Genomic DNA, 144179 nt, shown 5'->3' with positions numbered 1-144179 from the left:
TCTCCGCAACCCCGGGTTGTGTGTGGGGGGGGGGGGGGGGGGGGGGTTTGGAGGTGTCCAGCGCTCGGTAGAATATCTCAAACGCTCGGTTGACCTCTATTTGCTCGATTACTATTCTGCCTCTGCTATCCTTCCCCTGTACTGTTGCCCACGTGGCTGCCTGCTTTCTCAGCTGGTGAGCCAGGAGGCGGCCAGCCTTTTTCTACCTGCTCGTAGAAGATGCCCCGGGTCTGGCGGAGTTGGTTCACTGCTTTCCTGGTGTATCTGTAGCTTTTTCCTCTCCGCCAGAAGCTCTACAGTCAGGGCCTCGGAGTATTTTCTGTCAACCTCCAGAATGGAGTCAATCAGTTACCTGGCCGCCCTCTCGTCCCTATCTCTCCGTGGCTGTAGGCTATAATCTCTCCCCTAAACACCGCCTTCAGTGCCTCCCAGAACGTGGAAGGATTGTCCTGGAGCGGGGGCTGCGGTGGGGTGCGCCGGGGAGGGGAGGGTGGCGCCGGGGCGGAGGGAGGGGGGGTGTGGGGACCCAGCTGGTGCCATATCCCTGAGGGAGACTGTCTTGGCGGCTGTCGGGGTATGCTGCATAGACGTACTGCGGGTTCGCATGGAGTAGCTGTACTCTAAACCAACGGGTCCGCCTTGTAGAGCCACATGTGCTTGCGGAGGAGAACGGGTCCTGGAGCTGCCAGCCACGTTGGGAGCGAAACCCTGGAGGTGGGCTTTCTGGGGAAGGCAAAGAGACGTTCATGGGGGGTTTCGTTGGCCGCGGTGCACAGGAGCGACCGAATGGAGTGAAGTGCGTCGGGGAGGACATCCTGCCAGCAGGAGGCCGGGAGATTTGTGGACCGTAGGGCCAGCTGGACAGCCCTCCAGACCGTCCCATTCTCCCGCTCCACCTGCCCGTTTCCCCGGGGGTTGTAGCTGGTCGTCCTGCTCGAGGCAATGCCCTTGTTGAGCAGGTACTGGCGCAGCTGCTCGCTCATAAATGAGGATCCCCGGTCGCTGTGGACGTAGGCGGGGAAATCGAACAGAGCGAAGATGGTGTTGAGGGCTTTGATGACGGTGGCAGGCGTCATATCGGGGCATGGGACGGCGAAGGGGAATCGGGAATACTCGTCGACCACATTACGAAAGTACGTGTTGCAGTCCGTGGAGGGGAGGGGCCCTTTGAAGTCCACGCTGAGGGGTTCAAAGGGGTGGGAGGCCTTCAGGTGCGCACGGTCTGGCTGGTAGAAGTGCGGTTTACACTCCGCGCAGACCTGGCAGTCTCTGGTGATAGCCCTAACTTCCTCGATGGAGTAGGGCAGATTGCGGGCCTTAATGAAGTGATAAAAGCGGGTGACTCCCAGGTGACCGAGATCGTTGTCCGGAGTCTGTCCACTTGTGCACTGGCACATGTACCTCGGGACAGGGCATCGGGGGGCTCGTTGAGCTTACCGGGGCGATACAAAAGCTCGTAATTGTAGGTGGAGAGCTCGATCCTCCACCTATCATTTTTGATCTTACCCCACTGTGTGTTAAACATGAAGGCACCGACCGTTGGTCAGTGAGGTGAGTGAATCTCCTGCCGGCCAGGTAATGCCTCCAATGCCGCACAGCTTCAACGATCGCTTGGGCCTCCTTTTCGACGGAGGAGTGCTGAATTTCGGAGGCATGGAGGGCGTGGGAAAAGAATGCCACGGGCCTGCCTGCCTGGTTGAAGGTGGCGGCCAGAGCGACACATGATGCATTGCTCTTGACTTGGAAGGGGAGAGTCTCGTCGACCGTGTGCATCGCGGCCTTGGCGCTGTCGGCCTTGGCGATGTCGGCCTTGATACGGTTGAAGGCCTGGTGAGCCTCGGCCGTCAGTGGGAAAGCAGTGGATTGAATGAGTGGGCAGGCCTTGTCCGCATAGTTTGGGACCCACTGGGCGTAATACGAAAAGAACCCCAGGCATCGTTTGAGGGCCTTGGGGCAGTGGGGGAGGGGGAGTTCAATGAGGGGGTGCATGCAATCGAATTCAGGCCCTAGAACTCCATTCTAAACCACATAGCTGAGGATGGCTAATCGGTTTGTGCTGAACACCCACTTCTCCTTGTAAGTTAGGTTGAGGAGTGTGGTCGTGTGGAGAAATTTGGAAAGGTTAGCGTCGTGGTCCTGCTGGCCGTGGCCGCAGATGGTGACGTTGTCCAAGTACGGGAAAGTGGCCCACAGCCAGTACTGGTCAACCATTCGGTCCATCTCCCTTTGGAAGACCGAGACCCCGATGGTGACGCCGAAGGGAACCCTAAGGAAATGGTAAAGGCGGCCGCCTGCTTCAAACGCAGTGTACGTCCGCCTTACGGGTGGGGAGCTGGTGATAGGCAGATTTTAGGTCCACTGTCGAGAAAACCCGGTACTGTGCAATCTGATTGACCATATCAGATATGCGTGGGAGGAGGTACGCATCGAGCTGCGTGTACCGATGGATGGTCTGACTGTAGTCGATGACCATCCTGTTTTTCTCCCCGGTTTTCACCACTACCACTTGGGCTCTCCAGGGGCTGTTGCTGGCCTCGATGATATCTTCCCGCAGGAGCCGCTGGACCTCAGACCTGATGAAGGCCCTGTCCTGGGCGCTGTACCGTCCGCTCCTGGTGGCGACGGGTTTGCAATCCGGGGTGAGGTTTGCAAGGCGGGTCGACCTTAAGGGTCGTGAGGCCGCAAACAGTAAGGGGTGGTAGGGGCCCACCAAATTTCAGGGTTAGGCTCTTGAGGTTGCACTGGCAGTCCAGGCCAAGTAGCAAGGCAGCGCAGAGGTTGGGCAGGACGTAGAGCCGGAAGCTGCTGAACTCTATGCCCTGGACGGTGAGGGTGGCGATGCAGTACCCCCGGGTCGCCACGGAGTGGGATCCGGAGGACCGGGAGATTCTTTGGTTAGCGGGGTGTACCGCGAGGGAGCAGCGCCTTACCGTATCGGGGTGGATGAAGCTCTCGGTGCTCCCAGAGTCCAGAAGGCAGGATATCTTGTGCCCATCGACCTTCACCTTTGTCGAAGCAGTCGCGAGGTTGTGCGGTCGAGACTAGTCGATCGTGACCGAGGCGAGACGCGGCTGGTCGTCAGCGGTTGCAGGCGATGAGCGGCCCGATGAGGTGCCCAACGGGCAGGGATCCTGAGGCGGGTAAGATGGCGGCGCCCACGGGCCGCACATGTCCTGGGGCAGGCAAGATGGCGGCGCCCTCGGGCCGCACGTGTCCTGGGGCAGGCAAGATGGCGGTGCCCATTGGTTCTGAGGCAAGCAAGATGGCACCCACGGGGCGTACGTGGTCTGAGGAGAGGAAGGTAGCGGCGCCCACTGGCCGTACGTGGGGGGTGCTGAGACAATAGCAGCGATTGAACGGGCCTGGCACACTGCAGCAAAATGTCCCTTCTTGCCACAGGCCTTGCAGAGCTCGCTCCGCGCTTGGCAGCGCTGCCGGGGTGTTTTGTCTGTCTGCAGAAGTAGCACTTGGGTCCCCCGGGGTTGGTTGGCTGCGGTGCAGGCGTGAGGTTGGCTGAGGGCGGTCGCTGATGGGGTCCACGATGCTCAGGGGGTTGGGCCATGGGGTCGGGGGCATAAGCCTGTATGTTGCGTGAGGTGACCGTGAGCGAGAGCGGTAGTTTCTTGGTCGCCGCGAGGTCAAGCGTGGCCCCTTCTAAGAGGCACTGGCGGATGTAGTCAGACCCTATGTCCGTAACGTCCGTCTCTCATTAGCAGGTTCGAATGTTCTGTGGCCGAAACGGCCTGGCAGTCTCAGTCACACACCAGGGCACGCCAGAAATCTTCCACAGACTCACCAGGAAGTTGGTGCCGCGTGGATAGGAGGTGCCTGGCGTAGATCTTGTTGGTCTGCTGAGCGTAATTGTTGGAGCTCAGCCACGTGTACAGAATCTGGTGCTTCTGAGATTGGGTCTGGCGCAGACCCGATGTACGCTTCAAAGCAAGCTAGCCAATGTTGGAAGTCCTTTTTGCCGTTGTCTGCTTGAGGATGCAGCTGCAGGCGATCCGGCTTGATGTGGAGGTGCATCTCTGAAAAATCTCTGTGTAATAAATTGATGCACGATAAATTACGACGAGACGAGAGTAGAATGTAATTGAGGCTTTATTACACAGATGTGTGGCCTCCTACAGCAGCTTACGAAATGGCTGCTGTTCGGAGAGCACACACATTTATACTCCGCGCCTGGGCGGAGCCAGCAGGCAGGGATCTACCCCCGTACCTGTAGTACAGGGGCCTTATCGTAATACCCATATATACAATATAATACAACAGTGGTGACTACCGCAGTGACTCAGAACCTAGCTGGGAACAGCATACCGAAATGTACCCCATTCTTGTACAGGACCGATTTCGCCTGATTAAACTCGGCCCTGCGTTTTACTAGATCTGCCCCAATGTCCTGGTAGATTCTGATTTTGTGTCCTTCCCAGATGACCTGGTTATGGTCTTTTTTCCCCCTTTTTCTTTAGTTTACTTAAATACTTTTCTTCTCTCTCTCTTGGGGAGGTTGGTGAACTTGGTGTTCCTGATCTAGCTGCCTGGATCTGAGCTCCGCACTGGCCCGGCTTGTGCCCCGCTTGAACTTGCCTGAGCCACACTTGTCGGCACCTCTGCTCCCTCGCCACAGTCCTCGGGCCCCAAACTCCACGGCCAGTTTCTCTGCTGAGGACATCAGATTTTTATTTTTTTTAAATAAAAAGTTTCCCTTCGATTGGGCAGATAAGCCCGAAGTGCCGGAGCCTGCGCAGGAGCCACCCGAGATGCGGCCGTCACTCCATGCCGCCGCACCGGAAGTCCAGTTCACAACTACCGATTCTGCATTTAATAATCACTCATCTATAAATGCTCAAACTAAGCATGGGACGTTCTGGTTAAATGCAAATTTATTGCTGCCGAAATCTTTTCATGAAGCAAAGCTAAAGAATATCAAATTAAGGTTGATTGTCTTATACAGTAGCATAACATTCTTTTTGAAGCCTTGTGGATAATTGCACTGTGGTACAAAAGGCAGGAACAGTAGTAGTAGTAGACCATTCAGTCCCTCAGCCGTTTCTCGCCTGAATGGCATTGATTTTAAGGAGATATCTCCTTGCCCTAGACTCCCCAGCCAGCAGATAAGCATTTCTCAATCTACCCAAATGATTCTTATCCCAGTTCCTGTGTTGAGTTGACTGATGTTGGCCAGAGAGCGTTTGGGGTAATACATTTAGCCTCTGAGCCAAGGCTGGGAAAGGGTAAGTATGTCAGAGTATGACCTATGGTAGAAAATGTATGCATGGACTCTTCTGTGATGTCTTGTAAGAGGAAATAGCCATTCAGTCCTTCACATGAAGTATGGCCACTTGTGTGAGGCAGCAGAAAGCTGCTGGAGCTTTGTGGTTTTTGAAGAGGAAAGAGAGTTATTGATTGCCCTTGTCCCTTATTTGGTTTAGGAGAGATCCGTGCAATAGGGGAAATAAAGAGAATCTTGCAACACTTTTATTTTCTATTGGTGCGACTGTTCCAATGCTTGTCTAGCTAGGCTCCCATCTTTCATTAACTTAAATTAATTAAAACGCTACTGCCCATATCCGAACTCCTACCACATCCCATTCATTCCATCACTCCTGTGCTCAGTGACCGACATTAACTCCCAGTCCAGCAACACCTCCATTTTAGAATTCTTACCTCATTTCCAAACTCCCTTATGTCCCCACTCCTCTCTACCATTGTACCTCTTTCAACCCCACAACCTCTGAGATGTCTGCACTACTCCAATTCTGGCCTGTTGCACATCTTGGATTTTAAAAGCTTTACCATTGGCAGCCATGCCTTAGCTGATAAGGCTCTTTCCTTCTTTATAGCACTCATTAAAAATCTACCTCTTTGACTAAGCAGTTGGTCAACTGACCAATTATCTCCTGATGTGGCTCGATGTTAAATTTTGGTAGCACTAAATTTTGAAGCACCTTGCGATGTTTTATGACATCAAAGGCACCTGTATAAGTGCAAATTGTTGCTCTAAAGTCTCATGACCGGCTATGTTGACACAAAATCTTATGTATAACCTAAGCTGTTATGCTGGTGATATAAAACTGTGAAAGTTCATTGATTTTCAACATTTTGAAATAATTAACGGTGGGAAGCAAGGTAGGAGCATGGCTTTGAGTATGTGTGGCTATTTGAGGGATTATCAATCTCTTTGCCTCACCAACCCTGTCTCCTTTAAAACATGTCTTAAAACCAACCTCTTAACTTATAGTCACCTCTCCATATGTCTCCTTCTTTGGCTGAGTGTCAATTTCTGTCTGATTATGTTCCTGTCAAGCACCTTGGGACAAAGTTGAAAGATTACTACACAAATAAGAGCTCATGAGGCAGGGTAGCATATTAGCATGATTAAAGAATTGATTAGCTAACAGGAAGCTAAGAGACGAGGGATAAAAGGATCTTTTAGACAGGTTGGCAGGATAAATGCTAGGGCCTCAACTATTTGTGATCGATATCAATGACTTAGACAAAGGGAGTGAATGTTGTTGGCTAAAATCATTGAAAACACCAAGATAGGAAGTTAAGTTGTCAGGAGGTGTAGAGAGTCTGCAAATGGACATAGGCTAAGTGAGTGGGCAAAACATTGGCAGATAGGAAAATGTGAACTTGTCCACTTTGGCAAGGAGAATAGGAAAATAAAATGGAGAGAGATTTCAGAACTCAGTGGTACAAAGGGATTCAGGTGTCCTGGTACATGAATCACAAGTTACTATGCAGGTACAGAAAGTGATTAGGAAGGTAAATGGGATGTTGGTATTTGTTGCAAGGGGAATAGAATATGAAATGAAATGAAAATCGCTTATTGTCACAAGTAGGCTTCAAATGAAGTTACTTTGAAAAGTCCCTAGTCACCACATTCCGGCGCCTGTTCAGGGAGGCTGGTACGGGAATTGAACCATGCTGCTGGCCTGCCTTGGTCTGCTTTAAAATCCAGCTATTTAGCCCTGTGCGTAGGGAAGTGTGGTAGCGTGGCCCTTTAAGGGCAGCACAGTAGCATAGCTTCACAGCGCCAAGGTCCCAGGTTCGATACCCGACTTGGGTCACTCTGTGCGGAGTCCGCATGTTCTCCTCGTGTCTGCGTGGGTTTCCTCCAGGTTCCGGTTTCCTCCCACAAGTCCCAAAAGATGTGATAATTTGGACATTCTGAATTCTCCCTCTGTGTACCCGAACAGGCGTCGTAATGTGGCGACTAGGGGCTTTTCACAGTAACTTCATTGGAGTGTTAATGTAAGCCTACTTATGAAAATAAAAGATTTTAAAAAATAGATAAACCATCATGATCCACGTGACCAACTCGGGGCTTGTCATATGGGAGTGCATGAACCTTAACGAATATAGAAAAAATGTAGGGCCCTGGGAATGAGGTTCTAGGCAGAATGAATCCTGGAAACCAGAGAGTGAAAACGAGTTTAGTGACTCTGTGCCTGTTGTTATGGGCGAGGCGTTTTCAGAACCCCAAAATGTATCATGGAGTTCAACCAACCTCTCCCTTTAATGGATTTGTTGCTTTTCCTAGCGCATGGCTTGTTCCCTAGGTGTGGTATTTCAATTATGGACACAAGGGTTTTTAAACGCAAAACACTGTTTATTCCATGAACTCAACTTAACATCTTAAATAAACATTGGATCTCTTAACAAAGATAACTCAGAAAATATTGCAACAGTAAATAATTCCTTAAAATGTTCCTTCAAACTTCCAAGAGACTTAACACCTTTAAACAAAATCACATCAGGTTAAAGGCTTCACTATTACAAGTTTAAATCACCCAAATGATCCAGAGATGGTCTTTTATGGCAGAGATCCAGCTCACTGCAAACACAGACACTCCCCAAGCTCTTTTCAAACTGAAACTGCAGCTCTCTGGAAACACAGACACACACGAGCTGCTTTTTCAACTGCAAAACTAAACTGCAAATGGCTGATCTGACCTCAGCTCCACCCACTCTCTGACATCACTGTTTTCTTAAAGGTACATTGCTTAAACATCCATGTCAAGGTACTCTCACATGACACTGTGTAGAGTTACCTTCACTTGTTACCAATATTGTTCCATTCTACTGGAAGTCTCCCTCAGATTGCCTCGAGCCACCACATTAGGGACGAGTGTAAACCGGATTGATCGCAAGTCCGCAGTAGTTCAGAATTCGAAGGGATGGGAGAAGCCTCCAAAACAAACAAAATTCAAAAAGTGTTGACGACATCATAAAACTGTGAGTGAAAAATACCCATGATTGTGAAGCTTGAACCATCTGACCAGGGTGCCAAAGACTGGAGCCATTATATTGAGCGGCTCTATTAATTTTTTTTACAGCAAATAAATTAGCTGAGGAGGATAAACAGGTTTGTGGGCCCAGACCTACAACCGCAAAGAATCTGATGTCCCCGGAGGCTCCCAACACAAAGTCATTCAATCAGTTGGTTAGGAAGCATTTCAACCCCAGACGCTCAATTATAGTACTACCCTATCAGTTGTTGGCTTTGAAAAGGTCCGGGATGAATGACCCTCGGATGATGTACTTGATCTTCTCCAGGTGTAGAAATTCCGATAGGTCTGTCAGCCAGTCTGCAGCTGTGGATGGTACTGTTGATCGCCAGCCGAGCAGGATTCTCCGGCGGGCAATTGGGGAAGTAAAGGCAAGGGCGCCAGCCCTCTTCCCCATATGTAGTTCTGGATGGTCTGATACCCCAAGCCTGCCACTCTTGAGCAAGGCTCCACCTCCCCACCCCCTCCCCCCCCCACACAACTTTGGACATTGCCTCGGAGAAGGCGGTCGAGGACCTGACCAAGTCTGGGGCATGCACAGAACATGCGGGTGTCGTTAGCTGGGCCTCCCTGGCACCATTCACATTTGTCCTCCACCTCCAGGAAGAACCTGCTCATTTAGGTTCAGGTCAGGTGTGCTCTGTGCACCACTTTCAGCTGCATGATGTTTGCCTTGAGCATGAGGAGGTGGAATTGGCCCTGTTCAGTGCTTCACTCCAGAGTCCCCAATCCCTTCGTCCCTAACTCTTCCTCCCATTTTTCCCTAGTTCCGTTCAGTGGGGAGCGTCTCTTTTCTACAAGTTGTCCATATGTGTCCCCGCGGTTCCCCTTTCCAAGCTGTCCGTGTACAGTAACTCCTCCAACATTGTGTCTCTTGGGGACCTAGGGTACTTTGTCGTCTCCTTGCGGAGTCAGGTTTTGATTTGTAAATGTCAAAGTTCCTGTCCGTTTGGTATTCCAGGCTCTTCGTCAGCTGTTCTAGGGTCGCTAGTCTGTCCTCTGTGTAAAAGTCCCTGACCGTCACTGTCCCCCCCGTCCAGTCTCCACCTTTTAAAGGTGGCGCCTAGCATGGCTGTGGTTGCAGCAGATGGTTAGTCCGAAGTGCTACCTCACCTGGTGGGCTGGTTGAGTGTTTTGATGGTGGGGATGGGAGTGTAGTCATGATCGAGTCCCGGAGGAAGACTCCTCCATCCTCACCCATTCCGTGTTTGGTTTCTGTACCCATCCACTCAGCTGTAGTTGTCCAGTGCAAGTTCGGGAGGGCCAGGCCTCCCATGCTGTTCTCCTTTGTAGTGTTGTTTTAGGCATTCTTGGATTCATTTTCCCCTCCCACACACACACACAAACGCCATAATCATTTTGTCTATTGTTTGGAAAAATAACTTGGGAATGAAGATCGATATGGATTGAAAAGGAAGAGGAACCGAGGCAATACGTTTATCTTCATTGTCTGCACCCTCCCTGCCAGGGAAAGCGGGAGTCTTATCTCTCTAGGTCCTTTTTTTAAAAAAAATATTTTTTTATTCTACATTTTCACATTTTCTTTCAAAAATTTACACCCCACCCACAAACAGTAAATGGTAACAAATACAAAATCAATCCCCTTAATGCCAATGATCCCATCCTCCCACCACCCCAAACAACGGCCCACCTGTCAATATATGCATCCAATAAACCAAACCCTCCCACGGTGGAAACAAAAAAGAAAAAGGAGTCCGGGACCGCCCATGGTCATAATTTACCTATAGAGTACACTCCCCCTCCCCCCCCACCCTACACTCAACGCAATCCAGCCTCTGAAAGAATACCGTACATGATACCCAAGAGTTGTACCCCCCCACAAAGTCTCCAGCTCCTTCCGTCCACTGCCTCTTGTAAAACTCCTCCCAACCTCGGTTCCCTCCCCCAACTTTCCACCCCGGCTAGACCACTCGGACCCTGTTCTGCCAGGCTCCGATGGCCGCAGCCCCTCCCCCCACCTCACTCCCATTCACTGGCCGGCTTAAACCGGCCAGCGTGGAGGCCCCCGCCCGGGTCTCTTTGCCACTTGCCTGGCCCTCGGAAAGCCCAGAGAGCCCCTTTTAGCACACAAACCCCGCATATCCACCTACACCCAAAAGAGCCCTCATTTCGAGTGAAAGTCCCATCACTTCCCTTGTCCAAATATATACAACATTGGCTCCTTTAGCCCCTACACCCGCGCGCAGTGAAACAAAAAAGAAAATACAGTCATGAGGTTACATCGGCACATGGCCATTTCTCAATTTGTCAGTTCTGCCACAGTCCTTCTGCCTTCGCAAACTCCTCCGCTGCTTCCGCCATTCCAAAATAAAAGTCCCTGAGCTTATAAGTCACCCTCAGCTTCGCTGGATATACAATGCCGCACTGCACCTTGCTAATGTACAGTGCCCTCTTCACCCGGTTGAAGGCAGCCCGCCTCCTCGCCAGCTCCACCGTAAAGTCCTGGTATACACGTATACCAGCTCCAGCCCACTGCAACACCCGCTTCTGCTTGGCGCAGCTCAGGACCTTCTCCTTCACACTACCTACGGAAGCACAAGGTCACTGCCCTTGGCGGCTCACTTGCCTTTGGTACAGGCCTCCATGACCGATGAGCCCGATCCAGTTCATATCGGGATGGATCCTCCCCCTCCCCCAATAGTTTTGCCAGCATCGCGGCAAAATACTCAGTCGGCTTCGGTCCTTCAACTCCTTCGGGCAGCCCCACAATCCTCAAATTCTGTCGCCTGGATCTGTTTTCCAGGTCATCTATTTTTCCTCGCAGATCCTTGTTAATGTCCATCACTTTCCGCATCTCCTTCCCCATCGAGGCAAGTTGATCACCGTGCTGCAATAACGTCTCCTCCACTTCCTTCAGTGCACCCCCTTGCTCTCGTACCTCCGCCACTGCACTCGCCACCGCTGTCATCACCGGGGAAACCGCCTCCTCCACCAGCGCACTCTCAACCTCCCTCATCTCCTTCCTCACCGTCTCCATGCATTTCGCAAACTGCTTTTCGAATTCCGCAGCCATCACCTTAGTTATTCCTTCAGCCGTAAGCACTGCGGTCTCCCCTGGTGCTCCAGCCTCTATTTTCTTTACTGACCCCGCGGTGACCTTTCCACTCCCCAGCGGACTTTCAGCCGCTTTTTTCACGGCCGTTTTTTGCTGGTCTTTGACATTCTTCTCCTCTGTGCTGTCTCCTGACTTTTACTGCCTTCGCTGGCCCTAGGACCGGGCGTTAGCCCCCGACAATGCCGTTCCCGAACGGGAGCCCACCAACGCGCGGCTGCCTCCTGCCCGCTGTCACCGGAAGTCCTGTAGGTCCATTTTAACCTCCTCCGCCAGACTGGTCAGATTCCACTTGTGGAGCTGTGTCCAGTCATGGGCTATCTGGATCCCTAGGTAGCAGAATTTGTTTCAGGCTATTTTAAATGGTAGTCCCTCTAGCTCTGTCCCTCCCCTTCTCGGATTCACCGAGGAAAATTTGCTTTTGCCCAGGTTGAGTTTGTAGCCCGAAAAGGCTCCAAACTCTCCCAGAAGCTTTGTAATTTTGTTCATGCCGCTTTGCGGGTCCGAGATGTAGAGGAGCAGATCATCCCCATGGAGTGAGATTCTGTGCTCTCTGCCTCCTCTTAGGATTCCCTTCCAGCATCTCGCAGGGTGATCACCAGGGGTTTGAATACCAGGGTAAACCAGAGCGGGGACAACGAGCATCCCTACCTTGTGCCTCTGTGCAACAGGAAATATTCAGGCTGATAGTGTTGGTCCGAACGTGGCCTTCTGGGCGTTGTACAGACGTTCACCCATGAGGTGAACCCTGTCCCTAGCCCAAACCGTTCCAGTAGTAAGTAAGGGCGTGGAATGCCCTGCCTGCAACAGTAGTGGACTCGCCAACACTAAGGGCATTCAAATGGTCATTGGATAGACATATGGATGATAAGGGAATAGTGTAGATGGGCTTTAGTGGTTTCACAGGTCGGCACAACATTGAGGGCCAAAGGGCCTGTACTGCGCTGTAATGTTCTATGTTCTAGTACCTCAATGAGGTATTTCCACTCAACTCTGTCGAAGTTCTTTTCTGCGTCCAGGGATACGATCACCTTTGTTCTCTCACCGGATGGGGTCAGTATCACATTCATCAGCCGTCTGATGTTCGCAGTTCGCCGTCTACCCACACCAAAGCCTCTGGTCCCCTGCAACCACCTCTGGTATGCAGTTCTTCAGTCTCTTGGTCAGGAATTTGAGAGTATTTTTGCATCCACATTGTGCAACAAAATGGGTCTGTAAGATCGCATTCCATTGGGTCTTTGTCTTTTTTGGCTGCTTGTTAACACACTGTATCGGAAGCAGGTGCCCCTCGCTACCGAGTCTGCAAACATCTCCTGCAGGTGGGGGCAAGAGCCGGCGCAAATGTTTTGTAGAAGTCCGCCGGACATGCCAATCTTGGAGGATGACTGACAGGGGCGGGGGACTGGGGGGCTGGAAGCACCAAGAGAACTGGTGAGATCGTGGAGAGCATCAACTCCATGCAGTTGATGCTCTCCATGATCTCTCCCAGTTCTCTTGGTGCTTCCAGCCCCCCGCCATCCTCCAAGATTGGCATGTCCAGTCCGTCACAGAACTGTTTCATCCCCGAATCCCCATCGGAGTGCTGGAGGCGTACAGTCCCCTAGAAGGCCTCGAATGCTTCATTGACCTTTTTTGATTCAGCGAAAAGTCCGCGTCTGCTGTTCTTCACCTGTGCTATTTCCCTTGTGGCTGTCTGCTTTTTCAGCTGGTGAGCCAGCAGGCTTCTTTCCATGCTCCAGGATTAACCATACTTACCTGGTGGATGCGCCCCTGCACTCCGGGGTTTCCATTTGTTAAGGGGCCATCCAAAATGGCAGTGGTCAGCGTTCTCATCATAAGGCCGGGTCTCTGTGCTTTGGGTTTTTCCTTTGTCTAGGGACCACCCAACATGGCTGCCAATTGTATGTACGCCATATGGATGAGCCCCTGCACTCCGGGTTTCCTTTTGTTTTGGGACCCTTCAAAGTGGCTGCTTACGGAGCCATCTTATTCCATCATCCTGAACCTAACCTGTTGAAGCCAATCTAGAGCCCGTCCCTTCCTTCTCATTATGTTCTTTCCCCCCCACCCCCCTGGTCCTGATTCCCCCCTCTATCCCCCTTTTTGCCCTCCCCGCCCCCTCTGTGCCCCCTACCTTTCCCAACCCTTATCCCTGTATTCCACCCCCACACCAGGCGCTCTCTTCCCGCTGGGAGATGTGCCATGGTCCCCCCACTCATGCTTCCTAGCGCTAGCTTTCCATAAGAATTAGGAGCAGGAGTAGGAAATCGGCCCTTGAGCCTACTCCGCCACTTAATAAGATTGTGGCTGATCTGATTGTAACACAATCCCAAAGTCCTGCCTACCCCTGATAACCTTTCACCCCCTTGTTAATCAAGATTGCTTTAAAAATATTCAAAGATTCTTCTTTCATTACCTTTTGAGGAAGAGTTCCAAAGACTGATGACTCTTGAGAAAAAATTCTCCTCATCTCAGTCTTAAATGAGCAACCCCTTATTTTTAAACAACGACCCCCTAGTTCTTGATTCTCCAACAAGAGGAAACCTTCTCTCCACATCCACTCTGTCAGTACCTCTCAGGATCTGAAAGGTTTCAAGCAAGTCACCTCTTACTCTTCTAAACTTCAGTGGATACTAACATAACCTCTCCAACCTTTCCACATAAGACAACCCGCCCATTCCTGGTATCAGACCTTCCAAAAATAAGGAGGCCAATGCAGTACACATACAATAATCCAGATGTGGTCTCATCAATGCCCGGTACAATTGAAGCATAACCTCCTTACTTTTGTAATCCCTCACAATTCCCCTCACAATATACGGTAACGTTCACTCATGCACTAAAACACCTAGATCCCTCTGCACCTCAACATTCTGCAATCGTTCTCCATTTAAGTAATACTTTGCTTTTATATTCTTCCTGCCAAAGTGAATAACTTCACATTTTCTCACATTATACTCCATCTCCGATTTTGCCCACTCATTCAGCCTTCCAACAACTTCCTTATTTCCTCTTCACAACATAATAATTTTTTATTATTGTCACAAGTAGGCTTACATTTTATAAAAATATTTATTCAAATTTTTCAACAAATTTTCAACAAACCCCCCAAACAAAAAGAAAGAAACAAGAACACAACAATCAGAAATTATACATTGTATTTCCCCCATATACAATAACCCCCCATATAACATTTAAACACACAAATGGGGAAACGAAAAAACACCTTCACCCAAACGCCACCCCAAAAGAACCCGCCCCCCCCCCCCCCCCCCCCCCCGCCCATGGGCTGCTGCTGCTGCTGCTGACCTCCTAATGCTCCGCGAGATAGTCTAGGAACGGTTGCCACCGCCTGAGGAACCCTTGCACAGACCCTCGCAAGGCAAACTTTATCCTCTCCAGCTTGATGAACCCTGCCATGTCATTGATCCAAGCTCCACACTAGGGGGCTTCGCATCTTTCCATAGTAGCAAAATCCTCCGCCGGGCTACCAGGGACGCAAAGGCCAGAATACCGGCCTCTTCCGCCTCCTACACTCCCGGCTCGTCCGATAACCCAAATGATGCCAATCCCCAGCTCGGCTTGACCCGGGCGTTCACCACCTTGGACATAGTCCTCGCAAAACCCATCCAGCGCCAGGCACGACCAGAACATATGGACGTGATTTGCCGGGCTCCCCGAGCACCTCCCACATCTGTCCTCCGCCCCAAAGAACCTACTCAACCTCGCCCCTGTCATATGCGCTCTGTGAGTAACTTTGAACTGTATTGGGCTGAGCCTAGCGCAAGAGGACGAAGAATTAACCCGACTCGGCATCAGCCCACAGACCCTCATCTATCTCCTCCCCAAGCTCCTCCTCCCACTTGCCCTTTAACTCCTCCACCGAGGCCTCCTCCTCTTCCTTCAGCTCCTGATAAATCGCCGAAACCTTGCCTTCTCCAATCCATACACTCAACATCACCCTGTCCTGAATCCCACGTGCTGGAAGCAGCAGGAATTCCCTCACCTGCCGCCTCACAAACGCCCTCACTTGCATGTACCTGAAAGCGTTTCCCGGGGGTAGCCCAAACTTCTCCTCCAGCGTCCCTCGGCTCGCAAACGTCCCATCGATGAACAGGTCCCCCATTCTTCTAATCCCTGCCCGATGCCAGCTCTGAAACCCCCCATCCATCCTTCCCGGGACAAACCGATGATTCTCCCGAATCGAGGACCAAACCGAGGCTCCCATCTCGCCCCCGTGTCGCCTCCACTGCCCCCAGATCTTCAGCGTCGCCGCCACCACCGGACTCGTGGTGTACCTTGTCGGCGAGAGCGGCAGCGGTGCCGTCACCAGTGCCCTCAGGCTCGTGCCCACACAGGACGCCATCTCTAGCCTCTTCCGCACCGCCCCCTCTCCCTCCATTACCCACTTACGGATCATTGCCACATTGGCTGCCCAATAATAGCCACACAAATTCAGCAGCGCCAGCCCCCCCCGTCCCTGCTACGCTCCAGAAACACACTTCACCCTCGGGGTCTTACCCGCCCACACACATCCCATAATGCTCCTGCTTACCCGTTCGAAAAAGGCCTTGGGGATCAAAATGGGAAGGCACTGGAACACAAAGAGAAACCTCGGGAGGACCGTCATTTTGACCGACTGCACCCTACCCGCTAGTGAGAGTGGCAGCATATCCCATCTTTTAAAATCCTGCTCCACCAACCGCGTCAAATTGAGCTTGTGCAGGGCCCCCCAACTCCTACCTACTTGGATCCCTAGGTACCGAAAGCTCCTTTCCACCCTCTTCAACGGTAGCTCGTCTATCCCCCTTCCCTGGTCCCCTGAATGCACCACAAAGACTCACTCTTCCCTATGTTGAGTTTATACCCCGAAAAGTCCCCAAACTCCCTAAGGATCCACATGACCTCCGCCATCCCCTCCGCTGGATCCGCCACATACAACAACAGGTCGTCGGCATGCAACAACACCCGGTGTTCCTCTCCCCCCCGGACCAGTCACCTCCATTTCCTGGACTCCCTCAGTGCCATGGCCAGCGGCTCAATTGCCAGTGCAAACAACAAGGGGGATAAGGGGCACCCTGCCTCGACCCCGGTACAACCGAAAGTACTCCGACCTCCGCCAGTTCGTAGCCACTGGGGCTCTATATAGCAGGCTGACCCAATTGATGAACCTCTCCCCGAACCCAAACCTCCGCAACACTTCCCAAAGATACTCCCACTCCACCCGATCAAAGGCCTTCTACGCGTCCATAGCTGCCACTACCTCCGCTTCCCCCTCCACCGAGGGCAGCATAATCACATTCAGGAGCCTCCGCACATTTGTATTTAGCTGGCTACCTACCCTTCACAAATCCCGTCTGGTCCTCATGAATCACCCCCGGGACACAGTCTTCAATTCTCGTAGCCAGCACCTTTGCCAGCAACTTAGCGTCAACATTGAGGAGTGAGATCGGTCTATACGACCCACATTGCAATGGATGCTTGTCCCGCTTCAGGATCAGAGAGATCAGCGCCCCGGACATTGTCGGGGGCAAGGTCCCCCCCCTCCCTCGCCTTATTAAAAGTCCTCACTAGCAACGGGCCCAGCAGGTCCACTTATTTCCAGTAGATTTCAACCGGGAACCCATCCAGCCCCGGGGCCTTCCCCGCCTGCATGCCCCCCAATCCTTTAACCAGCTCCTCCAGCCCAATCGGCGCCCCCAAACCAGCCACCTCCTCATCCTCCACCCTCGGGAACCTCAGCAGGTCTAGGAATCATTGCATCCCCTCCTCCCCCGCTGGGGGCTCGGACCTGTACAGATCCCCATAGAAGTCCCTAAATACCTTGTTTATTCTCTCCGCACCGTATTTCCCCCTCTATCCTTAACTCCACCAATCTCCCTCACTGCCTCCCTCTTACGAAGCTGCTGTGCCAGCATCCGATTCGCCTTCTCCCCATACTTGTACGTCGGCCCCTGCGCTTTCCTCCACTGTGCCTCTGCTTTCCCCGTGGTCAACAGGTCGGGTTCCGTCGCTCCCTAAGTAGCCCCTCCTCGGGGGGCCTCTGCATCCCTCCTGTCCACCCTTAAAATCTCCCCCACCAACCTCTCCCTCTCCCTCCTCTCTCTCTTCTCCCTGTGGACCCTAATGGAGATTAGCTCTCCCCTGACCACCGCCTTCAATGCCTCCCAGACTACCCCCACCTGCACCTCCCTGTTGTCATTGGCCTCCAAATATCTTTCAATACACCCCGCAGCTGCCCGCACATCCCCTCGTCCGCCAATAGTCCCACATCAAGGCGCCACAGCGGGCGTTGGTCCCTCTTCTCCCCCAACTCCAGCTCCACCCAATGCGGGGCGTGGTCCGAGATGGCTATGACCGAATATTCCGTTCCCTCCACTTTTGGGATTAGCGCCCTACTCAAAATGAAGAAATCGACCCGGGAGTAGGCTCTATGGACGTGGGAAAAGAAGGAAAATTCTCTGGCCAGTGGCCTGGCAAACCTCCATGGATCCACTCCTCCCATCTGGTCCATAAACCCCCTGAGCACCTTGGCCGCAGCCGGCCTCTTACCCGTCTTGGACCTAGAACGGTCCAGTGCTGGGTCCAGCACCGTGTTGAAGTTACCCCCCCCCCCCCCCATTATCAAGTTTGAGATCCGGAATCCGACCCAGCATGCGTTTCATAAATCCGGCATCATCCCAATTCGGGGCACACACGTTCACCAGTATCACCCGCAACCCACCACTCACCATCGCATATCGACGTCCATTATCCACTACAATATTCAGCGCCTCGAACGACACCCGCCCCCCCACCAGTATTGCAACCCCTCTGCTCCTCGCATCCAGCCCCGAATGAAAGATCTGCCCTACCCATCCCTTTCTCAGCCTAACCTGATCTGCCACCTTCAGATGTGTCTCCTGGAGCATAACCATGTCTGCCTTCAGTCCTTTTCAGTGCGTGAACACCCGTGCCCACTTGACCGGCCCGTTCAGCCATCTCCTTTTCTCGGCCAGCCCACGTGCCCGTGCCTCCCGCACCCTCCAGTCCCTCAGGCGGCGGACCCCCGCCCCTTCTAACTCTCCTACTTCCAGCTCCCCTTTGGCCAATGCAGCAGCAACCCAGTTCCCCATCCCCCCCTCCCCCTCCCCTCGCTAGATCCCCATCTAGCCAATTTGCTCCCCCCATGACACTCCCATAAGTCAGCTGACCCCGGCCTCTCCCGCCATTCCATCGACCCCCCAGTGTGAGAATCCCCCCCACCCCTTGGCAGTCAGTGTGCAATCCTCTCCAGCACCGCCCTTCTCTCCTTCCCAAACACAGGAAAATGCCCGCGCTTTCCTGAGCCGCCCCCTCTGGCGCAGCTCCTTTTTGCGGCCTTACCCCAACTCCCCATCCCCGGGCCTCCACCCCCCTCTTCCTCCGTGGGGCCCTGCCCCTCCAACACCGACGCCCACACTCTCCCACAGCCCCCACATCAAATCCATTCACCCATCCCCACCCAGCACTCAAACAAAAAGAACATTCCCCCAACGCAGTAAACACCACCCCCCCCCCCCCACCCCCCCCACGACAAACCCTCAATTTGAGTCCAACTTTTCAGTCTGGATAAAGTTCCATGCCTCATCAGGCGTTTCAAAATAGTGGTGCCGATCTTGGAACGTGACCCACAATCACGCTGGCTGCAGCATCCCGAACTTCACCCCCTTCCGATGGAGCACCGCCTCAGCCTGGTTGAAACCAGCCCTCTTCTTAGCCACCTCCGCACTCCAGTCCTGGTAAATTTGGATCTCCGTGTTCTCCCACTTGCTGCTCCGCTCTCTTTTGGCCCATCTCAGGACACACTCTCTGTCCATAAAGCGGTGGAACCTCACCACTACAGCCCTTGGCGGCTTGTTGGCTTTGGGTCTCCTTGCTAGGACCCGTTTAGCCCCATCCAGCTCCAGGGGCCTCGGGAAAGCTCCCGTGCCCATCAGCGAATTGAGCATCGTGCTCATATATGCCCCGGCATCGGGCCCCTCCACTCCTTCAGGGAGACCCAGAATCCGAAGATTCTTCCTCCTCGACCTATTCTCCAGGTCCTCGGGTTTTTCCACCCACCTCTTGTGCAGTGCCTCGTGCGCCTCCACCTTCACCGCCAGGCCCAAGCTCTCGTCCTCGTTCTCCGAGGCTTTTTGCCGCACCTCCCAAATCGCCGGCCCTTGGGCTTTCTGGGTCTCCACAAGCTTCTCAATCGCCACCTTCATTGGTGCCAGCATTTCTGTCCTCCGCTCTTCAAAGCAGCATTTATGAAACTCCTGCCGCTCCTGCGACCACTGCGCCCACGCTGCCTGGTCTCCACCCACCATCATCTTGCTTTTCTTCCCTCGCACTTTTCGCTGCACCAGGATCACTTTTTTAACTGCTCCATTCCTGGTCTAATCCATATAATGTCGGGGGACCTTGCTGTCACCTTCCCACACTGGAAGCCGTCGAACAATTGCCGTTGGGGCCCCTCTGAAGAGCCCAAAAGTCCGTTCCCAGCGGGAGCTGCCGAACGTGCGACCTATCTAGGCATAGCCACAACCGGAAGTCTTCACATGTAGGCTTGCATTAACACTGCAATGAAGTTACTGTGAAAAGCCCCCATTCGCCACATTCTGACGCCTGTTCGGGTACACAGATGGAAAATTCAGAATGTCCAGTTCACCTAATAGAATCTGTCGGGATTTGTGGGAGGAAACCGGAGCACCCGGAGGAAACCCACGCAGACACTGGGAGAACGTGCAGACTCCACACAGACAGTGACCCACGAGGGAATCCTTTACTATCTATCTTTGTGTCATCTGTAAATCTACCTGTCATGGCCTTCGTTCCCCTCATCCAAGTCATTGATGTAAATGTAAAAGTTGAGGCCCCAGCACAGGCCCCATATGTCATATCCTGCTGATCAGAAAAAGATCTATTTAGGCATACTCTCTGCTTTTTGCCAGCCACTCTTCAGTCTATGCAAACATGTTACCCCTGCACCATGAGCTTCTGCAAATCCAAGTACAGCATATTGTGTGCATCTCTCTGACAGCTTTTGAAAGCCTCTACCCAGCTTTCAGGCAGCGAGTTCCAGATACCCACTACCATCTGGGGAAAAAGGTTCTCCTCAACTGCCCTCTAAATTTTGAAGAATGACTTTAATTGTACGCTGCTTTCTCCACAGGAAACCTGTCCTTCCGATGGGACACAAAAGTCTGATATTTCAGAGAAGGGAGTTCACAAAATCCCGACTGTGTAGGAGGGCCGTCATTTGGCTCATCAACCCTGTCACCTCACCTGACCTTTGGACAAGAGGGGCAATTTAGCATAGCCACTCCACTCAACCTGCACGTCCTCGAACCGTGGGAAGAAACCCACAGAGACATGGGGAAAACGCGCAAACTCGACAGAGTCACCCGAGTCGGAATCGAACCCAGGTCCCTGACGCATCTCGCATCCTGGCTCATTATACATCCTTCAAACAAGATCACAAAAGCAGGATTACCTGGTTGCAGTCACGAGGCTCTGAGAGCTTGGTGTGCGTACATTGCTCACCGCAATTTGTGACCAAACACTGACCCGGGCTCCGAAAGTACTTAAGCTGCAAATCACTTTGCGAGGTCGTGAAAGGTGGAAGGCGTCAGGGAGGTGATTGAGAGAGCAACATGCAGCTTGCACCGTGCCCTTCCTTCCTCCTCCCTAAGACCCAGCTCCCTCTGCCCATTGGTGTCCCTCACCCCCACCCCACCTTTACCTCAGTCTTGCTTGCCATTCCCCTCCCACCCCAACCTTATTTCTAGACACTCCCAGGGTTACTCTGACCCCCTCAAATGCCCGTTCTGTTACTGTCCTCTCTGTCTCCTCACCCTCCCTAGCGCTCTGCTACCCTTGACTCTTCCTTCTTATGAGCTAGTGCTCCTGCTCACAACGAATCAGTATCATCCCAGGCAAAGATTGTCCATATCCATCACTTTTTCCCACTGAGTATTCCTCACCACTGCTTTGTTTGCCTTTGTCCAGGCCGTTTGCATGCACAAACACATCTGTCCCTGCCAGGGTGGTGAAATAATGTTCTTTATTCTGGTATGTCACCCAGAGCCTGGCTGGGAATAACATCCTGAGTTTCACACTGCTCTTGTACAGGGCCGACTTCGAGTGGTTGAACTCAGCCCTGCGTTATGCAAGATTCGCTCTAATGTCCTGATACATCCTTCACCTGTGTCCTTTCCAACTGCTGGCTTTGGTCTGCCAGGCCCAGTGCAGGATCCTCTCCTGGTCCTGATACCTGTGCAGCTTGGCAATTATCGCCCTCGACTGCTCCCCGGCCTTGACCTGTGAGCCCTGTCAATCTCCACCTGCTTGGTGAAGCTGTCCATTCCATCCAAGTTGTCCAGCATCTGGGCCATATAGCTAGTCGCGTCTTTGCCCTTGATCTCCTCTGGCAGGCCCACTGTTCGTATATTCTTTCGCATGGGGCGATTCTCTTGGGACCCCGACCTTCCCATTCAGGCTCCCTTAGGCCAGGCATTGTCAAAGTTGGGGGCACAATCCGCAGGTGGGTCACGGGAGGGTGTCGGGAGGGTCACGGAGCCGGCCGTCGCGGGCTCCCGAACGCGCAAATCCGCGCACAACAGCCGCAGCAGCCGGCCTTTAATAACGCCGGCTGCAAGCGGCCTTCAAAATGGCCACGAACATGTAAAAGAAATGCAGACGCACTGCGTACACGTGCCCGATCATCGGTGCGCATGTCCAATATGCGCAAGCGCACCAATGATCGGTCACGCATGCGCAGTGTGGCCACTTTTTTATGTTTTTATACGGTCGCAGTCTTTTTTTGTACAAGTTCAGGGGAGTTTTATTCATATTTTATTCTTTTTTTTCATTCATTTTAATTTTTTTTTTACAAGTTCGGGGGTTTTTATTTGATCAAATTTTGCAGGAGAAAAATGCAGAACTTTGGACAGATGGAGACTGCATACTTTCTGACACCGGAAGGCTTTACCTTCATCCAACAGGTTCCATTGGAGGAGCGTGTACGAAGGCCAAAGGGACCCAAAACCATTTCCTCCATTTTTGCCAACAGCAAACAAGGTAAGAGAAAATGGTGGGTCGCGCAGGTCAACCGGCATGGTCGCAAAGGTCAGTTGCCGTGGGTCGCAAAGGTCAACTGGTATGGGTCGCAAAGGTTGGCCGGCGTGGGTCGCAAAGGTCGGCCGGCGTGGGTCGCAAAGGTCGGCCGGCGTGGGTCGCAAAGGTCGGCCGGCGTGGGTCGCAAAGGTCGGCCGGCGTGGGTCGCAAAGGTCGGCCGGCGTGGGTCGCAAAGGTCGGCCGGCGTGGGTCGCAAAGGTCGGCCGGCGTGGGTCGCAAAGGTCGGCCGGCGTGGGTCGCAAAGATCGGCCGGCGTGGGCCGCAAAGGTCGGCCAGCGTGGGTCGCGAAGGTTGTGGCGGTATCCACGCTATATTATGAGCTGATCAGAACTGATTTTATATTCAATCATATATTCACTTCATATTAAAAGCTGATCAGAACTGATGTTATATTAAAACATGTATTTAACCCTATATTAAAAACTGATGACTGATGAAGTCAATTATCTCTTGTAAACCATTACTTATCGCAATAATGTTTTTCAACAAGTATTACAGACATTATCTTTGTAAGAGTCCAGATGCAGTGAACTCATTAAGTCTAGTGGCCTTGTCTGAAAATAAGCTTTGCCAACTAAGGGAGGATATTGCTTGTCTAGTGACCTTGCCACTAAGGGAGGCTACTGTTTGGCAAGAGGCCTTGCCAAGAAGGGAGGCTGGTGTTTTTCTGGAGATAGCTACCGGAGGGATCAACCTCGTATCTTTAGGAACAGGTGCCCCGCTGGATCTCCCTAGAAACCAAGGCCTTGCTGACCAAGAGAGAGACTGTTCTTTGTCTCGAAATAACTGCAGATGCTCTGCAAAAAACTCCCTAGAACTCCCTAAGTAAGAAAAGGATATAAATGTTTAAACACAGGCTGCGAAAGTTAGTTTTGCTTGGAGAGCTCTTTAGGAGATTGCTTGTGTTTATTTGACCAAGCTGCTATCTCGACTCGTAGAGTTCTGCTCATTGATTGAGTATCGAATTCCGAGGCTACTAGTCGATGTAAGTATGAGCTGTTTATAGCTTAAGCAAATATGTAGTTAAGAAGCTAACGGGCTAACTCATCATATATCCTGTATTTGTCAAACTGTTATCATTTATCAAAAATACTTGTATTACCCTTTTTCTTTAAATAAATTACGTGTATATTTTACCATACAGATCCGTGTTTATTTTAATAAATAAGAGTGACATTTAACTAAGGCTCATCATATTCTCACCCTTTGAGGCTATCTGAAGGGTCACTTACCCATGCCTGGCTCTCAAGAATTAGAAATATTTAGTTGAAGTTAAGGAAAAGATAGCAATCTAAGTCACAGTCTATCCTGTACACTGAAGGTAGTGAAAGCAAGGCACATTGTGAATACTATAATTAGAACTCCCAAATAGCGAGCCTTACTTTAGATATTCACAAGACCTTGTCTGGTAGCTTACAGCCTTGACTAATCGGGAAGATCTTAGATAGAATACTCCTCGACTGTCACATCTGGTGCCTGCAACGTGGGACCTGAGATTTATTCTTGGGTCTTAACAAATAGACACAATAACTCTGTCGCTAGAATATATTTAATTTATAAGCTAAACTAAAACAGTGCAACATGACCCTTGAGTAAGGTCAAAATAATATAAAATGAAGCACTACTACCAGCAAAATTAAATTGAATTTGACTACTATTGTTAAACTGTGTTTACTAGTAGGAAAGACCAAGTATATATTTTTTTTAATACTTTGGCTATGGCTGTTCAAGCTCATCTCTGGCGTGATCCGCCAGCAAACCCTGATCCCCTCGCGAATCAAACATTTAATGTTCCAAAAGGAGCATTACTGGTGGATCATTTACTTGCATTGCAACCTCCCTTCACAGACGGACAGAGATTTACGCTTGAAATAACAGACTTTTTCCCAGGGAAAATCCACAGACAAGACTGTCAGCTTGAATTAGCAACTCGCTTAATCAGACCAGGTTGTAATGTCCAGCCAAATGATTTAGTACCCTTTGTGGTCTGTCACTCAGAAGATATAGACCCGCTCAATGCTCGCAGGTTCTTGGGGTTAACAGGACATGCTTATCCCGTTCCGGTCCCACAGACTCCTGCCTTCGATCCAGGAAATCCCTGGGGAGATGCTATAATTATTCTTAGTGACCTTAATATCCCCGCACTTCTGACACCGGCACAGACAGAGATAGTGAGAAGAGCCATTGCAGGGATGAATCACACCTTCCTGACAGCACCTAAACTGGCAGGTGGACCAGCGATCCCTGTCAGGATGAGATCAGTAATTGGGGAACACACCGTGTCCGTATTTAAAGATACCTTCGGACCAATTCCCCCTGACGATAAACATGCACTTAAATGTTTTTGAAAAAAATGTCCATGTAAGAAATATTCTTCGGACCCTTAACTCCAAGAGATAAACAGCAGCTGTTGCGAGTTACAGCTCCAGCAGGATTCCACCTCTCAGAAGTGGAATGTGGAACCTGGTTTCAAATTTTAGCTGCTGCCCATAAGAAGATTTATGGCCGTGGAATGCAAGGAGGATTCTGAAACATTCTTTTAAACGACCTTAAAGTAGGGAGCATCAGAGAAACTTTCCAGCTTGCCCTCCAATTACAATTTGACTTTGCTCAAGTCAGCCGATTGCTACTAAAATCAGTCACTGACTCAGCCCACCGCCTGCACCTACAGGATGCAGCGCACGGTCAACAAAATCAGGCTGCTAAATACCACACAGTTATTCTGGCCTTGAGGAACTTTGCCAGCTGTCGGCTACCGAACTAAGAGGACATAGGGACGTCCCCTCCACCTCTGGGACACAACCAAGGGAGGGAACAGGAGTACCAGCTGCCCCTCGTACTCCAGGCTGGAAGGTCCTCAGGAACTCCTGCGCGAGCCCCAGCCTCAGGTCCCAGACAGCAGCCTTTTAGACAAACTCCCAGGCAGACACCACTGGGATCCCCGAGGGTAGCACCCCGTCACCTATTCGAGGACAGAGGTCCGCGATATCCCCAGTACCCTCCTCAACAAGGACAGTATGAGTTCCGAGATCGAGCTAATATCCGTCCCCCTGGAAGTTACCAGGATGCTAGAAATCCACAGAGGCAACAGCAAAAATACCAGGATCAGCCTAGAACTAATGGCAGTACTGGACAAAACAGAGGCCAAGGTAGAAATTCTAGAGGCGGCTGCATTCCGGCCAGCATTCGAGTGTACACCGCCTCTAAGAATCACTATTGACTAACAGGCAGGTCCGCTCACAAATTCTCCCAAATCGCTCCCGCTCAATTCCCATATGTAAATGCCACCCCGTATCTTAATCCAAAATTACTAACCGCTACAATAAGGGTAATTTTACTCCTAGATACTGGGGCGGAAATGCCCCTCATAAACTAAGGATTTGCCCGCTACCATTCCTTAAACAGACCCATAATAGGGACCAGGAGTGTAAGAGGCATAACTTCAGAAGTAAAACAAATACCATTGGTACAGATCACCCTTCTAGCTAATGATCAAGTAATTAGATGTCAAGCTGAACTATGGCCAAATTTAGACAAAGATCATGATTGCGACATTATCCTATCCCAAGACATAATTCAAAAGTATGACTTACTTCAATTAGCCTATCAGGATAATAGAAAAAAACAGTCGGAGGAAATTCTTGGGGTTGCCCAGACGAACAGACAAAAGCACAAATTAAAAACTTAATTCTCAGACACTGGGACTTATTCCAAAAATATCAGAATCACTACGGACTGCTAAAAATTCAACCAGTCACAACCGGAGTCAACGACTTCCCGGTTCAGAAACAATGGTTCATCCGAGACCCGGAGTGCAGAGCCGCGCTCCAAAAAACAATCGACTCCCTATGCCAACAAGGCGTTCTGATTAAAAGATCATCTCCGTATAATTCCCCTATGTTTGGGATTCCCAAAGCTAAAGGCGCAGAGTCTGACTTTTAGTCGACTACCGAGAACTAAACCGCGTTACGATTCCAAACGCAGCCCAATCTGCTAGCATACTACAAGTTACACAACAGATTAGCCAAGAAAAGTACAAATCTACTAATCTAACGGCTTCTGGTCACACCCAATCCTCCCCGAGGAGTATGATTACACAGCGTTCACTGGTCCTAACAGCCACCAGTACGCCTGGACCCGACTCCTGCAGGGCTTCCGCAATTCGCCTCAGCTCTTCGCGGCCGGCGTATTTCAGCATTAGCGCTCATACGTCATAAGTACGATATCGACGTCAATGTAGACGACGTGTACGTGACAACCGACACCCTTGAAATCTTTACCCTCTTAAAAATCCATGGATTCATAATCGGTCTTAAGAAATGCCAATTGCTTAAAAGAATCAGTTGAATACCTCGGTATCAATGTCAGACACTGACCGAGGCCTTACCGACTCCTTTTCCGAGAAACTCTCGGCTATTAAGAATCCTACTTCCCTTAAACAACTACAATCTATACTGAGACTGCTTAATTTTGCATGGACCTTTGTACCAGCATTCGCTCCACTTTTAGCTCCCTTGTATGAGTACTGTACCCCGACAAATAAACCTTTCTGCTTTCCGGGGCATGCAAAGGAATCTCTTGTACAGCTACAGCTAATTCTTGCAGTAAAAAATGCCACTGACCTTAGCTCAAGAGACCCATCCAGGGATATCTGTCTTATCCCTTGGATCGCTTCCCGAGCAACCTGTGCAGCCTGCTTCGATGAGGGGGCCACAACGCCATTCCAATACCCCCCCTTAACTACTCCCCCTGTGAACAGAGATTGACCGCCTCAGAACGCTGCATGGTCCTCAGCCTACATGCCGTAAGATCCTTGCAGAAGGTTCAGGCCAATGCACGCATTATAATCAAAATGGGTTTTCCCCAACGAAGATCACAGGAAGGAATGCCAGGGAACGAACGCAAGGCAACCCAGGCCAGATACACTAAGTGGCACCATCTTTTATATGATACCTCCCTGAGCTTTGAATACAATGAAAAATACTCGCAGGATATACTCCATTTTCCCGGTTTTGAAAAACTGGACAAAGAAGAGGACCCGGATATTCTGAGTCTCAAACTTATCGTAACTCCCCTAGAGGACTTTGACCTTGTCATTTACTGCGACGGATCGGCAATGCCCATCCCTGATAGACAAGGCAGCATGCGCACGATAGCTGGTAGTGGGATAATACTAGGTTCTCATTCAAATGGAACCTTTAACCCCACCAAAACAATTTCAAGGACTCTGGGTCCCCAAAATGCCCAATATGCAGAAGCACAGGCATTATTATTAGCCTTGCAGGAATACCTTCTAATGATACTAAAACATTAATCTGCACTGATAGCGCCTATTGCCAGAAGGCTGCTAATACTTTCTTACCAGTATGGAGAAAGAATACCTTTAAGACAGATAAAGGAAAACCAATAGCTCATATCTTTATGGCAAAAAATTGCCCAGCAATTAGACAACAAGTGTCATGTTACCATTATGCATGTCCCAGGCCATACAAAAGGAGGCCCTCACAGCATCGGTAACCAAATGGCAGTCAACGCTGCAAAACAAGCAGTGACCCTAGAAGAACTAGGGATAGAGCATGTAACGGTCCTGGTAATTACAAGACAAATGTCAGGATGATGAGTTACGCCTACTTATTGCTCGGAAAGCCCCGCGCGGGTACCCATCCAACTATAACTATCATTGCGACAAAATGGGAAGAGTCTTGGTTACTATTCCAGGAAAGGAGGCTAAGGTTATCCCACCGGCAAAGAAGCGCCTAAGTTTAATACAGGAGGCCCACGTTAGCCATGGTTCTGGCCATCCTGGAGCTGAGGCAACAATGGCTAAACTACTGCTCACCTATTGGTGGCCTTATATATAAACTGATTGCCAAAAATTAGTGGCAAATTGTCCTCTGCCTCCAGACCTCGAAAGGAGGAGGCGTCACCAGATCTAAATTCATTTCAAGAGCAAAACCAGACGCCCCCCACCGTGTGTGGCAGGCTGATTATGTGGGACCCTTTACACCCTCTACTGGGAACCCTCCTTATACAGGACAAAACCAGTACATCTTAGTAGTTGTTGACACCTGTACCTCCAACACGTGGTTGGTGCCCACAACCTGTTAGCCGTTTTAGTTGCTGTGATACGAAGAGTCTAAAGTTCTTGTTCCTTTTCACCAAACACCATTTGTTTCACTTCCACAGTCTCTGCTCAAAACTCTTAACAACACACCACCTAACAGAGGCCACCTGAAGCCCCTTTACATATCAGTGTCAATTAATGGATACTTAACATAAATGAGACAACTAATTGCAATGTCTCTTAACCCATTACTTAACAGTCTCCCCTTGGAGAAAAAAAATAATTAGGTGAAAACAAAATTTCAAGAAACTCAAAAACACACACATGATGCCCCCCCTTTTTTTGTTTTTGTTTGGACGAGAAAGAAGGGAAAAAAACAATCACAGAAACAAGTGCCCTTCATTAACAATATCCAAAAGTTTCTGTGAACTCACCCCTCTTTTCGTAAAACAGTGACAGTTGATAGCTCCTGTCGACCCATTTAATTTTTGTTATTTCCCCTCTGTCCAACATCTGCTTCAAACTTGCGATGTCTATCCGTAACCTCTTTTCATTGACACTTTTTGTAGAGTGCACATTTTCCCACAGGGATTTATTGTCAATGTGACAGTCAATAGGTATATTACTGAAATCCCCTAATCCCAAAATTTCTGTCAATATCATACTTATATAAAAGGCCATATCCACTGCCTCTACAAGGCTTAACGTCTCAGCAGCCAAAGTGCTTTTTACCACTCTCCTTATTTTCTTTGTTTCCCACACAAGCGGGCAACATTTACCATTGTTCCCCAAAAGGAAAATTATAAAGCCTCCTGCGCTTGAAACCCCATCACATAAATTTGCGTAGGACGCATCACTATAAACTGAGTTTCAAGTGCTTACGGTCACCTAAAACCGGGAACTTCAAAACACACTCCTGCATTTTTAGTTTGGCCAACACTTTATTTACTCTTATTATGTCTTCCACTTTGGGATCATTCATTTTTGTACTCAACTCTAAGACATCAAAACTCACGTCCGGTCTAATCTGTCTACCTAACCAGCTCAGTTGCCCAATTAAACTTCGCAGTTGCTCTTTTTCTATCTTTGAAACCATTGCGTCTTTTTGTGAAACTCGGCCACGACTAATTGCCATTGGGGTGATGATTTTCAAATAAAATTGCTGACGTAAAGTTGCCCCTAAGTTAGTCTGTCCAATTTCCAGTCCAATATATTTAAATCCACCAGAAGCCTGACTTCCAACCCTGAATTCTTTCCTCAAACCAGAGATTACAATAGCTTCAAAATCACTAGTCCCACCCTACAAAAAATCATCGACATGCATCATAAAAATGCCAGAAAGATTTCCTTTATAGTGCCAGTAAAACATTGCAGGATCTGCTTTCAACTGGCAACAGCCTAACTTTAAAAAAACTGACCTTACCGAAAAATACCAGACTCTAGATGCATCATTTAATCCGTATACACATTTGTTGAACTTCCAGAGTACCCCTTCTGTGTTAGCTGCTTCTTTAGGAGGACAAAGAAAAATGTCTCTCTGGAGCTGATGCCCCTGCAAAAAGGCAGCTTTTAGATCTATAGATTTGCATTCCCATGCCTTTGTGGCTAATAGAGCCAAGAAGATCTTTAAAATAACCTTTCCTGCTAGGTGAATCTACCCTTAAATCCTGATCTTCTAAGTTTTCTTCAAATCCCCTTGCCACAAGCCTGGCCTTTGCCTTATAAGTTCCATCCGGAAAAACCTTTTCCGTGTGTAGCGCACAAAGACTCCCGAGAGACGAATAGAGGTGAAGTCGATGAGGCTTTATTAAGCGTGACTCGTTCCCCGCAGTTCAGCAACAGACTGGAGCTGCGGGGAGAATTCCTGGTTCTTATACTCCGCCTTCAGGGCGGAGCTAGAGATCAACAGCCAACCAGGACCCGGGATCTGTCAGCCAATGACATCACGGCTTCACAGTCCCACATGACCCCTAATGCATACTACCACATTCACCCCTTGTTAAAAATGAACCCGGCGGGGTGGTACTTCGCATGGTGGTAGGGGTTTACAAGGCTGGTCCTGGGAGGAAAAAACTTTTGCATGTCATTACAGTGCCCTACACTGGGCTATGTACAGGGTTTTTTGTTTTGAACTATTTACAGTATTCGTAAGAGGGAAAAGGAAAAAAAAACATTCTCGTTAAAGTCCACAACATTCTAGTGTTACACCGATGCCACGAGTCGGGCGGGCGGTCTGGTCGTCCTTGTCGATCGCCTCAGCCCCGGTGGTGGTGGTGCTTGTTCCAGTGTTGTCGCCTCCGGGAGCTTTACGGTTTCTGCTTCAGCTTCACTTCTGGTCGGACCTGGGAGGAGGACCGATCCTCCCGGGAAGGGGGCTGTCGCGGGGTGCGCCGGTGGCAGGGAGGGGGTGATTGGTGTCGAGGGGGTGTGTGTGTTGCCGGCGGGCGCCAGATCTCGCAGGGAGACCGTGTCCTGTCGGCCGTCGGGGTACTCCACGTAGGCGTACTGCGGGTTCGCGTGGAGGAGGTGAACCCTCTCGACCAACGGGTCCGACTTGTGCGCCCGCACATGTTTCCAGAGCAAGGTGGGTCCTGGGGCCGCCAGCCAGGTCGGCAGCGACGTTCCAGAGGAGGACTTCCTGGGGAAGACAAGGAGGCGCTCATGAGGCGTTTGGTTAGTGGTGGTACACAGTAGCGACCGGATGGAGTGGAGGGCGTCCGGGAGGACCTCCTGCCACCGTGAAACTGGGAGATCCCTGGACCGTAGGGCCAGTAGGACGGTCTTCCAGACCGTGCCGTTCTCCCTCTCTACTTGCCCGTTCCCCCGGGGGTTGTAGCTGGTCGTCCTGCTCGAGGCTATACCCTTGCTGAGCAGGAACTGGCGCAGCTCGTCACTCATGAAGGAGGACCCCCTGTCGCTATGGACGTATGCGGGGCAACCGAACAGTGTGACTATGGTGCTAAGGGCTTTAATGACTGTGGCCGCTGTCATGTCAGGGCAGGGGATGGCGAAGGGGAAACGGGAGTACTCGTCCACCACGTTCAGGAAGTATGTGTTGCGGTCGGTGGAGGGGAGGGGCCCTTTGAAATCCAGACTGAGGCGTTCAAAGGGACGGAAAGCCTTGATCAGGTGCGCACTATCCGGCCTGAAAAGATGCGGTGTGCACTCTGCGCAGATGTGGCAGTTCCTTGTGACTGTACGGACCTCCTCCACGGAGTAGGGGAGGTTGCGGGACTTTATAAAATGGTAGAACCGAGTGACCCCCGGGTGGCAGAGGTCCTCGTGGAGGGTTTGGAGACGGTTAATTTGTGCGTTGGCACATGTGCCGCGGGATAGGGCATCGGACGGCTCGTTCAGCTTTCCGGGACGGTACAAGATCTCATAGTTGAAGGTGGAGAGCTCGATCCTCCACCTTAAGATCTTGTCATTTTTAATTTTGCCCCGCTGTGCATTATCGAACATGAAAGCTACCGACCGTTGGTCAGTGAGGAGAGTGAATCTCCTGCCGGCCAGGTAATGCCTCCAATGTCGCACAGCTTCCACTATGGCTTGGGCTTCCTTTTCCACTGAGGAGTGGCGGATTTCTGAGGCGTGGAGGGTTCGGGAGAAAAAGGCCACGGGTCTGCCCGCTTGGTTAAGGGTGGCCGCTAGAGCTACATCGGAGGCGTCGCTCTCGACCTGGAAGGGGAGGGACTCGGCGATGGCGCGCATCGTGGCCTTTGCGATATCCGCTTTGATGCGGCTGAAGGCCTGGCAAGCCTCTGTCGACAGAGGGAAGGTCGTGGTCTGTATTAGGGGGCGGGCCTTGTCTGCGTACTGGGGGACCCACTGGGCGTAATATGAAAAGAACCCCAGGCAGCGTTTTAGGGCTTTTGAGCAGTGAGGGAGGGGAAATTCCATGAGGGGGCGCATACGTTCGGGGTCGGGGCCTATTATCCCATTGCGCACTACATATCCCAAGATGGCTAGCCGGTTTGTGCTAAAAACGCACTTGTCCTCGTTGTATGTGTGGTTCAAGGCTTTAGCGGTCTGGAGGAATTTTTGGAGATTGGCGTCGTGGTCCTGCTGATCGTGGCCGCAGATGGTTACGTTGTCGAGATACAGGAACGTGGCCTGCAACCCATGTTGATCAACCATTCGGTCCATCTCCCGTTGGAAGACCGAGACCCCGTTTGTGACGCCAAATGGGACCCTTAGGAAGTGGTATAATCGCCCGTCTGCCTCAAAGGCTGTGTACTTGCGGTCACTTGGGCGGATGGGGAGCTGATGGTAGGCGGACTTGAGGTCCACGGTGGAGAAGACCTTATATTGGGCAATCCGATTGACCATGTCGGATATGTGGGGGAGAGGGTACGCATCTAGCTGTGTGTACCTGTTGATGGTCTGGCTATAGTCTATGACCATCCTTTGCTTCTCCCCTGTCTTTACTACTACCACCTGTGCTCTCCAGGGACTATTGCTGGCCTGGATTATGCCTTCCTTCAGTAGCCGCTGGACTTCGGACCGAATAAATGTCCGGTCCTGGGCGCTGTACCGTCTGCTCCTAGTGGCAACGGGTTTGCAATCCGGGGTGAGGTTTGCAAACAAGGATGGGGGCTCAACCTTGAGGGTTGCGAGGCCGCAGATAGTGAGTGGGGGTATTGGGCCGCCGAATTGGAAAGTTAGGCTCTGCAGATTGCACAGGAAGTCTCATCCCAGTAATGTGGGCGCGCAGAGTTGGGGAAGGACGTAGAGCCTGTAGTTTTTAAACTCCCTCCCTTGCACCGTTAGGGTCACTATGCAGAAGCCTTGGTTCTGTACGGAGTGGGATCCTGCAGCTAGGGAAATCTTTTGCGCACTGGGACGGATGGTCAAAAAACAGCGTCTTACCGTGTCGGGGTGGATGAAGCTTTCTGTGCTCCCGGAGTCGACCAGGCATGGTGTCTCGTGTCCGTTGATCAGCACCGTTGTTGTCGTCGTCTGGAGCCTCCGGGGCCGTGCTTGGTCCAGACTCATTGAGGCCAGACGTGGTCGTAGTGCTTCAGCGTCTTCCTCGAACCCCGTGGAGCCGTCGATGCTGGGGTCCATTGTTGCCGTCCAAGATGGCGGCGGGGTGAACAAAATGGCCGCCCCCATGCATCGCACATGGCTGGGGGGTCACAAGATGGCGGTGGGGGTGGACAAAATGGCCACCCCCATGCGTCGCGCAGGGCTGGGGGTTCCCAAGATGGCGGCGCCCCTCCTCCCCTCGTGGTGGCCGGGACCCAAAATGGCGGCGCCTGCGGGTCGCACATGGGGCGCTGGGGGGGTTGGGGAGCGTTTGGAACGCGCAGGACTCCTTCTTCTCCGGGGACAGCGGCGACCCCCCCGGGACCGGCACACAGCCGCGAAATGGCCCTTTTTCCCGCAGCTCTTGCAAATCGCTGCGCGGGCCGGGCAGCGCTGCCGGGGGTGTTTCGCCTGGCCGCAGAAATAGCAGCAGGCTCCCCCGGGACGACTTGGCGTCTGAACCTCGCAAGCCTGTTGGGGGGGGGTTGTCGCGATGGGGGTCCACGGAGCCCAAGGGGGTCCACATCTAGTGAGGCTGCAAGGGCCCGTGCCTCTGAGAGTCCTAGCGACTCTTTTTCTAAAAGTCTTTGGCGGATTTGGGGAGAGTTCATACCAGCCACAAACGCATCGCGAATTAACATGTCCGTGTGTTCAATCGCGTTTACCGGCGGGCAGCTGCAGGCCCATCCCAAGATTAGCAGCGCGGCGTAGAATTCGTCTAGCGATTCTCCGGGACTTTGCCGTCTCATTGCGAGTTGGTAGCGTGCGTAGATCTGGTTCACTGGGCGAACATAGATGCTCTTTAGTGCTGCGAACGCCGTCTGGAAATCCTCTGCGTCTTCTATGAGAGGGTAAATTTCCGGGCTTACCCTCGAATGCAGGACCTGTAGTTTCTGGTCTTCTGTGACCCGGCCGGGGGCCGTTCGGAGGTAGGCTTCGAAACAAGTCTGCCAGTGTTTAAAAACTGCTGCTGAGTTCACTGCGTGGGGGCTGATCCTCAGGCATTCCGGGACGATCCTGAGCTCCATAGTCCTTTAAGCACGCTTAATAAATTGTAGCGCACAAAGACTCCCGAGAGACGAATAGAGGTGAAGTCGATGAGGCTTTATTAAGCGTGACTCGTTCCCCGCAGTTCAGCAACAGACTGGAGCTGCGGGGAGAATTCCTGGTTCTTATACTCCGCCTTCAGGGCGGAGCTAGAGATCAACAGCCAACCAGGACCCGGGATCTGTCAGCCAATGACATCACGGCTTCACAGTCCCACATGACCCCTAATGCATACTACCACACCGTGCAAATCCATCTGTGGGATAGAGCTCTTTGTCCCCTATCCGGTACTTCCGTGTATACCCCAAATTCACTCCAACTATGCAATTCTTGCTGTTTAGCTTCTTTAATAACTTTTTAATTTATTTGAAGCCACCAAAATCTCATGTGCATGTGGGCTTCTACTCCTATTAGTATCTGTAGTTTTACTCATGTTCCGAGATCTTGACAAACTACGTCCCCTCTCCCGCCTGGTATCTCGTTCTGTACTGCTACTGCTTGATCTTTCCCTTCTGCTGTGGGATGTCCTTTCAATAGTTCTCGACCTTTTCCTGCGGACCTGTTCACTATCCGATGTACTATCTGAAGTTTCTGTGCCCTCCATTTTTGAACTTCGTTTTCCAAATCCATTGTCTTGATTCCTTCCCCTGAATGCTGTACATTCAACCAATGTTTATACTTTCCAGTGGCCTTCCCTGCTCTACTAATAACAGTTGCAGCCTTCCATTGACTAGACCCTTCAGGCAAGTATGTCACATTTGTACCAACTTTTGGCAGTTGCCCTTTCGGAAAAATGGGCTGTTTTAATTCACCAGAAGTGTTGTGTTCCTCCACAGAAACCCGGTCTATATCATTTAATTGGTCCTCATAGTTCTGTAACACATGCGTACCAAATGACTCTGGTTCCTCGTCATGTCTGTCTGCTCTGTCTAAATTTGAAAATTTGCAATCTGTACCCATTATCCTTGATGAATGGACCCTAACAGTTTGACTACCATGTTGCAAAATAATTGTTTTGCCAGCTATGCCTATGATCTTCCCTGGGCCTTTCCATTCATTAGAATTGTCTCTCTTATAGTATACCATGCCTCCTTGCTGAAAAACGGCATCTGATGGCCGTACGTTATGTCTCAAAGCTCTGCGAATTCTTTCAGAGACTTCTGCTTCCAAAAAAGCTTTTCTACTGCTATGTAATGCATTTAAATGTTCAACAAAACCAGAGCTAATTGTAGTCCCCTCCCAAGCTGGAGGCTGGTCATCCAAAATGGACAAAAGTTTAGGATTTCTACCAAACACTAATTGATAAGGACTATAGCCCCCAACCATCTGCAATGAATTCGTTGCATGTACTGCCCATGCTAAAGCTGAATTTAGCCTGCAATTTGGTCGATCTGCCAAAATTTTCCGAAGCATGTTATCGATGACAGCATGATTTCTTTCACAGACACCATTACTAAACGGGCTTTCTGCAGCCGTATTCATAACTCTGATATTCATGTTTTCACACATATCCCTAAACTCATCATTAGCAAATTCTCCCCCATTGTCCGTAAGGAATTTTGCCGGTGGACCCATTCCTGTCCCTATCCATTTTTCCACGATTTGATCCAGAATTACTCTCTTTTCTTTACTTCGTACAATCGCTGATTGACTAAATCTGGTTGCTAAATCTACAAAATGCAAAATAAATATATTATTTGCTTTATCCCAGATCTTAAGGTCCATGGCCACAATGTCGTTAAAATCCCTGGCCAAAGGTAGGGTTACTATCGGTCGTGCTGGTGTCCTACTTCCTACAAACTTCACAGCGGTCACTAACCTGTTCTATCAGTTTAGTATAGTCGTCATCCCTTACCCCTGCATCCTTTAATAAAATTTTCAGCCTCCGAGGAGACGGATGTGCAGATTGCCTATGCAGTTTTAATACCACAAGCTTTTTATCAGCTAAAGTCCCATTTTCAACTGCCATTAACACATCCTTAACCACTCTACTTGAAAAATTATTTGTCAGTAATGGAATACAATAGTGTCCCAACTGTGTAAATTGTAAGTCCACCGTCTTTCCAAAAACTGTTGCCTTATCCTGTTCCGTATCCAGTTTCATGTGTGCTTTCTTCATCGACGGTCTGCTCAGAAGCAAAGGTATCTCACTTGATACAACATCCGTGCTAATGAAATGATTCACTCCGGCAATATTGCAAGGGTTCACCACTCTTTTCAGCGACTTCAGAGTATTATCATCCCCAAACCTGAAACTTGTGGAACTTTCAAATTCCTTAACCTTGTTACGATTTTCAGCATTCAAAGAGACCAGGTAACATTTTAACCAGTCAATTCCACACACAGTAGATGTGCAGCCACTGTCCAATACAGCACAGTTGAAGGATTCTGCAACCAACACCCTCATTACCGGTGTAAAACTGCTTGTCAATAGGACAATGCCGCCTTTTTGGTCACTATCTTTTTCCTCTTCTGACTCTTCCGTGTCATGTGTCGCTTCAAACACTCTATCATAACGAGTTGGACAGTTGAAAGCATAATGGTATTGAGAGTCACATCGAAAACATCCATTTATCATGCCCCATGCATGTCTGGGGTTCATCTTCCTATTATAGGTTCTAACTGGGTTTCTGTCTTCATAATTTCCTTGTCTCGGTCTCCGTCTATAGTCTTGAGCCCTGTTCGTAGCCATACGATTTCGCCAGCCTGTTACTAGTGTATCTTCCATATTCTGCCTTATTGCAGGCTGACCTATTTGGTTCATCAGAGCCATCGGAATCGAATGTTTCCCCAGAAACTTTTGTAAAGCTTTTGTCATCTGTTCGAATAAGGTATCCTTATCAGTAAACTGAACTCCTGTCAAAACCAGGAGCCTATCCATGTTGCTCACTCTAGCACAGTCAAGTAATTTAAAGGCCAACACAGACTGTGGAAATTCCAGATTGTGTTTCTGCAGCCTTTTATATAGTCTGCCAAATTCCATTATATAGTCTTCCATGGAGATATCCTCCATTTTCCGGAACTTATCAAAATCCGACCATGCTTCATACGCACTTAACAAGTCATCTTTCTTATAAATCTTATCCATATAATGTAATAAAGTCTCCAGACCTTCTTCTGAGTCTAACTCTTCCAATTCCAGCTCAGAAAGCACTTTGTTTCGGATTTTACTGCCATATGGTAGAGAAAGAGCCAATGCCATACCTTGTTTTCTCTTTCCCAAAGCAGTTACTTTAGTCCACATAACTACTGCACTTCTCCATTGGTCGTACGATTCCCTTTCAGAAAATAAGGGAGGATAGTCAGATCCAGCCATCTTTATCCTGGGTTCAGCCACGTATCTTTTTTTTTCCTTCTCACTCACTCTTTGGTTTGATCAGGAAAAGTTGTATCTTTCAAACCTTCACATTTACACAGCAAACATCCTCTGCTACTATTTGTTATATGTTTTAGTTGCTGTGAAATGAAGAGTCTAAAGTTCTTGTTCCTTTTCACCAAACACCATTTATTTCACTTCCACAGCCTCTGCACAAAACTCTTAACAACACACCACCTGACAGAGGCCACCTGAAGCCCCTTTACATATCAGTGTCAATTAATGGATACTTAACATAAATGAGACAACTAATTGCAATGTTTCTTAACCCATTACTTAACACAACCCGCTGTACGGAAAGCGCAACTGTCAATGCATTCAAAAACATAATTATTCCCAGCGCTGGTCCCCCCATATGTCTCCACACAGATCGTGGATCGTGGATTGTTGGGAAGGCGTTCCAGAAAATGTGCACCGACAAAGGTATTAAATTGGAACAAAGCACTCCTTTGCACCCGCAATCAAGTGGTTTGGTGGAGCGGCGTAACCAAGATGTGAAGCTTTGCATGACTAAACTGCTAATGACACGAGGACGCAGTTGGGCCAAATTGGTGCCAGAGGTACAGCTGGCAGTCAACAACCTACCCGAGTCGCGTAGGACCTGAAAAACACATCACACCTTACTTTTTCATGTTTTTTTAAAAAATATTTTTATTCTCCTTTTTCACACTTTCTCCTGCATTTACACCCATCAACAATAAACAATAATCAGCAAGATACGTCAATCCCCATAACAATAACAACGATCCCATCCGCCCACCAACCCCCCAAACATTAGCCCGCATGTTTACATAAACAAATGACAAAAAGGAATCCGGGATTATCCAGTCACCCTTAATCTGCACGGTCCCCCTCCCCCCCCCCCCCCCCCCACCCCAACCCTCCCACCCATCCCCTCCCAACTAATGTTCGATGTTATCCAGTTCTTGAAAGTGCATAATAAATAGTGCCCATGATTTGTAGAACCCCTCCGAGCTTCCCCTCAGTTCAAATTAACCTTCTCAAGGGTCAAGTATTCCAATAGGTCCCCCCGCCACGCCAGGGCACTGGGTGGAGAAGCTGCTCTCCATCCCAGCAGGATCTGCCTTCAGGTGATCAACGAGGCAAAGGCTATGATATCTGCCTCCGCTCCCGTTTCCAACCCTGGCTGGTCCGACACCCTGAATATGGCCTCCTGGGGACCCGGGTCCAGTTTCACACGCACCACCTTGGAAATGACCCTAAACACCTCCTTCCAGTGCTCCCCTAGCTTTGGACAGGACCAAAACATATGAACGTGATTAGCGCCCCCCCCCCCCTCCAAAAACATATGAACGTGATTTGCGCCCCCCCCCCGCAACGCTCACACACATCCTCTACTCCTTCAAAAAATCAGCTCATCCTCTCCCTCGTGTGGTGCGCTATATATACCACCTTCAGCTGTATCAGCCCCAACCTCGCACATGAGGTGGAGGCATTCACTCTCCGGAGCACCTCACACCAGACTCCCTCCTCTATAACCTCTCCCAGCTCTTCCTCCCACTTTGCTTTGATCCCTTCCAGTGGTGCCTTATCCTCTTCCAAAATAGCTCTGTACACCGCTGACACTGCCCCCTTCTCCAGTCCCCTTGTCGCCAGCACCTCCTCCAGCAATGTGGAGGCCGGTTCCTCTGGGATGGTCTGTATCTCTTTCCTGGCAAAATCCCGAACCTGCATATACCTAATCACTTCTCCCTGCTCTAGCCCATACTTCGCTTCCAGCTCCCTCAATCCTGCAAACCGACCCCGAAGAAACAAATCTTTTAGCGTCTTAATCCCCCTCTCTTCCCATTTCCGAAAACTTCCATCCCACCTCCCTGGCTCAAATCTGTGGTTCCCTCGAATCGGCATTTCCCTTGACCCTACCCCCAACCCAAAGTGTTGGCGAAACTGCCTCCAGATTTTCAATGAAGCTATTATTACCAGGCTCCCTGAATATTTCCCAGGAGCTATCGGGAGCGGCGCTGTTGCTAGTGCCTTCAGCCCCGACCCCCTGCACAAACTCTCCTCCATTCTGACCCACTGAGAATCAACCCCTCTGACCCAGCTCCGCACCTTCTCCACATTCGCCGCCCAGTAGTAGTACAACAGGTTCGGGTGAGCCAAACCCCCTGCCTGCCTTCCCCTCTGTAGCAGCACCTTTCTCACTCTGGCCACCTTCCCTCCCCATATGAATGAGGTAATCCTTCCCTCAATCTCCCTGAAAAAAGACTTTGGCAGGAAAATCGGTAGGCATTGAAAAATAAACAGGAATCGCGGCAACACATTCATTTTAACCGCCTGTACCTGACCCGCCAGTGACAGAGGAAGGCCATCCCACCTTGCCAAATCGGCTTTCACTCTCCCCACCAAACTAGTGATGTTGTACCTGCGAAGCCTCCCCCACTCCCGAGCAACCTGCACCCCCAGATACCTAAAATGAGTCCCTGCTCTACGGAATGGCAGCCCCCCCACCCCCATCCAAGACACCACAAAATACTCACTCTTGTCCAGGTTCAGCTTGTACCCCGAGAAAGACCCAAAAAGCTCCAATATTCCTCCTATCGACGCACTCGGTTCCGACACGTACAGCAGAACGTTGTCAGCATATAAGGACACCCTATACTCTATCCCCCCCCCCCCCCGCACTATTTCTTTCCATGCTCCCGAACTTCTCAATGCGATGGCCAACGGCTCAATCGCAAGTGCAAACAGCAGGGGGGACATAGAACATCCCTGTCTCGTCCCACGGTGGAGAGATAAGTATCTCGAACTGATATTATTTGTGCGGACACTCTCCTTCGGCTCCTTATATAATAGCTTTATCCAGTTCACAAACCTTGGTCCAATCCCAAACCGCTCCAGCACTGCCATCAGGTACCCCCATTCTACCCGATCAAACGCCTTCTCGGCGTCCAATGCCACAACTACCTCTGTTTCCTTCCCTTCCGCCTGTGTCATAACAACGTTCAAAACCCACCTAATGCTCGAAAACAGCTGCCTCCCTTTCACGAACCCCGTCTGATCCTCCCCTATCACCTTCGGAAGGCACTCCTCCAGCCTACCCGCCAGTACCTTCGCCAACACTTTTACATCCACATTCTGAAGTGATATGGGCCGATACGACCCACACTCCGTCGGATCCTTATCTTTTTTTAGCAACAGTGAAATTGATGCCTGCCCCAAGGTTTGCGGCAACACCCCCTTCCCTATCGCCTCCTCAAACATCCCCACCATCAGGGGTGCCAACCTGTCCTTGAATTTTTTATAAAATTCCACCGGAAACCCATCCGGCCCTGCCACCTTCCCTGACTGCATCCTCCCAATCGCATCCTTTATCTCCTGCTCCACTATTGCTCCTTCTAATGTAGCCCTGTCCCTCTCCCCTAGCCTCGGGTACTCCAACCCATCTAGAAATTCCTGCATCTCATGGTCTCCCCCGGGTGGCTCCGACTTGTACAACCTCTCATAAAACTCCTCAAAAACCTTGTTAGTCAGCACTGGAGCCACCACCAACTTCCCTGCCCTATCCTTCACGTGAAGAATTTCCCTTGCCGCTGCTTCCCTCCGGAGCTGACCTGCTAACATACTTATCTCCATGTTCATAAACTGCACCCCTTGCTCGTCTCAGTTGGCGCACCGCCTTCCTGGTGGACAGTCGGTCGAAGCTCGCTTGTAGTTCCTTCCTCTTTTCCAGCTTCGCCGGGTCCCCATCCTCTGCATACCTCCTATCTCCCTCCAGCATCTCATCTATTACCCTCTGCCGCTCTAACCTCTCCTCTTTGTCCACCCTGGCCTTAAATGAAATTACCTCACCCCCTCACCACCGCCTTTAGAGCCTCCAGACGACTGCCTTTGACACCTCACCTGTACAATTGAAACCTACGTATTCCTTAATTACCTTTTCAATTTTCTCACAGAACACTTGGTTCCCCAAAAGCCCCACATCCAGTTTCCACCCCAGTCTGGGCGCTACCCCCTTCTCCAGCACCATATCCACCCAATGTGGAGCGTGATCTGACACTGCAATTGCAGAGTGTTCCGACCCCTTGACACCGGCCAGCAAAGCCTTCCCCACCACAAAAAAGTCGATCCGCGGGTATACCTTATGGACCGCTGAGAAAAACGAGTACTCCCGTTCCCTTGGGTGCAGGAACCTCCAAGGGTCCACCCCTTCCATTTCCACCATTAGCCCAGCCAGCGCCTTCGCCCCCCCCCCCCCCCCACCCCTGATGGGACCAGCGAGCGCGGCCGTGATCTGTCCAACCTTGGCTCCTGCACCAAGTTCCAGTTCCCCCCCCCCCCCCCCCCCACAATCAGCTCATGCGTGTCCAAGTCGGGAATAGCCCCAAACACCTTCCTCGCGAATCCCACATCGTCCCAATTGGGACCGTATACACTTAACAGCGCCACTTATCTCCCCTCCAGCGCCCTGCCACAACCACATATCTAACCCCCTGATCTGCCACCACCTTCTCCATCTGGAAGCGTACCCTTTTGCTGACCAACACCGCTACCCCTCGAGCCCTTCCATCAAATCCGGAGTGAAACACTTGGCTAACCCAGCCCTTTTAAAGTCTCACCTGGTCCTTCACCCTCAAGTGAGTCTCCTGCAGCATTGCTACATCGGCTTTCAAACTTTTAACGTGTGCAAGCACCCTTGACCTCTTGACCGGACCTCCTAGCCCTCTCTCGTTCCACGTGACTATCCTTACTGGGGGTTTCTCACCCCCCCCACCTTTCTTATCCACCATCACCATACCACCGGGTCTTGCCCCATAAGCCTGACCCGCCCCTGTCCATTGTTAACATCGAACCACTTCCCCCCCCCCCCCTCCTCCAAAGAAATCCCCTACAAAAACATCCCCCAACATCCATCTCCCCCCCCCCCCCCACCCCCCCCCCCCCCCCCCCCCCCCCCCCCCCACCTCTCGCTCGCCTCGTAGGCCCATTGAAGCCTACTATCCAGGCTCCAACGTCCGCAGCCCTCCTCTCACCTCACCCCCGTTCACTAACTGACTTTAGTTAGCTAGCGCGGGTGACTCCCCCCCCCCCCTCCAATACTTCTCGCCCCCTTCCACCCAGTCCCAGAGAAAGACACACCTAAAGACACCCAACAATCCAACCCCAACAATTCACTAACACACCATTTAACCGTCGCAACACAGAACGCCATTAACTTGAACTCTGTAACAATGCAAAGAGAAGTAAATTTCAATACAAATCAGTAAAACGAAAGTTGTAACATTTATACATTTTCCAGCCGCTCAAACACAGTCCACAGTCTCTCTTCCAGTTCGTTCTTCACGTCTGTCCCAAGCCTTCTGCCCTCACGAACGCCTGAGCCGCCTCCGCTGTCTCAAAATAAAAGTCTTTGGCTTTATGTGTTACTCTCAACTTCGCCGGGTACACCACACCAAATCGCACCCCCTTCTTGTACAAAGCCGCCTTCACTCGCCCAAACGCTGCTTGTCTTTTTGCCAACTCCACCGTCCAGTCCTGGTAGATCTGAACCGCAGTACCATCCCACAGCACCTCACGCTTCTGCTTCGCCCAGCTTAATACTTTCTCCTTCATGCAAAACTTATGGAAGCAGATAATTACTGCCCTTGGCAGCACGGTAACACAAGTGGATAGCACTGTGGCTTCACAGCGCTTGGGTCCCAGGTTCGATTCCCTGCTGGGTCACTGTCTGTGAGGAGTCTGCACGTTCTCCCCGTGTCTGCGTGGGTTTCCTCTGAGTGCTCCGGTTTCCTCCCACAGTCCAAAGACGTGCAGGTTAGGTGGATTGGCCATGATAAAATTGCCCTTAGTGACCAAAAAGGTTGGGAGGGGTTATTGAGTTACGGGGATAGGGTGGAAGTGAGGGCTTAAGTGGGTCGGTGCAGTCTCGATGGGCCGAATGGCCTCCTTCTGCACTGTATGTTCTATGTTCAACGTTGGCGGATCGTTCACTTTGGGCTTCGGCATTAATGACCGATGAGCTCGGTCTAGCTCGTACAGGGTGGGGCTTTCACCCTCCCCCATCAGCTCCGCCAACTTCTTAGTGAAGTATTGCGTTGGCCTTGGGCCCTCTGTCCCTTCGGGCAAGCCCACAATTCTCAAATTGTGCCGCCTTGAGCGGTTTTCCAAGTCTTCCAGCTTTGCTCGGAGTCCTCTGTTAACCTCCACCACCCTCCGCAGCTCGTCTCCCATCGAGGTGACCTGGTCGCTGTGTCGTGTCACGGCCTCCTCCACCTCCTTCATCTTCTCGCCCTGCTCTCTCACCTTGGCCAATGCCTTTGCCACCTCCACCCTCATCGGGCCGATTGCCTCCTCCGCCAAGGACCTCAACACAACTGCCGTCTCTTTCCTCAAGGCCGCCATGTGCCTCACAAACTGTTTTTCCAGCTCCACCGCCATCACCTCGGTCATCTTCTCCACCGTAAGTAGTGCGGCCCCGCCTTGCAGTTCGGCTCCCGCCATCCTGTCAACACTTTTGCTCGTCTTCTCCTTCGGCGGCGAACCCGCGTTTCCTCCTTTCTTCGACGCTGCTCTTCGCATCCTTTAGCGGCTTATTGTTTTTTATCTTCTTTCTTTTCTTCACTCTCCCCCTTCACCCTCCTGTCCTTCATCAATCTGACTTATTCTTTTTTTGAAAAAAAAAGGGGGAGAGAGAAAAAGAAACTTTTACCAAACTTCTTTAGTTCCTTAAACCTTCTTTCTTTCTCCTCTGCATTCACCCAGAGCTTCCCTGGGACCAGGCTTTAGCCTTCTTTCTTCCTCCTAGGTGGGAGCCATCCGACGTGGAGCACCCTCCCTACATGGTGCCCTGGCCACGGGCCTGCCGCCTCGGCCTCCTCGTAGCTCTGCCCCCGCTGCTCTGACCTCGACGCCGCGCCAGGCCCAGCGCCTCAGCCCCTGCCGCCCGACACCCGCGCGGGGTTCTTCGCCGGTTTTTAAACTGGCCCCGCTGGCTGCTTGTGACGGCCCCAAAGGCCGACGATAGTCGGGGGGTGCGTGAAGACTCGGGGATTTCCCGTAAATCGCCGTGAATCGCGGCCACCGGCGGGAACTCTTGTTGCTGCGGCCGCCCTGCTCGCCCATGCCACCGGAAGTCCCTTAGCTTTTAATGTTTAAGGTAAAAATGAATACCGCCCAGCAGTCATCTGAAGGAGTAATTCCTCAGTACAACCCAGAATTAGCCCAAGAAATGATTGGCTTATTGTCTCAAATGCAGCCTCCTTAACCGCCAGAACCCAATGAGTGGTCACCACAAGAAGGTGACTGGGTACAAGAAAAGAAAAATCCTAAGAATACCTTACTTAGACCTAAATGGAAACCCCCCATTTGTGTCAAGGTCAGATGCTTCTAGTTGACCATGGGACAAACTAATATGCATTGATAACTGTTGACCAGTTCCCAAAGCTTTTGAACCACAGGTAACAACAAAATGACAAGTTGGTATGCGCGATATGAGGTTAGATCCCAGAACAAACCAGAATTAGATGAACCTCCAGAGGAAATACCTCTGACTCAAGTTATTACTACACCTGGGAAGACCTGTCTCAAAGGTCACCCTCAACTTCTAAAGTTTATGGCCAAAGTACAAAAGATCATACGTTCCCAAAAGTGATGGTCCAAAAAGCAGAAATGCCAGTGCTGCTGCCTTCCCGCACGAGGCATTACCTTTTCACTTATCCTTTTTAGCTTCATACTTGGCACTATTACGGTCTCCCTCCCTGCAATGCAAACTTTTGACCTAAACTCTAATATAGGCCAGGACCTTAACTATACAGAACTGAATAATAATGACAATAATAACAGGCAAAACCGACACCTTTTATCATTGGAAGAACCAAACTCCACGGTCTCCGTACTTTCAGAGACACCGATTCAACGATCATGGGTCAAAGATGGTATTATTGACTATACTGACCTCCATCCCACAGTAAGGGCAGCAGGAACTATCATGGTTCCACACACCTTAGTCCTAGACACAGATGTAATTTCAGCCCAACTCCTGGTAAAAGAATATAGACATAAACTTGACCTCCAAAAAACAGTGGCATCTGCTATCGACAGCTGAAATTAACCTCTCCCCAGCTGAAGCTTGCTCAATTCACTGAGCCAGAAGAAGACATCCTTCAGTATGCACATTGTTATATCATCACGCTGCCCAAAGCCCGGCTACCGGTCACTATAAAAGCAGACCAATGTACTCTGCTGCTATCCTTAGATGAATACGCATTTTCGGACAATGGACGACGAGCAGTCATAAATATCTTCTCTCCCCACACAGAGAGGGTGCGGTGCCAAATGGCATATTTACGCAATTTTGGGATTAATTCCTACTGTTCCTCTCCAGGCTCTAACAGGGCCACATTCAAAATTTCATCAATTACCCGACCCCTGACTACCATAGGCCTCAACTCATGGCTGGCGAACATATAATTTGTTCCACTTCCTTCTACGGACCCTGGTACAAAGAATCCAGAGACCCCGTTAAAGATTCTATTAATTTCCTCAAGTCACTATCACGAAGTTCGTCCAACAACAACCTTCCCGATACGTGCCTACATATTCTCCAAGGCACCAATCATTCAGGTTCATGCCAAGATTTCTTTCAACCTACCACTGTTTGTGACATTTGCAGGCACCCCCTATAGGTTGCCTTCCTCAATCAATCCTTATCAAACCATACAATTGGCATGAGATTGAACAGAAAAGGTATGGGAGCTTGTCCACTCGGAAACGGCACCATTACTAAACCATATTGGCGTTGTACTAATAACCTCACAGCTTCTACCTGGACAGATAACAGTAACCAGAATATCACCTTCAGATCTCTCGATCTTGTCCGATTAGAAAACGAGACCCTCCTACATTCGCTTCACCAAGCGTTAACTCCTATTCCCTTTTGGAACACTACCCTGGCAGACAGCGCAGGGAATTCGACTGCAGCAATTGACTGTGCCTGGATCCAACAGCTTGATTGCCACCTCAGGAATAAGCTCCCCTCTTTCATCTCTAACTTCAAACGCGGCGTTCATCTTCTTGAACTTCCCTCAGGCCTCGCACATATCGCATACAATCTCACCTCAGCCCATGGCCAGCCGCGAACGCAGATCTATTTCCGCTAAAATAGTTAAGGGACAACAAATCTCAGTAGACCTTTTCTCCAGGTTTTTATCCTGGAATAAGGAACTGACCTTCAACCAGCAGGATATTGCTCACCATGTTATTTCCCTCGGAAAACATTCGGCCCAGGGACTAGCCGATCTGAGCAGCAGCTATATTACATTTAGGGGCCAAATTATCGATCACTAAAACTTATACTCAACTGCTTAGAATTATTAAGGCTATCCAGATGGGCATGTCCCCTGGGAAGAGTTAGAACAGTCAATCGATGAATATATGTCTTCAGACAAACGTCTGGCTGGTTTACAAGGAGGAGGAACAACTGTAAAACTTTATAACGTCATTACTTCTAATCCCGAAGATCCTGCTGAGGATATATTAGGTGGTATGGTACCTAGATATTACCAAAGACGTCAGTATAAGATTCAGCTTGTATTCTCAATACCTATGTTTCATGAAAATGGAGTGTCATTATTTACCTACGTTTTGGCCAATATCGGCATTCCCCACTGTAGGGCCAAACACTGTACCCTGAGACAGATATAACCCGACTATAATATTGGTATAAGTGAGCTGCCCTTTAAAAGCCAGACGGTGTTATTACACGCCACAACTAACATTACCTGGCTCACGGCTAAATTACGCCCACATCCTTCTACATGGCTGATGACTGGACACCAGTTAACCTCTGCGATTCTAGTGCACATGGTTGCCCTGTGATAGCCACGCCCATCACAAAGGTGTTCCGCTCCTTCTTCCGCTCCTACTTCTCCATGGCCAACGGCTCAACCATTATAGCCACAGCAAACTTTTGCGAGGATTGCTCACTTCCAGTCGGCATCTGGTTGATTACCCCAACGGTTAACCATACCAGGTGGCTATTTATTACCGCCAGTCACACAACATAAGCAGTCTACCTACTGCCCCCCAGTGGTAGATCCATTCCTAAGGCTTCTTATCTTACAAATACTGGATGCCGCAATGGTCATCATACAGGAGCCATTAGTCCTTACATATACTAATTGGGACATTGGGAAACAGATAAAACATCTCCAGGCTCACTTGGAGTCAATAGACACTTCCTATACGGGAGCCATGAGAGAATTCTTTACTGTATTAGGCGAGACCATGAAAAACGCCTTCCCGAGACTACCTCATGCATTCTCCTCTATTATTGACTTCGCCGTCAACACGGCCTCCAAAATGCTCAACTGGTTTGGCGATATGTTAGGACTGGGAAAAGATCTAAAATATGGTTCGATTGGGATTGCAGGCATAGTACTGATACGTGTCCTTCGCCCCAATAGATAATTGACAGTTATTGATCAATACCAAAAGAGAGACAAGGACATAATTCAAGAATTCACTTTCCAATCCTACTTCTCTTCCCAGTCATTAACGGAATTATATGAAGAAGCTGTTGTCAAGCTTTCACTAAATACTAACGCCGGGACAGGAGGTATGTATCCATGATATATGAGCTCCAATGGTTCCGTTCCAGGCACTCTTTATTTCCGGGTCAGGCCGTCATTGTGGTTCTCACTAGGCCTCTCACATCCAGACCTCCAGACTCCAAGCGACCTGCTTGCAGTGAGACACTTGTGTTCCTTCTGCCCTTTGGCCTCATGCCCACTTTGTGACTTTTGTTGCCCATCTTTTGATCCTTTCTCTTGCCACTCACACCATGCCCATTCCTGGTGCTACGTCCCGCATTGCCAACTTCTGGACAACACTGAGGTTATGAATTGGCATCCTTATCACATTCCCCTTAAGTCTTTTTATGAGGCTACATCCTACGCCCTTCCAGTCCCACTTGACCGTTTCGCATTGGAGAACTCACCTTCAATACAAGTGAGCATCCTTGGCTACTATGTTACCCCTCCATGCGCTGCGCCTTTCACGCCACATGCCTCGCACGATGTGGTTTCTACCTCTGCTTTATTGACAGATAATCGTGATTCTTCGCTGAGGGAAGAGCCTAGCATTGGGCTTAGACTGAACGTACTTTCAGGACTAGAAGACGTTGATGTCAATATGTTCGACCGTAACTTCGATGTGTCTCTCTCTGACTAAAAATTATAAGACGAAAGAACAGTTTTTAACGACCCTTCCACTTCCCCTTTTTGGTTACTTGGACATTAGTATTTCCACCGGTCTGCTCAGCAGCCTAGGTGGCCAAGAGGAGGATATGACCAGCAACTTGTGAATTATGACTTGTGGATTATGTCCCCCTAGTCTGCCTCACCTTTCTGTAACACTTGCCAATATATAGTATTGACCTAACACTTTCCCAATCTTGTATTCTCCATTGCTTTATGAACAAAGAACTTTGATATTATTAAAGGATATATTGTGGCATTTGTCTTTATACCTCTTACCCTGATTATATTGCGCCTTATCAATACTAGATTGGCCCAGATCACCTTGGAGCTCCAACTACCAAAGCCAACATTTGAACCAAAGCAGAAGACCAACCGAAAACAAATCTACAAACCATTATGTCTGATAATCCAACCTTCTGCTCCCCCTACTGCACCGTCCTCCAGCAATGGGGCTCAGCAAATCAGTACTACTCAATCCAAATCGATCAACAAAGACAAGAGACTCTCTATACTCTGCGCAAGCTGCAACAATTATTGTTTGAGCATCGCGCCCCTTATGCGGAGAATTGATATACCAATTCCTATACCCACGCTGGACCGAGGACTGGACCTCTTGCCTCATCTTGATGACCACGCCAACAGACGATCATCTAAATTTCAACTTCTATACATACCACCTAGAAAACTTGGATAAAGACCCTGGACATAGAGACACGTTAACCTTTTGCAGAACTAACAATGGCACCTTCACTTGCAACAAAGTGCAGTTCCATGTTGGAGTAACTAAAGGAGAAACTTCTTATTCCTATACTCGCCCTTACATCCCAGAGCGACCAAAAGAAACCCTTTTGCAAGGACTTTTGAGCAAGGACTTCCTGAAAGCCCATACTAGCCATTGTAATCTAACCACAGGAATGCCTATCTTTGCCCACAATCATCCCGTGAAGCAACGGTACCTTACACAATTCCAGTGTGGAACCTGTTCCAACCAGAATATTTACTGGAAGTACTCTCCCATATGTCTGCACTGTTTGATCCAAGCATGGGAATTTAATATGGAAATAGAAATTTATTTTAACTACGACCCAAGGTCCTCCGACCCAATAATTTCAGATCCCCAAGCACCTGACAACTATGAAGCCGACTCTAGGCTGGCAGAAAAGATAATCCTGAAATTAACTTCTTATAAAATAGCATCTCAAATAGGATGTACCCCTGAACAAGCCCTCAAAATACTGACCATGGAAAAAGAAACAGATCAGCAAACCCCATTCAATTCAATATGTACACTCTGGGCAGGAGGATATGCCAACTGCCTCCAAACCAGGCATAACTACCCAAATACCATGACACTAGCGGAGCTCCTACAGACAGACACCTTCCGTGTGATCTACCCAGATGATGGTAGATGGATGGTCTGCCTGGAAAGAGTAGTGTCCCTGAGAGGACAGGAAGATGTCCATAAAGTAATAATACAAGCTGATATCCAAAACTTCCAAGAAATATTTTCAGTCTTTTCAGAATGGGAAAATATCCTCTATGCCAAGAACACCCGAGATGAGAACAGATTAATTGATCAATTTAAGAAAGGATTCAAGGAATTCTCCCCTGTCATGGATGGGGATACAACCAAACCCCATGCCCCCCAGCCTATGAGCACACAGAAGCTAAATTTTCCAACCTTACGCTGAAAGTGGTCTGTGATGAAGTATGTCACGAAATTGGATTTGGTCCATGGCAATTAGATGCCCAAAAAATACGCCAGATGGATATAGCCAAATTAACCATGAATGGTCATTCCCCACTCCATGTGAGTACCTACCAAACTTACCTGAACGACTCCAGGTCATCAAACCAGACTTTTGCTGATTGGGTAAAAAACAAAGAAAACCTGCTGCCAGGAACTGGCCAAATGGACCCCCCCCCCCCCCCCCCCCCCCCCCCCCCCCCCCCCCCCTCTGCTGACAGTTAATATTCTCTAAAGAAGTCGGTGAACGGCTGCCACCTCCGGGTGAACCCTGACATTGATCCTCTCAAGGCAAACTTGATTTTCTTCAGACAGAGAAAGCTAGCCATGTCCGTGAGCCAGGCCTCTGGCTTTGGGGGCTTTGAGTCCCTCCAAGCTAATAGTATCCGTCTCCGGGCTACCAGGGAGGCAAAGGCCAGAACGTCTGCCTCTTAGCACACAGCTAAATCGCTGGCTTTGAAAGCAAACTACGGCAGGCCAGCAGCACGGTTCAATTCCCGTACCAGCCTCCCCGAACAGGCGACTAGGGGCTTTTCACAGTAACTTAATTGAAGCGATTTTCATTTCATTTCTTTCTCCTCCTGGATTCCAGGGTTTTCCGACACTCCGAACATCGCCACATCTGGACTCAGTGCCACCCTCGTTTGTAACACCTTGGACATGACATCCGCAAACCCCAGCCAGAATCCCCTGAGCTTCGGGCATGCCCAGAACATATGAACGTGGTTTGCTGATCCTCCCGCACACTTTGCGCACCTGTCTTCCACCCCAAAGAACCTGCTCATCCGGGCCACTGTCATGTGTGCGTGGTGAATAACCTTAAATTGTATCAGGCTGAGCTTGGCGTACGACGAGGATGCATTAACTCTCATCAGGGCCTCCCATAACCCAGCATCCAACTTCCCACCCAGCTCTTCTTCCCACTTTCTCTTCACCTCTCTTACCGGGGCTCCCTCCTTCTCCATCAGCTCCTTATAGATCTCAGAGACCTTCCCCTGTCCTACTCCTGTTTCGACACCACCTTATCCTGTAGTCCCTGGGGTGTCAAGTGTGGGAAGATCGAAACCTGCCTCTGTACAAAATCCCTCACCTGCAGATACTGGAACTCAAACTCCTCCTCCAGCTCGGGAAACCCTCATCAATAAAGAGATCCCCAAATCTCTTGCTCCCTAGCCACTGCCACCTCCGAAACAACCCCCCCCCCCCCCCCCCCCCCCCCCCCCCCCCGGAGCGAACCGGTGGTTATCACATATCGGTGCCCACACCGACGTCCCCTCTAACCCCATGTGCTGCCTCCACTGTCCCCACACCCTTAGGGCTGCCACTACTACCTGGCTTGTAGAGTACCAAGTCGGCAAGAATGGCAGAGGTGCCATTAACAATGCCCCCAAACGGTCTTCCAGTGGCGGCCATGCAGTGAAAGGTCGCTTATTTGGTAGCTCCCGCTCGTGGTGGACTTTTGAGATCTTTTCCCCGACTTGTGGAGGATTTGACCGGTAAAATTGGAGACTGGTGAGGCAGAGAAGAGGAACCCCTCACCGGTTTATGGAGTCCTGGACCAGAAGTGGTCTGCAAAGAAGAGATTGTTAGGCATAGAAGAGAGTGAAGTCTGCAGCACAGGAAAACATGGCGGAGGCTCAGGAGCTGGGATTGTCGGCCCAGTGGTCAATGGAGCAGCTGGTGGAATTCCTTCAGGAGAGCTTCACCAAGCAAAGACAGGAGTACCAGGACCCGATTAAGAAGGGGATTGATTGGGTGGAGCAAAGATTGGAAGCCCAGGGACTGGCGATCCAGAAGGTGGCTGAGCACGATGACCAGCTAACCGTGATGGCAGCGGAGATGGAATCTGATGAGGGACCACCAGAAAAAGCTGCAGGAGAAGGTGGAGGATTTGGAGAACAGGTTATGCAGGCAGAATTTGAGGATCGTTGGCCTCCTGGAGGGCTTCAAGGGATCAGACGCAGGAGCATAAGTGGCGCGTATGCTCGAGAAGCTGCTGGGCGAATGTGCATTTGCTCGACCCTTGGAAGTGCACAGGGTGCATAGAGCGCTTGCGAAGCCGCAAATGAATGAGCCGCCAAGGGCGATGGTGGTACGAATGCACCGGTTCCTGGATAAGGAACAGATCTTGAGGTGGGCTAGGCAGACGAGAAGCAGTAAATGGAAAATAACGAACTGCGCATTTACCAGGACTTGGGTGCGGAGCTGGCCAAAAGGGCGAGCTGAAACAAAGTTAAATCGGCCCTCTTCAAGAAGGGGGTGAAGTTCAGCATGTTGTACCCAGCTCGTTTGTGGGTCACAAACGAGGGTCAGGAACTTTATTTCGGATCGCCGGATGAGGCGATGAACTTTGTTAAGGACAGGGGACCGGCAGGTGATGGAGGACATGGAACTTGGGGGCGAGTAATTCTGTGCCTGTGCTGCTAAAATTTATTTTCCTTTTAGGCGGTGTATGTAGTGTTTTTGTACCAATTTGTGGGCTGTTGCTCCGTTTTGTCTGCTGGTTAACTTTGTTCTTGTGGGGGTCAGCAGGTGGAATTTTCTTCTTTGTGTTTGTTGGGGATTGTTATGTTTTGCATATGGGGGCAGCACGGTGGCGCAGTGGTTAGCATTGCAGCCTCACAGCACCGAGGTCCCAGGTTCAATCCCGGCTCTGGGTCACTATCTGTGTGGAGTTGCATATTCTCCCCGTGTTTGCGTGGGTTTCGCCCCCACAACCCAAAGATGTGCAGGGTAGGTGGATTGAACACGCTAAATTGCCCCTTAATTGGAAAAAATGAATTGGGTATTCTAAATTTTTTTAAAAACCCAATGAAATGTATTTGAGATATTAATTTGAGATTTTAAAAAATATATATTTTTTATTCTTCTCCTTTTTCACATTTTCTCCCAAATTAACACCCAACAATAAACAATAATCAGTAACGAATGCAATGTCAATCCCCGTATCAATAACAACGATCCCATCCTCCCACCAAACCCCAGACATTGGCCCGCATGTTAACATCAACAAATGACAAAAAGGAATCCGGAATCACCCATAGTCATGATTAACACATCCAGTACCCCTCTCCCAGCCCCTAACCCCCCTAATGTTTGATGTGATCGAATTCTTAAAAGTGCAATATGAATAACGCCCATGAATTGTAGAACTCCTCCATCCTCCCCTCAGTTCAAATTTGACCTTTTCAAGCATCAAGAATTCCAGCAGGTCCCCCGCCACACCAGGGCACAGTGTGGAGAGGTTGATCTCCACCCTAACAGGATCTGCCTTCGGGCGATCAACAAGGCGAAGGCTACAACATCTGCCCCTGCGCCCGTTTTGAACCCCAGCTGGTCAGACACCCCGAATATGGCCTCCCGAGGGCCCGGGTTCAGTTTCATGTGCACCACTTTCGAGATTGCTCTAAACACCTCCTTCCAGTAATCCAGCTTTGGACAGGACCAAACCATATGAGATATTAATTTGATGTTTATTGATGAAATAACTCCGTAAATGGACTGTGGGTTATCTGTTCATTTTATCGCTGAAGGTGAACGTTTAGCAATGTTCTCTTAACAATTTGATTCCGTTGCTTCCTTTTTATCGTCTAGAAAACAGTATTTAAGGAAAGGTACAGAATATTGAGTCAGTAACTAGAAGGCATCAATTTGAGATTGTCAAAGGAACGCAAGACTATTCGGATATGGAATCCCCTACCAGAAATAATGATGGGAACCTGGTTAGTTAAACAAATGTTTTGCACACATGTATGTTTGAGCGGGGGGAGTGAGGGGAAAACTATAGGGGTTAGGATGCTTGGCACCATGGGTGGGGCTACCAGGCTAGCTGGGCGGGCTAGCTCATGGAAGCGCAGTGGGGGGCAAGCAGGTGACTAGTTTGATATGGGGGCTGGGATTGTTGTTTAGTTAGTGGGGGGGAGGGGGGGAAATTGTTCTGCTGACCGGGGAGGGACTGGTGTTGGGAGACAAATTGGAGGTCAAGGACGGTGGGCACCCGAGAGAGGCATGGGACACAAGCTGGAGGCTGGCCTAAGGGTGATGGTTGATAGGCGGGCAGGATAGTGCGCCCCCCGACCAGGCTGATCACATGGAACGGGAGAGGGCTGAATGGGCCGGTCAAGAGGGCTTGCATATTCGCGCATTTGAGGAGGTTGAAGGCAGACTAAATTTAGAGTACCCAATTCATTTTTTCATGGTGAGTGGGAAGCTAGAGGGGATGCCGGTGGTATTAGTGAATATTTATGCACCAAATTGGGACGACGCGGAGTTTATGAGGCAGGTGTTAGGGAAGATTCCGGACCCGACTCGCACAAGCTGATCACGGAGCTAAAGGGATTTATGGAACAGATGGGGGTACGGTAGACCCGTGGAGGTTCGGACGGCCAAGAGCGAAGGAGTTTTCTTTTTTTCCCATGTTCACAAAGTGTACTCCTAGATTAATTTTTTCATTTTGAACGGGGCTTCGGCGAGTATTCGGTGGATACACCCACACTGGGTGGATCTACGGGTGAGCAAGGAGGGGGGTCACTGCCCGCAATGGAGATTGGATGTGGGTCTGTTAGCAGATGAGGGGGTGTGCAGGAGGGTGAGGGAGGCCATCCAGAATTATTTGGAGATAAATGATACGGGGGAAGTTTCAGCAGCAACGGTATGGGAAGCGCTGAAAGCAGTGGTTAGGGTAGAGCTAATTTTGATATGGCCTCATAGGGAGACGGTGGAGCGGGTAGAGATGAATAGGCTGGTTAGGGAAATACTCCAGGTGGACGGAAGGTATTCTGAACCCCTGGATGTGGGATTGTTGAAGGAGCGGCAGAAGCTGTAGATGAAGTTTGGTGTCTTATCCACAGGGAAGTTGGGGGGGGCAGTTGAGGAAGGCAAGAGAAGCGGTATACGAGTATGGGGAGAAGGCCAGTTGGATGGTAGCACACCAGCTAAGGAAGAGTGAAGGACAGAGGGGGGAACACGGTCTTGTACCCAGCAGGGGTGAATGGGGTGTTTAAGGAGTTTTATAGTCGGCTGTATGAGTCGGAACCCCCAGCTGGGTGGAGGGGATGAGGCAGTTTTTGGAAGGGTTGGAGGAGGGGTTGGGAGCCCCGTTCGGGATTGTAGAAGTAGTAGAGGGATTGGCCGCTACGCAGTCGGGCAAGGCCCCGGGACCGGACGACTCCCTGTGGAATTTTACAAGAAGTTTGCTGGGCCCGCTGCTCGTAACAGCATTTAATGAGGCCAAGGAGCGGAGTGTTCTTCCCCCAACAATGTAGCAGGCTTCGATTTCATTGATCCTGAAGCGGGAGAAGGACCCAGAGCAACATGGGTCATACAGATCAATCTCCCTACTAAATGTTGATGCCAAATTGTTGGCCAAAATTCTGGCCTCAAGGATAGAGAACTATGTTCCGGGGGTGATAGGGGAAGGGGAAGACCAGACGGGGTTTGCTAAAGGTAGGCAGCTAACAGCGAATGTTAGGCTTCTAAATGTGATCATGATGCCCTCCGAGGGGTGGGAGGTGGAGGTAGTGGTTGTTATGGATGTGAAAAAGGCCTTCGACCAGGTGGAACGGAATTATTTGTGGGAGGTCCTGGGACGGTTTGGGCAGGGCCCGGTTGCTGCACAAGGCACTGGTGGCAAGTGTGCGGACGAACCGGGTGAGTTTGGGCTACTTTAGACTGCACCGGGTACAAGGCAATGATGTCCCCTCTCCCCACTGTTGTTTGCCTTGGCTATAGAGCCATTGCCGATGGCGCTGAGAGCATCAAAGGAATGGAAGGGGTTAGTCTGGGTGGAGGGGGGGGAAACAGGGTTTTGTTATATGCAGACGACCTACTGCTATATATTTCTGGCCCGTTAGGGGGGATGAGGGAGATTATGCAGATCTTAGGGGAATTTGGCCAGTTCTCAGGGTACAAATTGAATATGGGTAAGAGCAAGGTTTCTGTGATCCAGGTGAGGGGGCAGGAGATGAGACTGGGGGAGTTGCCGTTTAAAGTATGGGAGGGAGTTTTCGATACTTGGGAATCCAGGTGGCACGTGGATGGGAGCAGTTACATAAATTAAATCTGGCCCGGTTAGTTAAACAAATGAAGGACTTTCGGAGGTGTGACATGTTCCCGTTGTCACTGGCAGGGAGGGTACAGACCGTAAAAATGAATGTCCTCCCGAGATTTTTGTTTGTTTTCCAGTGCCTCCCTATTTTTATACCAAAGGCCTTTTATAAGCGGGTGAAACGGGTGATTGCTGAGTTTGTGTGGGTGGGTAAAACCCCACGAGTAAAAAAAAATGCTGCTGGAGCGGAGCCGAGGTAGGGGGGGGCTGGCACTGCCAAACTTAAATAACTACTACTGGGCAGCAAATATAGCCATGATTAGGAAGTGAGTAGTTGGGGAGGGGTCGGTGTGGGAGCGGGTAGAGGTGGCATCATGTAAGGGCACAAGTTTGGGGGCATTGGTAACGGCTCCTCTGCCGTTCTCGCCGGCCCGGTACTCCACAAGCCCTGTGGTAGTGCTGGCTCTGAGTGTTTGGGGGCAGTGGCAGAAGTATATGCGAGTGTCGGGAGTGTCGGTGTGGGCTCCAATTTGTGGTAATCACCGGTTTGTTCCAGGGAGGATGGATGGGGGGTTTCGGAGGTGGCAGAGAGTGGAGTTTGAGAGGTTGGGGGATCTATTTATTGATGGGAGCTTTCCCTGTTTGGAGGAGGAGTTTGAATTGCCGGGAGGGAATGGGTTTAGATATCTGCAGGTAAGGGATTTTGCACGAAGTCAGGTTGCGACCTTTCTGCTTCTACCACCACAGGGGATACAGGACAAGGTAGTTTCTAGAAAGGGGGTGGGGGAGGGGACGGTATCGGACATCTATAAAGAAGTTATGCAGTGTGAGGAAACTCGGATAGATGAGTTGAAGTGTAAATGGGAAGATGAGCTGGGCGGGGAGTTAGAGGCAGGTCTGTGGGAGGCTGCTTTGAGCAGAGTCAACACGTCCTCGTCATGTGCCAGGCTCAGCGTGATCCAATTCAAGGTGGTTCGCCAGGCACACATGACGGTGGCCCGGATGAACAGGATTTTTGGGATAGAGGACAAGTGTGTGAGGTGTGCAGGAGGCCAGCAAACCATGTCCATATGTTTTGTGCATGCCCGAAGCTTCGGGGAAACTGGCAGGGATTTGCGGATGTTATGTCCACGGTACTAAAAACAAGGGTGGCACCGAGTCCAGAGGTGCCGCTTTTTGGAGTGTTGGAAGACCCCGGGAGTCCAGGGGGCGGGAAAGGCTGACGTTTTGCCCTTTGCCTCCTTGGTAGCCCAGAGACGAATATTGCTGGTGTGGAGGGACTCGAAACCCCCGACATCAGAGGTTTGGGTTGGCGACATGTCTGGGTTTCTTGGACTTCCGGTTGCGGCTATGCGGAGCTAAGTCGCACATTTGGCAGCTCCCGCAAAAATGGACCTTTGGGCTCTTTTCAGGGCCCCAAACGGCACTTTTTCGACGTTTCCCGGGGTGGGAAGGAGATTACAAGAATTCCCCGATAGTATATGGCTTTTACCAGGAGCGAGGAGACTAAAAAGGTGGTGGTGGACCCGAAGAAGGTGCGAGGGAAGAAGAACAAAATGGCAGCGGGTGGAGACCAGGCAGCGTGGATGCAGTGGCCGCAGGAGCAACAGGAGGGTATCCAGCGCTGCTTCAGAGAGATTAAAGCGGACCTGCTTGAGCCGATGAAGGCTTCTATTGATAAGCTACTGGAGACACAGACGGCCCAGGGGGTGGCGATCCGCGAGGCCCGACAAAAGATCTCCGACAACGAGGACGAGATCTTAGGCCTGGCGGTAAAGGTGGAGGCGCACGAGGCGCTCCACAAGAAATGGCAGGAGCGGTTCGAGGAGATGGAGAATCTGTCGAGGCGGAAGAATCTGCGGATTCTGGGCCTCCCGGAGGGGCTGGAGGGGCCGGACGTGGGGGCCTATGTGGTCACCATGTTGAACTCGTTGGTGGGAGCGGGGTCCTTCCAGAGGCCCCTGGAACTGGAAGGGGCCCATAGAGTGCTGGCGAGGAGGCACCGCGGGCGGTGCTGGTGTGGTTTCATCGGTTCGCTGATTGGGACTGTGTGCTCAGGTGGGCCAAGAAGGAAAGGAGCAGCAGGTGGGAGAACATAGAACATAGAAAAATACAGCACAGAACAGGCCCTTCGGCCCACGATCTTGTGCCGAACCTTTGTCCTAGATTAATCATAGATTATCATTGAATTTACAGTGCAGAAGGAGGCCATTCGGCCCATTGAGTCTGCACCGGCTCTTGGAAAGAGCACCCTACCCAAAGTCAACACCTCCACCCAACACTAAGGGCAATTTTGGACACTAAGGGCAATTTATCATGGCCAATCCACCTAACCTGCACATCTTTGGACTGTGGGAGGAAACCGGAGCACCCGGAGGAAACCCACGCAGACACGGGGAGGATGTGCAGACTACGCACAGACAGTGACACAAGCCGGAATCGAACCTGGGACCCTGGAGCTGTGAAGCAATTGTGCTATCCACAATGCTACCGTGCTGCCCTTAAGAACAAATAAATCTACACTATATCATTTTACCGTAATCCATGTACCTATCCAATAGCTGCTTGAAGGTCCCTAATGTTTCCGACTCAACTACTTCCACAGGCAGTGCATTCCATGCCCCCACTACTCTCTGGGTAAAGAACCTACCTCTGACATTCCCCCTATATCTTCCACCATTCACCTTAAATTTATGTCCCCTTGTAATGGTTTGTTCCACCCGGGATAAAAGTCTCTGACTGTCTACTCTATCTATTCCCCTGATCATCTTATAGACCTCTATCAAGTCGCCCCTCATCCTTCCCCGTTCTAATGAGAAAAGGCCTAGCACCCTCAACCTTTCCTCGTAAGACCTACTCTTCATTCCAGGCAATATCCTGGTAAATCTCCTTTGCACCTTTTCCAAAGCTTCCACATCCTTCCTAAAATGAGGCGACCAGAACTGTACACAGTACTCCAAATGTGGCCTTACCAAAGTTTTGTACAGCTGCATCATCACCTCACAGCTCTTAAATTCAATCCCTCTGTTAATGAACGCTAGTACACCATAGGCCTTCTTCACAGCTCTATCCACTTGAGTGGCAACTTTCAAAGATGTATGAACATAGACCCCAAGATCTCTCTGCTGCTCCACATTGCCAAGAACTCTACTGTTAACCCTGTATTCCGCATTCATATTTGTCCTTCCAAAATGGACAACCTCACACTTTTCAGGGTTAAACTTCATCTGCCACTTCTCAGCCCAGCTCTGCATCCTATCTATGTCTCTTTGCAGCCGACAACAGCCTTCCTCACTATTCACAACTCCACCAATCTTCGTATCGTCTGCAAATTTACTGACCCACCCTTCAACTCCCTCATCCAAGTCATTAATGAAAATCACAAACAGCAGAGGATCCAGAACTGATCCCTGCGGTACGCCACTGGTAACTGGGATCCAGGCTGAATATTTGCCATCCACCACCACTCTCTGACTTCTATCGGTTAGCCAATTTGTTATCCAACTGGCCAAATTTCCCACTATCCCATGCCTCCTTACTTTCTGCAGGAGCCTACCATGGGGAACCTTATCAAATGCCTTCTAAAATCCATGTACACTACATCCACTGCTTTAGCTTCATCCACATACTTGGTCACCTCCTCAAAGAATTCAATAAGACTTGTAAGGCAAGACCTACCCCTCACAAATCCGTGCTGACTATCCCTAATCAAGCAGTGTCTTTCCAGATGCTCAGAAATCCTATCCTTCAGTACCCTTTCCATGACTTTGCCTACCACCGAAGTAAGACTAACTGGCCTGTAGTTAGGAAGGGAGAACGCGGAGGTTCGGATATATCAGGACTGGAATGCGGAGGTGGCGAAGAGGAGGGCCGGGTACAATCGAGCGAAGGCGGTGCTGCACAGGAAGGGGGTGAAGTTTGGCATGTTGCAGCCGGCGCGACTGTGGGTCACCTACAAGGACCGGCACCGTTATTTTGAGTCTCCGGAGGAGGCGTGGGCCTTTGTTCAGGCCGAGAAGTTGGACACAGATTGAGTGTCAGGATGGGCGTTTGGGGACTGCGGTTGATACGTTACTTTTTGAGGGGGGTCCTTTGCTCTTGGTTTCTTTTTCTTTGTGTTTTTCTCTTTCTGGTTGGTGAGGGTGGTTAGGGCGGGTTGGGCACTGTTTTGGTTGGGTTGGTCGGGGGAGCTCTTGGAGGGGGGTAAGCAAGTGGAACAGGGGTGGATGGCCGGCGGTGAGATGGGGCCCCGCGGGGGAGGGGGAGGCCCGAGTTGGGGGTGAGGGGACTGGGCCTGTAAAAGGAGCTGCGTCAGAGGTGGTGGGCCGGGTAGGTGGAAAGCGCGGGCTTTTTCCATGTTGAAGGTAGTGCAATGTTCCTCCTGCAGAATATTTGAGGTGAGGGACGCCGTCAGTGTCCCTGCTGATATCATCTGTGGGAAGTGCACCCATCTCCAGCTCCTCAGAAACCGCGTTAGGGAACTGGAGCTGGAGCTGGATGAACTTCGGATCATTCGGGAGGCAGAGGTGGTCAAAGATAGAAGCTTCAAGGATGTAGTTACTCCGAAGAATCAAGATAGATGGGTGATGGTGAGAGGGGCTGGGAGGAAGCAGTCAGTACAGGGATCCCCTGTGGTCGTTCCCCTTAATAACAAGTATACCGCTTTGGATACTGTTGCGGGGGGGGACTTACCAGGGGTAAGCCATGGGGCACAGGTCTCTGTTGCTCAGAAGGGAAGCGGGGAGAGGAGTAGAGCATTAGTCACTGGAGACTCCATAGGGGGATAGATAGGAGATTCTGTGGGAACGAGAGAGACTCGCGGTTGGTGTGTTGCCTCCCAGGTGCCAGGGTGCGTGATGTCTCGGATCGTGTTTTTGGGATCCTTAAGGGGGAGTGGGAGCAGCCCCAAGTCATGGTCCACATAGGTACCAACGACATAGGTAGGAAAAGGGATAGGGATGTAAGGCAGGAATTCAGGGAGCTAGGGTGGAAACTTAGATCTAGGACAAACAGAGGTATTATCTCTGGGTTGTTACCCGTTCCACGTGATAGCGAGACGAGGAATAGGGAGAGAAAGGAGTTGAACACGTGGCTACAGGGATGGTGCAGAAGGGAGGGTTTCAGATTTCTGGATAGTTGGGGCTCATTCTGGGGTCGGTGGGACCTCTACAAACGGGATGGTCTACACCTGAACCAGAGGGGTACCAATATCCTGGGGGGGAAATTTGCTAATGCTCTTCGGGAGGGTTTAAACTAGTTCAGCAGGGGCTTGGGAACCTGAATTGTAGCTCCAGTATACAGGAGGTTGAGAGTAGTGAGGTCATGAGTAAGGTTTCAAAGTTGCAGGAGTGTACTGGCAGGCAGGAAGGTGGTTTAAACTGTGTCTTCTTCAATCCCAGGAGCATCCGGAATAAGGTGGGTGAACCTGCAGCGTGGGTTGGTACCTGGGACTTCGATGTTGTGGCCATTTCGGAGACATGGATAGAGCAGGGACAGGAATGGTTGTTGCAGGTGCTGGGGTTTAGATATTTCAGTAAGCTCAGGGAAGGTGGTAAAAGAGGGGGAGGGGTGGCTTTGTTAGTCAAGGACAGTATTACGGCGGCAGAAAGGACGTTTGATGAGGACTCGTCTACTGAGGTAGTATGGGCTGAGGTTAGAAACAGGAAAGGCGAGGTCACCCTGTTAGGGGTTTTCTATAGGCCTCCGAAAAGTTCCAGAGATGTAGAGGAAAGGATTGCAAAGATGATTCTGGATAGGAGCAAAAGCAACAGGGTAGTTGTTATGGGGGACCTTAACTTTCCAAATATTGACTGGAAACGCTATAGTTCGAGTACTTTAGATGGGTCTGTTTTTGTCCAACGTGTGCAGGAGGGTTTCCTGACACAGTATGTAGATAGGCCAACGAGAGGCGAGGCCCTATTGGATTTGGTACTGGGTAATGAACCAGGACAGGTGTTAGATTTGGAGGTAGGTGAGCACTTTGGTGATAGTGACCACAATTAGATTGCGTTTACTTTAGTGATGGAAAGGGATAGGTATATACCGCAGGGCAAGAATTATATCTGGGGGAAAGGCAATTATGATGCGATGAGGCAAGACTTAGGATGCATCGGATGGAGAGGAAAACTGCAGGGGATGGGCACAATGGAAATGTGGAGCTTGTTCAAGGAACAGCTACTGCGTGTCCTTGATAAGTGTGTACCTGTCAGGCAGGGAGGAAGTGGTCGAGCAAGGGAACCGTGGTTTACTAAAGCAGTCGAAACACTTGTCAAGAGGAAGAAGGAGGCTTATGTAAAGATGAGACATGAAGGTTCAGTTAGGGCGCTGGAGAGTTACAAGTTAGCTAGGAAGGACCTAAAGAGAGAGCTAAGAAGAGCCAGGAGGGGACATGAGAAGTCTTTGACAGGTAGGATCAAGGATAACCCTAAAGCTTTCTATAGATAAGTCAGGAATAAACAAATGACTCGGGTAAGAGTAAGGGCCAGTCAAGGACAGTAGTGGAAAGTTGTGCTTGGAGTCCGAGGAGATAGGAGAGGTGCTAAATGAATATTTTTCGTCAGTATTCACACAGGAAAAAGACAATGTTGTTGAGGAGAATACTGAGATTCAGGCTACTAGACTACAAGGGCTTGAGGTTCATAAGGAGGAGGTGTTAGCAATTCTGGAAAGTGTGAAAATAGATAAGTCCCCTGGGCCGGATGGGATTTATCCTAGGATTCTCTGGGAAGCTAGGGAGGAGATTGCTGAGCCTTTGGCTTTGATCTTTAAGTCATCTTTGTCTACAGGAATAGTGCCAGAAGACTGGAGGATAGCAAATGTTGTCCCCTTGTTCAAGACGGGGAGTAGAGACAACCCCGGTAACTATAGACCAGTGAGCCTTACTTCTGTTGTGGGCAAAATCTTGGAAAGTTTTATAAGAGATAGGATGTATAATCATCTGGAAAGGAATAATTTGATTAGAGATTGTCAACACGGTTTTGTGAAGGGTAGGTCGTGCCTCACAAACCTTATTGAGTTCTTTGAGAAGGTGACCAAACAGGTGGATGAGGGTAAAGCAGTTGATGTGGTGTATATGGATTTCAGTAAAGCGTTTGATAAGGTTCCCCACGGTAGGCTACTGCAGAAAATATGGAGGCATGGGATTCAGGGTGATTTAGCAGTTTGGATCAGAAATTGGCTAGCTGGAAGAAGACAAAGGGTGGTGGCTGATGGGAAATGTTCAAACTGGAGTCCAGTTACTAGTGGTGTACCACAAGGATCTGTTTTGGGGCCACTGCTGTTTGTCATTTTTATAAATGACCTGGAGGAGGGCGTAGAAGGATGGGTGAATAAATTTGCAGATGACACTAAAGTCGGTGGAGTTGTGGACAGTGCGGAAGGATGTTACAAGTTACAGAGGGACATAGATAAACTGCAGCGCTGGGCTGAGAGGTGACAAATGGAGTTCAATGCAGAAAAGTGTGAGGTGATTCATTTTGGAAGGAATAACAGGAAGAAAGAATACTGGGCTAATGGTAAGATTCTTGACAGTGTGGATGAGCAGAGAGATCTCGGTGTCCATGTACATAGATCCCTGAAAGTTGCCACCCTGGTTGAGAGGGTTGTTAAGAAGGCGTACGGTGTGTTAGCTTTTATTGGTCGAGGGATTGAGTTTCGGAGCCATGAGGTCATGTTGCAGCTGTACAAAACTCTGGTGCGGCCGCATTTGGAGTATTGCGTGCAATTCTGGTCGCCGCGTTATAGGAAGGATGTGGAAGCTTTGGAAAGGGTGCAGAGGAGATTTACCAGAATGTTGCCTAGTATGGAGGGAAGATCTTATGAGGAAAGGCTGAGGGACTTGAGGCTGTTTTCGTTAGAGAGAAGAAGGTTAAGAGGTGACTTAATTGAGGCATACAAGATGATCAGAAGATTGGATAGGGTGGACAGTGAGAGCCTTTTTCCTCGGATGGTGATGTCCAGCACGAGGGGACATAGCTTTAAATTGAGGGGAGATAGATATAGGACAGATGTCAGAGGTAGGTTCTTTACTCAGAGAGTAGCAAGGGCGTGGAATGCCCTGCCTGCAACAGTAGTGGACTCGCCAACACTAAGGGCATTCAAATGGTCATTGGATAGACATATGGACGATAAGGGAATAGTGTAGATGGGCTTTAGAGGGGTTTCACAGGTCGGCGCAAAATCGAGGGCTGAAGGGCCTGTACTGCGCTGTAATGTTCTATGTTCTATAACGGGGAGGTCCGAGTGGGGATGGTATGGGAGGCGCTGAAGGCGGTGGTTAGGGGAGAGCTGGTCTCCATTAGGGCCCACAAGGAGAGGAGGGAGCAGAGGGAGAGGCTGGTGGGGGAGATGGTGAGGGTCGACAGGAGGTATGCGGAGGTGCCCGAGGAAGGATTGTTGAGGAAGAGGCGTAGCCTCCAGGCTGAGTTCGACCTGGTGACCACCAAGAATTTATCATAGAATTTACAGTGCAGAAGGAGGCCACCCGGCCCATCGAGTCTGCACCGGCTCCTGGAAAGAGCACCCTACCCAAGGTCAACACCTCCACCCTATTCCCATAACCCAGTAACCCCACCCAACACTAAGGGCAATTTTGGACACTAAGGGTAATTTATCATGGCCAATCCACCTAACCTGCACATCTTTGGACTGTGGGAGGAAACCGGAGCACCCGGAGGAAACCCACGCACACAAGGGGAGGACGTGCAGACTCCACACAGACAGTGACCCAAGTCGGAATTGAACCTGGGACCCTGGAGCTGTGAAGCAATTGTGCTATCCACTATGCTACCATGCTGCCCTTCGGAAGAAGGCGGAGGTGCAGTGGAGAAAGGCCCAGGGGGCGATTTACCAGTATGGGGAAAAGGCAAGCCGGATGCTGGCGCATCAGCTTCGGAAGTGGGACGCAGCTAGGGAGATCGGGGGAGTTAAGGACAGGGGAGGGAGTGTGGTGCGGAGTGGGGTTGGCATCAATGGGGTCTTCAGGGACGTTTATGAGGAATTGTACCGGTCCGAGCCCCCACGGGAGGGAGGGATGGGCCGCTTTCTGGACCAATTGAGGTTTCCGAAGGTGGACGAAGGACTGGTGGCGGGATTGGGGGTCCCGATTGGGCTGGAGGAGTTGACCAAAGGGATAGGGAGCATGCAGGCGGGGAAGGCACCGGGGCCGGACGGTTTCCCGGTCGAATTCTATAAAAAATATATGGACCTGTTGGGCCCGCTGTTAGTCAGGACCTTCAATGAGGCAAGGGAGGGGGGGCTTTGCCCCCGACGATGTCCCGGGCTCTGATCTCCTTGATCCTGAAGCGGGACAAGGATCCCCTGCAGTGTGGGTCTTACAGACCAATTTCGTTGCTAAATGTAAATGCCAAGGTGCTGGCGAAGGTCTTAGACACGAGGATTGAGGATTGTGTGCCGCAGATCATCCACGAAGATCAGACGGGGTTCGTGAAGGGGAGGTAGTTGAACGCGAACGTGTAGAGGCTTTTGAACGTTATCATGATGCCGGCGAGGGAGGGGGAGGCAGAGATAGTGGTGGCGATGGATGCTGAGAAAGCCTTCGATAGGGTAGAGTGGGGGTACCTGTGGGAGGTGCTGAAGAGGTTTGGGGAGGGGTTTGTCACGTGGGTTAGGCTGTTGTATGAGGTCTCGATGGCAAGTGTGGCCACAAATAGGAGGAGGTCCGAGTACTTTTGGTTGCACCGAGGAACGAGGCAGGGGTGTCCCCTGTCCCCCCTGCTCTTCGCACTGGCGATTGAACCCCAGGCTATGGCACTGAAGGAGTCGAGGCACTGGAGAGGGTTGGTGTGGGGTGGGGAGGAGCATAGGATGTCACTCTATGCGGACGACTTGCTGCTATATGTGGCGGACCCGGTGGGGGGAATGCCAGAGGTAATGAGGATCCTCAGGGAATTCGGGGACTTTTCGGGGTACAAGCTCAACATGGGGAAGAGCGAGCTGTTCGTGGTTCACCCAGGGGACCAGGAGAGGGGGATTGGCGATCTCCCACTAAAAAGGGCAGAGAGGAGCTTCAGGTATTTGGGGGTCCAGGTGGCCAGGAGCTGGGGGGCCCTGCATAAGCTTAATTTCACAAGGCTGGTGGAGCAAATGGAGGAGGAGTTCAAGAGGTGGGACGCGTTGCCGCTGTCCTTGGCGGGTAGAGTGCAGTCAGTCAAAATGACGGTGCTCCCAAGGTTTTTGTTCCTGTTCCAGTGCCTCCCCGTGTTTATCCCGAAGGCCTTCTTTAGGCGGGTCAACAGGAGTATAATGGGGTTTGTGTGGGCGCGAAGGACTCCAAGGGTGAGAAGGGTGTTCCTGGGCGCTGCCCAATCTCTGTGGGTATTACTGGGCCTCCAATGCGATGATGGTGCGCAAGTGAGTGATGGAGGTGGAGGGGGCTGCATGGAAGAGGCTGGAGACGGCGTCTTGTGTGGGTACGAGTCCGGGGGCGCTGGCAACGGCGCCGCTGCCGTTCCCTCCAAGGAGGTATACCATGAGCCCGGTGGTGGCGGCTGCCCTCAAAATCTGGGGGCAGTGGAGGCGGCACAGGGGGGAAGTTGGGGCCTCGGTGTGGACCCCAATACGGGGGAACCACCGGTTCGTCCCAGGGAGAACAGATGGAGGGTTTTCGGGGTGGCACAGGGCAGGGATACGAAGGTTGGGGGACCTGTTTGTGGACGGGAAGTTCGCGAGCCTGGGTGAGCTGGAGGAGAAGTATGGGCTCCCCCCGGGGAACACCTTCAGGTACTTACAGGTAAGGGCGTTTGCCAGACGGCAGGTGATGGAATTCCCACGGCTGCTGCCACACACAGTACAGGACAGGGTGCTCTCGGGGGGGGGGGGGGGGGGGGGGGGGGGGGGGGGGAGAAGATCTCGGAAACTTACCAGGTGATGCAGGAGGAGGAGGCCTCGGTGGTGGAGTTGAAAGGTAAGTGGGAGGAGGAGTTGGGAGAGGAGATCGAAGAGGGGACGTGGGCAGATGCCCTAGGGAGGGTGAATTCTTCCTCTTCGTGCGCGAGGCTCAGCCTCATACAGTTTAAGGTGCTGCACAGGGCACACATGACCGGGACAAGGATGAGCCGGTTTTTTGGGGGTGAGGACAGGTGTGTTAGGTGCTCAGGGAGACCAGCAAATCACACCCATATGTTTTGGGCGTGCCCAGTGCTGGAGGAATTTTAGAAGGGCGTAGCGAGGACGGTGTCGAGGGTGGTAGGATCCATGGTCAAACCGGGCTGGGGGCTCGCAATATTTGGGGTTGCAGAGCCGGGAGTGCAGGAGGCGAAAGAGGCCGGTAGTCTGGCCTTTGCGTCCCTGGTAGCCCGCCGAAGGATTCTTCTTCAGTGGAAGCATGCGAGGCCCCCCGAGCGTGGAATCCTGCATCAACGATATGGCGGGGTTTATTAAGTTGGAGAGGGTGAAGTTCGCCTTGAGAGGGTCGGTACAGGGGTTCTTTAGGTGGTGGCAACCGTTCTTAGACTTCCTGGCAGCAGCAACTGGGGGGGGGGGTACTTTATTTTTGTTTATTTACACTGGGGGGTCTGAGGGGGTGTATATACCTGTTGCGTTAAGCCGGGGTGTTAATGTTAATTTATTATTTATGTACAGGGGGGAGGGGGGTATGGAAGGTTGCTTTTCTGGACTGTGTTTTGTACTTAACCCTGTTGGGTTCCTTTTTCATTTTGTTATTGATATTTTATGAAAACCTTAATAAAAATTATTTTACCTTTTTTTAAAAAAATGTCTGAGTTTCTTAGACTTGAGAAAATTAAGTTCGCCCTGAGAGGATCAACGTTAGGGTTCGTTCGGAGGTGGGAGCCGTTTATCGACTTCTTCAGAGAAAACTGAACTGTTAGCAGATTCAATAAGACAACGGAAGCGCATCCCATCTCCGAACGTCCCCCCTCATCTGCTCTATCAGCTGACCCAAATCCAGCTAATGCGGCTGCTCCCACTCCTGCGCGACCTGGATACCCAAATATCGAAAGCTCCTCCCACCACCTTGTACGGCATCTCACCCAATCTTTTCTCCTGCCCCTGTGCCTGGAACGCTTACCCATATTCAATTTCTATCCTGAAAATCAGAAGAATTCCTCTAATATTCCCCCTGAATCCCTCCAATCATTCCAGCAGGTCCGATATGTACAGAAGTAAATCGTCCCTGTGCCTCCCCCCCCCCCCCCCCCCCCCCCCCCGACCCCCGACTTTCTCAATGCCAACAGCTCCATTGCCAAGGCAAACAGCAGTGGGGAAAGTGGACATCCCTGTCTCGTTCCCCCGGTGCAACGTGAGGTAATCTGATCTCACCCGATTCGTCCGCACACTCGCCACTAATGCCTGGTATAGCAACCGGACCCAGAGCACAAATCCCTGCCCAAACCCAAACCGCCCCAGGACCTCCCATAAGTATTCCCACTCCATCCGACCAAAAGTCTTCTCTGTGTCCATGGCCACCACCACCTCAATCTCGCGCCCCTCTGGAGGCAGAATTACATTAAGCAACCTCCTAATGCTGGTCGCCAAATGTCACCATTACTGAACCCCGTCTGGTCCTCCCCTATTACCCCAGGGACGCAGTCTTCGATCCTTGTGGCCAGGATCTTCGCCAATAGTTCGGTGTCCGCATTTAACAGGGTGATCAGCCTGTATGACCCAGTTTTCTGGATCCTTATCCTGCTTTAAAATGAGGGAGATCGACGCCTGTGACAACGCCTTTGCTTCATTGAAGGCCCTTACCAACAGCGGTCAAAACACCTGAGAACTTCTTATAAAATTCTACCGGGGACCCATCCGGTCCCAGGACTTTACCCAATTGCATCGCCTCCATATATTACATCTACAAGCCCAATTGGGGCCCTCAGGCCCCCCACCAGCTCAACCTTTGGGAACTCCAACCCTCCCAGAAACCACCTATCCCCTCTTCCCCAGCTGGAGGTTTCGACTTGTACCATTTGCTATAAAACTCCCTAAACACCCCATTCACCCCTGCTGGGTCCAAGACCGTATTCCCATCTGTGTCCTTCAGTTTCCCAATCTCTCTCGCCACCTCCTGCTTCCTCAACTGGTGCGCTAACATCATGCTCGCTTTCTCCCCATACTCATATACCACACCTCTCACCCGTCGCAACTGCCCAACCGCCTTACCCGTGGATAACAGCCCGAATTCCATTTGTTTTTTTAAAAATATGTTTTATTGAAATTTTTTTCCCAAACAACTATTTTTCCCCTCTTACAAAGCAAACGCAACAATAATACAGAAATTTTTAACAATACACAAGTAACAAAACCCCTTTATCTTTGACCTAAACTAAACTAAACCCCCCCCCCTTCCCCCTGGGTTGCTGCTGCTGGTCATCTGTCTTCCCTCTAACGTTCCCCTAGGTAGTCGAGAAATAGCTGCCACCGCCTGGTGAACCCTTGAGCCGATCCTCTCAGGGCAAACTTTATCTGCTCCAGTTTAATGAACCCCGCCATATCATTTACCCAGGCCTCCAGTCCGGGGGGTTTCGCCTCTTTCCACATGAGTAGGATCCTGCGCCGGGCTACTAGGGACGCAAAGGCCACAACGTCGGCCTCTTTCGCCTCCTGCACTCCCGGCTCTTCCGCAACTCCAAATAGAGCTAACCCCCAGCCTGGTTTGACCCGGGCCTTCACCACCCGCGAAATCACTCCCGTCACTCCCTTCCAATACCCTTCCAGTGCCGGGCACGCCCAAAACATATGTGCGTGGTTTGCCGGGCTCCCGCCACACCTCCCACATTTGTCCTCCACTCCAAAGAACCTGCTCAATCTTGCTCCCGTTATGTGTGCTCTATGTAGCACCTTAAATTGAATCAGGCTAAGCCTGGCGCATGAGGAAGAGGAATTTACCCTGCTTAGGGCATCAGCCCACATACCCTCCTCTATCTCCTCCCCTAGTTCTTCTTCCCACTTTCTTTTTAGTTCGCCCACTGACTCCTCCCCCTCTTCCCTCATCTCTCGGTAAATCTCTGACACCTTGCCCTCTCCAACCCACACCCCTGAAAGCACCCTGTCCTGTATCCCCTGTGTCGGGAGCAACGGAAATTCCCTCACCTGTTGTCTAGTAAATGCCCTCACCTGCATATATCTCAAGAAATTTCCCCGGGGCAACTTATACTTTTCCTCCAATGCTCCCAAGCTCGCAAAAGTCCCATCTATAAATAAATCTCCCACCCTCCTAATTCCCAACTGGTACCAGCTCTGAAATCCTCCAGCCATTCTTCCTGGGGCGAACCTATGGTTGTTCCTGATTGGGGACCCCACCAGGGCTCCCCGCACCCCTCTCTGTCGCCTCCACTGTCCCCAGATATTCAATGTTGCCGCCACCACCGGGTTCGTGGTAAACCCTTTAGGTGAGATCGGTAGCGGCGCCGTCACCAGCGCCTCTAAACTCGTCCCTTTACAGGACTTTCTCTCCAGTCTTTTCCACGCCGCTCCCTCACCCTCCATCATCCATTTACGTATCATTGCCACATTGGCGGCCCTAATCGCCCAAGTTCGGTAGTGCCAATCCTCCTCTGTCCCTACTACGCTGAAGGAACCCCCTCCTTACTCTCGGAACTTTCCCTGCCCACACGAAGCTCGTGATGCTCCTGTCTATTTTATTAAAAAAGGTCTTGGTGATTAGTATAGGGAGACATTGAAATACAAATAAGAACCTCGGGAGGACCATCATCGTAATTGCTTGCACCCTGCCCGCCAGCGATAGAGGCTGCATGTCCCACCTCTTGAAGTCCTCCTCCATTTGTTCTACCAACCGTGTCAGATTAAGTCTGTGCAAGGTTCCCCAGCTCCTCGCGATCTGAATCCCCAGGTATCGGAAGTTTCTTTCCACTTTCCTTAGAGGCAAGCCTTCTATCTCTCTACTCTGGTCCCCTGGATGTATCACAAATAATTCACTCTTCCCCATGTTTAGCCTATACCCCGAGAAATCCCCGAACCCCCTCAAAATTCGCATAACCTCTATCATCCCCCCCCGCTGGGTCCGACACGTATAACAATAGGTCATCCGCGTATAACGAGACTCGGTGTTCTTCTCCCCCTCTAATCACCCCTCTCCATTTCCTGGAGTCTCTCAACGCCATGGCCAGAGGTTCAATTGCCAACGCGAACAACAATGGAGACAGCGGGCATCCCTGTCTTGTTCCCCTATATAGTCGGAAATACTCCGATCTATGTCGACCTGTAACTACGCTTGCCGTTGGAGCCCCATAAAGAAGTCTAACCCAGCTAATAAACCCGTTCCCAAACCCAAACCTCCTTAACACTTCCCATAAATACTCCCACTCCACCCTATCAAATGCCTTCTCTGCGTCCATTGCCGCCACTATCTCTGCCTCCCCCTCCACTGGGGGCATCATTATCACCCCTCATAGTCGTCGCACGTTAACATTCAGTTGTCTCCCTTTTACGAACCCTGTCTGGTCTTCGTGCACCACCCCCGGGACACAGTCCTCTATCCTCGATGCCAGTACCTTTGCCAACAATTTGGCGTCCACGTTCAATAATGAAATGGGTCTATAGGACCCGCACTGCAACGGATCTTTATCCCTCTTCAAAATTAACGATATCGTCGCCTCCGACATCGTCGGGGGTAGAGTCCCCCCTTTCCTGGCCTCATTGAACGTCCTCACCATCAACGGGGCCAACAAGTCCACATATTTTCTGTAATACTCCACCGGGAACCCGTCTGGTCCTGGGGCCTTCCCTGCTTCCCAGTCCCTTAATAACCTCGTCCACCCCAATCGGTGCCCCCAGGCCTACCACCCCCCGCTCCTCCACTTTCGGGAACCTCAATTGGTCCAGGAACTGCCGCATCCCCCCCTCTCCCTCTGGGGGTTGAGACCTATACAGTTCCTCATAGAAGGTCTTGAACACCTCATTTATCTTTCCTGCCCTTCGCACCGTGTCTCCCCCTTTCGTCTCTAATTCCTCCTATCTCCCTCGCTGCTGCCCTCTTTCGCAATTGATGAGCCAACAGGCGACTAGCCTTTTCCCCATATTCATACCTCCTCCCCTGTGCCTTCCTCCACAGCACCTCCGCCTTTCTGGTGGTCAGAAGGTCAAATTCCGTCTGGAGTTGTCTCCTCTCCCTGTACAATTCCTCCTCCGGGGTCTCTGCAAATTCCCTATCCACCCTTAAAATCTCCCCCAGTAATCTTTCCCTTTCCTTGGCCTCTGTTTTCCTTTTGTGGGCCCCAATGGAGATCAGCTCTCCTCTGACCACCGCTTTTAGTGCTTCCCATACCACTCCCACAGGGACCTCGCCGTCGTCATTGACCTCCAGGTATTTCTCAATACACCCCCGCACTCTTGCACACACTCCCTCATCCGCCATCAGTCCCACATCTAATCGCCAGAGTGTTCTCTGCTCCCTTTCCTCTCCTAATTCCAGGTCCACCCAATGTGGGGCATGATCCGAAACCGCTATGGCTGAGTACTCAGCTTCTTCCACCCTAGAGATCAACGACCTTCCCAAAACAATAAAATCTATCCGGGAGTACACTTTATGGACATGGGAGAAGGAAAACTCCCTAGCCCTAGGTCTAAGAAATCGCCATGGATCCACTCCCCCCATTTGGTCCATAAACCCCTTAAGTACCTTGGCCGCTGCCGGCCTTCTTCCGGTCCTTGAGCTGGATCTATCTAGCCCCGGGTCCAGCACCGTATTAAAGTCCCCTCCTAAAATCAAGTTTCCTACCTCCAGGTCCGGTATACGCCCCAGCATCCGTCTCATAAATCCCGCATCGTCCCAGTTTGGGGCATACACATTAACCAACACGACCTCCATTCCCTCCAGCCTGCCACTCACCATTACATATCTACCTCCGCTATCTGCTACGATGTTCTTTGCTTCAAATGCTACCCGTTTCCCCACCAAAATGGCCACCCCTCAATTCTTTGCGTCCAGTCCTGAGTGGAACACCTGTCCCACCCATCCTTTCCTTAGCCTCACTTGGTCCGCCACCTTTAGGTGCGTCTCTTGGAGCATAACCACGTCTGCCCTTAGTCCTTTCAAATGCGCGAGCACTCGGGGCCCTTTTTATCGGTCCGTTCAGGCCTCTCACGTTCCACGTGATCAGCCTCACTAGGGGGCTACCTGCCCCCTCCCGTGTCGACTAGCCATTACCTTCTCTAGGCCAGTCCCATATCCCGCCTCCGCGCTCCCGCTCGCTCCCCCAGCGTCGCACACCATCCCCGCCCACCCACTCTTTAGCGATTTCCTTTTGGATTTCCGCAGCAACAACCCAGTTGTTTCCCCCTCCCTCCCCGCTAGATCTCTTTCTAGCATGATTGCTCCCCCCATATTACTTCCGTAAGTCAGCTGACTTCAACTGACCCCGGCTACTCCTGCTCACTCCTCGACCCCCCCCCGTGTGGGGAACTCCCATCCGCCTTGCGTCTGTCTTCCCGCCTTATTCTTTCTGGCGCGGGAACATCCCTTTACCTGACCCGCCTCTTATGGCGCAGCTCCCTTTCCCCTCCCCCTCCCCTTCCCCATTCTCCAACTATGTCCCGTCTTTCCCCCCTCACCGGCGCCACATTTCCCCAATGTCTCCCCCTTCCCAATTTACTTCTCAATTAACTTCAACCATAACATTAACAATAACATTTCCTGCAGCATCAGTCCCTCAGTTCCGATCCAATTTCTCTTCTTTGATGAAGGTCCATGCTTCCTCCGCCGTCTTGAAATAATGGTGTCTCTCCTGATACGTGACCCATAGTCTTGCCGGCTGCAGCATCCCGAACTTCACCTTCCTTTTATGCAACACCTCTGTGGCTCGGTTGAAGCTCGCCCTCCTTCTCGCCACCTCCGCACTCCAATCCTGGTATACCCGTACCACTGCATTCTCCCATCTGCTACTCCGCACCTTTTTAGCCCATCTCAGGACCTCTTCTCTATCCTTAAGGCGGTAAAATCGCACGATTATCGCCCTGGGTGGTTCTCCCGCTTTTGGTCTTCTCGCCGGAATCCGATTTGCCCACTCCACCTCCAAGGGGCCCATAGGGGCCTAAGCACCCATCAGTGAGCTCAGCATCGTACTTGCGTACGCTCCACAGTCCACTCCTTCCACACCCTCCGGGAGACCCAGTATCCGAAGGTTCTTCCTTCGCGCTCCATTTTCTAGGGCTTCGATCCTTTCAGTACACTTTTTATGAAGTGCCTCGTGCGTCTGTGTCTTAACCGCCAGGCCCAGGATCTCGTCCTCAATATCTGTCACCTTCTGCTCCACCACGCGGAGCTCTGTCTCCTGGGTCTTTAATGTCTCCTTGAGCCCCTCAATTGCCTGTAGCAACGGGGTCAGCACCTCCCTCTTCAGCAGCTCCACGCACCGTCTCACAATTTCATCCTGCTCAGGCCCCCATGTCGCCTGCGCTTTCTCCGCCGCCATCTTGTACTTCTCTCTTTCTGACCCTTTGGTCGACGATTCCTCGCGCTGCAGCCGCCGCCGCTGGTTTTTTCCTCCTTCGTTTGGGGGGGGACTCCCTTCTCACACACCCCACACCGGGTTGCGTCGTCGAAAAATTCCCCGCTGGGGCTCTTAAAAGAGCCCGAAGGTCCGTCGGAGCTGGAGCCGCCGAAGCGTGTGGCTAGCTAGGCGTCACCGCAACCGGAAGTCCCTTCAGTGGCCTTGATGAGGTCTTTTCACAGTTGTTCCCTCTGCTGCTAGAATTCACCTTTGATACAGGCCCTCAGGTCAGCTTGCAGCTTTAAGCTTGCCCTTCCCCCGCCTGCATGCTGGAAGAGGCCCTGTTTATCCTGCAGTTGCAGCCAAATCTTTTACTGTTTATGCCGTGTCTGGCAACCCAGAGACATACCCTTCCTGGGGGACACTGTCGGGGGAATATTGCAGCCTTCTTCCCACACCGGGAAATGTCAAACAAATGCCGTGGGGGCCCTGTAAAAGAGCCCAAAAGTCCGTTCCAAGCAGGAGCTGCCGAATATGCGACCTAGCTCTGCATAGCCGCACCCGGAAGTCCCGAATTCCATTTGTAACCTCTGCCGTTCCTTTAACTGCCCTTCCTCCAGGGCCCCCGCATAATCTCTTATCCACCTGCAGGATTTCTTCCACTTGCCTTTCTAACTCCAGCCGCTCCGCCTTCTCAGTGTGTCCGAATCGAAATAGTGCTTTCAGTGCCTCCCAAGCCCGACCTGGCGACACCTCCCCGTATCAGTAATTTTTACAGACCGCCCAATGGCCTTCTTCACCAGCTCACACACACTCTTCCTCTGCTAACAGTCCCACATCCAGCCTCCATTGCAGGTGCTGGGCCGCCTCGCTTGCTCACTCGTAAATCCACCCAGTGCGGGGCATGGTCCGACACCCACTATTGTCGAATACTTGATATCAACCACCCCTGCCAACAATGTCCTATCCAATACAAAGAAATCTATTCGGGAGTACACCTTGTGCACATGGGAGTAAAACGAAAATTCTTTCGCCCTCGGCCTCCCAAATCTCCACGGATCCAGCAGCCCCCCCACCAATGTGCTCCATGAACCCCAAAACTTCTTAGCTGTAGCCGACACCCTCCCCGACCTCGACCAGTCCAGTCTCGGATCCAGGACCATATTAAAGTCCCCCCCACCACAATCAGCTGATGAGAGTCCAGGTCCAGAATCTTCCCCAGCACCCGCCTCAAATTCCACATTGTCCCAGTTCGGGGCACAGATGTTTACTAACACCACCGGCAACCCCTCCACATAGACATAGACATAGACTTTACAGTGCAGAAGGAGGCCATTCGGCCCATCGAGTCTGCACCGGCTCTTGGAAAGAGCACCCTACCGAAGGTCCAAACCTCCACCCTATCCCCATAACCCAGTAACCCCACCTAATCCCCATAATCCAGTAACCCCACCCTACGGGCAATTTTGGACACTATGGGCAATTTAGCATGGCCAATCCACCTAACCCGCACATCTTTGGACTGTGGGAGGAAACCGGAGAACCCGGAGGAAACCCACGCACACACGGGGAGAACGTGCAAACTCCGCACAGACAGTGACCCAAGCCGGAATCGAACCTGGGACCCTGGAGCTGTGAAACAATTGTGCTAACCACCATGCTACCGTGCTGCCTCCAGTTTCCCACTTCCCATAAAGTACCTTCCCCCAGGGTCTGCCACTATGTTTCCCACCTCAAATGCCACCCACACCCCAAAATCACCCCACCCCTTTGTTTTAAAGTGCAATCCCAAATGAAATACTTGCCCAACCCATCGCTTCCTCAGCCTAATCTGGTCCCCCACCTTCAGGTGAGTCTCTTGTCACATGGCCACATCCGCCTTCAATCGCTTTAAGTGTGCAAACACACGGGCCCTCTTGACTGGCCCATTCAATCCTTGCACGTTCCACGTGCCTAGCTTCCTACGCCCCCCACTGATTCCCCTCCCCTCCCGCTCGAACATTAGTGCAAACAAGTAAAAACACCCCTCCCCAAGCCCAAAGAGACCAACCCCCATCCCTTAAAGAACAAAGAGCAAAGCTGAAGCCAAAAAATAAAGAAATGGCCCCAAACACAACTTAACAGCAGTATCACAGCATCTCCACCAAAGTTCAAAGTCCACCTTCCCCTGCTAGTCCATTGTCTTCTAGGGCCTCCTCCGTCGAAACAAGTACCTCCGTAGGTCACCCACAGACGAGCCGGGTACAGTAGCCGAAACTTCACCCCCTTCTTGTAGAGGGATGCCTTGACCTTGTTAAAGCTCGCTCTGCTCTTGGCAGCTCTGTACCAGGTCTTGGATTTCACTACCCTCCCATGTGCAGCACCTTGTCTGCCTGGCCCACCTCATAATTTGCTCCTTGTCCAGAACCAAACCACCATCGCCCTCGGCGGCTTGTTCCCTTGGGGCTTCCACATTAGCGCCCTGTGCGCTCGATCGATCTCCAAAGGCCGTGCAAACGCACCCTTTCCGAGCAGCTTGTCCAGCATCCTCCCCACATACGTGCTAGCATTGGCTCCTTCACTCCCCTCTGGCAGGCCCACAATACTTATGTTCTGCCTGCGTGACCGGTTCTCCAGGTCTTCAACCTTCTCCTGGAGCAGCCTCTGCTGGTCCCACATCAGTCCCATCTCCGCTGCCATCGCTACAAACTGCTCCTAGTGTTCCCCCGCCACCTCCTCCATCTTCTGGATCGCCTGACCCTGGGCTGCCAGCTTAGTTTTCACATGGTTGGCCACCACCTTGATTGAATCCACTGCCCGGGCCAGGTCCTTTAAACTCTTCTTCCGTTGCTGGGTGAACTTCTTGTTCAAGAAGCTCACCAGCTCGTCCGTCGACCACTGAGCCAGCACGGTCACTCCCTGTCCCTCCGCCATCTCCACATGCGTTGCAGGCGCCGTACCAGCTCCAAGTGACTGATTCCCTCTTTTTCAACCACATCTGGCCCCGAGCGCATACACCAGAGGGGCAATCTCTTCCACTCACTCGCCTGCACCTTTTTTCCGCCTCACATCCACCTGTTAACTGGGGAAAAGGTCTTTAAAAAATGCCACGAGCGGGAGCCACCAAATGTGTGACCAGTCACTCCATGGCCGCCATCGGAGGTCATCAGTGCCTTTTTGTAACCACTCTTCTCCCCAGCACTTTAAACTTCTCTTTAAAATCACATGCAATAGAAAAATCTGTTACTAGAATTCAAACATTTTCAATGCATGCTTCCACAGTATGATAGCGTCAACCCTTTAATGGGCGAGCCCTCGTGGTCCACGTGACCAGTTCAGTGACTAGCATAGGGCACTGGGAGTGGGATCCTGGGCAGAGTGGACCCTGGAGTGACAATCTGTTTAGCCACTTTGCGCCGGTATACTGGAAGTGTCAGGAGCCAGCACACAATATCAGGGAAAATAAATAGAGACCCCCAAAATTTTTATTACTTAGTCGCACTAGAACATAACTACTTTACCATCTTCTCATAATTTTGAGTTTAAGGGCGGCATGCGGCACAGTGGTTAGCACTGGGACTACGGCGCTGAGGACCCGGGTTTTAATCCTGATCCTGGGTCACGCAATGTGGAGTTTGCACATTCTCCCCGTGTCTGCGCGGGTTTCACCCCCACAACCCAAAGATGTGCTGGTTAGGTAGATTGGCCACGCTTAATTGCCCCTTAATTGGAAAAAGAAAAATAACTGGGTATTCTAAAAAAAAAGTTAAATTTGAGTTCAAGAAACTTCACTAAAACATCAAAGTATAATTTGCCAAGAAAGTGATTATTCCACCAAACCCCTGTAAAATTAGTCTGTTCAGTTTTATAACACAAGAGGTGCAAAAGCTGTGTGTGTTAAATACTGACTATGTAGGTTCCTAATTCTACCATCTGATTATCAGTTTTTGATCATTCTGAAGTATTCAATATTAATATAACCCTCCTAAATACTGCTTCCCCCCCCCCCCCACAGAAATTGCCAAAATTAATGCAAGAGCACGCAAATAGGTCTAATTTTTGCTTTTGTAACCATAATATCTTCTCTTTACAATATAAAAGTTTCATACAACTGGGTACATAAATTAAGATAGTATAAACAAGTCATTTGTGGATACTTGAGATCAGCGCAATGATTTTTTTTAATTAAAGGTTCAGAGTACAAGACATTAAAAAACATTTTGTGGCGATCATTCACTTTCTCATACATGCCATTTTTGAAATTTGTTCTTTACAAAGTACATGATTTCACAGAAACTTTGTAGAATAGACGTGATGCACAAATCCAATCCTATGACAAGCACTGTACCAGGAATACAGATTTTTCATGATTTTAATCATACACTAAGGCTGAACATGGGAAGTTCTGTTCAGTTTTTTGAAGGTAAGGATGGAGTTGATTAAAGTTACTTGTAATAGTCATTTCTCACATCAAGATTTTTTTGTCAAATTTCAAATTCAAATTGAGGGAAACATTTAAGATTTTTAACCTCCTTTTGCTTAATCCTGGGCATGTACCCTCAACCTCAGGTCAGCAGGTGAGTGATAATCTCCACTGTCAATCTTACTCTAATGATAAATGATAGTTCCATTGAAAAATACAATTTCTGCAAATAAGTCACCAATGAAATAAATAAATTTGATCATTCTGCCCTCACCCCCACCACAGATACACATCTTCCTCTCATTCCTTTTCTGTTTCTCACTTGGCTCTGTTCTTCAGGATTGTTCATCTCAAACATCTTCCAGTTATGATGAAAGGTTATTGACCTTGAATGCTAAATGTGTTTCTTTTCTACTGTCTGACCTGCTGGGTGTTTCTAGCATTTTCTGTTTATCTATCATATTCTCAGCCTTTATTTTACTTTTGAAAATAAACTAGCTGTAATTTTGAAGAGTAAAACCAGTCCAAATGTGACCAAGATTTGGGCCACTGCATGCTACAATTCTTGTTTAGATCTAAATGCAGTCCTTGCAGTGTGATTGGTTTTGTGCTCAAAATAGCAGGTTTTAACTTCTGAACTACGGTTATGTCTTTGCAAATATTTCATGTGCAATATTGTACTTTCTTATTAACAAAGAATCAAAACTGAGGCAAAACCCAATCAGGGAACTGTGCAAGAGAAAGGGCAATGATGAGTAAAGTTGAAAATCATAACAGCAAGACTGCGACTGGGAAAATAAATCAACTGCAGAGGCAGAGAAGAATATGCCTAGAGTAAAGCCATTGTGAAAGGAAAGCAGATTATAACTAAAACCCAAAACAACTAAGAACCAGATGATTAAAAATACACAACATTTGTATAGTTATTTTGAGCTATGTTGGTACTGTAATATTCATTTGGTATTTGTAACTGACACTGAAAGTACAGTCATTGTATGCGTCCTGGAGAAACAACTGTGCTTAAATTTATATAAAATTGAGTACCCAATTCATTTTTTTCCAATTAAGGGGCAATTTAGCGTGGCCAATCCACCTAACCTTCACATCTTTGGGTTGTGGGGGCGAAACCCACGCAAACACGGAGAACGTGCAAACTCCACAAGGACAGTGACCCAGAATTGAATCTGGGACCTCAGCGCTGTGAGGCAGCAGTGCCACTGCACTACCAAATTTTATTTAATCTTCCGAGAACCACATGCATAAAGGCTATGATTTACTGCACATCATATTTATATGCCATTGCTCACTTTAAAAATAGTGCTATTCCCATTAATAAACAACATTGAAAGACAAATGCTCGATAAACCCAGATTCTGTACACTTGTGTTGCCAATTGTGGTACTGACAATTCAAACAATTAACACTCTAGAAACTACAGACTCAGGAAAATCAAAGTTACTGATATCCAGGCAGAACCAGGCTAGGTGAGAGTGTATGGGTGTGTGTTTAAACAGTGAAAATCAGAAGATCTGTTGTTCAAACAAAATCTTTTCAAATCCTGGAGGCGGAGGGCTGTAAAATTCACTGAACTGGCAATCCAAAATTGCACTGTCATCAACTGGAAAAGAGAAAGATAAGGTATCAGATAATTGAGCATATGCATGGTATTACTGACTGAAAATAAAAAACATCTTTATAAATGTAAGGAATTCTGATTAGTCCATTCACTGCTCAATCCAATCTGTACAGATGAATCTGACAACTTACATAACAATAACATTCCAAGGTGTTTCTCAGCATTATGGTTAGAGGCAGGTAAAGGAGGAGAGAGTTGCAGAGAGGGAATTCCAGAGCTCGGGGCCAAGACAACCGAGGACACGGCCACCAAAGGTGCAGCAATTATGATAGGCAATGAATACGAGGCCAGAATTAGAATACAACATACCTCAAAGAATTGTGGGGATGGAAGAAGTAGGGAGGGGCAAGACTGTGGAGGGATTTGAAAATAAGGGCGAGAATTTTAAAATTAAGATGTTGCTTGACCAGGAGCCATGTGTGTCAGCAAGCACAGGAGTGGTAGGTTAATGGGACTTACTGCGAGCTAATTCATGGGCAGCAGAGTTTTGAACAATCACAACACAGTGCCAGTTGCAACTTGCTCTGATACAATAAGACATTGTTCTCCAAGATCATCAGATCTGTTCTGTAGTAATATAGTGCTGCGTATTTTAAAATGCTCACAAGCTTTCAACAATGGTGTTTTGTTGCAGCAGGCCTCAGTTACAGAACCAAAGGGTTGTAAACATGACTAAATACTCTGCGAAATCACTGTCATTATTCAGTTCACAGTGGCTAACAGACACCATGTGAAATAACACTGTGTTAAAATTATGCTGGTTTAAGGGAGAATATGGTCAGGTACAATATTATGTATTACAATCAGATCAACCAGAAATTATTCCCGTGCAAGCTTGTGTTGAGGTCAGGTTGTATGTGTGAAAACAATCATATTATATATAAAAAATTAATATGGAAGAAAGAAGATAGGACAGCTTTATTTTACAAAGGATATGGAATGGAGTAAATAAGGTTGATGAGCTACAGGCACAAGTATCCACACTGGATTATGAAGAGGCCTGGCTCAAACAAGAGAAGGAACAGGCACATAATATTCCTGGCAGAAGTGTCAGGGTGGGAGATGTGGAAATATTGAACAAAAATTATTATAGCACTCGAAAGGAATGACGTACTTGAGGATTTAAAGATTGAATCCATTTGATTAGAATTAAGGAACAATAGCAGTGCCATTACACTGCTGCTTGTATTTTATTGAATGCCAAATAATGCGAAAGGGATTGAGGAGCAGACTTGCATTTGTTGATATAAATGAAGAATGCAAGAACTCGAGTGTAAAAGCTTTGGCTGCATTTCTGAAATGTGCAACTTTAAAGTTATGACCCCCCCCCATCCCATTACAATCAAATGTAAAGTCTGTAGGAGCTTTCTCGTTGAAAGACTTTGCATTGCTAAATTCCTATAATAAAAAATGTGCCAAATAATCGCACGTTTGAGGTGATTAGCAAAAGAACCAGAGACAACATGTGTGAAAAAAATTTAAGCAGCAAGTTATGATGATCTGGAATGCACTGCCTGAAAGTGAACCTAGGGACAGTTAGTACATGCCTGCTATCTTTAGTCTGACCGGGGGGTGGATAGCTGGCTGTACAGGCCAGCAATGTGACTATCAAAGTAATGTTCTGCTCCATCTAGTTGAAGTTCATGCTGTCTGCCTTGAACTATACTACGAAAACACCAGACCAAGATTCAGGCAGACATTCCATGGAAGGGGTGTCCTTGATATCTTGATTGTTGTTGGAAAAACATTATGAAATAAAGTGAGGCTAAAGCTCTCTTTGGAAAACACATTTCATTTGGTGCCTCTAATCACAGGATAGCTGGCTGGCACAGATGATAAAAACAGTGACTAGGTTACATTTACCATTTCTGGCGTGGCTACAAGATTGATCACCCTTATCTACCCTAACAGGCAATGTTGAACCAGGGAGGATCCCAGTTGGACTGGTAACAAACTTACATGACCTCCAAACATAATTGTGGAGTAATTGCTTATGCATAAATTTTGAACTCATTATAGAATTTACAGTGCAGAAGGAGGCCATTCGGCCCATCGAGTCTGCACCGGCTCTTGGAAAGAGCACCCTACCCAAGGTCCACACCTTCACCCTATCCCCATAACCCAATAACCCCACCCAACACTAAGGGCAATTTATCATGGCCAATCCACCTAACCTGCACATCTTTGGACTGTGGGAGGAAACCGGAGCACCCGGAGGAAACCCACGCACACACGGGGAGAACGTGCAGACTCCGCACAGACAGAGGCCCAAGCCGGGAATCGAACCTGGGACCCTGGAGCTGTGAAGCAATTGTGCTATCCACAATGCTACCGTGCTGCCCTTCATGTTCTCTGTTAACCTGTTGTCTACCTTGCCATACAATTAAGCAGACCTATAACAAGGGGACCCATGTTATGTTGTGCTATGATCGGATATCCTAAGACTCGCTGTGTTGCTCTGTACCATTCTTCATTATTATGCTATTCAATGCAAGGCTATGAATGTTATAGAATCCATGGAATCCCTGCAGTACAGAAGGAGGCCATTAAGCCCACCAAATCTGCACAGGCCCTTGGAAGGAGCATCCAACTTAAGCCCATGCCTCCATCTTATCCCCGTAACCCTACCTAACCTTTTGGACACTAAGGGGCAAATTAGCATGGCTACTCTACCTAACCTGCACACCTTTGGACTGTGGGAGGAAACCGGAGGACCTGGAGATCCACGCAGACACTGGGAGAAAGTGAAAACTCCACACAGATGGTTACCCGAAGCCAGAATTGAATCTGGGACCCTGGAGCTGTGAGGCTGCAGTGCTAACCACTGTGCCACCGTGCCACCCATATTATGTTATGATTTTAGGTTCTCTGGTTTAAGGAAATTAAAATCATTCAGTAAAGGAAAATCCTACCACTTGATCATTATCCAATATCCTATGTTAGAAACTGCATAGCGTGGATATTGGGTGGGGACGTGATCAGGTTGAATTTAATGTTGCATAGCTACTGATTAGGTCAAATAGTTTGCCAATATTATGTGGGCTGTTGGGAGGGCAGCAGGCACTCTTGGGAGTCACAAGTGAGTCACCCCCTTCAAAATACAGGAATGTGGAAGAATGGGAAAAGGTTTTATTTATTTGTTCATGGGATGTGGGCGTCGCTGGCTGGGCCAGCATTTTTTGCCCATGAAGTGAAACATTTCAGAGGGTATTTAAGAGTCATCCACACTGCTGTGGGTCTGGAGTCACATGTAGTCCAAACCAGGTAAGGACATCAGATTTCCTTCCCTAACAGATATTAGTGAGCCAGATGGGTTTTTATGACAATCAATAATGGTCATCATTAGACTTTTAACTTCACCATCTGCAGGATTCATACCTCATCCCCAGAACAGTATCCTGGGTCTCTAGATTACTAGTCCAGTGATATTACCACTGGGCCACTGCCTCCCTCACTCAACACTAGGGGAAGTAAATAAGCTTTGAAAACATTTAGACTTCAAATTCCACCAGTATAAAACATTTTCCAAAGGAGGACAATATTTAAAAACACCAACAAAAATAATTAAATGCAAAATCAACTTTATCTGGGTCACAAGGACACGAGTCAGTTCACACAGTATATTCTGCATTACAGATCATACATCTCTGTAGGTAGCACCCCCTAGTGTTTGAGAATACCCCATGCATTGAAACAGCACCACCACTGGACAATTCCAGCTTTTTGACCTCTACATTTCTGATACACTGGAATCCAAATATTAAAACAGAAACCCTTTCCTTCTCCCCTCAACCCCCTCCCCAAAAAAGTCTTAAAACTTCTAATTTGAAGCAAGGTTCACTGTAGGTTTATCCATTCCAGCATGATCATTCTCCAGACCCTATTCTTTGCAAACCTTTTCCTCATGAAGTGTTTCTTCTGACTTGACTTCCTGCTGAATTACTAGTTCAAGTTTATCAATGCAGAAGTCAATTCCAGGATAGAGACATGATAGATCTTGTGTTATTAGTTCTGGTGAATTTTATGAAGAGCCTCTAGTTTAAGTTCCTGCTTTTAATTGAGCCAAAGGTTTACGTCCTCTCTACAGAAGGGGAACATCTATAGAGTAATTCAGTTTGAGGCAATGTTCCCTCTAAGCTGTGTGGGTGCAAGGCTCGGCACCAATCTTAAAGGGATCGCACAGTGCAACAGGCCATGCATAACAAAAAACAATTGAGGAAACATTGCTTTCAGCCATAATCATCCCTATTTTAACCGTTAGCTCAACAGTGGTAATAGCAGAAGTGTCAGAGCAGGTCACTTGTCTGTCACTAGGTGGGTGGTGGGGATGCATTTTGAAATGGATGGGAGGGATAGAATCAGCAGTCTACATTTTTTCAGTGGATATGGGGAAGGAGATCTTGAAGTCATCTCTAGTTTGCCTTGCGTATGTACAAAATAACATAAATACACCAATGATTGCCATGAACTCCAGCCTCTTTCCTGCCAAGATAGTGCAAGGGTGGACTACTACAGCACTGGATCTTACCAATATTTTCTTTTACCGAGTAAGAAACCCAGTACTGCACGAGAGTACAAACTCCAGCAATATATGGCTCCTGGACTAGGGAAATCTGACCATCAAAGAATAAGCAACTCAATCCTATGTGTGCTACTACATACTCGCTGGTTTGCTCTGTTTAGATTTTATGGATTTGAAGGAGTTGTTCCCAGCACTATTCCCTCATTAGTTGATATAAACTGAAACACAGGGGGCAGCATGGTGGTGTAGTGGTTAGGACTGCTGCCTCACGGCGCCAAGGTCTCAGGTCTGATCCCGGCTCTGGGTCACTGTCCGTGTGGATTTTGCACATTCTCCCTGTGTCTGTGTGGGTTTTGCCCTCACAAACCAAAGAAGTGCAGGGTAGGTGGATTGGCCACGCTAAATTGACCCTTAATTGGAAAAAAATAATTGGGTACTATAAATTTAAAAAATAAATAAACAAACTGGAACACCAGTTCGGCAATGCAAGATACATGCAAATTAATTGGAACATTGATTATAATTTCTTATTTGGTCATCGAGTTGCCATATTACACACATCTCTTTTTTAAAATTTAGAGTACACAATTAATTTTTTCCAATTAAGGGGCAAATTAGAGTGGCCAATCCACCTAGCCTGCACATCTTTGGGTTGTGGGGGTGAAACCCACGTAAACACAGGGAGAATGTGCAAACTCCATACGGACAGTGACCCAGAGCCCTGATTGAACCTGGGACCTCGGTGCCGTGAGGCAGCAATGCTAACCACTGTACTACACACCTATATAGGCCATGAAGACAGTAAACGTCAACATTTTTGTACTGCAATGTATAAATTGACTCACCATATACAACTGGATACACTGTGCCCCTAATTCCAGATGCTGGACAATGCATATTTTTCCCATTCAAATAAATGTTTAGTTCCACATGATCATAAGTAAGCCCCTTGTGTAAAAAAAAAGTAATTAAATCACTATAATTCTGTAGTTAAAACACAACTGCACTAAACTTAGGTTCAAGACAAAGATTCAAAATTCACAAAATCTGCTTTAGAAATAGCTTATGAAATCATCGATGTTGTGAAACACTAATCTCTTCAGTTATGCATCCTTTCAAATTAATTCACTACCACTATACTGGAAATGACGGGGGCGATTCTCCGAGCCCCATGCCGGGCCGGAGAATCGGCGCCACGACGCCCGATTCTCCGAGGTGTGGAGAATCGGCGCCATTTGCGCCGGCGCGTTTGGCGCGGTGCTGGCCGCGGGCCGCAGGAATCGGCGGGGCCATCGATTCTCCGGCCCGGATGGGCCAAGCGGCCGCGCCGAGACGACAGAGTCCCAACGGCTCCGTTCACCCCTGGTCGCTGCCGGCGGGAACTCTGCGCGAACGGTCGGGGGGCAGGGGGTGGGGGGCTCCTTCACCGGGGGAGCCGCCAATGGGGTCTTGCCCACGAACGGGGCCCACCGATCAGTGGGCCATCCTCTCCCGACCCCCCCAGGCCTACTTTCTGGCGCAGCCGGCCCCTGAACACCGACACCATGTTGAGTCGGGGACGGCGTGCTAAAGAAGTCCCCCGTGCATGCGCGGTGCTCATTTGGCGCCGCAAAAGGAGGCTGGAGCGGCGTGAACTGCTCCAGCGCTGTGCTGGCCCCCTGTGGGGGCCAGAATCTGTCATACCCGGGCCCGGTTCGCGGCGTCGTGAAACGCGACGGCGTTCACGACGGCGCAAACAATTGGGCTCCATATTGGAGAATCGCCCCCGACATGTATAACAGAAAAACAGGGTCAGGTGATGGCTGGGTAACAAAGCAGAGCACCAATCAGTTCGTATCAGAAAAGTACGCGTTTATATTTTTTAAAAATCTGAATGAACTTTTAAAAAAGAAAATGGTTGATTCTTGATTTATTCTGGGGTAAGTTCCCAGTGACCCAGTATCTTTTCCAGTGAACGTCTGCAAGCTACTTGATATTGGGAGCCAGCAGTGATGAGCTTAATGTTTTACCTGCCACTCAACTTGTGCAGGATAACTATCAGGGGCATCAAACCTACACCAATGTTTTCCCCACTCAGTTCAAAAATTACAAGGACCCCTTGCACCCCTCCTCCTCCAGTCTTCTCTTCACCCATTATTTCCCCTTCCTCAAATGCCACTTGTCCTGACTGAAAAAGGGTATCGCAGCACGACATTTATTTATGTTAAAAGCTAGCACAAAACAAAATATATTTTCATAAAGTTGGTTTCTCTTTCTGAGTTTAAGGCCTGAAATGAACTTCGGGAGTAACAGTCATTTTGTAATGCACCATCCAGGGTGGAAATGTGACGATCCAGTGTGGCAGTAAATTCATTGTAGTTGTAATGACAATGTGCTCATCAATGGAGAAAGGTTCTTTGCAAATTTTAAAAGCCAGCAGCAATAAATTTATATGAGTATATTTCTAGTTTCTGTTAATATTAGTTTGGTAGCTGCACACACAGAGTCCGATTAACTGCTGTGACATTAACTACAACAATGGACTGGATAGTAAGGATAGGATTATGGAAATATTGGAGAGATTTGGGGCCTTCTCTGGGTATAAGTTAAACGTCGGGAAAAGTGAGGTGTTTCTGGTGAATGCAGCAGGGCGGGGAGCCCATTTGGGGTGTTGCCCTTTAAGGTAGCAAGGGAAAGGCTCAAGTATGTTGGGATTCAGGGGGTGAGTGAATGGGCTACGATGCACAGGTGGAACTTGATAATGTTAGTGGAGGAGATTTGGGGGGATTTTAAGAGATGGGATACATTACACCTGACACTGGCAAGGAGGGTGCAGGTGGTAAAGATGAACGTGCTGCCTAGGTTTCTGCTTATTTTCCAGACCCTCCTGATCTTTCTCCCTAAGGCCTTCTTCCTGAAATTGGAGACAGTGATTTCAGAGCTTTTCAGGGAAGGTGCCGAGGGTAAAGACGGCCCAATACAGAGGCAGAGGCAGAAAGTGGGGTTGGTGCTCCCTAACCTGCTACACTATTATTGGACAGTGAATGTGGAGAAGGTGAGGCGAAGGTGGGGGCAGGAGGGGGCCGGGTGGGTCAAGATGGAAGAGGAGTCCTGTAGGGGTTCCAGTCTGAGGGCGATGGTGACGGCTCCGCTTCCACAATAAGTATTCAGGGAGCCTGCTGGTACAGTAGACGGTCAGGGTGTGGAATCAGCTGCAGAGACACTTTAAGTTGGAGGGGATATCGGTGTTGACACCACTGTGTGAGCACCATAGTTTTAAGCCAGGGGAGATGTATGGGAAGTGGCGGGAGGTGGGGGTGGTGAGGGTGAGGGACTTGTACTTGGAAATGAAGTTTGCAGATCTGGACGAGTTGCGGGAGAGGTTTGAGTTGCCGAGGGGAAGTGAAGTTAGATATATGCTGATGAGGAACTTTGCCAGAAAGGGGTGGAGGATGTTTCCCAGGTTGCTGGAGTACATCTTATTAGAGCAATGGCTGCTCCCAGATGAGTGGGGCGAGGATAGGATTTGGGATGTTTACGGGTGGTTAGGGGAGCGGGGGGGGGATGCATGTGGTGGTGAGGATCAAGAACAAATGTGAGGAGTTGTGGGGGTAAATAGGCTGGGGATTGCAGTGCGAGGCGATGCGGAGGATGAATTCAACCTCCTCCTGTGCGAGGATGAGCTTGATTCACAGTGGTGCACAGGGTACATATGACCCAGGCGAGGGTGAATGGGTTATTTCAAGGAGTGGCCGACATGTGCGGGAAGTGTGGGCGAGGGCCGGCGAATCATGTGCACATGTTCTGTAGTTGGGAGGAGCTGGAGAGATTCTGGGAAGTGGTGTTTGGCACGTTGTCTGAGATTGTACAGGTGGAGGTCAGGCCGGACACAATGATGGCGATCTTTGGGGTATCGGAAATGCCGGAGCTGCTGGAGGGGAAGGGGGGCGATGTTGTGGCTTCACCCCTCTAATTGCCTGGCTGGATAAAGGTCGGTTACGCTGCCGGGGGTGACGGCTGGGCTGGGGGACCTGTATGACTTTCTCCGGTTGGAAAAGATTAAATTTGAGTTGAGGGGGTCGGAGGAAGACTTCGAGACACAGTGGGGGATGTTCATGACAATTTTTGAGGAACTGTTCGTCACAGGGGGAGGGGGTAAAAAGGGGGAAAAAATTGTACAAACTGTGGACTCTGAATTTGTGAAGTGTGATTTTGTATATGTTGCTGTTTCTATACACATGTTTGAAATAAAAATACATTTAAAAATTTTTTTTTTTTTTTTTTTTTAAACTTCAACAATGGAACGGATAGTATATTTTTGTAAATCAAGAAAAAGTCAAATCAGGAATTTGTACATTTAAAAGAAATTTCAGATAACGGTTTAAAATGAACACGTTAATTTGTCTTTTATTTGTCACATGTACATGCGATCGTCATGTTAACTTTGGTTTACTGAGAACCACTGCTGGAGTGGCCTTCTGGTCATTTTTTTTAGTTCATGGCCGAGGAGGGGTTATGGCTAGTCGGCGGGGGAGGGGGGTGGGTAACCCCCTGATCCGGCTGATAACCTGGAATGTAAAGGAACTGAATGGGCCGGTTAAGCGGGCCCGCGTGTTCGCGCACCAGAAGGGGCTGAAGGCGGATGTGGTTATGCTCCAGGAGACACACCTGAAGGTGGCAGACCAGGTAAGATTGAGGAAAGGGTGGGTAGGTCAGGTGTTTCACTTGGGGCTAGATGCCAAAAATTGAGGGGTGGCAATCTTGGTGGGAAAGGTGTCATTCGAGGCGTTGAGCATTGTGATAATGGCGGTAGGCACATAATGGTAAGTGGTAAGTTGCAGGGAGAGAGGGTGGTACTGGTCAATGTGTATGCCCCGAACTGGGACGATGCGGGTTTTATGCGGCGTATGTTGGGTCGGATCCCAGACTTGGAAGTGGGGGGCCTGATAATGGGGGGAGACTTTAACACAGTGCTGGATCCGGCACTGGATCGCTCCAGGTCTAGGACGGGAAGTCGGCGGCGGCTAGAGTGCTGAGGGGGTTTATGGACCAGATGGGACGGGTGGACCCTTGGAGATTTGCAAGGCCAGGGGCTAGGGAATTTTCATTCTTCTCATAGGTCCATAAGGCTTATTCCCGAATCGACTTTTTCATTTTGAGTAGGGCGCTGATAGCGAGAGTAGAGGATACTGAGTATTCGGCAATAGCCATTTCGGACCACGCCCCGCATTGAGTGGACTTGGAGATGGGGGAGGAGAGGGACCAGTGCCCGCTGCGGCGCTTGGAGGTGGGGCTGTTGGGTGAAGAGGTGAGCGAGCGGGTCCGAGGAAGTATAGAGAGGTACTTAGAGACCAACGACAACGGGGAGGTCCGAGTGGGGATGGTATGGGAGGCACTGAAGGCGGTGGTGAGGGTAGAGCTGATCTCCATTAGGGCCCACAAGGAGCGGAGGGAGCAGGAGAGGCTGGTGGGGGAGATGGTGAGGGTAGACAGGAGGTATGCGGAGGAGCCCGAGGAAGGATTGTTGAGGAAGAGGCGTAGCCTCCAGGCTGAATTCGACCTGGTGACCACCAGGAAGGCGGAAGTGCAGTGGAGGAAGGCCCAGGGGGCAATTTACGAGTATCAGGAAAAGGCAAGCCGGATGCTGCGCATCAGCTTCGGAAGTGGGACGCAGCTAGGGAGATCGGGGGAGTTAAGGACAGGGGAGGGAGTGCGTTGTGGAGTGGGGTTGGCATCAATGGGGTCTTCAGGGACTTTTACGAGGAACTGTACTGATCCGAGCCCCCACGGGAGGAGGGAGGGATGGGCCGCTTCCTGGACCAATTGAGATTTCCAAAGGTGGAAAAGGGACTGGTGGTGGGATTGGGGGCCCCGATTGGGCTGGAGGAGCTGATCAAAGGGATAGGAAGCATGCAGGCTGGGAAGGCACCGGGGCCGGACGGTTTCCCGGTCGAGTTCTATAAAAAATATATGGACCTGTTGGGCCCACTGTTAGTCAGGACATTCAATGCGGCAAGGGAGGGGGGGGCTTTGCCCCCGACGATGTCCCGGGCACTGATCTCCTTGATCCTGAAGCGGGACAAGGATCCCTTGCAATGTGGGTCTTACAGACCAATTTCCTTGCTAAATGTAGATGCCAAGGTGCTCGCGAAGGTCTTAGCCACGAGGATTGTGTGCCGCAGATCATCTATGAAGACCAGAAGGGGTTTGTGAAGGGAAGGCAGTTGAACACGAATGTGCGGAGGCTTTTGAACGTTATCATGATGCCGGCGAGGGAGGGGGAGGCGGAGATAGTGGTGGCGATGGACGCTGAGAAAGCCTTCGATAGGGTAGAGTGGGGGTACCTGTGGGAGGTGCTGAAGAGGTTCGGGTTTGGGGAGGGGTTTGTCAGGTGGGTTAGGCTCCTGCCACAAAGAGGAGGAGATCCGAGTACTTTCGGTTGCACCGAGGGACGAGACAGGGGTGTCCCCTGTCCCCCCTGCTCTTCGCACCGGCGATTGAACCCCTGGCTATGGCACTGAGGGAGTCAAGGAACTGGAGGGGGTTGGTATGGGGTGGGGAGGAGCATAGGGTGTCGCTTTATGCGGCCGACCTGCTGCTGTATGTGGCGGACCTGGTGGGAGGAATGCCGGAGGTAATGAGGATTCTTAGGGAATTCGGGGACTTTTCGGGGCACAAGCTCAACATGGGGAAGAGCGAGCTGTTTGTAGTTCATCCAGGGGACCAGGAGAGGGGGATTGGCGATCTCCCACTAAAAAGGGCGGAGAGGAGCTTCAGGTATTTGGGGGTCCAGGTGGCCAGGAGCTGGGGGGCCCTGCATAAGCTTAATTTCACAAGGCTGGTGGAGCAAATGGAGGAGGAGTTCAAGAGGTGGGACGTGTTGCCGTTGTCCTTGGCGGGTAGGGTGCAGTCAATCAAAATGACGGTGCTCCCAAGGTTTTTGTTCCTGTTCCAGTGCCTCCCCGTGTTTATCCCAAAGGCTTTTTTCAGGCGGGTTAACAGGAGTATAATGGGGTTTGTGTGGGCGCTAGGGACTCAGAGGGTGAGAAGGGTGTTCCTGGAGCGGAGTACAGATAGGGGGGGACTGGCGCTGCCCAACCTCCGTGGGTACTACTGGGCTGCCAATGCGACGATGGTGCGCAAGTGGGTGATGGATGGGGAGGGGGCTGCATGGAAGAGGCTGGAGACGGCGTCTTGTGTGGGTACGAGTCTGGGGGCGCTGGCAACGGCGCCCCTGTCGCTCCCTCCAAGGAGTTATACCACAAGCCCGGTGGTGGCGGCTGCCCTCAAAATTTGGGGGCAGTGGCGGCGGCACAGGGGGGAAAGTTGGGGCCTCGGCGTAGACCCCAATACGGGGGAACCCCAGTTCGCCCCAGGAAGTACAGATTGAGTGTTTTCGGGGTGGCACAGGGCAGGGATACGAAAGTTGGGGGACCTGTTTGTGGACGGGAAGTTCGCGAGCCTGGGTGAGCTGGAGGAGAAGTACGGGCTCCCCCCGGGGAACACCTTCAGGTACTTACAGCTAAGGGCGTTTGCCAGACGGCAGGTGGTGGAATTCCCATGGCTTCTGCCACACACAGTACAGGACAGGGCGCTCTCGGGGGGTGGGTGGGAGTGGGGAAGATCTCAGAAACTTACCAGGTGATGCAGGAGGAGGAAGAGACCTCGGTGGTGGAGGTAAAAGGTAAGTGGGTGGAGGAGTTGGGAGAAGAGATTGAGGAAGGGACGTGGGCAGATGCCCTGGGGAGGGCGAACTCTTCCTCATCGTGCGCGACACTCAGCCTCATACAGTTTAAGGTGCTGCACAGGGCACACATGACCGGGACAAGGATGAGCCGTCTTTTTGGGGGTGAGGACAGATGTGTTAGGTGCTCAGGGAGCCCAGCAAATCACACCCATATGTTCTGGGCGTGCCCAGTGCTGGAGGAATCTGGAAGGGCGTAGCGAGGACGGTGTCGAGGCTGGTCGGATCCAGGGTCAGACCGGACTGGGGGCTCGCAATATTTGGGGTGGCAGTAGAGCCGTGAGTGCAGGAGGCGAAAGAGGCCGGTATTCTGGCCTTTGCATCCCTGGTAGCCCAGCGAAGGATTCTTCTTCAGTGGAAGGATACGAGGCCCCCAAGCGTGGAATCCTGGATCAGCGATATGGCGGGGTTCATTAAATTGGAGGGTGAAATTCACCTTCAGAGGATCGGTACAAGGGTTCTTTAGGCGGTGGCAACCGTTCTTAGACTTTCTGGCAGCACGATAGACATTGGTCAATGGCAGCAGCAGCTCGGGAGGGGAGGTAGGGTTACCTTACTATTGTTTTTGTTATTTACACTGAAGGGTCTGAGGGGGTGTCTCTACCTGTTGTGTCAAGTCGGGGTGTTAATGTTAATTTATTATTTATGTACAAGGGGGGGTATGGAGGGTTGCTTTTCTAGATTGTGTCTTGTACTTAACCCTGTTGAGTTTTCTTTTTTTCTCTCATTTTGTTATTGATATTTTATGAAAACCTTCAATAAAAATTATTTTAAATTTTTTTTAAAAAAAGAGGTAGTAGAACAGGTGTCCAAAAGCCTGGCCAAAGAAGTAGATTAAGGAGCATCATAATGGAGACCCATGAGATTTAAAGGAGAGAATTCAGAGCTTACACCCTGGACAACTTCGGTCCCATGTCACCAGAAGTAATGTCTCTACATTGATCTGATGGTTGAAGGTACAGGGAGAGTTGAAGTCTTCCTACCCCTCCCTGTACAGAGAGGAATGCAACTTTGCTTTTACTTACCTGTACTTTAGTTAAGGAAACAGTACATATGCGAAAAGCAACACTAGTTTCAGCTGTAGCAGCCAGAGCTATAGAGGCATCAGGGGAAATTATTCAAATAAAACTATTTAAAATTAGAGCGACAAGGAAATCCTTGAAAACCAAAAGTCCTAGCTAGTATCTGCAAATCCTAAATTCCTTCTTACACACCACAATATCTCCTTCCTGAGGAAGACTGTTTGCTGGAAGTCTGTTTCGCTCTTCGTTATTGTGATAAATAGCGCCATCGTGCCTCAGCACTAAACTTTGAGCATCCCGACCAAATGGAATCTGATTAAGGTTGGCTTTTTGCGTAGCCACCCCAACTCCCCAAACTCCTGAAATAGAATAAGAGTGCAATATGGTTACAATTAATTTGTTTCCTGAAATCTAATCTGCAGCTAAGTTTGCTTCAATTTCTTGAAAAGCACAGTGCATATTTAAATGCAACCTCAGAAAATTTATAATCTTGATACATCACAGCCCGAATCACAATCAGATTCCCTTACAATTGAAGCAAATAATTTCAGAAAAACGATGACTGCTGTCCCACTTGTAAGAAGATTTTAAAATATAAGAGATGCCAACATGTGCCAGAATGGCAAGGCATGGCTGGCACATAGAATTCCCTGTACTATTGCATTTATTGTTTTGACCAAGATAATAGAGAGAGGCAGAAAATTAAGGCTGGAAACACCATAATCCAACAAATGCAGGAGAGAAACATCCAAAATCAGCATTGCTTTGTGGAAGGACTCTCCAGCAGTCCAACCCGAGCTATGGAACAGGTCACCAGCCAGTTTTCTGACCACTTTAAATGCATCCGTGTGAGACTGGGAGGATACTTAATAAAGGGAGGAAAATATATACTTTATTAAAAAAAGAAAATGAAAACACAAATAGTTCTGTTATTTTTAATGCATAGGAGTGCATGGGTATGTGGAAGTGTATAATCAAGTTCGCCTAACTTTTTATTTGAAACTGAAAGGGAATTTCCCTCCAGAACTTGCTTGCAATTTTACAAAAAGAACAAAGGGAAGATCATCAAGTATATTGCATCTCAGGACAGCGCTTGAAATGTTTTCCAACTATCACCCCATTTTGAGGCTTGAAAATTGCCATGACCCCAGCATGTGAGCAGAATGAACCCGAGCCAGGTAGAGGATTAGAACTATGAATGTGGGGGATGAGAGAGCTGTGATGTGGAGAGTGGGGAGAGGGGATAGGGAGGTGGAGAGCTGTGAGGGCAGGGAGGTAGAGAACTGTAAGAGCCAGGGGATAGGTGGTGGAGAGCTGTGTGGGTGGGGAGAGTGGGCAGGGAGGTGGAGAGAGCTACGAGAGCAGAGAGAGGGGGCAGGGAGGTGGAGAGCTATGAGGATGGGGAGAGCCGAGAGCAGGGGGGTGGGAGCTGAGAGAATGGGGAGATGGGGGTTGAAAACTACATCCATAGAATCCCTGTTCTGTGGATGTAGTCTGCACAGACCCTCTGAAAGAGCATTCTACCTAGGCCCACTGTAATTCCTGTAATCCCCCACATTGATCATGCCCAATCCACCTAACCTGCAAATCTTTCCACTATGGAAGAAACCGGAGCACCCAGGGGAAACCCACGCAGACAGAAGAGAACGTAAAAACTCAACATAAACAATCACCCAAGGCCGGAAGAAGTGAACCCGGGTTCCTGGCGCTGTGAGGCAGCAGTGATAACCACTGTGTCGCCGTGCCACACCTACTTTTACACTGGCCTTGTTGGAGCAGGAAGCAAGCCTGAAAGATAGGTCAGTTCGGCCATGCCCACCACTAGAAAAAAAACCAGGCTTGTCAGATGCTAACTCTCTGAGCTTCATGGCAGCTATTACTGCATCAGAGCTAATTCATCCTAACTCCCACTGAGGGGTCACAACCCATGGTTTGGGAAGCCCCATCTTATACGGACATCTTCAGAAGAATCAAAGCACTTCACCATTACTGGGACTTCACTATTTTGAAGTATAGTCACCATCTTGTCAGGAAATTAGTTAACTGGGATAGCCTGTACAGGATATCCCCTTAAATGGAGTCATGGTTAGGCAAACATACTGCACATTTGATTCAAGGCACTGGAGGGAGGAAGGTGGCATTCATATAGGATTCCATTTCATTCACAATAGTACACTATGTGGGACACAGAGCAGACCTATTATGACAAGGGGCAGCATGGTAGCATTGTGGATAGCACAATTGCTTCACAGCTCCAGGGTCCCAGGTTTGATTCCCGGCTTGGGTCACTGTCTGTGTGGAGTCTGCACATCCTCCCCGTGTGTGCGTGGGTTTCCTCCGGGTGCTCCGGTTTCCTCCCACAGCCCAAAGATGTGCAGGTTAGGTGGATTGGCCATGATAAATTGCCCTTCGTGTCCAAAATTGCCCTTAGTGTTGGGTGGAGGTGTTGACCTTGGGTAGGGTGCTCTTTCCAAGAGCCGGTGCAGACTCAATGGGCCGAATGGCCTCCTTCTGCACTGTAAATTCTATGAAACTCTATGACAATAGCTTTATTTGGTAAAGTGTAATTATTTTTGTCAGACATAATTCCTAGCAACATCTAACATTTACAGCATAAAAAGAAAACAAGATGCTTCACAGATGTGTAATCGGGAAAAAAATGGGTATCAAGCCAAAGAAGGAGGGCTTGTCAAAGAATTGGTTTTTAAGGAGGGTCCTAAAGGAGCAAAATGGAGGGGCAGAAGTTTATGGAAAGAATTCTACAGCACATGGACAAGGAGAGAAGGGACATGGAGAAAATGTATAAGAAACTAGAGCTAAAGTGATAGTGGTTTCCTCTAACACTGGAAGATTACCCCATTGAATGTCAAATTGAAAATTCATAGTTCGCTTTAAACCAACAAAGTTTCATTTCACAAAAGATCCAAGTAGATTACAGGTGGGATAGCTGACCCACATTTAGATACCTGAAGAGAACGATGATAGCTGGCATATGGAAAATGCGAAGGTTAGACCTCAAGAACAAACTAGTTACGAATGCACTCCACAAAATGGCCATTAAATGAGAACAGTAGGGCAGCCCCAGCTCTGACATTTTACTGACCTGTTGATTGGACTTTAAATTCAAAGTAACTTTTGTTCTGATGCAAAGGTGCATTGGCTAAGCAGCCTCCTGTGCCACATATTCTTCGCCCATTTTTCACAATAACAACATCAGTTCCTATGAAGACAGACAGAATTAATAAGCTGAAGAGAATTAGCAATATTAAGAAAATACAAAAGCATTTTCAAAGTAAATTCCGTAGTGCAGCAATGTTTGATCTTTCCTAAACGGCAAAGAAAACTTTGCAGTTATGTAGTGCCAAGCATAACTAATGAAGTCATTTTGAACTGGGGGAATCACTTCTGTAATGGCAGAAACATTATAGTCAATTTGTACACAGCAAGCTCCCACAAACATTGTGATAACACCCAGATAATATGCTTTAGTGCGGTCGGGTGAAAGATAAAGATTGACAGATACTGGGGAGAACTCTCAAGTAGCAGCAGGAGTAGGCCATAACCCCTCGAGCCTGCAATGCTATTTACCAAAATAGGAGTCACAAGTAGGCTTAGTCACTAGTTACTGTGAAAATCCCCAAGTCGCCACATTCCGGCGCCTGTTCGGTACACAGAGGGGGAATTCAGAATTCTTTCAGGACTAATGGGAGGAAACCAGAACACCCGGAGGAAACCCATGCAGACACAGGGAGAACGTGCAAACACTGCACAGACAGTGATCCAAGCTGGGAATTGAACCTGGGACCCTGAAGCTGTGAAGCAACAGTGCTACCCACTGTGCTACCATGCCGCCCACGTATGGATGTGTATGGATGGCAGCTTTCCTTTCCCAACGGACAGTAGTGAACCAGATGGGTTATGACAATGGTTTCATGGTCGTCATTAGACTTAGTTCCAGATTAAAATTAGTTAAACATGATTGCCCACTCACAAAGCCTGATCACATTATGATTTTTTACAATTCTGCTATAACTTCCTTGGTAATGGATTCTGGCAATTTTTCTATGACAGAAGTTAAGTTGTGCTATCACAAGCCACAGCTGACACCTAGTATATTCCAACAATGGCTGGTACAATGGCTACTTTCATTTTTCAGTATAATCTCATGAGTATTGTGATTTTAAAAAAATATTCCCTCCAGATTTAGCCATGGGCTTCTTTAGATCTGTTGTGGTACATCAGGGGTTAAAAATGAGCTTCTCACACACAAGAATGCTCCCAGCTCATATTTTGTTGTTGAAATCAGTATTTGTTGTCCAAGGGAGGAGCTTCACCTTTCAAAAGAAAACAACCTATGCACTTTATTCAAATAGTTTTTTGTTTGGCAGCCTTTTTTTGAATTCTAACAGTTATTTAAATTAATTAGAACTTGGTAACTTTCAGAAGCCATTTACTAGCTTGTCTTTTCCTTATTGAGGCTCTGAAGAGAATCTGACAGGCCAAATTACTTTTTGGGGGTGATGTGAAAAAGAAAAAAAAACACTTATAAGGAAATTACTTCATTCAGTTTGTTTTAGCAGAGCAACGGCGATTTTATTTTTTAACTACACAAAGAACTGAGTTTAACAGCTGACGTAAATATATTTGTTGTATTACACTGGAACTTTTGTGAGTTGTGTTGCTGTTTAACAATTGTATTTGAGAGTTAAAGACAAAGACTCGTGTTGTGTTGATTTAACTGCCTTTTAAAACTCTGGGTTTGGGTGTTAGTGCTATGTATGGCTGTGGTCTAAAACATGGCTATCCAGTTTAAACAATAAAAAAATGGAATCATACATATATTCTACAGTAACTGACTGGGTCCACATTTTAAAAAGCTTAATTCTTTTGAAATTATGCAGTTTTCCTCTTCAAGGCAACATATACACCAGACAAATTTCAACATTCAGTTTTAGTGTGCAGCTCCTCAATCTCATGCCCATCAGAAGCACTCTTTAGATTATGAATTGTGCATAACTCCAATCAGATGATATTGCAGCAATTTTAACCACGGTAGCATGAAGCAGCCACTCTAATAACAGTAATACGGACTGAGAGCAACAAAAAAAAATCACAATTGCTATTTTTCCCGTTTCATGTTTACGGGGGCAGGAATAAAATCAAAATACCGAAAATGCACTGTATGAACGTCCCTTATTTCTTACTGTTATCTGGCTGATATACCACCAGTGTATATATGCATCCTGCTTGTTTTATGTGGCCAGTATCAAATGCAACAGTATGACTGCTGCTTCAAAATCCATGGTATGATGTGAACTGAACAGGATCAGTTTGAAATTAGCTTTATTTAATCTCTACCATAATGAGGATGGGGTAGTTCAATAGGACGTCTGTCACGTTTCTCCTCCTGTGGTATGTTTGCACTACTAGTCATTAAAGTGATACAAGTGTAAGAATGATAGGAGTGATCAGCATTAGATAAAATAACAGTGAAACCACTCTTGGTTACCACATGATAATAATCAAGGCCATAATTTTACGTCTTATGAACACAGTATGGTTTCATGATTTAGTATTGTGAGTCGTACAATTTACTCCTGAATGCAATAGCCAGTATTGTCCTTTCAATTTAAAATTTTGAACCGAAGTAATTGAAAATTACCTGACCATTTAATAAAAATACAGTAGTGAATTTTATGAAAAATATTCCCTCCCTTTTCTGGAATTAGATACAACGGATCAATTACAGTTGATCTTCACTATAACAGGGTATTCACTATAATGATGTTTCAATTGGAAAAATTAAAAAATTACCTATTTGAATGGATTCTTTTATTGCCAAAATTAATTATAGATTGCTTCATATTATTCTTAATTTTCTCAAGGTACACAGCTTCTAATTTATTAACCAGTCCAAGAAGATTCTCAGTTGCACATAATGACTGTGTGAAGTTTCTCACAGCTGTTAGTGCCTTTCATCCAGCGAGGGGACAGCTGATTCTGTGCCTTCAATGTCCTCATCACCACATGTTTTCTTCCCTACTCAGTCAATGATGCAATAATTTCCTCGTCACTCAATGCTGTTTGTGTCAGGACTTGGTTTTCTGAAAATTCAATACCATGTCAATTTCTTTCTGAAATTCTCAGGATATCGTATTCCTCATTAAAAGATGGTATCTCCTTCTTCTGATGGTCATTTCCTGCATGTTTAAAGCAGTTCACAAAACAAATTTCTGATACCTGCTTCCATGTGTTATATTCACGAGACTTGAGCCGGAGTTGTGGTACAATCGTACAAAACTTTATTCAGTCTTCAACGTTACATGCTGGTATCACTTCTTTCTCTTCAATGCCTCCAACTTTCACAACTTTTATAACTCCTTTCAGAGGCAGGGTTGAGAGTGTCAGTTCCTTACACGGATTGCCGATCATCCTGTTTTTTTTTTGCATTTTTAAAATGCCTAGGATTCACTGTTCTACTAAAAATTTAAATAAAGAGGGCAAATGATTGGTTCCATCTATGGTTCCCGAGTAGAAGAGTAACTCGCCGAATGCCAACATCGGAATCTCAAGCATTAGACAGAACTTTACCAAGAGAAAGCTGATAAATAAAGTCTGGTTGTCAGTTATAAAAACATTTCTTGGATGTTCTTTGAAAGAGATGGAAGAACATCCATCTTTGTGCACTAGTCACCAATGTGTTAGCACCAGCCTTTTCCAACAAAGGTCTTAAATTATGCCGCTGCTTAAAGTGATCTAGTCAATCATTTGAACATGCAACATTTTCAGCCTGTGTACCATTCAGTGCATGAACATGTTAACCTATCATGCAGTTCCATCAAGGCCATCACGAGTCGCAGTATAGATTTCTTCTTTCTAGATCGGTATGCCATCTTTGATGATAGCTCATCTGATTTTTCCTCTGTTCGTTCACGTTGTTGCTCTTTGCCAAGTCAAGCTCTGTGCAAATTGCAGGTTGTTATTTTCCTTCCTGGTCTAAGTCGTTGGTGATTTGAAGTTTTGTTTTCAGAGATAAAGACTATCTTTCAGTCATCACCATCAACCCAGGACGCAGCTGGTTTGTATGTAGATGGTGAACTGCCTCATCATGCAATGAATGTGCACATAATGCAAAATCCATACTACAGTGAGTTATCCCACAACTAGCTTCCTTTTAAATTCCGTTGTTGTGAAGAGGGTAACTTGGACATCTTTAGATATTACACTGCAATCAGTTTAAAAACTCTAGTTCCATTATTTACTGGATGAAAGGGTTAAAAACCTAAACAGGCTCACACGGGTTGCTGCTTGCTAGCTGGTGAATTCCCAGTCAGAAACAAGTGATGAGAAACCAGTTGTTTCAGCTCAGAGTCTACAGAAACAAATCCAAGGACCCTTGATATATGGGAGCGAAGTACATTCTGTGAAGCTCTGCCCTAGAGAAAAGAGTGAGCAAGTACACTTGGTGAAGCTCCTTCCTCAGGAGACCCCAAAGGGAGCAAAGTGCATTCTGTGAAGCTGCACTCTCGGGCTGTGGGGGGAGCAAAGTACATTCTGTGAAGCTCTGCCCTAAATTAAGGGAGGGAGCAAAGTACATTTTGTGAAGCTCCTGTTGAGCAGGTGCGAGGGAAACAAAGGGCAGAGTGAAGGTTCCTGTGAGGAGGAAGCTTCAAATTCGCACAAATTGTCTAGATTTTCTTCTTCTATAAGTCTTCTAGCACTGTCAGATACTGCCTGGTCTCCTGACCAGGAATAGTGAAATAAAATAGACATGTCAGAGTCAGGAAAGCTAAATCTGAAAAGGTAGAACTTAAGTCTTTGACTGTCCCTTTTCCAAAATTATCCTAATTGATAAAATCTAAAAATAGGACAATTTCCAACAGATACTCTGCTGTGCAGTATATAAAGAAGGGCCTGGAAAGCTCAAACAAGCAATTCAGGAATATCTGGGGATGGCAGTTCGCCGACCTCCACATATGGTACGGATGGCCCCTTTCAAATGGTGGTGAAAGCACTCTGCGAACAGACCCAGATAGGAATGTCGAAACAGTGCCTGTTACTACTTCATAGAGACAAATGTTAGAACAAAATTGACAAAATAAAGAGTTAATTAAGTTGTAAATGAAATCAAGCTTGTGTTAAACAATTCTTGAATTCAGTTCGAAGTCAAGGTCAGATATAAGTTCACAGTTTGGCAGCAATCCAATTTGAACGTTCAAACATTTGAAAATAAAACTTATTCCTTTCAAACTCGGTTAAGTAACAAAATTGAAATTGGTTGAAAGAAGAAAAAAGGAATGTAGGAGAAAAAAAATGGAGCAGGAAAGTTAACTATTTTAGCAGACAATTGGTTTGTTTTTAAAATGTCCAGAAACATGCATGTCTATGATTATGTGTCTAAATTACTTGATATAAGGTTTAATTGTGGATTTATGAGAACTCAATGACACCAGTTAAAAGTGGAATGTTTAAGCATACCCTTGAGGAATTTGGAACAAATGAGATTATTATTGTATTATCATAATTGCCCACAGATACAAAATAAAGATTTTGCAATGGGTTATGTGTTTGGGTGAGAAAGATTTTGAGATTTTGAATCGACAAAGAATAGATGATGACTATGAAATCAGTTGTTGGAAATTGGCTTAAATGGAACAAAAAAAAAGATAAATGAATCAAATAAATAATTTAAGTTTTATAATGGAGGATCTTGTTTATTATTTTAACCAAGAGATTGTGAGCTTGCAGTGCTCTGTCGCTTTAAGAATCTGTAGCCGCGAGAGATGGATGATTGTTTAAAATTTACAAGCAGTGAGAATCTGTGTGTTTTGTTTGTTTTATGTGGATGTTGGTACATTTGTGTTACCATTGTTTAGGGCTAAGTTTGTAAAAGTTCAAATCTCTGGGAAATAATAACAATAATAATCTTTATTGTTACAAGTAGGCTTACATTAACACTGCAATGAAGTTACTGTGAAAAGCCCTAAGTCGCCACATTCCAGCGTCTGTTCCGGTACACAGAGGAGAATTCAGAAATGTCCAAAGTACCTAACAGCACGTCTTTCGGGATTGTGGGAGGAAACCGGAGCACCCGGAGGAAACCCACGCAGACACGGGGAGAACGTGCAGACTCCGCACAGACAGTGACCCAAGCCGGGAATCGAACCTGGGAACCTGGAACTGTGAAGCAACGGTGCTACCCACTGTGCTACCGTGCTGCCCACCTTGTCAAATTAACCTTGTCTGGAGTTTTTAAATTTCAGACATTCTGGAAGTTTACAACAGAACCACAAGAATGCTTAAGTCATTCATTTTGGTCATTATTGCTTTAAAGCACTTGATATGTTTCACTGTTTATGTATGAATGGTCTTTATGTGTTGTCTGTTTTAAGTTTTAATGTTTTCTGTATGATATTATGGCTTTTGAGATCATAGTTGAAGTGATTTAAGTCAACAGCTATCAAAGGGAAGTTTAATTAACAAAACTATTTTCCAATGTTACCATCCAGGAGTCATTTTTTTCTGGCCAGAAGCATGATTCCAGGATATTTTTGCTAAGCAAGGCAGCACAGTGAGTCCTGCTGCCTCATAACGCCAGGGACCTGAGTTCAATTCCGGCTTTGGGTGACTGTCTGTGTGGAGTTTGTACTTTCTCCCCGTGTCTGCGTGGGTTTCCTCCGGGTGCTCCGGTTTCCTCCCACAGTCCAAAGATGTACAGATTAGGTGGATTGGCCGTGCTAAAATTGGACCTAGTGTTCAACAATGTTCAGGTTAGGTGGGGTAGGGGGATAGGGCGGCAGAGTGGGCTTAGGTAGGGTGCCCTTTCAGATGGTCGGTGCAGACTCAATGGGCCAAATGGCCTCCTTCTGCACTGCAGCAATTCTATGGTTCTATGCGGGAATTTTAATGCTAATGATAATTCACACATATAAGAATTAGATTATAATTCAATAGGATTGATTGGAATTGGTGTACATTTGGAATGATTATGCCCAATCTTGTGTTGGATTGGTCTTGGGTTAAAACTTCTTGTCAGGTTCAAAGAGCTATTTCTGACACAACTGCGATTGAAAAAAAAAGGATAAAATGGATTTACTCCACACCTTGTCAAATCAGCAGGGAATTAACCCTTGCCTGTCAACAGCTGAAGATGTATTCAGATTTTTACAGGAATTGGGAATTGCAAAATGTAAGTTTGAACTGTCAGATATGTTTGGATTAATTAATCCATTTTGCTCCAAGCAGAATGGGTCTTTGTGCTTCGTTTCACAGGTAACTGCAAGTGGAACAAAATTTCCAGTAGCTTCAAGAATTTGAGAATCTATTTGTGGATAGACTTTCAATATTGCAGCAATAGTCGGCCCGAGTTAAAATCTGGGGGGGGTTAGCATCTAGTATGGAGTGACAAAAGACAGAAGGGATGAAGGAGTGCGAGATTGCATTCACCAGTCTTAAACAATTCCTAGCAATAACACCGGCATAAGGATGCCAGATTTGACTTGCCCCCTTCCACATATTCGGCCATAATAATGAGAATTACTACATTGCTGCAATGACCCAACAATATGGAGATTATAAGCAATCTATAGCCTTTTACTCTAACAAGCAATCAGTAGTTGCTGCTGGGTATAGAAAATCCGAATAGAATGCTCCCTAGTGCAGATTCTGAACATGAGAAGATTGAAAACGATCTCAGGCACTAGAAGGGCTTAAGAAGAGAGTCTATTACTTAAGTGGGTGGATTCAGTAGTTAAGGACGAGGGAAACAATCCAGTTGGATATATGAACATTGAGGAAAGGAACATGCATGTAATGTGCAGATGGGAGTTGAGGCAGTTACTAATAGGGTAAGACAAGAGCTAATAGAGGAGGCATTGTGATCTTGTTTAAGACAAGTTACAACGGAGTGAATGGAAACCCAAGAACAGGGTGGGTGATAGTGGAACAAGGCAGGACGAATGAGTGGAACATATTTGATGAGCATCGTGTACGACGATGATGAAAAAAAGAACTGACATCTAAAGGGATTTTAAGACAATAAAAAACATACACACAGTTTAGGCAGTTCACATGGATACAAGACAAAGCCTCTTTTGAAGAAGAGACAAGATAAACATTAATGGAAATCTGAAAGCCATCAACATTGTTGTTTGAATTTGGGACAATCGCAATGTGGAAAAGCAATGTAATTTAGCAAGTTACCATAAAAAAAATGTAATTTATGTCAAAGAACAAGCAATCAAAATGTTCCTGCCTGGAACCAAATAAAAATGTTTGATTTAGTTTTAAAAATGTTATGAAGATATTTTATCAGACTGCAAAATATTCTCCAGGGCTCGGGATGTGATTAAGTAATTGAGGGTAAACAACAGAGACAGGTAATCAAAACAACAAATGGAAATTGGAATATTGGATACAATTCCAATACCAGTTTCAGTTATTTGGAGGTCTGCATGGCCCATAATTGTGCCTCACTTCATAAGTTAACTACTCAAGCCTGATTAATTGTCTACAGAGGTGGAACAACCTCCTTCCGTCTCTGGCCGGTAGGATCCAAGCAATTAAAATCAATGTACTTCCTACAATTTAATTTTTCTTTCAATGTCTCTCTATTTGTTGCCCAAATTCTTTTTTTTTTTTAAATGTATTTATTCAAAGTTTTTCAATAATTTTACAAAACACTCCAAAAAGGAAAATAATACAAAGGGCAACATGCCATCAAAACAAAACTTAATCCTCTAAACGATAAACAGTTTAAGAAATTAACACCCAACTCAGAACAGAATGGGGCATACGCCACTTACAAAAAAAGAAAGGAATTCGCCCCCGCCCCTCCCTTCCGGGTTGCTGCCGCTGTTGACCTCCACCTAACGTTCCGCGAGAAAGTCAAGGAACGGTTGCCACCGCCTGGAGAACCCCTGCAAAGACTCTCGCAAGGCAAACTTTATCTTCTCCAAGAAACCCCGCCATGTCATTGACCCAAGCCTCTACGCTTGGGGGCTTTGCGTCCCTCCACATTAACAAGAGCTTACCAAGGAGGCAAAGGGCAGAACTCCAGCCTCTTTCGGCTCCTGCACCCCAGGATCATCTGACACACCAAATATCGCTATCCCCCAACTCGGTTTTACCCGAGTATCTAAGACCTTGGACATAGCCTTTGCAAAGCCCTTCCGAAACTCCGGCAGCGCCGAGCACGCCCAGAACATATGGCCGTGGTTTGCTGGACTCCCTAACACCTCACACACCCGTCCGCTACCCCGAAAAACTTACACATCCTCGCCCCTGTCATATGCGCTCTGTGCACCACTTTAAACTGGATCAGGCCAAGACTGGCGCAAGATGAGGAGGAATTGACCCTGCCCAGGACGTCAGCCCACAGGCCCTCATCCAGTTCCTCGCCCAGCTCCTCCTCCCACTTGCCCTTCAGCTCCTCCACCGAGGCTTCCTCCGCCTCCTGCAGCTCCTGGTATATCGCCGAGACCTTACCCTCTCTGACCCACACGCCCGAGATCACCCTGTCCTGTATCCTCCGGGCAGGCAGCAGCGGGAATTCCCCTACCTGCTTCCTCACAAACGCCCGAACCTGCATATACCTGAAGGCACTTCCCGGGGGCAATCCAAATTTCTCCTCCAGCGCTCTCAGACTGGCAAAAGTCCAGTCGATGAATAAATCCCCCATCCTTCTAATTCCCGCCTGGTGCCAACTTAGGAACCCGCCATCTATCCTGCCCGGAGCAAGCTATGGTTGTTCCGTATTGGGGACCAGACTGAGGCCCCCACCTCCCCCCTGTGCTGTCTCCACTGCCCCCAAATCTTCAATGTCGCCGCCACCACCGGGATCGTGGTGTACCGCGTCGGCTGGAGCGGCAACGATGCCGTCACCAGTGCCCCCAGGCTAGTACCTACACAGGAGGCCGCCTCTAGTCTTTTCCACGCCGCCGCCTCTCCCTCCATTACCCATTTCCGAATCATTGACACATTTGCTGCCCAGGTTCGGCAGCGCCAACCCCCCCCCCCCCCCCCCCCCCCCGGACTGCGCTCCAAGAACAGTCTCTTAACCCTCAGGGTCTTATTTGCCCACACAAATCCCATACTGCTCTTGCTCACCCGCTTGAAAAAGGCCTTAGGGATGAGAATGGGCAGGCACTGAAACACGAACAAGAACCTAGGTAGGACCGTCATCTTAACGGAGTGCACCCTGCCCGCCAGGGAGAATGGCAGCAAGTCCCACCTCTGGAGGTCCTCCTCCATCTGGTCCACCAACCGCGCCAGATTGAGCTTATGCAAGACCCCCCCAACTCTTGGCCACCTGGATACCATAATACCGAAAACTCCTCTCCACCAACTTGAGCGGCAACTCCTCCAGCCTCTTTTCCTGGCCCCTCGCATGCACCACAAAGGGCTCGCTGTTCCCAACATTGAGCTTGTATCCCGAGAAATCTCCAAACTCCCTAAGGGTCTGCATGGCCTCCCCCATCCCCTCCGCGATATATAGAAGCAGGTCATCCGCGTATAGTGAGACAGTGTTCCTTCCCCCCCGGACCAACCCCTTCCAGTTTCTGGACTCCTTCAGCGCCATGGCCAGCGGCTCAATCGGCAGGACAATCAGCAGGGGGAACAGGGGGCACCCCTGCCTCGTTCCATGGTACAATCTGAAGTACTCTGACCTCCGCCGGTTCGTCGATACACTCGCCACCGGGGCCTGGTCCAACAATTTAACCCACCCTATGAACACCTCCTCGAACCCAAACCTGCCCAGCACCTCCCACAGGTACTCCCACTCCACCCGGTCAAAGGCCTTCTCCGCGTCCATTGCCGCCATCACTTCCGCCTGCCCCTCACTCCAAGGGCATCATAATCACATTCAGGAGCCTCCGCACATTTGCATTCAGCTGCCTGCCCTTCACAAACCCCGACTGATCCTCATGTATCACTCCCGGGACACAATACTCAATCCTAGTGGCCAGGACCTTCGCCAACAACTTGGCATCCACATTGAGGAGCGAAATCGGCCTATACGAGCCACACTGCAGCGGGTCCTTACCCCGCTTGAGGATAAGCGAGATCAGAGCCCTCGACATTGTCGGGGGAAGAATCCCTTTTTCCTTCGCCTCTTTGAAGGTTCTCACCAGCAACGGGCCCAGCAGTTCCACGAACTTCCTGTAGAACTCAACCGGGAACCCATCCGGTCCCGGGGCCTTGCCCGCCTGCATGCTCCCCAACCCCTTAACCGGCTCCCCCATCCCGATCGGGGCCCCCAAACCTTCTCTCTGCCCCTCCTCCACCCTTGGAAACCCCAATTGGTCCAGGAACTGCCGCATCCCCTCCCCCCCCTCCCTCCGGGGGTTCTGACTTGCACAAGTTCCCATAGAAGTCCCTAAAGACCTCATTTATTTTGGCTGGGCTCCGCACCGTGTTCCCCCCCCTGTCCCTGATTCCCCCAATTTCCCTAGCTTCCTCCTTCCTTCGTAGTTGATGCGCCAGCATCCGACTCGCCTTCTCCCCATACTCGTACGCTGCACCCTGTACCTTCCTCCACTGGGCATCAGCTTTCCCCGTAGTCAGCTAGACAAACTCCGTCTGGAGGCACCGGCGCTCCTTCAGCAGCCCCTCTTCAGGGGATTCCGCGTATCTCCTATCCACCCTCAGTATCTCCCCCACCAATCTCTCCCTCTCCATCCTTTCCCTCTTTTCCCTGTGAGCCCTGATAAAAAATTAGCTCCCCCCTGACCACTGCCTTCAGCGCCTCCCAGACCACACTCACCAATACCTCCCCATTAACATTGGCGTCCATATACCTTTGAATGCACCCCCAGACTCGCCCACAGACCTCCTCATCCGCCAACAATCCCACGTCCATGCGCCACAGCGGGCGCTGGCCCCTCTCATCCCCCAACTCCAGCTCCACTCAGTGCGGGGCGTGATCCAAAATCGCAAAGGCCTATTACTCCGGCCCCTCCACTCTCGGGAGCAGCGCCCTGCTCACCATGAAAAAGCCTATCCGTGAGTAGGCCTTGTGCATGTGGGAGAAGAAGAACTCCCTCGCCCTTGGCCTAGATTCCCTGCCTCCAGATCCGGCTTAACATGCGCTTCATGAACCCTGCATCGTCCCAACTTGGGGCATATACATTCACCAACACCACCTGGGCCCCCTGCAGCCTACCACTCACCATCACATATCGGCCCCCTTTATCCGCCAGGATACCCGCCGCCTCAAAAGTCACCCGCTTGGTCACCAAGATTGCGACCCCCCTGTTCTTCGCATCCAGCCCAGAGTGAAAGATCTGCCCCACCCATCCCTTCTTCAGCCTGGTCTGATCCGCCACCTTCAGGTGTGTCTCCTGTAACATGGCTACGTCTGCCTTTAGTCCCTTTAAGTGCGCAAACACCCGGGCCCTCGTGACCGGCCCATTCAAGCCTCTCAAGTTCCACGTGATCAGCCGGATCAGGGGACTACCAGTGCCCCCCTTTGCAGACTAGCCATCTCCTTTTTTAGGCCAGCCTCGTGCCCACGCCTCCCGCACTCTCCAGCCCCCCAGGCGGAGGCTTCCCGCCCCGACTCTCCCTCTTACCTCCAGCTCCCCCTCAGTCAGTACAGCAGCAATCCAGTTCCCCCCCCAACCCCCCCTCACCCGGCCAAGTAATTGCTTAACCCCCCCCTGCTCCCCCCATTGCACTCCCGTAAGTCAGCCGACTCCTGCTGACCCCAGACGCTCCCGCCTCTGCCGGCGATCCCCCAGTTGGATTCCCCCTCAAAGTCCCCCACCCTCCTCCCATCAAAGTGGGGTGGCCCAAGTCCCCTCCTCCACCCCCCCTACAAACCAGTGTGGGCTCCAGTCCGGTATCGCCACCTGCATCAGGCTCCCCGCCCCCTTTCCACGGGAAAAAGCCCGCGTTCCCTGCCTGGGCCGACCCCAACCCATGTGGCGCAGCTCCTTTCTCCTGCAGCCTTGCCCCGATCCCCCAAGGCCAGGGCCTCTGGCCCCCACTCCCCCCATCAAACGAGGGGAACAACCCCTCCCAAACCAGTACACATACCGAGAAAACACAAAAATCACCCCCTTCCACTCTCAAACATCCCCCGGAACATCCTACGAACCACTAATTTGAGCCCATTTCTCATTTTTGATGAAGCTCCACGCCTCGTCCGGTGTATCAAAGTAGTGGTGTCGGTCCTGATACGTGACCCACAGCCGCGCTGGCTGCAACAGCCTGAACTTCACCCCCTTTAGGTGGATAATCGCCTTGGCCCGGTTAAATCCTGCCCTCTTCTTGGCCAGCTCTGCACTCAAGTCCTGGTAAATGCGGATTTTACATTCTCCCACCTGCTGCTCCGCTCCTTCTTCGCCCACCTCAAGATACATTCCCTGTCGGTGAAACGGTGAAACCTCACCACCACAGCCCTCGGTGGCTCATTTGCCCTCGGCCTCCTCGCCAGGACTCTATGCACCCCATCCAGCTCCAGGGGCCTCGAGAAAGCTCCCGCGCCCATCAGCGTGCCCAGCATCGTAGCCACGTACGCCCCACATCCGACCCCTCCACGCCTTCAGGGAGACCCAGAATCCGCAGATTCTTCCTCCTCGACCTGTTCTCCAGATCCTCGAATTTCTCCTGCCATTTTTTATGCGGCGCCTCGTGCACCTTCACTTTCACCGCCTGCCCAGGATCTCGTCCTCGTTATCAGAGGCCTCCTGCTGCACATCCTTAATCGCCGTGCCCTACATCCTCTGGGTCTCCACCAGCCTCTCGATCGACACCTTCATAGGGGCCAACATCTCCGCCTTCAATTCCGCAAAGCAGCTTTTCAAAAACTCCTGCTGCTCCCGCGACCACTGAGCCCATGCTGCTTGGTCTCCGCCTGCCGCCATCTTGCTTTTTCGCGCCCGTTCTCCTCTCTTCTATAATGCCACTTTTTTGACCGCTCCGCTCCTGGTCCACTCCACACAGTGCTGGGGGAACCTCATTGCTGCCTTCCCACACCGGGAATCGTCGTCTAAGTGCCGCTGGGGCTCCTTAAAAGGGCCCAAAAGTCCATTCAAGGCAGGAGCTGCCGAACGTGCGACCTACCCAGGCATAGCCGCAACCGGAAGTCCAAATCCTTTTTTATTAAGGGTAACAAATTGATTTCTGCTTTTATTTTGGCAGGTAAGAATCCCAGAATCTGCAGTGTTCTGCTCCAAAGAGATAGGCAGGCAGGAGGTTTGGCTTTCCAAATTTATTATTGGGCTGCTAACATCCAAAAAATTTGCAGTGGATTAGTGACTTTGATTCTATCTGGGGCCGAATGGAGGCTCTCTCATGCACTACTTCTACTCTTCATGCCAGAATTACTTCATGACTGGCCTTATCTCCTGCTAGATTTTCGCAAACCCTGTGGTGGTCTCCTCCCTTAGGAGGTCTTCTTCAGTCCCTATTTGTAATAACCACCTCTGTTTACCTTCTGGTTTGGACCCTTCATTTAAATCTTGGAAGGCAATGGGACTTGAGCATTTTGGGGACCTACCTGTAGGAGGGAGGTTTGCCAGCTTTAGGGAGCTGGCTGACAAATTTCAGTTGCCCAATTCTAGCCTCTTTCATTATTTTCAGATTTGTGACTTTTCTAATGTGGTTTTTCCTTCCTTTCCTTTCAGCCCACCTTCCTCCTTGCTGAACAAGGTTTAATCCTTGGCTCAACCTGGCAAGGGGTCTATTTCAGACCTATATTGATACATTCTCTCGTCAGATCCTGCCCCATTAGATGGGGTGGGGGCACATTCTCTCGTCAGATCCTGCCCCATTAGATGGGGTGGGGGCGAGATAGGAGGGGTAGCTGGGTCCTGTGCTTACTGATGAGGCTTGGGGGGAGGATCTCTACAGGGTCAACTCCACATCCTCTTGTGCCCAGTGGTTGATTCAGTTCAAGGTGTTACACAGGACACACTTGACCAAGGCAAGGATGAATGAGTTTTCCTCAAACGTGGAGGACAGCTGTGATCATTGTTCACTTTCCCCAGCAAACCATACAGAAATGTTTTGGTCCTGCCCCAAACTTGCCAGCTTCTAGGTTTCCTTTTTCAACACTATATCGGAGATTCTTTGGGTGGTTCTAAATCATGTCTATTAGTAGCCATGTTTGGGGTTGGAAATTCAATGGCATTTTACACTGAGGTAGGGGCAGACATTGTCACTTTTGTCTCACTGATAGCCCCGAGACAAATATTGCTTAGCTGGAGGTCTCCCACCCGCCAGTGCTTCTGCCTGTTTGGGCGATTTAATGTCATTCCTGCAATTAGAGAAAATTAAATATACCATTAGGGGGTCGGTGGGGTAGTTCTACCCGAGAAGGCAGCCTTTTATTAGCTGTTAGGGGGTTTAGTTATGGTGTTTAAGGGTGCAATCTAATGGAAAAGTTTCTACGTGTCATTTGTGGCAAGTTTCCCACAACTATCTAACCACTCTTAAGTCATTTTTTGGGACCCTGGGGAGTTTCTCCCGGTCATGCTCACACTGGAGAGCTGAATTCATTGGCCTGACCAGCTCCTCAGAGATCCGGCCACCATCTTGATATGGTGCCCAATCTATGAGACGGCTGTGGGTCCCCCGCCCATGGGCAATGTCACCCCTTCCACACACATGGACATTACCCCACCCTATAGATTTGCTGAGGGCCCCCTGTCATGTGAGAGTGCCTTTAAGAATTGGATGCTGAAGAAATGTACCTTTAACAGATGAAGCTGATCATATTACTGAAGTGATGTCACGGGGCGGGGGGGGGGGGGGGGGGCTGAGCTCACTTCTGCTTTCAGTTTGAGAAAGCAGCTTGTGTGTGTCTATGTGTTTCCAGAGAGCTGCAGGAAGAAAAGCAAGGTGCTGGAGCTGAAGACAACCAAGCTGATATATCTCTGCCATCCAACAGAAAATATATATTAACTGTGACCTGATGTGTTACTGTTTTGAAGGTTTGAAGCCTTTTGGATGTTTGAAGGAACATTTTGAGGGATTATTTAGTGTTGAATTTTTCAGGGTTATCTTTGAAGTAAGGGGTGTTAAGGGATCCAATGTTTATTTAAAAGGTTAAGTTGAGTTCATAGAATAAACATTGTTTTGTGTTAAAAACCACGTGTCCATAATTGTAATCCCACACCTGGAGAACAAGCCGTGTGCTTCAAAAGCAACAATCCATTAAAGGGGGAGGTTGGTTCAACTCCATGATACATTTTGGGGTTCTGAAAACACCTCCCCCATAACCCCCCCCCCTTTCAGGCCTTCCTACGTCCCCTTTCGGTCACCCTCTTCCAGGACCCACACTCTTCCAGAGGCTCCTTCATGCCCACCCTGCACCTCTCCCCCTCCCCCTCCATCCTCCTTGTTTGGCATGGCTCCCCCAGGCCACCTTGGCGGGCAGCCTGGCACTGCCATCCTGGCAGTGTTCCTGCCGGCTTTGAGTGTCACCCAGGTGCCTTGGAGGTACCAGGGTAGCGGTGCCAGTGCCAGGGAGCGCATATTCCAGGGTAGATTGCCAGGTGCCAACCTGCTCTGTCCCTGACCACTCAGGGGCCTCTGATATCTGGGAGACCTGCCCGGTCCACATTTGTGTTGACCAGTACTGAACCACACCCAGCTGGGGACTGCCTGGGGAGGCCGATAGATGCCGGAAGCCCGGTAGATCCTGGGTGAGCACTCCTAATTGGGTTTAAAATCGACTTAGGCACACAAGGCTTAGTCACGCCCATTGTGACACATTGCGAGATCTGAATAGATCTTGCGAGGCGTACTGGCTGCCGGAAAGCCCGCAGGAGGTTCTCCCGGCAACTACTGGCTACGTCTCACTCCCGTTCAGGCGCAATGCGGCCGGTAGATCGCGGCCTAAGTTTTAGTTTGTGTTTTTATTTTGTTAGCAATTTTTGACTTTGTCATCTTGCATCTTCACAGGTTGATTATTTGTTATTTCAATAAATATACTTTTTTTTAAAATACCGTTGGAAGAAAAATTGGGTCTCACCATTGGGAACACTAAAAAAGGTATAGTGAAGTTACATACAGCTCAGCGGCACAAGACAAAGCATTATAGCAATGTATTTCTATTTTCTTGGAACTTGCATTAATAGTTGGCCTACCACCATGTAATTCACTGAGCGAGATCTTTCATCTTGCTTAATAACACATTTTCAGTGGCGGTAACCAAAGCAATCCCATCAGGCAATGGTAAACATTTCACAGTCATGTGTCACCTTTCAACAATGTTATCGTCGAGTGCTTTGTCTGGTTATCACCACATGACTGAAAGGTGGATGACAACTGCTCCTCATTGTTCTCTGGGAATTACAAGGCTATTTCCATGATAACTCTTGCTTATCCATTTTGTGCACAATAATTGGTCTCTGGAAACAATGTAACTGAAAAATCTCATGCCACAAATCAAAGGACACTTAATTGTAAAGATGGTGATGTCGCAAACCAGTTGCAATTAAATCTTTTTAGGTTACAAAAATAAAATGATTTTGCAAATACATTGACCAAAATATAAATGGGAATGGATTATTATATAAAATTACTAATCTATATGAAGGAAACATACACTACAATATTTTGTTCTGTTTTTGTCTCCGAGTCATACCGTAGGAATTAACAAACTGGACCAAGCAAAAAGCTACCTGCCAGTATGATTCAACACATTCCAGAAATGGCAATTATTTATTTTTAAAAGGAGTATTAAGGTATGCAAGTTATTATAATACTTGTGTTCCCACATTCCCCAAAGGATTTGAGGCATAGATTATGCCTGGTATGAAGGCTTGAAAAATTGGGACCTATTTCGTATAAAAATGCTGAAGTGTTGAAAACGTTGAAAGTATGGGATCAGGTGGAGAGAAGCAGACTTCTTCCGGTAGTTATGCAAGAATGAGGAAATTGAAACAACATTAAATGCGAGATGTAGAACATAGGGCAGGAGAAACCTCTTCCCACACAGACGTGGGGTTAGCGACGGAGGTAAAAACTATATCAATATTCAAGTTTAGATTGGATAGAAAGATGAAGGAAAAGAGTTCAAAAGAATAACAGGATAGGTAAATGTGATTTGAGTATTTGTTCATGTCGGCAAAAATGACCCACAAGGACCGGCTGGGCCAAATGTAAATGTCCAATAACTTCTATGTACTTTTTACTGAATGTCACTGTCAGAGAATGATTTTGTGACTGGAATGCCCAATAACAAGATTCTTCAGATTATGCAATAATGATTATTTACTCCCTGATGCCACAATTTCTCATCAACATCGGAATGTAGAAGGGGGACTGGCGCTGCCAAACTTTAGTAATTACTACTGGGCGGCCAACATAGCTATGATAAGGAAGTGGATGGTGGGTGCGGGGTCGGTTTGGGGGCGGATGGAGGCCGCTTCGTGCAGGGGCACCAGTTTGGCAGACCTGGTTACAGCGCCCCTGCCACTCCCGCCGACACGGTACTCCACCAGCCCTATAGTGGTGGCGACCTAGCAGATCTGGGGCCAATGGAGAAGGCACGTGAGGGAAGTGAGAGCATCAGTTTGGTCCCCAATTTGCGATAATCACCGGTTTGCCATGGGGAATATGGATGGTGGGTTCCGAGCATGGCGGAGGGCTGGGATTGAGAGGATGGGGGGGGGGTCTGTTCTTGGAAGGGAGCTTCCCGAGCATATGGGCGCTAGAGGAGAAATTTGGGTTGGCGAGAGGGAATGATTTCAGGTACTTGCAGGTGCAGGACGTTCTACGCAGACAGATTCCATCCTTCCCACACCTGCCACTTAGGGGGATCCAGGACAGGGTAGTGTCCAGTGGATGGGTGGGGGTGGGGAGGGTCTCAGATATATATAAAGAACTTATGGGGGCGGAGGAGACGCAGACCAAGGAGCTGAAGCTTAAGTGGGAAGAGGAGCTCGGAGGTGAGATAGAAGAGAGCGTGTGGGTGGAGGCGTTGAGCAGGGTAAACGCGACCGCAACATGCGCTAGGCTCAGCCTGATTCAATTTAAGGTCGTCCACCGGGCCCACATGACAGTGGCCCGGATGAGTAAATTCTTTGGATTAGAGGACAAGTGTGCCAGATGTTCGGGAGGACCAGCGAACCATGTCCACATGTTCTGGGCATGTCCAAAACTCAGGGGGTACTGGCAGGGATTCGCGGACGTTATGTCCCGGGTACTGAAAACAAGGGTGGTGATGAGTCCAGAAGTGGCAATTTTTGGGGTTTCGGAGGACCCGAGAGGAGAGGCTGACGTTTTGGCCTTTGCTTCCCTGGTAGCCCGGAGACGAATTCTGCTGGCATAGAGGGCCTCAAAGCCCCCGAAGTCGGTGGCCTGGCTATCGGATATGGCAAGCTCTCTCGGTCTGGAGAAAATTAAGTTCGCTCTGAGAGGGTCACTGTCAAGGTTCGCCCGGAGGTGGCAACCATTTATAGACTTCTTTGCTATCACAATGCTTACTGGCGCTTGATGACAGTGGCCATTTTCACCATCTGATTGTTGTGAAAATGTCCAATTTTATGATTTATATATTGTAGGAATATAACTTAGTTTTTGGTAAATAACATTTGTAAATGTAAGGTAATTAAAACGAACTCAGAAGTTGCTGAAGGAACAGACATGCTGTCTTGGCTTTCACCTTGCAATCATCACGACAGATCGGGAATTCAAAAGGAATACATTCCATGACCATTTTATGCCAGTTTTGAATTGAAGGATACTTAGTCACTGATGCAGGAGCAGAGGATATTTTTACGAGCTGCAAAAGTTAGGATGTTATATCCAGTTGTTTTCATCAATGTCACCCCATTTATTTTGTTTCCATCCAAAAGGTCTCTTCTACTTTCACTTCTCTTGGGAACAAACCAAGGTGTGCCACTGTTCTATTGATTCACTTACTTTTTTCTGTGTTTCTTCTATTCTCCGAGGTGAGAGCTTTTTGAGGTACAGCTACTAGCATTACACACAAATTTGCTTTAAGCACCTCATTTTTGTGGATATACCGGCTCAAGCATGGACTTCACTACCTTCTTGTTCAATGAGAAAACACACAGATAAACCCATCATAACATGGTACCTCCGGTACAACCTATCCCCATGGCAACTGTGCGATGTCCCAAATAGAGATTCAAACAAATCAACTTTACCTTTCCAAACCTGTCTGATCTGACAAGTATATGGATAATTTAAGACCTTCTCTTGTTTACCTGATATTTTCCAACCTTTCTTTGATCTGGGGAATTATATGAATAATCTACATCGCTAACAAAGACAGGGCAATTCTCCTCAGACTTACTATCGTTAGTTCCCCGGTTATCTGCCATTTTATTTTACTTTATTTTTTTCTTTAAATTTAAAGTACTCAACACTGAGGACCCGGGGTCGATCCCAGCCCCGGGTCACTGTCCGTGTGGAGTTTGCACATTCTCCCCATGTCTGCGTGGGTCTCAACCCCACAACCCAAAAGATGTGCAGGGTAGATGGATTGGACTCGTTAAATTGCCCCTTAACTGAAAAAATAATTGGGTACGCTATATTTATTTATTTTTTTTAATTTAGGAGTACCCAATTCATTTTTTTCCAGTTAAAATTCAACAAGGGCAGTGACCCAGGACCGGGATCGAATCCGGGTCCTCAGCACCGTAGGCAGCAGTGCTAACCACTGCACCACCATGCCGCTCTTATTTATTTGTTGTTCTATCATGTTTATTTGCCCACACACAATCAACCATTTGCTGACTGATCCGGTCTATAAATAGAGGCACTAGTTCTTAAGAACTGTTGCCCTGAATTTATTCTGTCTTTCCCCGTTCTTGCATCTGCAGAAACATTTGATCTATAAAAAATTATTAAACTAATAAAACTATCAGAAAAGGATATTTCGGCTTAAGAAATAAGAGTTTACAAAATAGTGTTAAGTTAATAATTCCTGGACAGTATAACCCTTTGTACAGTGAAGCCTTGTGGCATCATTCGCTCAGTCAATATCTGGGGCTTAGAATTTAATTTTCAAAAATTATTGGTCTTCCTCAAAATAGTAATATGATGCCACATTGTTCACTGACACTGCCTTGTAGAAGAATACTTAATGAAATTGCTTGATACCGGGCACCACGATGGTGCAGTGGTTAGCACTGCTGCCTCATGACACCGAGGTCCCAGGTTCGATCCCGGCTCTAAGTCCGAGTGGATTTTGCACATTATCCCCATGTTTGCGTGGGTTTCGCCCCCACATCCCAAAGATGCGCAGGGTAGGTGGATTGGCCACTCTAAATTGCCCCTTAATTGGAAAAATGAATTGGGCACTCTAAATTATTTTTAAAAAAGAAATTGCTCGATACCGATGTCCATCCACACCATCTTGTATCACAATAGCTATTGATGCCACACCTATTGACACACAGATCCACAATGCCCATCAGTACCATACAATCTGATACCACAAGGCCCATCAACACCAATTGTACCAGTGCTTAAATACACTGCCTGATGCCAGTGTTCATCAACACTGCCAGTTTCCACACTACACATCACCGACTAATGCCAAATGTTTAATAGCACCATCTGATGCTACAATGTCCATCATCATCTGATGTTACAATGATTACCAACATTGTCCAATGGCACAATGACTATTCCGACACCAGAACATGCATTGCATCCTGGGCAATGGAGGTTTTGAGATTAGTGTTAATAATAATAATAATCTTTATTAATGTCACAAGTAGGCTTACATTAACACTGCAATTAAAATCCCCTAGTCACCACACTACGGTGCCTGTTCGGGTACACTGAGGGAGAATTCAGAATGTCCAATTCACCTAACAGCACTTCTTTCAGGACTTTGTGGGAGGAAACTGGAGCACCCAGAGGAAACCCACGCCGACACAGGAAGTTACAGACTCCGCACAGACAGGGCTTTTGGGTCAATGATCAGAATTGGGGATTACAATTCGTGTTGGTGCTAGAGTTAGGAACAGCAGGAGATCCCCATTAACAACATTATTAATGATTAGTGGTATCCAGCAAATAGACTAATAGCAGTGAAGCCAACTCACAATCCAAGGGCTTCCATCATGCATCTGCATCAGAGTAGTGGGCTCCTAACCTATACGAAGAGGGGCAGTTGTGTTCAATTTTAGATGCATCATATAAATCACGGGTCCCAATCTTAAAGCAAAATAAGAGGCTGTCACCTATTAAAGTGACGCTGAAGAACTAAATGAGATCCACAAGAGGCTGATTTACTGCCTTCGATTAAAAGCAGCAAAAATTGATAAACATGAGCCACATGGAGACTCACCCATGTGCTGCGTGTCTAACTGGACAGCGGGCATTTCCTTGAGCTGAATGTGTCCGGAGCCTCCATCGCTGCACCACCTCAAACAACACAACACCGACGACGCCATCTTCCCGGCACTCAACCAACCGACGTCACACGGCTTCCGAATGCAGGCATGACGTCTCGCGCTTCCCGCCCGACGTACTGACGTCATCCTCCAGTGATCTAGCACGCCCTGTGGGCGGCCGCTCAATTTCCCCGCCCTCCCGATGATGTCAGGCCCTCTATCCTGTGGTGCCGCACGCGCGCTCTGATTGCACGTGCGCGACTCCCCCGGGGATCGGCGATAGTTTTGACTGGTGGGAAGTGATTCCAAGGGGATTACAGCGAATGAATTTCGGGACACCCATGAATGGCTCTGGATAAAAACCTGTGGACTTCCTACTTGACAACAGTGTATCAGCATGGTCACAGCTGGGTCTGCAGTAGTTCAAGAAGGCCCACCACCATCTGAACAAGGGCAAGGAGGATTGGGCAATATATGTCAACCTTAGCAGAAACAGCAAGGTTTTGCAAACAGGAATGGAGATTAATGACAATTCAGTATGCGTTTTGGTAATTTTAGTTGAGGGAGAAATGCTGGCCAGGAGAACTCAGCTGTTTTTCATTGAATGGTGGTATGGGGCCTTTCAAGTTCAGCTGCACGGGCACATGGCTTCCTTATGTCTCATCCAAAAGACAAGACCTCCAGCAATGTTGTGCTACCTCTCCAATGCACTGAAGTTTCAGCCTACATGATATCCTCAAATCCTGGAGTGGGTTTCTCTATGTGACCCGCTTTCATAAAAGCAAACTGATCTAATCCAAATTAGCAGTGTGTTTGACTTTCACGAGATAAAACCAACTTGTCATATTAGCCCTTCTCCTGGAGCCCTGACAGCCAGAAGTTTGAAATTGCCTGCTTGAAGATATACTAATTTTAGTATTTTAAATAAACAACTTTGTTTTTTTTAATTGATTTTTTTATTACTTCCTCGCACTTCTTGTCAGCCGACCAGAATGGAGAACTTTCATTCGGGGAGGTGGCGAACACTTTGAGAAACATTGAGAATGCACAGTGATGAAATTGTGTCGTCGTTGAGAATGCACACACTTCCCAACAACTCATCAACCCTCCAAACTCCACCTGCCCTGAAACTGGTAGAGTCTGCAGATCACACATTGCCATCAACAAGCCCATTGAACCAGTCTGGAAATAAGTTATCCTTGACTCTCAAGGACTGCCCAAAATGAGAAGGGAGAATAATTCATAGAATCATAGAATTTACAGTGCAGAAAGAGCTAATTCGGCCCATCGAGTCTGCACCGGCCCTTTGATACAGCACCCCACTTAAGCCAGGCTTCCACCATCACCCAGTAACCCAACCTAACCTTTTGGACACTAATGAGCAATTTTAGTGTGGTCAATCCACCTAACCTGCACATCCTTGGACTGTTGGAGGAAACCCACGCAGACGCGGGGAGAAAGTGCAAACTCTACACAGACAGTCACCCAAGGCTGGAATTGAGCTTGGGACCCTGGAGCTGTGAGGCAGCAGTGCTAGCCACTGTGCCACCGTGCCACTCATTTGAATAAAATACCTCAGCTGTAATTTTAACAGACCATAAACAATTTTAAATGAACAAGTAAATGCTTCTGTTGTATTTTTGGGTTTAACGCATGTTTGCATACACTTGAAGGTCACTGACCATATCTGTAATGGACGTTGCAACTCCTATGATCTGGAATGTGGCTTTGCCTAATATCCAAGTAAGCAATAATGATGCTGAATGATTGATCAGCAAACCCACCCCACTGTCTGTGGCTTGCTATAATGTGCCATTGTTTGATTCGTCATCCTTTTTGTAAATTAATTTAAAATATACTTCATCTAACTCAGGCGAAAAACCAACAGACAATTTATTTAACAATAAAAAGAAGCAATAAACATTACAAGCAACATGTTTATAGTAATTAATAAGGGGATATTACAATAATGAAGATCCTTCTGTTGAGTTCTTCAACATAACCATATCCATGAAAATAGTGCTCACTTCATATATGTGTAACTTTCCTCCCATTGTCTTCCTGTATTTTGTTAATTCTGATCCAACAGCTCCTCCATGCAACATCACTTTCATCACATCCCCAATAATTTACCTTTCATCCATATGTAACTGTAAAAAATAGTAGGGACAAGTCAAGGAACATTAAAAGGACTAGCCTTAAGGTTTTGTACCTGAATGCTTGGAGCATTTGAAATAAAATGGGTTGCTAATATAACCCCGCTATTCATAAAGGGAGGTAGAGAGAAAACAGGGAACTATAGACCAGTGAGCCTAAAGTCCGTAGTAGGGAAGTTGCAAGAGTCCATTATCAAGAATTTCATAAGCACAGCATTTGGAAAGCAATGGTATAATCAGACAAAGTCAGCATGGATTTACGAAAGGGAAATCATGCTTGACAAATCTACTGGAATTCTTTGAAGATGTAACAAGAAGAGTTGATCAGGGAGATGTGATTTATTTGAACTTTCAGAAGGCTTTCAACAAGGTCTCAGAGCAGATTACTATGTAAAGTTAAAGTGCATGGGATTGCAGATAATGTCTTGAGATGGATAGAAAGATGGTTAGCAGACAGGAAGCAAAAATATGAAATAAATGGGCTTTTTTCCGATTGGCAGGCAGTGACTAGTGGAGTACCGCAGGGATCTGTGCTAGGACCCCAACTGTTCACATTATATATTAATAATTTGGACAAGGGAACTAAATGTAGTATCTCAAATTTGCAAATGATACAAAGCTGGGTGGGAGGGTGGACTGAGGAGGATGCAGAGATGCTTCAGTGGGATTTGGACAGGCTGAGTGGGCATATATATGGCAGATGCAGTATAATATGGATAAATGTGAGATAATCCACTTCGGTAGCAAAAATAGGAAAGCAGATTATTATTTGAATGAGTGTAAATTGAGAGGTAGATACTCAGTGAGACGTTGGTGTCTCCGTGCATCAGTTGCTGTGTTGCTAACTTTTGGTTGGTTCAATTGGCTCTGTTTTATAACCTTTGCTCTAGAGTCGCCAGGTATCTTTATGATACCGCCACGAGGTTCAAGTTCAAGTAATGATCAATAACTCAACACACCAATTAGTAAGATTCAAATCAAAGCACATTTATTATACACAGTAAATCACTACTCATGCATAACTCTACTTTCTAGGCTATTTCTATAGCGTACAGGCCTATACTTAGCTTCGGACTGGCCCACCGGGTCAGGGGAACAAATGGCCTTTCGTTCAGGTCCTGAGTCTGCAGGATTCAAAAGCTGGTATGGACTGGTAGCTAGGAGCGCCTATCTCGCAGCGAGCGTTGACTTGAGACTTACTTGCTTGATGAGGCAGCTTGGGCAGTTCACTCTCAAGGGTTGATTCGCTGCTGAGTGATCCTGCCAAGAAGGACGATTTGAACTTGGGGGCTTTACTTTATAGTCCCCAGGGGCTTCCCGCCCTTCGGGGCGGACCCCGTACCTGGTTCCAAGTGATTGGACTGCTTTCCGAACACTTGGATTGATTTCTCCAATGCTGGAGCGGTTCCCTAATCACTGGGCGGTCCCTAAGTGTCCCTTGGCCTCCCTTTGTCTTGGCTGGCGCAAAGGAGTCTGGCTTGGCTTTGTTTATCTTAACCTGTTGCCATTGTGCTTGGGAATCACACATTACTACGTAGATGGCTGCTACATTACTATGCAGATTGCTGCTGGTTTTGGTGCTGTCTGGTTGTTTTGCAAGTTCCAATATACATGATTTCTGTATTTGCTAGTCTTTGCCTGTGTTGGCTGAATTTCCCTTCAGCCTTTGCGGTTCTCCATTTTAAGTCGGGAAGTGGCTAACTCAGGTGGCTACAGCTGAAAATAAGCGTGCAGGTACAACAGGTAGTAAAGATGGTAATTTTATGTTGGCCTTCATCGCGAGAGGATTTGAGTATAGGAATAGGAATGTTTTACTGCAATTGTATAGGGCATTGGTGAGGCCACATCTGGAATATTGTGTGCAATTTTGATGTCCTTATCTGAGGAAGGATGTTCTTGCTATGGAGGGAGTGCAGCCAAGATTTACCAGGCTGATTCCTGGGATGGTGGGACTGTCATATGAGGAGAGACTACGTCGGTTAGGATTATATTCATTGGAGTTTAGAAGAGTGAGAGGGGAACTCATTGAAACGTATAAAATTCTAACAGGATTAGACAGGGTAGATTCAGAAAGAATGTTCCTGATGGTGGGGGAGTCCAGAACGAGGGGTCAGAGTTTGTTCTGTAACTATTCTGTGATTTTCTCCAATAATACTGACACCAGTCACCAGAAATTATTCAAGGGCCAGCGATACGTCATGGAACCTGCCCCTGGGATTTTTCTTTTTGTATGTTGTGTTATAAAGCAAAATTCAATACAAAGGAGATATTTGGGCAAATCAGTAAAAGGTCAATCAAAGAGGTATGTTTTAAAGGGCATCTTCAAGATGGTAAGAGAGTGGGGGAGGTTTGGAGGTGGAATTCCAGGCAACTAAAAGTCTTGGCTACAAATGGTGGAACATTTAAAATTGGGAATAGGCAAGAGGTTAGAATTTGAGGAACACAGATTTCTCAGAAAGTTTTGACAGCATCCCCCCCCCCCCCACTTTCCCCACATTTGGCTAGCCAGAACAAAAGCACAAAAATACAAGGATTCTCACATATTGTGAGAAAGGCCTATTAAGGTTCAGTACAAGGTTTAAATTAAGGGGCCTCCATGTAATTTAACTCGAGTAACAATGAAGCTGTTTTCCATAGTGCTGAGGAATATTATTGCATCCCTTACTTTCTCCCCAGTAAAGATTAGCCAATTCAGTACCAATTGTGGATTAAATCTGGGACCTTCTTTGTCTCAACCAACATCACTAAAATCAATGATTTGCTTCATTATTTTTTTTATACATTCATGGAATGTGGCTGATGGAAAACATTGAGTTATTTCAAATCGCAGTAGGTAAACTTGAAATAATTGCCCTCTACTGTAGATTTTGCAATTTGGTATAATGTGAGGAAAGGTCTGAAATCAAGAGAACAATGTCCCAGACGTTCTGTGATGATTTTAAGTAAAATAAGTATTTATTAGTCAATAAAATAAACAACAATAAAGTAACTAGAAGTGCAGTTAACTAAGACAAAGACTATACACAGTAACACTAATTGTACACAGTTACGAACAATCTTTCCTTTCCTCCCTTCAGAGCTAACTCTCCCCAAGGGTTACAAATCACCTTATAGATTTTCAAAACTGTAAGAATCCAGTGATAGACCACACCAGGCAGTTATGTATCTTTGAAATGAATGAAATGAAAATCGCTTATTGTCACAAGTAGGCTTCAAATGAAGTTACTGTGAAAAGCCCCTTTGGAGTTGCCTTTGAGGTAGAACAAACAGCTTGCTTTTCAAGACAGGCTGTCTTCACAGTCACAGCTTGCTGGGTGTTAAGCAGCTACATCTTGATGCGACCATCAATTCACTCGAAGGCACGTGGAGAAGTAAACCGTGGTTTTAATCAGCTTAGAACTGAGCCTGCCTGTGAGGCGGCCCCGCAGGCCAGCAGCTCTTATACTTCCTGTAAAGGGGGTGGAGCCATGGGCGGAGCCCGTACATGCCCCAACATATCCCCTGTGGGTGAAGCCACACAATGGCCCATAGGTAGAGCCCACAGGGTTAATAACATAACACAGTGCACTGGTGAATTATCAGTAATTATACATTCACCACACACCTGCTGTTGACTGAGGTCTAATAAACATCTTCTCTGCTCAGGTTTAATCGTCTCCGTGGAAGCACGTCCCCTTTAAGGGGTGTGCCCTCACAGTCCATGTGACTGGCTCGGGGCCTACTGTGTGGAAGCGCATGAACCCGATCCATGAGGAAAATGCTATGCGGCCTGGGGAGTGGGGTTCTGATCATAGTGAAGACGGGAGCCAGAGTGTTAACAACCATATTAGAGACTGCTTGGACATAAGTTACGCTTATTAGTTGCCAATAAACACTTCTTCATTAATACCGTCTACCTGGTAATGCCACATAGGCAACGAGTATAAACTGGATCAATTGCAGTAATTGAATTTGAGGGGGGATGGGAAAGACTCCAACATGAACACAGAGTTGGGAAGCGCCGAAGATACAAGAGAACAGTGAATGAAAATTGCCTATGATGGGGAGGTTAGACCTATTGATCAGGGGACTGAAGACTGGAGCCAGTATATTGAGAAACTCCTTTATTTCTTCATAGCAAATGAAATAATGGGGGGGGGGGGGGGGGTTAAAGAGAAAATTATCCTATTAACAGTGTGTGGATCAACGACCTTATTAAAAATTTGATGTCCTCGGAGGCTCCTGACACAAAATCATTTGACCAGTTGGTGAAGCTGGTCAGGGAACATTTCAAACCCAGACCCTTGATCATACTAGAGCAAAACAAGTTCAATTCAGCTATCAGAGACTCAGGAGAAAATATATCTGCCTTCATTGCCGGACTCAGGCAAATGGCCGAGCATTGTGAGTTTGGTGCAGCACTGAGTGACATACTGCAAGATAGTTTAGTAAGCAGTATTAACGGGACCTCTGGTGGCGGCATGTCGGAGGAAGTCGCATGTTGGGTGGCTCCTGCTTGATGCTTTATTTTTTTAGAGTTTAATGCCCGGTCCCAGGGGCAATTCTTTGACAAATAAGTGCAGGAAGACATAAGGAAGGAGGGGGATGTCTAAAAGCCAAAAGAAAGCCGCTGTAAAGAAGGGGGCAAGTGAAGGTTCGCCGTCGAGCGAAAGGGTCAGCTCGGCAACCAGAAATATGGTGGAGGTTGGGTCACTGGGTGGGGTCGCACTGCTTACGGCAGAAAAGATGACCGAGGTGATGACTTTGGAATTCGAGAAACAGTTTGCAAAGCACATGGAGATGATGAGGAAGGAGATGATGGCGGCACTGAAGGTGCTGGTGGAGGAGGCGATTGCCCTTATGAAGGCGATGGTGCCGAGGACATCGGCCGAGGTGTGCGAGCAGGGTGAGAAATTGAAGAGAGTGGAGGAGCCCTTGTTGCAACACAGCGATCAGTTCACTTTGATGGGTGAGGAGCTGCAGAGGGCGGTCGAGGCCAACAAAGGTCTGTGAGCCAGGTTGGAGGACATGGAAAACAAATCTAGACAGCAGAATTTGAGGATCATCGGCCTGCCCGAAGGGCTGGAGGGCCCAAGGTCAACTGAGTACTTTGCCAAGATGTTGGCAGAGCTGTCGGGGGAGGGGGAAGAACCCACCCAGTATGAACTGGATTGGGCTCATCAATCGCTGAGGACCAAATCAAAGGCGAATGAGCCGCCAACAGCAGTGATTATTTGTTTCCATGGGTATCATATGAAGGAGACAAGGTACGAGATACGAGGCACTTGCTCCCAGTGTGGATGGCGAACAGGGCTGCAGGAAGGATGAGTCAGCTGACCAAGGCATCATGGTTCAGCAGGCCATTCAAGGGGAGGGAGTAAATAGGTAAGTTGTAGTTGTAGGGGATTCTATTATCAGGGGGTAGATAGTATCCTTTGTGAGCAGGATAAAGAGTCCCGCATGGTATGTTGCCTGCCCGGTGCTAGGGTGCGGGACATCTCTGGCCGGCTTGAAAGGATACTGGAGAGGGAGGGGGAGGATCCAGTTATTGTGGTCCATGTCGGTACCAACAACATAGGCAAGTCTAGGAAAGAGGACCTGTTTAGAGATTATAAAGAGCTAGGATTCAAATTAAAAAACAGGTCCTCAAGGGTCATAATCTCCGGATTACTGCCCAAGCCACGTGCAAATTGGCATAGGGAGGCAAGAATAAGGGAAGTTAACACGTTGCTGAAAGAGTGGTGTGGGCAAGAGGGGTGCCTTTTCATGGGACACTGGCATCAGTTTTGGGACAGGGGGGACCTATACTGTTGGGATGGTCTCCACCTGAACCGAGCTGGGACCAGTGTTCTGGCGAAAAGAGTAAATAGGGTGGTCAATAGGACTTTAAACGAGAGATTGCGGGGGGGAAGGGAAAGTCAGGGAACCAAGAGGTGAAGTAATCAGTGGGAAGCGTAGCTGCTTAGGAATACAAAAAAGCACAAAAAGACAGAACTCAGGAGGGGTTACGATAGTCCCCATCTCACAAAATATGACACAATGTATGGAAAGGCTCAGTAAACCAAGGTCCACCACACTAAGAAAACAAAAAGGGATGGTCAATAGAGAATTAAAGGTGCTATATTTAAATGCACGCAGTGTACGGAACAAGGTAGATGAGCTTGTGGCCCAGATTGTGACTGGCAGGTATGATGTGGTAGGCATCACAGAGACGTGGTTGCAGGGGGTTCAGGACTGGCATTTAAACATCCAGATATTCACAACCTATCGAAAAGACAGAGAGGTGGGCAGAGGGGGCGGGGTTGCCTTGTTAAATAGGAATGAAATTAAATCAATAGCACTAAACGACATAGGGTCAGATGATGTGGAGTCTGTGTGGGTAGAGTTGAGGAACCACAAAGGCAAAAAAAACATAATGGGAGTTATGTACAGGCATCCTAACAGTGGTCAGGACCAGGGGCACAATTGCACCACGAAATAGAAAGGGCATGTCAGAAAGGCAAGGTCACAGTGATCATGGGGGACTTCAATATGCAGGTGGACTGGGTAAATAATGTTGCCAGTGGACCCAAAGAAAGGGAATTCATTGAATGTTTACAGGAGGGCTTTTTGGAACAGCTTGTGATGGAGCCCACGAGGGAACAGGCCATCCTGGACTTAGTGTTATGTAATGAGCCAGACTTGATAAAAGATCTTAAAGTAAGGGAACACTTAGGAGACAGTGATCATAATATGGTAGAATTCAGTCTGCAATTTGAAAGAAAGAAGGTAGAATCAGATGTAAAGGTGTTACAGTTAAATAAAGGTAACTACAGGGGCATGAGGGAGGAACTGACGAAAATCGACTGGGAGCAGAGCCTAGTGGGAAAGACAGTAGAACAGCAATGGTAGGAGTTTCTGGGAGTAATTGAGGACACAATACAGAGGTTCATCCCAAAGAAAAGAAAGGTTATCAGAGGGGGGATTAGGCAGCCATGGCTGACAAAGGAAGTCAGGGAATGCATCAAAGCAAAAGGGAAAGCCTGTAATGTGGCAAAGAGTAGTGGGAAGTCAGAAGATTGGGAAGGCTACAAAAACAAAGAGAGAAATAAGGAAAGAGAGGATCAAATATGAAGGTAGGCTTGCCAGTAACATTAGGAATGATAGTAAAAGTTTCTTTAAATACATTAAAAACAAAACGGGAGGCAAAAGTAGACATTGGGCTGCTCCAAAATGACGCTGGTAATCTAGTGATGGGAGACAAGGAAATAGCTGAGGAACTAAATAAGTACTTTGCGTCAGTCTTCACAGTAGAAGACATGAGTAATATCCCAACAATTCAGGAGAGTCAGGGGGCAGAGTTGAATATGGTAGCCATCACAAAGGAGAAAATGGTAGAGAAACGAAGAGGTCTAAAAATTGATAAATCTCCGGGCCCAGATGGGCTACATCTTAGAGTTCTAAAGGAGATAGCTGAGGAAATAGTGGAGGCGTTAGTTATGATCTTTCAAAAGTCACTGGAGTCAGGGAAAGTCCCAGAGGATTGGAAAATCGCTGTTGTAACCCCCCTGTTCAAGAAGGGAACAAGAAAAAAGATGGAAAATTATAGGCCAATTAGCCTAATCTTGGTTGTTGGCAAGATTCTTGAATCCATCGTTAAGGATGAGATTTCTAAATTCTTGGAAGTGCAGGGTCGGATTAGGACAAGTCAGCATGGATTTAGTAAGGGGAGGTCATGCCTGACAAACCTGTTAGAGTTCTTTGAAGAGATAACAAATAGGTTAGACCAAGGAGAGCCAATGGATGTTATCTATCTTGACTTCCAAAAGGCCTTTGATAAGGTGCCTCACGGGAGACTGCTGAGTAAAATAAGGGCCCATGGTATTCGAGGCAAGGTACTAACATGGATTGACGATTGGCTGTCAGGCAGAAGGCAGAGAGTTGGGATAAAAGGCTCTGTTTCGGAATGGCAACCGGTGACGAGTGGTGTCCCGCAGGGCTCAGTGTTGGGGCCACAGCTGTCATGCAGTCGGGCAAGGCCCCAAGGCCGGACGGCTACCCGGTGGAATTCTACAGACGTTTCCGGAGGATTGGGCCCACTGCTGGTGAGGACATTTAATGAGGCAAGAGAGAGGGGAGTCCTTCCCCAGCAATGTCGCAGGCATCGATCTCATTGATTCTGAAACGGGAGAAGGACCCTGAGCTACGTGGGTTATACAGGCCGATCTCCCTTTGAATGTGAATGCCAAACTGCTGGCTAAGATACTGGCCACAAGGATAGAGGACCGTGTCCCGGCGGTGATAAGGGAGGACCAGATGGGGTTTGTAAAGGGCAGGCAACTCACGGCCAGTGTTAGGCTCTTAAATGTTATCATGATGCCTTCAGAGAGGGAGGAGATGGAGGTGGTGGTTGCGATGGCTGCGGAGAAGGCCTTTGACCGTGTGGAGTGGAATTATTTGTGGGAGGTGTTAGGAAGGTTCGGGTTTGGTCAGGGCTTCATTGACTGGGTGCGGTTGCTGTATCAGACACCAGTAGCAAGTGTGCGTACGAATCAGCAGTTGTCGGCTTATTTTAAACTGCACCGAGGGACAAGGCAAGGGTGTCCCCTCTCCCCGCTGCTGTTTGCTCTGGTCATAGAGCCATTGGCTGTGGCATTAAGAGCTTCCAGGAACTGGAAAGTGCTGGTCCGGTGGGGAGTGGAGCATCGGGTTTCGCTTTATGCGGATGACCTGTTCCTGTACGTTTCGGACCCGTTAGTGGGGATGGGGGAGATGTGGATCTTAGGAGAATTTGGCAGGTTTTGGGGTATAAATTGAAGATGGGGAAAAGCGAGATGTTCGCGATCCAGGCGAGGCGGCTGGAGAGGAGACTGGGAGAGCTGCTGTTTAGAGTGGTAAGAAGGAGCTTTCGCTATCTGGGAATCCAGGTGGCACGGGAATGGGAGACATTGCACAAGTTAAACTTGTCCCGGCACGTAGAAGAAATGAAGGAGGACTTTATGAGATGGGACATGCTCCCGCTGTCACTGGCGGGGAGGGTACAGACCGTGAAAATTACGGTCCTCCCCAGATTTCTATTTGTCTTTCAGTCTCTCCCCATCTTAACCCGAGGGCCTTTTTTAAACAGGTGAATAAGGTGATTTTGGGCTTTGTGTGGGCGGGTAAAACCTCACAAGTGAAGAAAGTGTTGTTGGAGCGTAGTCGGGGGGAAGGTGGGTTGGCGCAGCCGAACGTTTGTAACTACTACTGGGTGGCTAATATAGTCATGATTAAGAAGTGGGTAGTTGGGGGGGGGGGGCACGGATAACGGCACCTCTGCCGTTCTCGCCGGCCCAGTACTCCACAAGCCCGGTGGTAGTGGCGGCTCTGAGAGTCTGGGGGCAGTGGAAGAAATATAGGAGAGCAGAGGGAGCATCGGTCTGGGCCCCGATTTACAACAACCATCGGTTTCTGCCGGGAAATCTGGATGGAGGGTTTCGGAGATGGCAGAGAGCAGGAATTGAGAGGATGGCAGATCTATTTATAGATGGGAGCTTCCCTAGCTTGAAGAATTTGGAGGAGAAATTTGAACTGCCAGCAGCGAATGGGTTTAGGTATCTGCAGATACGGGATTTTCTGAGAAGGCAGGTTCCGCCCTTCCCGCTCCTGCAACCATGGGGAATACAGGACAGGGTAGTTTCCAGAACATGGGCAGGAGAGGGGAAGGTATCAGATATCTACAAAGAACTTATGGAGTCGGAGGAAACTCAGATAGAGGAACTAAAGGGCAAGTGGGAAGATGAGCTAGTGGGAGAGATAGAGGCGGGTCTGTGGACGGATGCCTTAAGCAGGGTTAACACATCCTTGTCATGTGCCAGGCTTAGCCTGATACAATTTAAGGTAGTTCACTGGGCACACATGACGGTCGCCAAATGAGCAAGTTCTTTGGGGTAGAGGACAGGTGTGCGAGGTGCGCGGGAGATTCAGCAAACCATGTCCATATGTTTTGGGCATGCCCAAAGCTTAGAGGATTTTGGCAAGGTTTTGCTGATGCCATGTCCATGGTACTTAAAACACGGGTGGTGCCGAGTCCAGAGGTGGCGATCTTTGGAGTGTCAGAAGAGCCAGGAGTGCAGGGGGCGAGAGAGGCTGACGTTTTGACCTTTGCCTCCCTGGTAGCTTGGAGACGGATACTGTTGATGTGGAGGGACTCGATGCCCCCGAAATTAGAGACTTGGGTTAGTGACATGGCTGGGTTTCTCAGTCTCGAGAAAATAAAATTCGCCCTAAGAGGGTCAATGTTGGGGTTCGTCCGGAGGTGGCAGCCGTTCGTCGACTTTCACGGAGAAAATTAAAATGTCAGCAGAGGCAGAAATCTAGCGGAGGGGGGGGGGGGGTGGGGGGGGGGTGTTTAGGCTATTGTTTCATTGTTGGGGGTGCGAAGAACGTGATAGGGATGGAAATTATTTATGTACCATGTTTATGTTGCTGTTATTATTATAAAAACTACAAATACTCTAATAAAATGTTTTATTTTAAAAACTTATCTGGGTATACGAGCAAGCTCAAATTAGCTAGTGAATGGAGGTGTGGTGGGGGGAGGGGCTGCGGCCATTGCAGCCTGGTAGAACAGGTTTCAATGGGCTGAGGAGGTGTGACAAGTGGGGGGAGGGGACCGACACTGGGTGAGGTGTTTTCGAGAGGAAGTGGATGAGGGCATTCTGGGAGGGAGGAGAGGTTTGATGGCAAGAAAGGGATGGGGTGGACCAAGCCCAGTGGGCAGGGCATGGAGTTATGATGATGGCAGATAGGAGGGGTGGGGGGTGGTGAGAGACCCCCGGTCGGGTAAGTTTCTTGGAACATGAGAGATTTGGGGGGAGGGGGGGGATGCAGTGAAGACGTTGAGGGTGTTTGCACATCTAAAAAGCTTAAAGGCCAATGTGGTTATGCTGCAGGTGACTCATCTGAGGGTGAAAGATCAGGCGAGGCTCAGAAAGGGCTGGGTAAGCCAAGTATTTCACTCGGGGTTCAACAGCAGGGCGTGGGGGGCGGGGTAGCAGTTTGGTCAGGAATAATTCAGTGTTTATGTGTGCCACCTCATGAGAATAGGTTTCTCATGCCACTTCTGGCCATAGAGGATGAGGCAAACCAGATGACTGTAAGGCGGGCAGCCAGGTTGACAGCTAGGTTCAGACATGATCCTAGGAACAGGATCATAGTCAGGACAAAAATTGGTCCGTCAGCCCAGAAGTCAAATTATTGGTGTGGGGGAGATTACTGTGGTGATATGTCTGTGTACAGTTCTGTATATAGTTAGCAATGTGACCTTCAACCAGCTGGTGGCAATAGAGATCTATAATGTGACTCAAGACACTCGCCAGCTGGTAGGAAGACGTACAAGAATATAGTTGCACATAGATTAGCTCCAGGAGAATTCACTGAATTCATTTAGTAGCCATTGTCTGTACTGTAGTACCTTAGTTATCTTTTCCACACGTTTATTAATAAATCATCTTTACAGTTAAACAACTATATTTTCTGTAGAGTTCCGCTTGCGGCTATGCCTAGGTAGGTCGCACGTCCGGCAGCTCCTGCCGGGAACGGACTTTTGGGCTCTTCAGAGGGGCCCCAACGGCAATTGTTCGACGGCTTCCAGTGTGGGAAGGTGACAGCAAGGTCCCCCCGACATTATATGGATTGGACCAGGAGTGGAGCGGCTAAAAATGTGATCCTGGTGCAGCGAAAAACGCGAGGGAGGAAAAGCAAGATGGCGGCGGGTGGAGACCAAGCAGCGTGGGCGCAGTGGCCGCAGGAGCAGCAGGAGTTTCTTAAACGCTGCTTTGAGGAGCTGAGGGCAGAAATGCTGGCGCCAATGAAGGCGGCGATTGAGAAGCTTGTGGAGACCCAGAAGGCAGCGATCCGGGAGGTGCGGCAAAAAGCTTAGGAGAACGAGGACGAGATCTTGGGCCTGGCGGTGAAGGTGGAGGTGCACGAGGCGCTGCACAAGAGGTGGCCGTAAAAATTCGAGGACCTGGAGAAAGGTCAAGGAGGAAGAATCTTCGGATTCTGGGAGCTGGATGGGGCTCATCGGGTCCTGGCAAGGAGACCCACAGCCAACGAGCCGCCAAGGGCTGTAGTGGTGAGGTTCCACCACTTTGTGGACAGAGAGTGTGTCCTGAGATGGGCCAAAAAAGAGCGGAGCAGCAGGTGGGAGAACATGGAGATCCGAATTTACCAGGACTGGAGTGCGGAGGTGGCTAAGAAGAGGGCTGGTTTCAACCGGGCTAAGGCGGTGCTCCATCCGAAGGGGGTGAAGTTCGGGATGCTGCAGCCAGCGCGATTGTGGGTCACATTCCAAGATCGGCACCACTATTTTGAAACGCCTGATGAGGCATGGAACTTTATACAGACTGAAAAGTTGCACTCAAATTGGGGGTTTGTCGTGGGGGGATGTTTACTGTGTTTACCGCGTTTGAGGAATGTTCTTTTTGTTTGAGTGCTGGGTGGGGATGGGTGAATGGATTTGATGTGGGGGCTGTGGGAGAGTGTGGGCGTCAGTGTTGGAGGGGCGGGGTCCCACGGAGGAAGAGGGGGGGTGGAGGCCCGGGGATGAGGAGTTGGGGTAAAGCCGCAAAAAGGAGCTGAGCCAGAGGGGGCGGGGCCGGCTCAGGAAAGCGCGGGCTTTTTTCCGCGTTAGGGAAGGATGGGGGCGGGGGCGGGGGGAAGGGCGGTGCTGCAGAGGAGTGCACACTGACTACCAAGGGGTGGGGGGATTCTCACACTGGGGGGTCGATGGAATGGCGGGAGAGGCCGGGGTCAGCAGGAGTCAGCTGACTTACGGGAGTGTCATGGGGGGAGCAAAATGGCTAGATGAGGATCTAGTGGGAGAGGGGGGGGAACTGGGTTGCTGCTGAATTGGCCAAAAGGGAGCTGGAAGTAGGAGAGGTAGTCGGGGCGGGGGTCCGCCGCCTGGGGGACTGGAGGGTGCGGGAGGCGCGGGCACGTGGCTGGTCTAGAAAAGGAGATGGCTAGTCGGCAGGGGGGGCGGGGGGGAGTAACCCCCCCGATCCGGCTGCTAACTTGGAATGTGAGGGGCCTGAACGGGCCGGTCAAGAGGGCCCGGGTGCTCGCGCACTTAAAGGGGCTGAAGGCAGACGTGGTTATGCTCCAGGAGACACATCTGAAGGTGGCAGATCAGGTTAGGCTGAGAAAGGGATGGGTAGGGCAGGTCTTTCATTCAGGGCTGGATGCGAAGAACAGAGGGGTTGCAATACTGGTGGGGAAGCGGGTGTCGTTCGAGGCACTGAATATTGTAGTGGATAATGGAGGTCGATATGTGATGGTGAGTGTTAGGTTGTAGGGGGTGCGGGTGGTACTGATGAATGTATATGCCCCGAATTGGGATGATGCCGTATTTACGAAACGCATGCTGGGTCGGATTCCAGATCTGGAAATAGGAAACTTGATAATGGGGGGGGGACTTCAACACGGTGCTGGACCCAGCACTGGACCATCCTAGGTCCACGACGGGTAAGAGGCCGGCTGCGGCCAAGGTGCTCAGGGGGTTTATGGACCAGATGGGGGAGTGGATCCATGGAGGTTTGCAAGGCCGCTGGCCAGGGAATTTTCCTTCTTTTCCCCCGTCAATAGAGCCTACTCCCGGATAATGGAGGGAATGGAATATTCGGCCATAGCCATCTTGGACCACGCCCCACATTGGGTGGAGCTGGAGTTGGGGGAGGAGAGGGACCAGCGCCCGCTGTAGTGCCTTGACGTGGGACTATTGGCGGATGAGGGGGTGTGCGGGCGGGTGCGGGGGTGCATTGAAAGATATTTGGAGGCCAACGACAACGGTGAGGTGCAGGTGGGGGTAGTCTGGGAGGCGCTGAAGGCGGTGGTCAGGGGAGAGCTAATCTCCATATGGGCCCACAGGGAGAAGAGAGAGGTGAGGGAGAGGGAGAGGTTGGTGGGGGAGATTTTAAGGGCGGACAGGAGTTATGCAGAGGCCCCCGAGGAGGGGCTACTTAGGGAGCGACGGAACCTCCAGATGGAATTCGACCTGTTGACCACGGGGAAAGCAGAGGCACAGTGGAGGAAAGCGCAAGGGGCGATGTATGAATATGGGGAGAAGGCGAGTCGGATGCTGGCACACCAGCTTCGTAAGAGGGAGGCAGTGAGGGAGATTGGTGGAGTTAAGGATAGAGGGGGGTGTACGGTGAGATCAGCTGAGGTTCCCGAGGGTGCAGGAGGAGGAGGTGGCTGGTTTGGGGGTGCCGATTGGGCTGGAGGAGCTGGTTAAAGGATTGGGAAGCATGCAGGCGGGGAAGGCCCCTGGGCCGGATGGGTTCCCAGTTGAATTCTACAGGAAATACGTGGACCTGCTGGGCCCGTTGCTAGTGAGGACTTTTAATAAGGCGAGGGAGGGGGGGACCTTGCCCCCGACAATGTCCAGGGCGCTGATTTCTTTGATCTTGAAGCGGGACAAGGGTCCATTGCAATGTGGGTCGTATAGACCGATCTCGCTCCTCAATGTTGACGCTAAGTTGCTGGCAAAGGTGCTGGCTACGAGAATTGAGGACTGTGTCGCAGGGGTGAACCATGAGGACCAGATGGGATTTGTGAAGGGTACGCAGCTAAATACAAATGTGCGGAGGCTCCTCAATGTGATTATGATGCCCTCGGTGGAGGGGGAAGCGGAGATAGTGGCAGCTATGGACGCGGAGAAGGCCTTTGATTGGGTGGAGTGGGAGTATCTTTGGGAAGTGTTGCGGAGCTTTGGGTTCAGGGAGAGGTTCATCAGTTGGGTCAGGCTGCTATATAGAGCCCCAGTGGTGAGTGTGGCTACGAACCGGCGGAGGTTGGAATACTTTTGGATGTACCGGGGGACGAGGCAGGGGTGCCCCCTGTCCCCCTTGTTGTTTGCACTGGCAATTGAGCTGTTGGCCATGGCACTGAGGGAGTCCAGGAAATGGAGGGGATTGGTTCGGGGGGAGGAGAGGAACACCGGGTGTCATTGTATGCCGACGACCTGTTGTTGTATGTGGCGGATCCAGTGGAGGGGATGGCGGAGGTCATGCGGATCCTTAGGGATTTTGGGAACTTTTCGAGGTATAAACTAAACGTAGGGAAGAGTGAGCTCTTTGTGGTGCATTTAGGGGACCCGGGAAGGGGGATAGACGAGCTACCGCTGGAGAGGGCGGAAAGTAGCTTTCGGTACTTAGGGATCCAAGTAGCTAGGAGTTGGGGGTCCCTGCACAAGCTCAATTTAACGCGGTTGGTGGAGCTGATGGAGGAGGATTTTAAAAGATGGGATATGCTGCCACTCTCACTAGCGGGTCGGGTGCAGTCGGTCAAAATGACGGTCCTCCCGAGGTTTCTCTTTGTGTTCCAGTGCCTTCCCATTATGATCCCCAAGGCCTTTTTCAAACGGGTAAACAGGAGCATCATGGGATTTGTGTGGGCGAATAAGACCCCGAGGGTGAAGAGGGTGTTTCTGGAGCGTAGCAGGGACAGGGGGGGCTGGCGCTGCCGAATTTGTGTGGCTACTATTGGGCAGCCAATGTGGCGATGATCCATAAGTGGGTAATGGAGGGAGAGGGGGCGGCGTGGAAGAGGCAAGAGATGGCGTCGTGTGTGGGCACGAGCCTGAGGTCGCTGGTGACGGCACTGCTGCCTCTCTCGCCGACAAGGTACACCACAAGTCCGGTGGTGGCGGCGACGCTGAAGATCTGGGGGCAGTGGAGGTGACACAGGGGCAAGGTGGGAGCGTCGGTTTGGTCCCCAATTTGGGAGAATCATCGGTTCGTCCCGGGAAGGATTGATGGGGGGTTTCGGAGCTGGCATCGGGTAGGGATTAGAAGAATGGGGGACCTGTTCAGCGATGGGACGTTTGCGAGCCTAGGGGCGCTGGAGGAGAAGTTTGGGCGACCCCCGGGAAATGCTTTCAGGTACATGCAAGTGAGGGCGTTTGTGAGGCGGCAGGTGAGGAAATTCCCGCTGCTTCCAGCACGTGGGATTCAGGACAGGGTGATTTCGGGTGTATGGGTTGGAGAGGGCAATGTTTCGGCGATTTATCAGGAGCTGAAGGAAGAGGAGGAGGCCTCGGTGGAGGAGTTAAAGGGCAAGTGGGAGGAGGAGCTTGGGGAGGAGATAGATGAGGGTCTGTGGGCTGATGCCCTGAGTAGGGTTAATTCTTCCTCCTCTTGTGCCAGGCTCAGCCTAATACAGTTCAAAGTTACTCACAGAGCGCATATGACAGGGGCAAGATTGAGTAGGTTCTTTGGGGTGGAGGACAGAAGTGGGAGGTGCTCGGGGAGCCCGGCAAATCACGTCCATTTGTTCTCGTCGTGCCCGGCACTGGATGGGTTTTAGAGGGGGTTTGCGAGGACTATGTCCAAGGTGGTTGTCGTGTTGGGTGTTCCGCTATACAAACGAACCAACACGGTTGTAGATGGTACAACTCTGTTTTATTATTCTTGATAACATCTACTGTATACGTCTGGCTGTGGTTCGTACTTTACCAGTTAACCTGTGGACCCAGCCCTTGCACTATCTTAGAGAGGCACTCAGCACATGGTGTATGTCTGAGTGACACGCTGTGAGCTCTGTGCCCTGAGCTGTCTCCTGGTGGAATGCGCGGGAACTGTGGTGTTCCCTGTTTTATTTTGCGTGTGCTCTCACTGGTGATTGGCTGTGATGTTGCATGTGTGTTGATTGGTCCGTTGATCTGTCATCTGTTTGTGTGTGTTTGCACCATGATATGTTTATATGAATATCATGACATCCCTCCCTTTTCACAAGAATATGTGCCTATATGGTAATAAATATTGGTGTGTACTGAGTGCAGCTGAATATGTGTGAGCAATATCTACAACATGTACATGAGGCTAAACTATATGCATAGGAAGGTGTCAGGTGCAACATAGCAACGAGGTTGTACCATAAACAAAACAAGTGCAATCATCAACATCGAAAGAGAACTTCTGGAACGACAAAAAGAGAAACACATTAATATTGTTGCATAACAATTCAGTGAGTCCAATGTGCAAACAGGCTCATAAGTCCAGCCTAGTAGGTGGGCGACGAATTCGGGTTGACCGCCTCAAGGGTGGGTCAGGATCCACCGGCTGAGGAATGGGCCTGGCCACAGGCGATAGAGGAATAGGCATAGTGGCAGGAAGCTCCACGAAGTTGACATCAGGGGCAACAGGAGGGCGAGGCACCGGTGCATGATCACGTAGTGAGGGCGGAAGCAGCCGAAGAGCCCGACGATTACGCCGGCGAATGGAGCCATCAGGTATGCGAACCAGGAACGAGCGGGGAGCCAAGCGGTGGAGAACTTCGGCAGTTGCCGACCAGCCACCCTCTGGTAGGTGTATGCGGACGTTGTCTCCAGGCGTCAGGGCAGGAAGATCAGTTGCCCGAGTGTCATGTGCCACCTTCTGCTGAGCACGCTGCTGTCGCATCCTCTGCAGTACTGGAGCATGGTCGGGTTCAGGAACATGAATGGACGGTACAGTGGTCCTGAGGGCGCGACCCATCAACAGCTGGGCCAGTGAGAGGCCTGTGGACAGTGGGGCCGAGCGATAGGCCAGCAGGGCTAAACAGAAATCAGATCCGGCATCAGCAGCCTTGCAGAGGAGCCGCTTCACGATATGGACGCCCTTTTCCGCCTTGCCATTTGACTGGGGATGCAGAGGGCTGGACGCCACGTGTGTGAAGCCATATGAAGCGGCAAAAGAAGACTATTCTTGGCTCGCAAAACAAGGCCCATTGTCCGACATGCGGTAAGCGGAATGCCATGGCGAGCGAAGGTTTCCTTACATGCTCTGATTGCAGCTGATGGTGTCAAATCGTGCAGGTGTATGACCTCCGGATAATTTGAAAACTAGTCAATTATGATGACGTAGTCCCTGCCGAGCGCATGAAAAAGGTCCACACCCACCTTCGCCCAGGGGGACGTTACCAACTCATGGGGCTGAAGCGTCTCAGGGGGTTGCGCCGGCTGAAACCTTTGGCAGGTGGGGCAGTTGAGCACCATGTTGGCGATGTCGTCGCTGATGCCCGGCCAGTACACAGCTTCTCGGGCCCTCCGCCTGCACTTCTCAACCCCGAGATGGCCTTTGTGTAATTGTTCGAGGACCAGCCTGCGCATGCTGTGTGGAATCACAATCCGGTCCAGCTTTAGGAGGACACCATCAATGACGGCCAAGTCGTCCCGGACATTGTAGAATTGTGGGCACTGTCCTTTGACCCACCCTTCCATCATGTGGCGCATCACACGTTGTTGAAGGGAGTCAGCCGCAGTCTCCCGGCGAATACGGGCCAGACTTGCATCATTAGCTGGCAGATTGGCCGATGTGAAGGCCACATGCGCTTCAACCTGACAGATGAACCCCCCCCCTGATTCGGGCGGTGTGCTCACTGCTCTGGACAGGGCATCCACGATGATGAGGTCCTTTCCCGGGGTGTAGACCAGTTGGAAGTCGTACCTCCGGAGCTTGAGCAGAATGCGCTTGAGGCGAGGGGTCATCTCATTAAGGTTCTTTTGTATGATGCCGACCAGGGGGCGATGGTCGGTTTCCACGGTGAACTGAGAGAGACCCTACACGTAGTAGTGGAATATATCAAACCCAGGCACTCCTTCTCAATCTGCGCATAGCGCTGTTCTGTGGGGGTCATGGCCCGCGCGCGAGGCATAGGCGACCGGGGCCCATGATGCAGTGTCGTCCCGTTGCAGGAGTACCGCCCCAATGCCGGACTGGCTGGCATCAGTCGAGATCTTTGTATTTCGAGTAGTGTCGAAGAACGCCAATACCGGGGCTGTGGTGAGCTTGATCTTGAGCTCCTCCCATTCCTTCTGGTGTGCGGGCAGCCACTGGAACTCCGTAATCTTCTTCACTAGGTGGTGAAGAGCCGTTGTGTGGGAGGCAAGGTTGGGAATGAACTTCCCCAGGAAGTTGACCATCCCGAGAAAGCGTAGCACTGCCTTCTTGTCTGCCGGCTGTGGCATGGCTGTAATAGCTGTCACGTTGTCTGCATCCTGACGCACCCGTGACCGGGATATGAGGTCCCCCAGAAACTTTAGCTCAGTTTGGCCAAAAGAACACTTGGCTCGGTTGAGGCGCAGGCCGTGTTCTCGTATCCACGCAAAGACACGCTGGAGACGACTGATGTGCTCCTGTGGTGTGGTGGACCAGATGATGATGTCGTCAACATAGACGCGCACCCCTTCGATGCCCCCCATCATCTGTTTCATGATCCGATGAAAATCCTCGGATGCCGAGATGATGCCAAACGGCATCCTATTGTAGCAGTACCTGCCAAAGGGAGTGTTGAAAGTACACAGCTTCCTGCTGGACTGATCCAGCTGAATCTGCCAAAAACCCTTTGAGGCATCAAGATTTGTAAAAATTCTAGCCCGGGCCATTTCGCTCGTGATCTCTTCCCGTTTGGGTATGGGGTAGTGTTCCCTCATGATGTTGTTCAGGTCTTTCGGGTCGATGCTGATCCGGAGTTCGCCAGAGGGCTTTTTTACGCACACCATGGAGCTGACCCATGGAGTGGGCTCCGTGACCCGGGAAAGCACTCCTTGGTCCTGGAGATCCTGCAGCTGCTGCTTGAGGCGGTCCTCGAGTGGTGCTGGGACTCTACGAGGTGCGTGAATGACCGAGGTGGCGTCCGCTTTGAGCCGTATTCTGTACGTGTATGGCAGTGTGCCCATGCCCTCGAAAGCCTCCTGGTTGTGGGTGAGGAGTGAGTGGAGCTGTGCCCTAAAGTCTGCATCCGGGAAATCGGACGTGCCTTCTGAAGACAGAGTGTGTACCCACTAAACGAGGTGGAGAACCTTGCATGCCTGTGCGCCTAGCAGGGAGTCCTTCGATGATCCAACTATCTCAAAGGACAGTGTGGCTGCGTGTGAATTGTGTATAACCTCGAGCTGGCAGGATCCCATGGCCAGGATAACATTACCGTTGTAATCGACCAACTGACAGCAGGATTGCCGAATCGGTGGTTTGACCTTCAAGGCGTAGAAGGCTGACCATGCAATGAGATTGGCGGAGGCACCAGTGTCTAAACGGAATGTGATTGGTGATCGGTTGACCGTTAGGATGGCACACCATTCATCACCCGGATTGACGCTGTGCATTGGCATCGGCTGGTGGGTCCTACTTGGGAACATCCGATTTCTGTCAATTACCACAACGCGGAAGGCTTTCCGGTCGTCGGTATCACCGGTCTGTATGTCGTCAGGGTATGACTCGGTGTATGGAGGCTGAATGGCCCGCAAGTCCCTGCGAGGCTGGCGGAATTGGGGAGCGTTGGCAGGTTGGGCTGCTCGACAGCAGGCAGCGTAGTGTCCCATCTTGACACAGCGGAGGCATTGTCGATTTTTCGCTGGACATTGCCGCTTTAAATGTGCGGATCCACAGTTGCCGAACGTCGTGAGGTCATGGCGTTTGTTGCGCCACTGCACATGTGCAGTTCGGTCCTGCGTAGAGCGCGCCTGCGCGTCACGTCCCTCTGCATCGACGTCTCTTTTGGCGCGTACAAGCACGGGAAGCCGCGGAAAGCGCGCAAAATGGCCGCCCTCGTCCGGGCCACGGGCCGGGAGGAACTCGATGGAGTGGACCCGCTCGGCCTCGTGGGATCCGCGCTGTGCCGATTCGGCTGCCTGGAATTGGGAGTACCGGCTGGTCGCGTTTTCATGAAGGACGCAGGTTTCGATGGCGGTGACTAGGGTGAGGCTCTTTATTTTGAGGAGCTGCTGGCGTAGGGTGCCCGAGGTAACCCCAAAAACTATCTGGTCCCGAATCATGGAATCGGAGGTGGCCTCATAGCTGCAGGACTGCGCGAGGATACGGAGGTGTGTCAAAAAGGATTGAAAAGGCTCATCCTTACCCTGCAGGCGCTGCTGGAAGAGGTACCTCTCGAAGCTCTCATTCACTTTGACGCTGAAGTGTTGCTCAAGTTTTAGAAGGACCGTCTTGTACTTCGTCTTGTCCGCGCCGTCCGCGAATGCCAGGGAGTTGTAGATGTGGATGGCGTGTTGCCCCGCCGTGGAGAGGAGGAGGGCGATCTTCCTGGTGTCCGATGCATTCTCCCTGTCTGTGGCTTCTAGGAAGAGCTGGAAGCGCTGTTTAACAGCTCCCAGTTGACGCCGAGGTTTCCAACGATTTGGAGCGGCTGCGACGGGCTGATGGTGTCCATGGCGCAGGATGGCGGATCGCTGAAGATGTGCAGGTAGGTCTCACAGTTGCTGGGTTCCAATCCTGGTGCTATGTCGTGTTGGGTGTTCCGCTATACAAACGAACCAACGCGGTTGTAGATGGTACAGCTCTGTTTTATTATTCTTGATAAAATCTACTGTATACTTCTGGCTGTGGTTCATACTTCACCCGTGAACCTGTGGACCCACCCTAGCACTATCTTAGAGAGGCACTCAGCACACGGTGTATGTCTGAGTGGCTTGCTGTGAGCTCTGTGCTCTGAGCCATCTCCTGCTGGAATGTGTGGGAACTGTGGTGTTCCCTGTTTTATAGTGTGTGTGCTCTCACTGGTGATTGGCTGTGATGTTGCGTGTGTGCTGATTGGTCCATTGATCTGTCCATCAGTGTGTGTGTGTGATTGCACCATGATATGTTTATATGAATATCATGATAGTGGTGAACGCCCGGGTCAAGCCGAGCTGGGGATTGGCATCATTTGGGTTATCGGACGAGCCGGGAGTGTAGGAGGCGAAAGAGGCCGGTATTCTGGCCTTTGCGTCCCTGGTAGCCCGGCGGAGGATTTTGCTACAATGGAAAGATGCAAAGCCCCCTAGTGTGGAAGCTTGGATCAATGACATGGCAGGGTTCATCAAGCTGGAGAGGATAAAGTTTGCCTTGCGAGGGTCTGCAGGGGTTCTTCAGGCGGTGGCAACCGTTCCTAGACTCTCTCGCGGAGCGATAGGAGGTCAGCAGCAGCAGCCCAAGGGCGGGGGGGGGGGGAGGGGG

General features: G+C 49.4%; 1 protein-coding gene across 1 annotated transcript; it reads right to left on the bottom strand.

Annotated features, from left to right (window-relative positions):
* Nucleotides 1–79600: 79600 nt before the first annotated feature.
* LOC140428131 (SPRY domain-containing protein 7) lies at nucleotides 79601–120223 on the bottom strand. The gene is made up of 5 exons (XM_072514224.1): nucleotides 120046–120223; nucleotides 97867–97983; nucleotides 94956–95122; nucleotides 86864–86966; nucleotides 79601–81478 (listed from the first exon to the last, which is right to left on the bottom strand). Exons 1-5 carry the CDS (start codon nucleotides 120149–120151, stop codon nucleotides 81381–81383), a joined length of 591 nt encoding a protein of 196 aa, XP_072370325.1. The 5' UTR covers nucleotides 120152–120223; the 3' UTR covers nucleotides 79601–81380.
* Between the last annotated feature and the right edge of the window lie 23956 nt (nucleotides 120224–144179).

Source organism: Scyliorhinus torazame, chromosome 8, assembly GCF_047496885.1.
Source record: "Scyliorhinus torazame isolate Kashiwa2021f chromosome 8, sScyTor2.1, whole genome shotgun sequence".
In the NCBI taxonomy this organism is placed as follows: domain Eukaryota; kingdom Metazoa; phylum Chordata; class Chondrichthyes; order Carcharhiniformes; family Scyliorhinidae; genus Scyliorhinus; species Scyliorhinus torazame.
Note: the sequence above shows the minus strand (reverse complement) of the source record. Positions and strands in the feature narration are given on the sequence as shown.

Coding starts and splice junctions, on each gene's coding strand:
- LOC140428131 (XM_072514224.1), bottom strand. CDS start 120,151: ATGGCGTCGTCGGTGTTGTGTTGTTTGAGGTGGTGCAGCGATGGAGGC. Junction 86,967..94,955: donor CTCAGGAAGGAGATATTGTG/GTGTGTAAGAAG, acceptor TTTTTACACAAG/GGGCTTACTTATGATCATGT. Junction 81,479..86,863: donor AGTGTATCCAGTTGTATATG/GTGAGTCAATTT, acceptor TCTCTTTTCCAG/TTGATGACAGTGCAATTTTG.